Source organism: Photinus pyralis, unplaced genomic scaffold, assembly GCF_008802855.1.
Source record: "Photinus pyralis isolate 1611_PpyrPB1 unplaced genomic scaffold, Ppyr1.3 Ppyr1.4_LG9, whole genome shotgun sequence".
Lineage (NCBI taxonomy): Eukaryota > Metazoa > Arthropoda > Insecta > Coleoptera > Lampyridae > Photinus > Photinus pyralis.
In genome coordinates this window covers 10,244,643-10,359,718 of record NW_022170878.1, presented here as the reverse complement: position 1 = coordinate 10,359,718, position 115,076 = coordinate 10,244,643, and the positions used below count along the sequence as shown (strand labels likewise).

Sequence of the window (115,076 nt, the reverse complement as noted above, 5' to 3'; positions counted from 1 at the left end):
AAAGTGTTTAGACACCTCAACACAACAAAGCAATAGTACCGGGGGGTTTGGGGGTAAGGAATATCCCCCAGAAAAGGAGAAAAGGAAAACCTTTAGAACCCTCGTCAGTTTTATGAAAATTTCGAGGGTTAGCCATAAAATCTTCCTTTCCTGGGGGTATTCCCTACCTACCCGATCTACCGTTTGCTCCAAAATATTTAAAGAGTAACCCCCAGGCAACTTTCTGATTGTTCTTAAATAGATTGATTAATAACGAAATAATAACTACTTATCAGTCACTTGTACTCAAATTTCTAACGCATAGATTTATATCAAACGAGGCGAAATCATTTATCGAGTTGATGCCGTCTGCTGGCGCCTCGATGTCGGAAGTTATTGTGCCGCCTATACCTATTATACCCCACGATCGTTGTAAACCTATTGCGAAAGGGAGCCGGAAGCGTTTAGGGCGCGAGGAAAATATGATCACCGCAAAACTTCGCTTCCCTCGAGGGTGTCGTAAATGTGCATTTATTTTGTTAATCTTTCGGCGGCCGACAGACACGAGAAGCCAATTACTGAACTTGCAACAATAATAGCAGTACTTGACATTTGATCATTTGAACAGAAGAAATAGCAGTTTAGCGCCCAATTGTCTCCTAAAGGAACGCGTGAAATACGCACGTGCTTCCGTTACTTATTTACTACGGTATAAATTGTAGAATCGATACAGAGAATGTGTTTATTCATGCCCCTCGTTAAAAACAGATATAATGGCAACTGTTTTTCTTCGTTTCATCGATTACTTGCTGTGAGTCAGTTAATTTCAGTCATGGCGTAAAACACGAATGTTTTCTAGAAACAGGTGGCGAACGGACGTAAAAGTGATTTATTTCGCACCATTTTCTCGGCGCGTCGTAAATCTGTTGCTTAAATTTGAGCGTGAGGTAATTGCATTTTTCCGCGACAATGAGCTCGTTAATTGCGGTTCCGTATGTTTAGCAGCGGCGTGTTTTCTCTTCCTTTAGGACGCCTCACAAGTGCTACCTACACTTCAATTGGATTTCGCTTATTGGAAATAATTGGCATCGATTTCGTTTCGGTTTTCGAAACGCCGCACATGGAAATGTGGATTAAAATCGTTCAGGCGTCACCCGAATATTCTCAGCTTCAATGTAGAAATGTTTCTGGGAAACGCTTTTCTTCCATACATTCCTAAAGGTCCCCAATTTAAGTTTCCTTCCACTGCCGATGGCGAGTTCGGCAGACCTAGACTCGCTCTATCAGACTGAACAGTTTGTGCCTGACTGGTCTGTGACTCACTACGTGGCGAGTCTCAAAATTTCATCACTTAAAACAAAAGTGCTCAGTTTGAACCAACCAAGACCAAGGGAAAGCTAGTATTGAAAAGAGAGGTTGTTCGGCCATGCCCAACGAGTCGAAATCGAGTTCGGCACAAACCTAGGCAGAGTCGAGGTCTGATGGGATCAGTAAATTTGTGCACAACTGTACGAAACTTCAATAACAAACTTATTTGATTGCTTAGTGATTCTAGGGTAATTTCTGCTCACCCCATCAGACTTCTAATTTCCCTAGGTTTGTGCCAAACTCGCTCTTCAGCTCTTTGTAACGCTCACTTTTGGTCTATTTCAATGCCGTGTGAGCCGAACTCGAATTCGGCACAAACCTAGGCAGAGTAGAAGTGTGACGGGGTGGGTAAATTTGTGCCAAACTGCGTGTCTTTTGTCTCAAAGTTCAATAACAAATTTATGTTATTGTTTCGTGATCCAGGGGCCATTTCGGAACAAATGTACGCACCCAATCAGACCTCTACAATGCCTAGGTTTGTACCGAACTCGCCTTCGCTAGCTCGCCACTGCTTTGGGAACTCTCACTTTTGCTTCAGAGTTTAATAACGAGCTTATCTTTAAAGCCGAGCGAGCCGAAGGCGAGTTCGGCACAAACCTAGGCAGAGTCGAGGTCTGATGGAATCACTAAAATTGTGCAAGACTGTATATTTTGTACGAAAGTTTTATAACAAATTAATTTTATTGCTTAGCGATCCTAGGATAATTTTGCTCAACCCATCCCACCTCCACTCTACCTAGGCTTGTGGTGAACTCGCCTTCGGCTCGCTCGACACTGGTTTTGGAACTCTCAAGTTTAATAACCGCTCAAATTCAATGCCAAGAGCGCCGAAGGCAAGTTTGGCACAAACCTAGGCCGAGTCGAGGTCTGATGGGATCAGTAAAATTATGCACAACTGTCTATCTTTAGTACGAAATTTCAATAACAAATTAATTTTATTGCTTAGCGATCCTAGGATAATTTCTGCACATTTAATCAGACTTCTAATCTGCCTAGGTTTGTTCCGAACTCGCCTTAAAGCTATATTTTGTTCGGAAAATTAATAAAGACTCTAATTTAATGCCTAGGCAAAGTAAAGGTCTGATGGGATCAGTAAAACTGTGCACAACTGTCTCTCTTTTGTACGAAACTTCAATAACAAAGTTATTTGATTGCTTAGTGATCCTAGGGCAATTTCTGCTCACCCCATCAGCCTTCTAATTTCCCTAGGTTTGTGCAAAACTCGCCTTCAGCTCGCTCTGCACTGGTTTTGGAACACTCACTTGTGTGCAAAAGGTTCATAACCGATCTATGTTAATGCCGAGAGAGCCGAAGGCGAGTTCGGCACAAACCTAGGCAGAGCCGATGTCTGATGGGATCGGTAAAATTGTGCAAAACTGTCTATATTTTGTACGAAAGTTTTATAACAAATTAATTTTATTGCTTAGCGATCCTAGGATAATTTCTGCTCATTTCATCAGACTTTTATCTGCCTAGGTATGTTCCGAACTCGTCTTAACACTATATTTTGTTCGGAAGATTAATAACCACCCCAGTTTAATGCCGAGCGAGCTGATGGCGAGTTCGGCACAAACCTAGGCAGAGTCGAGGTCTGATGGGTATCCAATCAGACCTCTACAATGCCTAAGTTTGTGCCGCACTGCTTTGGGAAAACTCTCACTTTTGGCTTCAGAGTTTAATAGCCGCTTACTTTAAAGCCGAGCGGCCACTAAGGCGAGTTCGGTACAAACCTAGGCATAGTAGAAAGGTATGACGGGGTGATTAAAATTTGTACCAAACTGTTCTATCTTTTGTTTGAAAATTCAAACACTAATTATTTTATTGCTTAGCCAAAGGGTAATTTATGCACAAATCAGATCTTAATGATCTGCTAGGTTTGTTAAATAGAAGCATTGATTTTCCGAACAACATATAGTTTTAAAACCCAATGCCGAGCGAGCTTGAAGCAGTTCGGCAGCAATGTCATAGGCACAGTAGAAGAATGAGTAAATTGTGGCAAAAACTTTAGTGCGAAAGTTCAGTAACAAATTTAATTTTACGCTTTGCGAACCTAGGGTAAATTTTCTGCACAAGTCAGAACCCAAGCACACCTCGTACTATGCCTAGGATTGTGCCGGAATCGCCATTCTGGCTCGCTCGGCACTGGTTTTCAACATCTCACTTTTGTCTGAAAGTTTAGTAAACCGTCTATTTTAATAATGGCAAGAGACCCGAGGTGAAATTTGTGGCACAATTGTCTATCTGTTGTGGGCGAAACTTCAATAGGCAAACTTATTTGATTGCTTAGTGATCCTAGGCAATTTCTGCTCACCCCATCAAGATTTCAAAATTGCCTAGGTTTGTGCCGAACTCTGCCTTTGCTCGTTAGGCATGCTTTGTGAACTCAGTTTTGCATAACCAGCTTACTTTAAAAAGCCGAGCGAGGCCGAAGGAACAAACCTAGGCATAGTAGAGGTGTGACGGGGTTGTCCAACTCCAAAAAGTGTCGGTTTTAAAGCCAGTGCCGAGCGAGCCGAAGGCTTTGAGAACTTTTGCTTCAGAGTTTAATAACCAGCTTACTGGGTGTGTAAATTTATGCACAAATCAGATCTCTGCTCTGCCTAGGTTTGTTAGTTGGTTTTAAAACCAATGCCGAGCGACCTGAAGGCGAGTTCGACACATGCCTAGGCAGAGTAGAGGTCTGATGGAATGAGTAAATGTGTCCAAAGCTTTAGTGCGAATGTTCAGTAATACATTTCTTTTACTGCTGAGCGATCCTAGGGTAATTTCTGCACTACTGTGCATAGGATTGTGCCGAACTCGCCTTCGGCTCGCGCGGCACTGGTTTTAAAGCTATATGTTCTTCGAAAGATTAATAACCACTCTTTAATTCTGAGCCGAATCAAAAGTACGCTTTGTCAAAATCGTTATTTATGAATCGATTTTGTTGGGCCAACAACAAAAGGTATCTCGGCGCCCAAGATAAGAATTTGTTAGTTTCATTTTTGGTGACCATCTCTAAAGGATACCAAAATCGTTATATGTTGACCAATTTCATTGTGAAAAAGACCAAACTTAACTAATCGGTTGTCTCATAGGTACAACACGTTACTTAATTTTTTTTTTACAATAACGGCACTAAAATGTACACCAGCCTGGCGCAAAATTGCGCTTGTTTTCTCCGTTCAATTTAACGCTTCCTAAATAAGCAGATCTGCTCCAGTTTTACGGCTTAATGAATTAATTCGTCGCCGCCGCGTGTCCGGGGCAAGGCCGAAATTCTTCTCCCAATTAAAACGCGCACAATCGTCACACCGGACGCGGTATTTTCGGTATGCGGCAACTGGATCAGAGCTCAATCGAGAAAGGTCAAGGAGAAAAAAAACGGCGCGAACTGGGTTACTTTAATCCCGTTGTAGAAATTGGGATCGGATCTTTGCCTTACGGCACAATTAAAGAAGCTCTTATCTATGGTAGCGAACGGCACAAAGTATTTGTGCCTTTTTGTGCCGTTGTTGTTTCTGCATAGAAAACGACGATTACGCCATTGAAAGTAAAACTTCCTCATTGCCAATTACTCGATTAGTGCCATAAAAGAGAACGAGCGTGCGTTTTTTATTGGACTTTCGGGGATGCAACGCATCTGGTCGAAACTAAAAGCAGACATCCTTGATCTCGTAAAGAATCACACGTGCGTTTGGCAATCTGCATCGTTTTAGTGACGTCATTCGGCGACAAGTGCATAGAAGTGACGCACGTACGTCTTTAACGGTTTGCTTCACTTCCGTTTCGCCGCTTCCCCCGTCGAAATGGGGCGTCACACTTCGCCGGACTGGACACGACATCCTGTCCGAGACGAAAATTTCTTACCACGCCGAACGCCTATGAGAACAGGTTATGGGCCCACACGAGGGCGCGCGTCCGCCATCTTTAAAAGCGGAATCTCCCCTCGCCGTCACGCTTCGAGCGATCCGCAACCACCCCGAGCGAAAAAAAAACGCACCTGCCGCGTACTACCGGAAACAATCATGCTTCCGTTCTAACAGTCGTCTAAAAAGGCGAAATAATCGCAGGAACTCGGCCTTCTCCATTGTCTCCGTCTTGAAGGATATCGACAAGGTTTCTAATTTGTAATTGCAATCCGTAGAAAATCGCGAAAACGAAAATGCCGTTGACATACTTCGCTTCGAGACCGAACTCGAGTTGCGGTTTTGTAATTGAATAATTTCATTGTTTATTGTGTGTCTTGGTGACACTAATATCGAGATTTTATAACGAGTGGTGATCAAAGTGAGAGTTGAATATTAAGTTCGTTTGAGGTTTTACATAATTTTTTCTTCGGGCGACTGCATAAATTATAAGCCTTTCTTCTTTTACGATGACTCACGCACCCCGCACACCTTGTGATGATCGCGGCAGATACGCTGAAACGAGGCGATCCAAATCTGCAATGATCGGCGAATATGCGGAAATATGCAGAGGTCGAAGATCTACCTTGCCGTTAGAAATCTACGGAAAAATATGCTACAATCGAGTCACATTCCTGTGAAATGCAGTTCAAAATAAAACTTCTTCTATAGGATTCTCCATTAACTTAGCCCCCCCCCCCCCAAACAACCGTAAAAAAATCCAACACATTCTAAAAATTAGTGCTAAATATGTGCTAATTTTGCCATATTCAAAATGGTGTTGCTTAATGTAAACTGAACCCACCCCAAAAAAAACCTGCAAAAAATCGGGCGCATGTCACGCAGAATTAACAATAACTATGACATGCAATTCGCAAAGAAAAGTAGTTTATTCTTATTTTTTATTATTTATAGTTAGCAACAAAGTCGATGTTGCATTAATTACGTGCGGTGTCATTCTCGCCTATTTTTTATTGTTTATAGTCAGCAACAAATTCACAATTGCATTAATTATTGTTAAATACAATACAATGGACAATTGTAAGTAATAACAACTTGAGCAACAAATTATTTGTGCACATTAAAAGAGAAAATACTCTCGGTCTACGTGCGGTGTCATTCTCGCCTATTTTTTATTGTTTATAGTCAGCAACAAATTCACAATTGCATTAATTATTGTTAAATACAATACAATGAACAATTGTAAGTAATAACAACTTGAGCAACAAATTATTTATGCACATTGTAAGGGAAAATACTCTCAGTCTACGAGTGGTGTCATTCTTACCTATTTTTTATTGTTTATAGTCAGCAACAAATTCGCATTTACATTAATTATTGTTAAATGCAATGCAATGGACAATTGTAAGTAATAACAACTTGAGCAACAAATTATTTGTGCACATTAAAAGAGAAAATACTCTCGGTCTACGTGCGGTGTCATTCTCGCCTATTTTTTATTGTTTATAGTCAGCAACAAATTCACAATTGCATTAATTATTGTTAAATACAATACAATGAACAATTGTAAGTAATAACAACTTGAGCAACAAATTATTTATGCACATTGTAAGGGAAAATACTCTCAGTCTACGAGTGGTGTCATTCTTACCTATTTTTAATTGTTTATAGTCAGCAACAAATTCGCATTTACATTAATTATTGTTAAATGCAATGCAATGGACAATTGTAAGTAATAACAACTTGAGCAACAAATTATTTGTGCACATTAAAAGAGAAAATACTCTCGGTCTACGTGCGGTGTCATTCTCGCCTATTTTTTATTGTTTATAGTCAGCAACAAATTCGCATTTACATTAATTATTGTTAAATGCAATGCAATGGACAATTGTAAGTAATAACAACTTGAGCAACAAATTATTTGTGCACATTAAAAGAGAAAATACTCTCGGTCTACGTGCGGTGTCATTCTCGCCTATTTTTTATTATTTTTATTATTAAAGCTTATAAAATGGGCTTCATGGTTCGGACATTAAATATTTCTAGGTTTTTAAAGATTAAAAAGAGCCTTTCCAGGGTTCATAGGCACACTTAAGGTTCTGGCACATTTTTAAAGGGTCATAAATACCCCTAAAGATTTTTAACGCGTAAAAAAGCGAATAGAAAAGGTGGTACTGGTAGAAAATACTCATCAGCGAAAAATTCCATTTCATTAACCAGAAAGGGGGTACGGCAAGCTTCCCCTATCACGGATGCTAGGTTCCCTCGTTCTTCGTTTAACTTTCGTATGAATTAAAAGAAAATCTTCTTCGAAATTCGGGTAAACACAGTCTGGTACTGATAAGAACGGGCCACAGGTGTGCAGTGATCGCTCGGCAGCCAATCGGAGCGCGGCTCTACCGATGTTGCTACGCAAAATCGCGTCAGTCGGAAACGTTCCGAGTGACCTGTTGTCTTGTGTTTTCTTCGTGCGCGATCTTCAAATTTGTGAAGCTGTTCGCCGAACGTAAAGGCAGAGGGGTGATCTTTTAATTGAACACGTAAACAAACCCCTAATTAAACGCATTGTGTACCAGAAATCGCATCCACGATCACGAACGGCCGCTCGAAGGTTAGTACCTTTCAATCTTTTTCGATTAATTAATGCAGCCACTCAAAAATGGACCCCGCATTTCCACACGTGCCGTTTGCATAACTCGTCTTAATGGAATTTTACAATTGTTCAATAATTAGCGTAACCCCAACACCCCCCAATAAGCGATTTATTTTTGCTAGCGATAAGGGATGATGACGTCACGGCATGTTTACGTTTTTTTTAACAGTTTGTTCTTGCGATCGACGTGAATTTTCACGTAGACCGGGAACCAGTTATTTTGCATTGTTTTCAATGCAATTGATATCGCGAAGTAGCGATAGCGGGTATACTACGTTATTTAACAACAACACGGGTCCCATTGCCTTCAACGCCCTCAGCGGCCATTGCGACTTTGAGTTCGAGTGCGTCCCAAAGAAGGTGCCATTGTTGTGTTTTGTGAAATTAATTGCGTTTTACGAAGAGGCGTAATGCAGGGGTGAGTTTACAAGTTGTGCATGACTTCTACGTGTAGCTGTAATTCTGCAGCGTTTACCGAAACTCCACTTTTATAAATTGCCGAATGGTCCATAAAATGGCGTCCAACCATGAGTAGTCAAAAAACCATCTTTGCACATACATTCGAATTTTGAAACAGTAGCGCACTTTTTACGAGGTGACTGACGTCGGGGGGGAATTTGGGAATAAGGGTACGTGCTGCAACTGAATTTTAGAAATTAAGGGGTTCCTTACATTTCAATGAACATAACCATAAATTGCGTTGTGAGAGGCTATTTAATTATTAATCGCATGCTGGGCTCTTTGGTTGCCCACAGACCCGGAGTGGAGACCTTCGGGGATCTCACTTTCTTCCCATTAAATTACAGTCATAGCCAAGTGAGTCAACTTTGGGGCGCTTGCTTTCCCACATCTGAAATTAACAAAAATTGTCCCCTGTTCTCACGCATAACGTAAGGCAAAATGTTCTGTCCGTCCATCCCTTTGTCCAAATCATTGTTTCATTGTATTCAACAATTTAATGCAATTTGTTTACTTTTCAGTTATTTGTGCTGCAGACTAAGAGGGGGCGTTCCGCCCCAACCCCCTCAGTTCACTTAAGGTTTCTTCCTAGACCAGGCCGAGTTAATGAAGTAAAAGGTAAGTGTTCACTTTTTCATTAACGCGTTTTATTGAGGTTATAGACGAATACAAATCTAATGCTCCTTTTTAATTTTCAGTCTTTGCGGATGGGGACTATGAACGGACGCCCCAACCCCCCCGCGGGCCCTTTTTTTCTGATGCTGGCCTCCTCCTAGTCCAGGCGGAGTTAATGAAGTTACAAGGTAACTGTTTCCTTCTGAAGTATCGCGTTTGTGAATTTAAAATTCTACTCTAAATGTTACCCAAAAATGTAATACAATTTTTTTTCTTTTCAGCTATTAGAGATGCCCTCCCCCACTGATGGCCCACTCAGCTACCAACAGTTCAGTTAATGGTTCTTCCTAGGCAAGACCGACTCAATGAGGCTATGAGGTAAGGGTTAACCTTTTTTTACCACCCGCACGTTAGTAAGGGAGGTATTGCATTGGCGTAAAAAATGAGTCCCCACTTTTCTGGCGGAATTACACGTTTTGAAGCACCAGGAATCCAATCGAACAAAATCTCGATGATGTCGGTCCGTCTGTACTCTCAATTCCGGCTAAACGGCACCAAATTTGGTAGACATATTCTTAGACAGGGCAGAATCGCGCATGCGCAAGTGTGGGGGTCGTATCTGTGCTAGCCACAGATAATTTCATTTCAATTAAAGCGATTATCGCGAAATGTACTCACAATTGGCAACATCTACCCTCCTCAAGGGTACTCGTTAATTATTTTTAATTAGTTTAATTAATCGTGACTTCTTCACTTTTTTTAACGTGAATTTCTTTTTTTGTTCCAGATTTCAGAAGGGCAGCCTTATAAAGGTAGGATTTTTCTTTTTTTGCATGATCCTTTGCATGTTGTATATTATGTGGGGGGGAAAGTGAATAGTGCAGTGATTGAAAAGAAGATCATCAACTAGATTGGAACGATCTTCCTATGTAATAAGTGAGTTGTAACCATCCTCTCGACCCGCCATCTTGGAGATGTAAGGTTGGCTGCATGTAGTCTCCCCCGTGGTGGAAATCACTTACTTCATAAGAATCAGTGACTATGAATTCATAGCCATGCCATTTTAATGGAGTAAACTGATCTCCCTGCGAACTGGGCCATGACGAAGCATTGGAGTCAATTTTTTCATCTCCAAGGTGAAGGTTTTTCGGGAATGGTTATACCTCATTTATTAATTATCGGAGGAAGATCAGCTTAACCGATTTAAAAAAAGGTGAGTGACCTTTGATCACGAAAGGCTGTGCTTATGCTAAAGTTGAGTACTTTTGTTTCATGCGATGGAATTTTGACTCAAGTGGTGACTAGGAAGTGGCGCCCCCCCTCCCAGATGTCCGCTAACCAGCTGCCAGCAAGATTCATCTTTGTTGAGACAGAGTGGATGAAGCTAAAGGGTAAGCCTTCCCTTTTTAATTAACGCATTTTTTTGGAGGTATAATGACAGATTTGTATCAATGCCTAGCGATCCAAGGGTAATTTCGGCACATGTTGATTAACCCTCGGATTAACCCCATCAGACCTTTTATTTGCCTAGGATTGTGCCAAACTCGCCCTCGGCTCTCTCGGCAATGGTTTCAAAGGTATCACTTTTATTTAACCACAGGCCCATTTTAATTTCACGCAAAAGTGATAGCATTATATTTATAACCAACCTAGGCAGAATAAATTGTCAATTGGCTCACTTTTTTGGAAGCTTCATTACAGATCTGTATTAATACCTAGCGATCCAAAGGTAATTTCGGCACAAGTTGATTGATCCCATCAGACCTCTACTTTGCCTAGGTTTGCTATCAAAGCTATTACCTACTTTTATTTTCCTTTCTATCGAATAAAAGGAACTCAACAGTGATATTTTTACGAGGGGTTAGTCGGTGTGGTATTCTTTCGTACACATGACTGGTAGTCACTGGTATTCCCGTGGTAGTCTCTGGTATTCCCGTGGTAGTCTCTGGTATTCCGGTGGTAGTCTATGGTAGTCACTGGTATTCCGAAGGTAATCAGTGGTATTCTCTGGCATTCCCGTGGTAGTCAATGGTAATCTCTGGTATTCCGATGGTAGTCAGTGGTAATCGCCGGTTTTCTGGTTGTAGTCTTTGGTATTCCTATGAGCATTTACTAACTTTTTTATTATTTTCCATTTTGCCTGTAGGTAGGTATTTCCGGTATAAACTATGGCTTTTATGATTTTGTCTATCAAATCGCAACTTTTTAAATTAATTGAATTGATTGTTGCAGTGCTGGTGATTGAAGGTGACGATTCTGTTTTAAAGATGGTAGCGATTCAATCAGTAATAATGATTTGTCTTGTGTGTTTAAAAACAGGCCAAGGTCGAGGCCAAGGTTTCCATGATAATCACATATATCTTAGATCTGGATCTAGACCCTTTTTAGAAGATGATCTTGTATCTAGATCTAGATTATATTAATAGATTTTCCACTAGTAGATCCAAAGATCAATTTTAATTTATTTATGTTATAAATGTTTTTAACATTGGCGGAGTAAATCGTTTCTATGTTTAAAGAATAAATATGTTCCATTCAAGTTTTAGGGATTTACCAGCCTTTTAAGAGTAGACAGGTTTAAGCAGAAAGTAAATAGTCATTAGCATAACGGGTAGTTTAGCTTAGGGGGTAGTATCGGTAATTATTTACAGTACAGGGTGAGTCAACGATTGCGCGGAGGCATTAAGCCTTGAAGATAAGATTTTTCGATAGAATACTTTTGCATTATGATATGGTTGAATATTCTCCACATTTTAAAAATATTTTGAATTATACAGGGTGCACCCACAAAGTAGGGCGCCCAAATGGTACATTTTTTTTTAATAGAATCCCCTGCATTTTTGAATTCTACGTGTAATTGTACGTCTTTTTTATTATATGGTTAATATCCAAAAAGCTAGTGGTCTTAAAGATAATTCGATTTTTAAGAAAAATTGGGCATTTGCAAGCGTCAGTATATTGTCAAAATTATTACTTAAATTTTGATTCCAGGTTTTATATCTTATCTTGGGTTAAGTAAAAGTCAAATAAATACAGCTACTATGAAATATTAAAAATACAACTTACAGGGTGTTTTTTCTGGAAAGTTCAAAGTGGCAAAACTTCATATTAAAAATCTCACTTTTTTAAATGGAACACCCTGTATATTTTTCTGTCATCATTTAGCTCCTCCAAAAACCTTAAACTTTGGATAATAATGTCCTATACCTATCTCTGATCGAAATATCTTGGTTTTCCTGGGTCTTATATTCTAATCTTAAATAAGTTATGTAATTTACACAAGTGAGGTGGACATGCAAAAAAGGCAATTTTTATCTATCTCGTAAAAAAAAATGCATTCAAATACAGGGGATTCTATTTAAAAAAATGTACCATTTGGGCGCCCTACTTTTTGGGTGCACCCTGTATAATTCCAAATATTTTTAACATGTGGAGAATATTCAACCATATCATAACGCAAAAGTATTCTATCGAAAAATCTTATCTTCTAAGCATTAAGTTACTCCGCGTAATCGTTGACTCACCCCTCGATTCACCCTGTACAACTGATTCATGGGCATGCCGCCGCCGGTTTCCCCGAATTATCCGAAAAACACGTTATTGTTATGTAGGTACGCACACCACTTTATATTATAATTTTCAAAGAAGGACTTTTTCACCGATGTAAATCAGATTTACCTATAAAGGATCTAGATCATTTTAGGACTATCTTGATCTAGATGCGGATCTCTGATCTGGATCTAGATCATGATTTTAAATGCATCTGGAGGTGTATCTAGATCTAGAATTAAAGGATGTTACCCAACACCGGTCGCAGTCCAGGTACAACTCTTTATCTCCCTGCCACCTGTGTGGTAGTCTCTGGTCTCGTCTCTGGTATTCATTGGTAATCTGTGGTATTCATGTGGTAGTCACTGGTATTCATATGGAAGTCTGTGGTATTCATTGGTAGTCTCTGGTATTTGTATGGAAGTCTGTGGTATTCATTGGTAGTCTCTGGTATTTGTATGGTAGTCTCTGGTATTCATGGGGTAGTCTCTTGTAGTCACTGGTAATCCTATGGTAGTCTTTCGCAACTGGTAGTCTTTCGTACAACATTTTGCTCATGTATTACCCCCTCGTATTTTTATAACCTAGGCAGAGTAAATTGTCAATTTTTGGAACTTTAATTACAGATTTGTATTAATGCCTAGCGAACCAAAGGTAATTTCGGCACAAGTTGATTGACCCCATCAGACCTTTACTCTGCCTGGTTTCAAAGGTATCGCTTTTATTTAATCACAGAGCTATTTTAATTTCACGCAAAAGTGATATTTGCTGTCGAGTCGCCTTTGGAAGTTCAAGTTAAATACGATTTCCATGTGAACAAAAATTCCAACGGCGACTAGACGGCCAATCATTTTTGATCGCATAGTATAACCAAAAATTTAATGCAATTTTTTTGCTTTTCAGTTATTAGACACGACCCCCCTCCCTGCACAATGCCTATTCAACTGCCAGCAGTTCAGTTCTTCCTAGGCAAGACCGATTTAATAAGGCTATAGGGTAAATGGTAGGATTTTTCCTTTTTTTTGCATGTTGTATATGTGGGGGAAAGTGAATAGTGCAGTGCCAAAAAAGATCAGTTTAATCGATTTAAAAAAAAAGGTGATTGAGTTTTGATCACGAAATAAGCGCATTCGTTGTAAACCAATTCTCTCGATCACTAGGCATTAAAATACGTTTGTTATTGAACTTTTCGTACAAAAGATACAGTTTTGCACAAATTTATTCATCCCATGCCCAGGGATTAGGGCGCACTTTTTTTGTACTCTGGTAATCATCTACACTCATCGCGTTTGTTACGGTACAATAATACATGTCAGTTTAATTTAAGATTTTGTATAAAACGACTGTGCCAGTTCTACACTGTTTCTTTTAAAGGAGTATGATTGACACCTGTCAGGTTGACACCTGTCAACAAGAAGCTTAGTCTGACAGTTTACTCAAACTACCGTTGGAAGCGCACGAACGGTTTTGTTGGTGTTACTGATTGACAATTACTTTCCTCACAACAAACGCTCGCAATTTACCTGGGACCATTCTTCGGTCTCCTTTCAGATTAGAATACAATACGCCACTTTCGCTACCGACATTCGCATTGTTTATTAACGCTCGACGAGCACAATTTCGATTCATCTCGTTCGGACCGACAGAAGACAATGCCCATTGTCGAACGGTTACTCAACTAAACGAAGGGACCTCGTAAGATGCTCCCAATTAGGGAAGGTAATTGCGCTTGCGGCGGCCTTGAAATTAGCATGTGACGTCATGTCGCGTTTTCTTGAAAATCCGTACGTGCGCCCGTCTTGTAATTGCCGCCAATTAAAATTGAACTTTCGGCGGCTTATAGGTAATTAACACCGAAAAAACGAGTTTTGCCGGTATAAAAACCGTTGAATTTTTTTTTACGTTGCCCCCAAACTTACCCCCAAATTGCGCCCGTCTCGTAATCCCAAAGGGGCACACAAACAGAACTTTTCGTTGAGCAAAAAGAAACCGTAAAAAAAACACTGGGGAAACTCGCAGCGAGCTAACGTTTTACCACGAAAGTCGAACGTAAACTAAAAGCCAAACAAACCGCGCGAGGCCAACGGCGGCGGCTTCCACGAGAAAGTCCGAGACGAGTTTGCCACAGTCGCACCGCTGATTGGCTACTTTGCGTTAAGAGGGTATTTTTTTCACGTTTGTTTTTTTTATGGCTTTTTAATCGGCTTCCTTGCACCTGAAAGCGATCGGATCGATGGGCAAAAAATTCAAAATTTGCGACGTTTGACTGCTGTAACGACAGATGGCGCGCTTTGCGTTTTTAAAATAAGGTATATATACCGTATCCAAGATACGGATGTCTATCATGGGGATCTCGGGAATCGTAGAAGATTCGAAGATGGTTAAATTAGGGAAAAGTTGCGTTCAGTATACCAGCAAGTACCAGTCAGAAGTTTGCCCCTTGTACGTTCCACGTGGCTGTTGTCTCCTCCTGGTTATTTCCGCTCCTCCTCGGCGGATACCACGCTTAGACTATATTCGTTATGGACGGCGGCCTCCTCGTATTCCCCCAGCACCCTTGTTCTCCTCTTCTTCTACCTCACCTATCATGTTTACTGCCCTCACCACCAGGCGCGGACTGGCACGGGGGGGGCGATTGCCACCTGGCCTGTAGATCATAATGGCCCGTTGGAAACTTATAAGTATGTGCTGTATTTAGTTTCTTGCACTATTAATAAATTATTAACACGTTTCTCTAATTGGGGTTGATGTTAGGTTGTTAAAAAATTCTGTTTTAATTGAAGTGTTTTACAATGAATTTATCATTTTTTGTCGTAGTATTTTGAAAGTGCTGAAATACAATGATAGGATTTTCGAGAAAGGAGTACTTTAAAATGTTTTTGTGGTGCACCTCAGAGCTAACCCCCCCCCCCCCCCCGCACCTTCATTACTACACTAATACTTTAATGGCCCGTAAGTACCCAGTCCGCCCCTGTGTATAACCTTCCTTTTTTACCAAAATTCGACTACACCAAAATTTCTCGGGAAAACACTTTTTCTTATTAATTTTGGTGCGTAGAATCCAAAACAATTCGTACTTTTTCGATCAGACTTCTCAATCAAAAGTTATAGACTAGAAACCAATTTCGAAAGAAAATTCAAAGGGCTGTAACTTTTGAACTAGTAGCCCAATCTTGGAACTGTTTGAAATTATGGATTCTACAGGCCACATTCTATAAGAAAATTTTTTTTCCGGGTCGATCTGAGACAATTTTTTTTTCGGGGCTCAAAAAAAGGCAGTGTATAACCTTCCTTTTTTACCAAAAATCGACTACACCAAAATTTCTCGGGAAAACACTTTTTCTTATTAATTTTGGTGCGTAGAATCCAAATCAATTCGTACTTTTTCGATCAGACTTCTCAATCAAAAGTTATAGACTAGAAACCAATTTCGAAAAAAAATTCAAAGGGCTGTAACTTTTGAACTAGTAGCCCAATCTTGGAACTGTTTGAAATTATGGATTCTACAGGCCACATTCTATAAGAAAATTTTTTTTCCGGGTCGATCTGAGACAATTTTTATTTCGGGGCTCAAAAAAAGGCAGTGTATAACCTTCCTTTTTTACCAAAAATCGACTGCACCAAAATTTCTCGGGAAAACATTTTTTCTTATTAATTTTGGTGCGTAGAATCCAAAACAATTCGTACTTTTTCGATTAGACTTCTCAATCAAAAGTTATAGACTAGAAAACAATTTCGAAAAAAAATTCAAAGGGCTGTAACTTTTGGCCGTAACCTATGTAATTCCTCCTGGCCCTTACCCAGTCCGCCCCTGCTCACCACGCTGGCGTAGTGGTTCCGAATATTGTTAGTTACCCCCTAGTCTGTATGCTATGTAGCAGTGATACCTGTGGTCCCAGTTATAGCTCGCGGTTCTATGATATGTTTCTCCCCTTCTTCTCAATAAACCACTATCTGGCTGTTTTAGGTGTTTCCCGAGGTAAGCTTCGACCTACTCCTCATTATTGGTATATTGATCATACCGGGATCCTAATTCCACTACGTTCCCTATCAATTGTGGGTAGAATTCTTTCAGGTTTCTTCCCTAATCCTTTTGATTAGATAATCTCCTGTGTGGTTCCGATGACACCGGGAATCCCCTAAGTTGGTGCTCAATCACTCCAGACAAGCAGTCCCCGTCCTTGTTTATCCTGACGGACTTCTTCGATCATCCTGGTAATGGCTATCCTACCCATAATACAGCACTGTCTGTATGGTTGCCTATATACGTGTACTCTTCCATTGATTGCATGATGCTATGTAAACATACTTAATGTTGACGTCATAATACGAGTGAAAATTCTACTATAGCAAGTGGGTCGCAAACCTCAACTCTTCTTGGATTTGTTGCAAATCAAAGACTCTACACGATTGGGTTTGAGCATGTGTCCGAGGTTCTAAAAGGCTCTTAGTTCTCAACAAACTTAGAGCTATGCCCTTGAAGGTTCTTATAAAACAATATCACGAGCACTGCTCCTTGAATGCTGCAGGAGATCAAACCCCTAGCAAGGCCTCGACTCCTAGCGGGTAACACACGAGATGACTATTAAAATAACAGTAACGACGAGTGACGTCATCCTGTTGCGCGCGCACGATTCCATTACAATACCACCTTGGCGCTGGTGACAAGAAGACTTGAAGCCGAAATTAAACAAAGTCAATAATTTATTTGATATTAGTTAATACACATTCTGTGCCTACATTAAACAATAATAAACTGGTGTTACATACATCAAATGTACGAAATCTCTTAATTCTAAGAGTATTTTATCAAAAAAACAAAAATAGACTGCTACATTAAATATCGCACGAGAAAAGAAAGAACACAGCCTGCATACAAAACCCTATTTACAATCATTTTCAAAGTAAAAAAAAACAAACGAAATATCACAATAGTTAAAGAGTGATGTTCAGTGCCTACTTGTATTTAAAAAAAAAAAACAATAAATAAACCTTACAATTCTAGAACAATTGACTACGTCACCATAGCTTAGCGTTATCCGAGACTCATGACATACTTTGGTAGCTGGATTGTTAGTCGAGGGATCGACCAAAGCATTGAAATTCTGCAAAATTAGACACACTATCGTCATGAAAATGTTAATGAGAGCAAAAAGTTATACCCTCGTACCGAAAGTGTGCGCGATTACGAAAGCACAGAAAATGATCTGGCATACTTTGACTGGAAGTATTCTATGCTTTCGCATGCGGTTGTTTGTGTGGATGAGGTGCGAGAAGCTTCAGTTTTCACTTACCAGGAAATGTCAGCAGTGTAAGAGTGCTTTGTGTCAAATTCCTTATCCCACACTAAAAAAGAAATATATACAGTTACAGGCAGGTGTAAAGGCTGTACGAGAGGTCGCTGCTTAAGGAATTAGTGCCGTTACGCATGCGCGGAAAGTATTAATACTAAATAGCTCGTGCGCTCGGTTGTGGAGTACGATGTGCACCTATTAATTAATTAATTCTTCTATCATAATCTAAAGACTGAACTCTAAATTTGCGGAAGAATATGTAACAATAGCCCCCCCCCCCCCCTCCTCTCCTTACTTTACGCACTGGAGGTATTGTTCTCCCTCAAAACTTTCCCACTATAATAATATCATCGTATACTGGGGGGTATTCCATACCCCCCCAGAACCCGGTTATCTGTTCTGCAACAAAACGTTCGTACCTTAAAACTTTTTTCAAAAATAATGGTGTAAATAGTAAAGGATGTAGAACCGGGGGGGTCTGGGGGATATGGAATACCCCCCAGAAAAGAGATTATTGAACCTTATGCACTGGGGGGTATTGTTCTCCCTCAAAACTTTCCCACTATAATAATATCATCGTATACTGGGGGGTATTCCACACCCCCCCAGACCCCCGGTGATGTGTTCTGCTTTAAAACGTTCGTACCTTAAAACTTTTTTCAAAAATAATGGTGTAAATAGTAAGGGTACTTGACATTTGCGAAAGGATGTAGAATTGGGGGGGTCTGGGGGATATGTAATACCCCCCAGAAAAGATATTATTTAATCTTATGCACTGGGGAGTATTCTTCTCCCTCAAAGCTTCCCCAATACCCCCCAGACCCCCCGGTGATGTGTTCTGTCTCAAAACGTTCATACCTTAAAACTTTTTCCAAAAATTGTAGTACTAGACATGTGGGGGGGGGGGTTATGGAATATCCTCCAGGAGGGAAATTTAGGGGTATTGTTCTCCCTCAAAACATTGAATCTCTATCTCTGGTGTGAGAGGGGGGGGGGGCTCCATTCTTCAGCAATATATTTAGTGTCCTTGCTTAGTGTCAAAAGAAAAAAGAGTTAAAACGCAGGTGAAGTTGTTGCAAGCGTACATAGCTATATATACAATTACACTAAACGTACTTATCGTTACGAAAACAATTTTTTAATGCGATTCCACCTGCGAACCAATAAACAAAGATCAAAATGGGGTTATGTACACATCGTTCGCCATCCGCTCGATACTTACGACACTGATATGGTATTGTAGATCCACTCCCTCCAGGTCGTCCCGGTGTTCCCGTCGATCCTCGACTCGATCGACTGGCACAGGTTGCGACGATCGTGCGAACGGCCCGAGTGCAAATCGCACAGGATTCGTTTTCGACAGGCCACGTCGCATTGGGGCTTGACTATGCTCGCCTTGTAGTAGTACCTGGAACGGGGAGCGGGTTTGGGGATTTTGTTTTGCGATGTCCGAGACACTCACTTGTAGAAGAGATCGAACAGTTGAGGGTCGCTGGTCATGCGATCGACGAGGATGTCCCAGTCGAGCGGGCGGAGCGCCTCCATGCCGTACGCCTGTCGCGCCGAGTATAACTTGAACCAGATCGGGTAACCGTAGACGTTCGCCTCGCCCAAGTTCATCGTCCACGTTTCGTGATCTATAACAGCCTGAGACTTTTATTAATTAAGTACTTTCGAATTGGACGGAAGTCGACTGACCCGTGTGGACTGATGATGGTCCCCGTCGACGTAGTAAATTCGATAGCCCGGATTCAACCCCGCGTACGAGGAGACCGACGGCCCGACGTACGCGACGCCAATGGCGCGACCTACGGAATCACCAAGTTAGCGCACCGAGTGCCTCCGCGCGCGAGCATACTTAGATCTTTATTGTCGTAGAACACCTCGAACTCGTCAAAGTGCGTGTGTCCGAAGAACTGTCCTGTAATCACGGACTCGTAACGATTGATTATTGCGTAATAATTACGTGACCATACTTTGCAGCAGTCCGAGTGGCCGGGAGGTATGTGACCTGCAATCGTGTCTACAGACGGATGGACGGACGAAATGACGAAACTCACCGATAACGTGCACCTTTTCGCCGTTGAACTCCGCCGACTGCAGCTCGTAAATGAACCACTGCAGTTCGGTCGCCGGATCGGTGCTGTTGAGGAGCAGCCACCAGTTCTTGTTGTTGCAGTAGTTCATGTTGAGCGAGATGAGGCGAAAGCCGGGTCGGACGAGGACCGAGTAGAACGCGCCGCGGCGTACAGTGTTGCTCACCGAGCTCGGCAGCCAGTTGCGCCACTGCTTGTCGAGCTCGTCGTAAAGCCAAGAGATCGAGTTGTCCGGACTGTCGATGAACGGCGGCGGGAAGCTGTTCACCGGCGCCGCCTCGTGATTGCCGAGCGCCGGAAAGATCGGTATGCCGGGAAAGGTCTCCGACATTTGGTTTACCGTTTCCTTCAGGATTTTCAGGTTTTCCTCGCGCGTTTGGTTCCATATGTCGTGCGGTGGTAGGTCGCCGGTCCAAATGATGTAGTCGATATCCTAAAATTTTAAGAGTTTTTGAGGCAGGCGTAAAGAGTGGAGAAGGCGGAATAGAACAGATGTAGAGGAAGCGGGTAGGAAAATTCAAGATGGCTACAGAAAAAACACACACAAAAATAATGGTAAAAACGAATTTCCAAGTAAAAGTGATAGTTTTTAAACCAATAGCGAGCGAGCCCAAAGTGAGTTCGGTACAAATTCACTTACGCCAAAAGACCTTTACACTGCCTAGGTTTGTACCGAACTCACCTTCGGCTCGCTCGGCACTGGCTTTGAGCGCCTTCTTATCGTTCGCCATTAAAAAGCTCCGTGACCGAATTTCCACGTAAAAGTGATAGTTTTTAAACCAATAGCGAGCGAGCCCAAAGTGAGTTCGGTACAAATTCACTTACGCCAAAAGACCTTTACACTGCCTAGGTTTGTGCCGAATAGCCATTAAAAAGGTCTGTGATTAAATTTCACCGTAAAAATGATAGGTTTACTACCAGTGCGTAGGTACGTCTATGGTTAGATTAGAAGAAATGTTATAAATAAACAATAAGAAGAAAGTTGAGATTGAGCATTCTGCATATGCGCACGTCCGATTTTAACTGTATGCGATATGTTTGTCTTTACTAGAAGCATTTGTGGTTAAAATACGTATTTCGTTTAAATATGGGTGCCACGTCGGTGTTCGCGCTAGCAGTTCGTCGTTCACCGAAGATATTGACCAATGGAAAAAGAAATCGCGTCTAGTTTGTTTATTAGCGCGCCTGATAGAGGTAGAAAATATGACTCTATGAACTTAAGTGAAATTTATGTCAATGAATTTAATGTTACTAGTGTGAGAGAGATAAAGATACCACCACTCGTCTCGCTTCACTAATAATATACTTGTTTCTCTTCCGTCATAATTTTCGAATGTAGCCAACTGTCTGTCCGTTCGCGTGCTCCACGACCGATTTACTTACATGATGTGTTTCCGCGATATGCTTCATCATACTCTCGACGGTAGCTTTGGGTGTATCGCACTTCCTGTAATCGCCCCACCTGTAACGAGATGATCTGAAAACACCCCTCGACAGGGACCCTCCACGTACTTGCCGGCGGCTTGCTCCTTGGAGGCGGCAGGCCCGTTGGTCAGCCGGCAGCACAAGGGCTCCGAACAGTCGGCGTTCGCGCCCTCCATGTAGTACGGATCGTAGTGGGTATCGGACAGGTGCAGCACCTTGAAGCTCGGCGCCGAGGCCGTCGGCGCATCCTGCGGCGCCGATTTCGGTTTCGGCACCGGCGGAAATACGACGTTCCACTCGTGGTACGGATTGTAGACGTCGCCGCAGGCGTCGCCGATGACGAAGCTGCAGATCTCATCTGCACCTGTACGCCAGATTAAAAACGAGCGCGATAGCAACCGATCACTTACTGTACTTCACCTTTCCCAGCACGTAGATCACCTCGCCCCCGAAGAGCTCGGTTATACCCTCGCAGACTCTCGCCGACTGAATTTTGAGGGACGTGCAGAACTGATAAATTGTCTCCTTGATTTCCTTTTCCGACTTGCCGGTTTTGATGTAGTGCTGTAATAAGCCCGCACCTGCAAGTAGGTATATGGCCAAGGTAAAATGGGTTCATGAATGCCGAGAAGACAATGCGTATAAATCCTTGAGTTAATTAATTTATGTATGTTGGACCCTTGCCCCCCTCCCCCTTAACAAAGAAAATCAATTCACTTTTTTAAATGAACAATTGTTTATAAACGACCTCTGAGATGTACATAAAAAGAAGTGAGAATCGAGAAAATTGTTCGAGCCGTCCACTCCGCCCCCCCCCCCCATTCAGCCCCAGGTACGTTACTTTCAAGTAAAACATCCGCATCACTTAGCCCTGTTACTTCTTAATTTACCTACCAGCTTTGCACGCCGTACACGACACTTTCGACATGAGAGAATTTTCCACCTCGAAGGCGACCTGCTTGAGATTGAGGAGTTGAAGCGCCCTGTCGACAAACTGGGGCAGGTGCGTTCGATCTTGCTCACGTTCCCATAACAATCTGCCCTGAAATATTAAATTATTTGTACAAAAAGCAAAAAATTAAAAATAATGTAGCGAATATTCTTGAAATCTCGATATACGTCGAGGCGCCCTAAAAGATTAGTCATTGGCGATAAGAAACGAAAGCGGTTGTGACGCATTCTTCGCGGGAAATATGACGCGTTTGTTCGAGAACATTTCTAGAATATACGAGAGCGTTCGAGAAAGATGGGCGTTTGCTATATAAGCAAATTGAATTGTTCGTCACAAATTGACACACGCGTATCACACCTCTATTCTGTGGTTTGTATAGAGTGGCTATTAAACTTTCAAGCAGAAGTGCGAGCTCCAAAACCAGTGCGGAGTACGGCACAAACCTAGGCAGAGTCTGATTGGGTATGCCAAATTGTGCCGAAATTGCCCTTGGATCGCTAGGCATTAATACAGATCTGTGATTGATCTTTCGAACAAAATATACAGTTTTGCACAAATTTACTCACCCTATCAGACGTCTACTCTGCCTAGGCTTGTGCCGAACTCGGCATTAAAATGAAGTGACGATTAAACTTTCAAGCAAAAGTGAGAGTTCCCAAAGCAGTGCGGCACAAACTTAGGCATTGTAGAGGTCTGATTGGGTGCCCATCAGACCTTTACTGTGCCTAGGTTTGTGCCTTCAGCTGGCTCGGCATTAAAATATAGTGGTTATTAATCTTCCGAACAAAATATAGTATTAAGACGAGTTCGGAACATACCTAGGCAGAATAGAAGTTTGATGAAATGAACAGAAATTATCCTAGGATCGCAAAGCAATAAAATTAATTTGTTATAAAACTTTCGTACAAAAGTCCAGTTCGGTACAAACCTAGGCGGGGTCAAGATTCGATGAGGTGACTATTCGAAATTGTCCTTGGATCGCTAGGCATAGTAGATCTGTTTTTAATCTTTCTTTGAAAATATACAGTTTTGCACAAATTTACGCACCCTATCAAACCTTTCTCTGCCTAGGTTTATGCCGAACTCGCTTTCGGCTCGCTCGGTATCAGAATAGTGTGGCTATTAAACTTTCAAGCAAAAGTAAGAGTTCCAAAACCACACCTAGGCACAGTAAAGGTCTTAAGGTGTAGGTCAACTTGTACTGAAATTGCCCTTGGATCGCTAGGTATTAAAGTAGATCTGTTATTGATCTTTCGTTCTACAGTTTTCGCACAAATTTAGTCACCCTGTTTCGACCCCTGTCCTACCTAGGTTTGTGCCGAACTCGCCTTCGGCTCGCTCGGTATTAAAATAGTGATTATTAATTTTCCAAACAAAAGTGAGAGATTCAAAACTAGTGCCGAGTGTCGGCTCGCTCGGCACAAACCTAGGCACAGAACAGGTCTGAGGGTGTAGGTCAACTTGCACTGAAATTGCCCTAGAATTGCTAGGCATTAAAGTAGATCTGTTATTGGTCGTTTGAAGAAAACGTAGTTTTCGCACAAATTTAGTAACCCTATTTTGACCTCTGTCCTGCCTAGGTTTGTGCTGGACTCGCCTTCAGCTCGCTCGGCATTAACATAGAGTTATTATGTTTTTAAGCAAAAGTGAGAGTTTTACAACCAGTACAAACCTAGGCACAGTAAAGGTCTGAGGGTGTAGGTCAACTTGTACTCTGTCTAGGTTTGTACCTCGCTCGGCAACCACTCTTCCTCTTCTTTGGGAGTTTAATCAAAGAGCTGTATCAATTCCGAGCAAATCAAAGTCGAGTTCGGCACAAATTGCGAAATACGCTGGAGGCGGTGTTTCAAGGTACAGGGATAGAAATATTGGTCTGTTGCTTTAGGCCCAGAGGAATCTCGCAACCCTTTCGTAAAACCGCTAATTGCTTCTGATTTTGTTTTAAGAGGGGGGCAGTGTAGTGATCCTTCTAAAAAATTCTCGATAACGGATTAGTCACCCGCATTCCACAATTCTCTAGAAGCTTTTTTGTTTGTTGTATAAGCAAATGGAATTGTGTTTGGTTCAAGTCTTAAGATCGATGTCGAAGTGATAAATAACGAAATTCGCGCTCGTGTAATAAAAATGAATATAAATCAATCTATTTAAGGACCGTAAATAGTGAACATTGATAACTAATTTTATACAAATCCCATCCCCTCGTCTAGTATTCATAAAACTAGGAGGTACCTACTTACACTGCCCAGTGCAGTAGGCGGCAAAGTGTGATTTTTGATCATCGCGCTCAGAATCGGCGTCTTGTCAGGTTCCAGCTTGTAATTCCAATTGTCCGCCCATTCGTCCACCATTTCTATGATAACCGGCGCACCTGCACACAATAGGCGCATCGTTTACAAAAAAAAAACGGGCTGGGCGAATCACTCACCTCCTGCTCTCATTGTGTACACGAATAGGCATGTTGTAACGGTCAGGAACGTATTTACCATAATCTGCGGCCCTGGAAATTAAATCTTTTACAATCGACTGTATTCTCGAACAAAGCGAATGGAAAGTTGTTGACGGGAAAAAAAGGGTATCGTCGGCATGTGGGTCATCTAGGGTATTATTGTAGGTAAATTTCACTTATTAATGGACGACTAATTTAATTTTATGGTCATTAACGGTACAACGTTGGTATTTTGTACCGGATTCCGCGACTGTCCTTAATCGGAGGGATGAACTGGCGCATTTGATAGCACAATCAAGTGCGATAAATGTTTGTCAATAACACAGAAATGAGGATATCCTAGTGCGTCAATTACGGCCAATTACATAATGCCAAAAGAATTCGGTGATTTCGCGTTGATAGTTAGAGATCAAGGTCGGCGGGTTCAAGGCAAAAGGAGCCACGCGCGCTTTCATCGAAAAATCGCTCCCAATCGGAAGCCACCCCCTGATCGACCTTGAGCGAAAGAAATCAAAATGACGTCATAGAAAGTATTTACGCGCAAAACAACGTGTTCGCGGCGCGTACTTTCTATCGGTGAATGTATTGCCTTTTATAACTTCCTTCTTTCAAATGTGTCATACGCGTCCATCTTCCGTATAATTATTTAAACAATTGGCGCAGCCCAAATTTTCGCGTATAAACAAAATTGGGTTTAACTGTATTCCCAAAACAGTTAGCCAACGTGATTGTCATTCGATCATTGTTTTCGATGCGGGGCGCCCGAACATCAGTAAAAAATCAGTGACCTGTGAAAAAAAAACAAAGGGAATGCTAAGACGAACCTTAGGAGATACCCTGCAATTACGACGCACTTTAACACACGACAATTAGTGATGTATCACCGCGTTTTCGCGAATTGAATAATTAAAATTAACGGAACGCTCGCACTCCGTGACGTTCTGCGCGCGACTGATCAAAAATGCAGTAAATAAACGGATGTGGGTCAATGTTTGAAAAACCCGCGTTTTTCATATACTGGTCATTTGTTATACGTTTCATTACTTATACAATTGAGAATTTTTGTACTTCGTTCCAAGTTTCCGCGTCTCCGCGATCGCAACTCCCTCTGTAGAAACGCCACAGAAGCTGATGGTTTTGACTCAATTTTCGTCTTTCGACCTGATTTAGATTTGCACGTGTAGTGTACTTAACCCCCAGGTTTTACACTAACTTCACACTACAAGAACACGGAAATAAAATAAACCCGGCAACGTTTAAAAATGGACACCCGAATGACTAAACCCTCTAAAACTAAACAAGATCCCGCTTAAATTTGAAAAGTGGCACGTGATAAAACATCTAAGGCAGGGCCCCCTTACGTTAGTTGAAAATAACGCTTTGGCCTGAAGCACAATAGGGAAGGAACGTTAAATAAAACACTGAAATTGTGAAAAGTTTGTTTAATAATGATCGTAATTATTATGATTGTGAAAACCCGGAAATTTAGTTGATGTACATTAATATAAACAAAACAAACAAAGCCAAAAGGTGTCGTACTCTCGCAAAAGTCACTGCCAAGGGTAAAAAGAGTACGACGTAAGAAAAACCTTGCAGTTTGATTAAAATAGTTCAAAAGTTAATTAACAAAATATTTTGTAAAAGTTTAAGCAGTAGTTAACAAAGATAGTAAATGCATAGGTATACACAATGTTGGTTACACTCAAGGTTAAAGCAAGTTTTTGGGGACAATGGGTCAGGTAGGAGCAGGTACCAAGATTCTGAGAAAGGTTAAAAGTACATGATGTGACTCATCTTTGGTGCAATAAAGTCCTTTTGTTGAAAGCAAGATGGAAAATTACATGGCCTTGTAGGCAAATTTGACTAAAAACAAAATATGTGGGAATTATTGAATCGCCACTCATTTATCACACATAGATTCTAAACTGAAGAGCTTTGATTAGCGTAATCTCGCTCCTGCAAGATGGGTAGTCCGCCCCTGGTTTCGGGGTTTCGAACCTACAGTTGGATGTCGAAGACAGTGCACGGAATTAGGTGCCCTAACACATAATTATATACTACAGTTTCTTTTTCCACCTCCCGTGACTGCTTCATTCACGGAGAAAATTGTTAGTAACAAACAACAAGTCAGTACATACATCAAACGAATCAGCAATTTCCACATATTAAAATAAAATGAAAACTTACATGAATGTAACTTCAGGGACAAGACCAAGTAATCAACATCAATAAACATAAATTAAGCAAACATTACACCAAAAACGTAAACAATTACAAACAATAGCATAACGGTATCACACATATGATTGCATTTTGCGGTTAAACCAAGTAAATTTCAAAAACAAATATTGAAACACACAAAAAAAATATAAAATGCGGCAAACAAAACACAAATACGAGATAAAGAAATGCAAAAATTACTACCTGCATTAAATAACACAAAATAACAACAAACATTTATTGAGCGACGCGTTCACAACCGCCATTCGAGACAAGATGCCAAACGTAACTCTCGTTCGTGCATATATATATATATGCGTTCGTGCTTAGGTGGCGCAGACAGCTTTTTTCCCACCTAGAAATTGCATGGTTGCCAACTCTCAAAAATGTATGTATCGTCGTAAGTTGTATATACAGGGTGAAACCTCTCACACGTGTCACTTTTAGCACGGACTACCCCTGGTCCGCATCCATAGTACACAATTTTGGGTTTGGCAGCTTCAGTTTCATGTCACCTGTCGCTGGCTGGCTGCTTGATTCTCCTTGGGGAATGTTTGTTTCTCATTGGCCCTAAGTTTCTTACCACTATTCCTTTAAGTGACCAAAAGCTTTGCAAAGTGCGCATGTGTTCTTATTTTCCTTAGGAGACTGTTCTACTTCAAAATTAAATCTTTTGTTTTTGGTTTATGCGGTATATGTGCACTATATGGTTTAGAAAAGGATGTTAAACTGGGGGGTCTGGAACACCCCCAGGAAAAAGAACGATTCAATGTTCTCTTCTCTGCATCATAATATCTTGTATACTTGGGGGGGGGGGGGGTATTCTATACCCTTAGACCCCCCAGTGCTACGTTCCCTACAGTCTATGGTATCTGTCCAAAATTATGGTTTATGTGGAATGTGCACTGTAACAAAGAATGCAGAACCGGGGGGTTTGGGGGGGGGGGTACGGAATACCCCGTAGGTGATTCAGTGCTTCTCTCCTGCATCACAATGTCCCCCCCCCCTCTTTTAAAAGTAACGGTTTTATACCCCTCAGACCCCCTGTACTACTTTCTGCTTCTGTGTTGAGGTCTGTAAATATTTTGGAGGTAAAGGCTATAGTACCGGGACGTGTGGGGGGTATGAACAGTTTGAAAATGCTCGGAAATTGTTTCAAAAACGTTTCCAAACAGCGCAACATTTATAAGAAGTTCATACGCTCATACCCAAATTGAAGAAGAACCGTTTCCTAGGAAAAGGAACGAATGAATGGTTTCTTACTTACAGCATACTATCCATGTATACGTGAGGGAGGGGGGGGGGATGCTCCCAGACCCCCCGGTACTACGATTCCTGTGTTGTATGCAGTGGCGGATTTAAATTTTTTGCGCCCCTAGGCACACCGAAAGATATGCGCCCCAAAATAATCTTTAAATTGCAATAAATTTTAAGATGCTAATAGAAATCAAATTTTATAACTTGAAATTTTTTAAACTAATATGAAAAGCAATACAGTACACCTAAGATTAAGTTTTTCACACGTCAAAACTTGCATTGTCGATTATCGTTCTTGCAGTTACAGTTTGTTTAAACAATCTCCCAATTCCAATTTATTTCATAATTTTAATTAAAGATTTTTGTCATTTGTAACTTCTTAGGGGGCGTATTTTAAAACTTAAAATGTTACCTAAAATAAATGTAGTGCAAAAAATGCCGCCCTCTAAAGCTGCCGCCCCTAGGCACGTGCCTAGTGTGCCTAAGTATATGTAAATCCGCCACTGGTTGTATGGTCTAACCAAACATTATGGTTTACGTGGTATGTGGACTATGGGGGGGGGGGGGTATAGAGAAGCCTTCAAGGTTTATAATATCTTTGTATAGTCGGAGGGGGGGAGGGTATTCCAAATCCCCAGGGGCTACGTCTATGGTCTCTATCCAAAAATGATATGGTTTATGTGGTATGTGTGGAACAGGTGGGGGTCTGCGGGATATAGAATACCCCTAGGTAAAAGAATGATTCAATGGTTTCTTCCCTGCATCATAATATATCTTTGTATACTGGGGTGGAGGTGTTCCATACTCCACGGACCCATACTCCAATAAGACCTATAATGTGAAAATCTGTTAACCTAATCCGAAGTTACATTCAATTCCTTAAAGAGATGTTCCCTTTCCCCCACCCCTCATATTTTACGAGCTAGAGCAATTTGTGCTGCATCAAAATGATGCAAAATTAATACAAGATTGCTATGTCTGTATTTTTTATGCATGTTTGTTGGTATGTTTTAGGAAAAAAGTCATTTCTTTTGAATCGTACGCCCTCTAGCGGCGAAGCTAGAAACTTGAAAATAATTTCCAGCGATTTTTCTTGGCGCCTTTTGTTAACAAAATTTTTTTCCCCCGAAGCTGTGCAATAGGGAGGTTCGACATTTTTGGTATTTGTTTTATTTTAACTAAAATTGAGACATTTGGTTATTAAAAACGACCAAACAAAATATGAGCGCAAAATATTGATATTTACGTCCGCTGTAAGCACTTTAAAATCAAGGGTTGGCGCGTAGGAAGAAAACGTACCTATGCGCGAGGCTAGACTGCGTGACGTCAGTAGCCGGAATCATTTGCCGCCGCGGCGTTGGCAGAGTATATCCGAATTCACTTAAACTGGGACGAATTTATTTATTGTGCGCACAATGCTGCAAGATTATCGAAAAGCTGATTCGCGAAATTCACCCCATGTGAATGTGGAAATGGTGTTTGCCTAATAACGCAAATTTAAATGAACTCCATTTTCACATTCACATGGGGTAAATTATGCGAATTAGTGTTTTTGATAATCTTGCAGCATTGTGCAGAGAATAAATAAATCGGTCCCAGTTTACGTGAATTCGCAAATGTTTCTGGCTACTGACGTCACGGGGTCTAGTCTCCCGCGCGGGTAAGTTTTCTTGCTTCGCGTCGGCCCCTTGACTTTAAATATCAATACACATCTCGGAAGCTTGCCACACATCTCGGAAGCTTGCCGGAAAGCATACATAAACCTAAAACTAATATTTGGTCATCGACAGTTTCTTAATCGTAAAGTGAGGGCAATGCTGTGTGAAACATTAGTTCTTTCGCAGTTTAACTACTGTGACCAAATCTATGGTCCTTGTTTGAAAACCACAGAAATACATAAAATTCAAAAAATGCAGAACTCATGCCTTCGTCTGATTTTTGGAATAAGGAAGCATGAACACATCTCTCACAAGTTGAAAGAAATTGATTGGCTCAATATGTCGAAAAGGAGATTATTACATTCTGCATCCTTATTTCATAAAATCATCTCTACTAAGATGCCTACCTACCTGTATGAAAACATTAAATTCAGTTCTAGTAGTCGACATTACAAATTAATTACCCCTCCACTACATAAAACGCAAATGTTTAAGCGATCTTTTTCATACAACATAGCAAGTGTCTATAACAATATTCCCGCGTATATAAAAAGAAAAGAAAAAGGCGCATTTAAACGAAATTATTTTCATTTACTTCTACGTGAGCAAAACAATTGATTATTTTTCTTCCCCTTTTCCTTTTCTTTTTCTTTATTTAGAACCACGACTTATTTATTTATCTCTCTCTCCCTTTCAACATACATATTTTTAAGTTCATTCCACTAATTGTTTTATTTTCTTAGTTTAGGATGGGGTTAAGTGGTAGAGCAGTTCTAGGGTGTCTCACCATAGAACTGAACTTCGCCCCGTTAGATTACGGAACATTAATTTCATTTTTCATTTAATTTTAATTATTTAGTTTATTATCTATTTGAATGTTTTATTTTATATTTATTTCCTTCTGTACTCCAGTAATCTAATAAATGTCACTTATTATTATAAATGTCACTTATTATTATATTTTACATCTTAATTTTTTTATCCTTTTTTAGTAACAAAATCTCTCGATTTCAGTTAAAATTAAAAAAATGTCGAGCCTGCCTATTAACGGTTCCATAGATATGCCTGTGACCATTATTAATGGGACACCCTGTACATATTTGCCTATGTAGATTAACTGAGCAATTTGAACAGTAAAGTAGTTACTACTAAATTCAATGGTACTACCTACATATAATTATTTATCAATGAATTATTTATGTACCAACACCTAGTGAGGGTGTTTCTAATAAATATGTTTAGGAGGCACGATTTGCTTAATAAAAATTATAAATCCTGTTTCCAATTTATGGTGAGTTTGATGAGATGCTTCGGATAACACTACAACTATATAGTTGACGGTCCAGTTTTTGTTTTTCTTTTCATTGAAGAGATCATCTTTCAATGCCGGGGATAATCATGATATTGACTTAAGATTTCCGAGACATAGTTTCCTGGGATCACCTCCAGCCCGTTTATAATTTTTGCTAGTTTGGTATGTGGACCAGGTCCGCCGTTGCGTTCATTTTCCTTGGAGTGTAAATTATTTTCATGTTCGACGCTTGAATTCTGGGTGCCCACCGAATAATTCTCTCAGGTTTTCACAGAGAAAAGCCACTGCAAAGGTTGGTGGTCAGTCGCAATGGTTACATCCGCGCCCTCTAGGTACAATATAAACATTTCCACGGCCGACGCTACTGTAAGCGTCTCTCTTTCGATTCGACAGTAATTCAAGAGTCTCAACCGAACACGCGTACTTTTCACGACACGAACATCGTCTAAGTGTTGTTCAAATGTTTCCAAAACTGCGCCCAAGTGTACAAACGAGGCAAATTTTTACACCTACTATCAGGAGGGTAGCATTGCAGCTGATGGTAAATTTGTGCAAACTGACGGAAAAAATGTTTTTATTGCATAAAAATGTTACATCTCTAACATATAAATCAATATCACAAAAATATTCAAAGATCATCCCCATCTGTCACATCAGCCAACTCCTGCTTACGTTGCTCCAGCCTCAAGCATTTGGGACACTTCTTACGCCTCGCCGAACAACTTTTATGCAAAACAACCCCGCAAGCCTTACAAATGCTAGCATCGACATCGAACGGGTACAGAACCTCATCGTTCGAGCACACCTCGCAAATATGCCCCCTTCCTTTGCACACCTCGCATTTCGTTTTGATATGTTCACTGAAAGTGTGCGACAACGAATGAAGCTTAGAGGGCAGTTCGCCCGATTGAGTGTCGACCAGATCTTGCAGGCTGTACAGGTCCGGCGATTCGATGATGTGCGGCCTGTCCACGTTCTTCCATATAAAACGACTGCCCTCCGCGTCCCTACAAACCAGGAGATATTTCCGCATGCCGTTCAGCTCGTTTCGCAGCCGCCTGACCAACTTAAGCTCGTGCACGACGGAGAAAATCGAGGGATTTAGCTTTTCCAAATTGATCAGCGGAAGGTGGGCGCTTATGCGCAACAGCTGCAGGCTCGCCTGGCAGACGTACTGCGGTACGAAGTCCCAGTTGTGAACGACGCGCGCCGGTATGACCGCCGAGCTGCCCCAGTGGCAAGCCGAACAGTAGTAGAGGCCGGAGTAGTCGCACTTGCGCGCCTCCGACCACAGCGTGTCTGAAAGATAAGCGGGACGTAAGCGTTTTAGCGATCTGTTTTAAGGGCTAGCGAACGATTTACCTATGAAAAATAATCGAGAGAAACATACCAATCCTTTAGGAGCGGCTAGCAAGATAAAAGCGTTAGGTTAGGTAGGGATTTTGTTCGAGACTTTAAACCCAAGGTGCTTAAACGGTGTGTCTACTTACAATTTTAAAAAACCATAAAGGTATCAAAGGATCAAAATAGTATACCTACCTCAATGTGGAAATACCGAAAAAAGTTACTATGGTTGAGGGAAAATCAAGTACAACTAGTAATCAAAACACGCCCATTTGCCTTTCACAAAGTTGAAAATTAACCCGATTAGCTAATAATACAACTAATATAGGGAGAGATATTGAGTGTTTGCCAAAATGTCGTTATAAAGGGCGTACAAGCCTGGTCGAGGGCTGAACATTTTTTTTTAAAATATCCTATAGGACCATTTGATCAATCACGTCATATTTTTGACCGCCGATCTCAACAACCAATCAACAATTAGACACTCTATTGTCGCCACTGCCTCGTATAAAGTCACTGTAAAAGAACAGTGTGGTCATATGCTCCATGTCCGCCATGTTTTTTCCAAATTTATCATTGAGCTGATTGGTTTAAGCAAATTGGGTAAATTGATCAAGAAGAATCGCTGGAAAATATTTTCAAGTTCTAAAAATGACCAACAGAGAGCGTAACTGCCATCTTAAATTTTAAAATTGCATTGCGTTTTGACACGATGGCCCAAAATCCTAAAAAAATCAAAAGGAATGATATGACTTTTTCTTTATGAAAAAGTAGCCAAATAACATCCAAAGAGGCCAGTGAAAACCGTTTCTCAAACTCTCGTTCCTAACCTCAAATATTGGGACAATCTGTCAAACGGTTAAGAAGTTACAGCAGGTAAAAACAATTGAACGCCCTACGCCATTTTTGTTTTTGAAATAACTGAACTTTTGTTTTTACGAAAATGATAGATAAACTGGTTCTCTTTAAAAATGTGAAAAAAGAATGTTTCGTTTATTATGCGAAATTTAAAGAAAATGCAATTTTAAAATTTAAGATGGCAGTTACGCCCTCTGGTGGTCATTTTTAGAACTTAAAAATATTTTCTAGCGATTCTTCATAATCGATTTACCCAATAATTTTTTTACCCCTAACTCATACGACGAACGGTTCCCGAGATATGGCCGATGAACAGTCTTATTGAGTCACTCGATACTACTTCATACATTGGCGACAATAGGAGCCCAGCCGCCATGTTGCATCGAAAATTCAAATTAGAACTAAGCAACACACAATACACATATAACATGTGTTACCTACACTACAATACAATATTATACACGGTGTCCACTATGGGGATCTCACTTATCTTAAGAGATATAAAGTCGGTTAAATGGGGGCAAAGTTGCAAATTTCCGTGCTGAATAAGAATTTGAAAATAAATTTGAAATATCTTCAATAGTTTTGAAGATATCGCAAAAAAAGAAAATTTCTGATTTTCGTTTTTATTTTTTTTTATGATAAACTAATCGTAGTAGACATTTCTAATTTACATATATTCGGACACTTTTTAATGGAGATTTCAAATATGGCATCCTGTTTTTAATTACTTTCAAGATGACGGAGAAACACGTGACAACTTTAGTTTTTCTTATGGGCGCCATATTGAATTTTGACATTTTGGGATTACGTCTTATTTTCTCTTTACAACGATATATCACACATGATGGTTCAGTATCATATTTTCCTCAAAATACAATTTTTAATTTTTTGAGAAGAGCGCTTTGGAAAAACAAAACGTCAAAATGGCGCCCACAAGAAAAATTGAAGATGAAAATCAGAAATTTCCGTTTTTTTGCGATATCTTTAAAACTATTGAAGATATTTCAAATTTTTCAAATTCTTATTCAGCACGAAAATTGGAAACTTTCCCCCCATTTAACCAACTTTCTATCTCTTAAAATAAGCGAGATCCCCATAGTGGCACTTGAAAAATGGACACAGTGTAAGTATACATATACAGTGATATTTATGTAGAAGTAGACATAGGGATTTCCCATGTCTACTTCTAAACGAATATCACTGTATATTCGATGCAACATGGCCACGGATCTCTACAACCAATCAAAAATTACACAGTATTTCTACGAGGGCACTTTACTACTTCAAATACAGTGATTTTATACGAGACAGTGGCGACAAATGGGAGCTTACAGCTTAGCCCAGTCGCCATATTGCATAGAAAATTCATTGTAACGTAGGCAACACACAATACACGTATAACAGTAGATGTGCACAGTTAAGCATCCATAATTAAAACCTTGGGTTTAAAGTGCCCGATTTAACTAGTACACCATCTCACCTATAGGTAGCGCAACCTGGCACTCGGCACACTGAAACTTCTGTCTCGACAATCCAATTTCGGGACAGATGTCGGGCTCATAGCCGCCCCTTTCCGTTATCGTAACGTGAGCGCATTCGCGGACAATGAACGAAATGCACTTGTGATGGCAATTGTAGCCGCAATCCCGACACTGGTACCACGCCTGAACGACGCTCCTAAAACGAAAACATATCACCTAACCCGACACAAGCGGGCGGCTTTACCATATTGTGCCAGTGCAATGATCACAGTAATGGGATGACGTACTGAGAAGGGGCTGTAGGTGTAGGTGGTGGCCGCGGACTGTTCTCGTCGACGCTCCACTGCTCGAGTTTCTGGGGTGCCTGTCACCGAAAAAATTTACAGTAAATTCCCGTAATCACCTTCACTTACAGAGGATCGCTCAGGGCGTCCTGGCATTCCTGTAGCCGCAGACGGAGCTCGATTAGGTGTCGTACGAGCCATTTACGTTCGGAAGAGCACTGATCGCATTCGAGCACCAGCTCCTTGCACCGGTCGATGGCCGTCTGTAATTCCACCTCGCCCGCTTCCTAAAAACGAATTCGCTAATCGTCGAGAGGTCCTTATACGTGCACTAACCTTGTTCAGAGCGAGCTGCAGTTCTTCGGCGGCCAAACTCGACGGTAGCAAATGGTCGTCAAAATCGATGGAAAGGGCGCCCGAGGTGTTGGAGGAGGGCGAAGAAACAGAGGCTGCTCGTTCCGTGTTGGTCATTTTCAAAGTGGAAGAGGAAAACTTGTTTTAAAATTTTGTAAACAGCTACACCTAACCTCAAAATTGAAAGTGTCTCACAGACTGCCAACGGGTGTGAAGTGTCTAATGCAATATACAGAGTCAGTCGTATATTTCAAACGCATAAGTACACAGGATGGAACTCATCTTTGGTTTACAGGTATACACGGCCCTATGGCATTGGGTCGCAAGACACAGTAAACTGCGTAGGGAATAGAGCGCAATCCTTTCTTCTTGATACGCACTTAATTTAGTTAGCTGAACGCAAACGTTTCATGCTACCAACTTAACCAACTTGAAGAAATGAGATCACTAAGAATTTTGATGTACCACCAAATTAATTGTCAACAAATCTACAATTTTATTAAATAACCAGGATATTTCCTTTAGTTTAAATGTAACAATTCGGGATGCTTTTTATGTACATTAACGCGAGTAACAACAGCAACAACAACGGAAACCTGTCCGAAACGTCAGTGTTGTCACTCGCAAAGGCTGCAAGATGTTAGCTGTCAAAACAACATAAAATTCGGACACTCTCCTCAAAATTAAACAGTAAATTCACCCAGCTAGGAATGTGCTAATTTCCCCAAAATGAACTCTGACGATTTTGAGGACTCCGGCAACGAGACGAGTGGCGACGACGTCGATTTCGCAATCGAAGCCGAAGCAAGCTCGACCAGAGAGATTCCGACTATCGACGAGGACTATCCCTTCGAGGTATTCTCGACCGACGACATCGTTCAGTATATGATCGACAGCATTAAGGACGTCAACACGGTCGTGCAAATACCGTCGACGACGACACGTATCCTACTCAACTACTTCAACTGGGACAAGGAGAAGCTTATGGAGCGCTTCTACGACGGCAATCAGGATCAGCTCTTCCAGGAGGCGCACGTCATAAACCCGTTCAAGCGCGTCGTCGTCGCCAAGCCGAAGCTGCCGAGGAAAATTCTCGGTACCGAAGAGTGCGAGATCTGCTTTATGATATTGCCGCCGTCGCAAATGACCGGACTCGAGTGCGGCCATCGATTCTGCTATCAGTGCTGGAACGAGTACCTGTCGACGAAGATAGTGCAGGAGGGCGTCGGGCAGACGATCGCGTGCGCCGCGCACAACTGTCCGATACTCGTCGACGATCAGACGGCGATGAGGTTATTGAAAGATCCGAGGATACGCATTAAGTACCAGCATTTAATTACCAACAGTTTTGTAGAGTGCAATCGGCTGCTTCGATGGTGCCCGAGTCCGGATTGTAGTTACGCAATTAAGGTACGTCAGTCGATTGTCTAAGGGCAGTTTTTTTTTTATCGTAAAGTTTGGTTATTTCTATACAAACAGTGACTCACACAATCCAGGACATTGATAATTTATAGTTTATCCACTGAGAGTTAGTACATGGGGTAAAGTCTAGGGTGTGTATTGCTCTAAATAATTCTTATATTGGTTCAAAACCCTCTAATACAATTTACTGACGTCAGATGGCGTAACCACGTCTTAGGCTATATAGTATAATGGACTGCTATTATTCCTATTACAATACAAAATGCGTGGTCACAGATAGAGGGCACTATAGTCGTGGGTATATGAATCTCATTATGTGGAAATCGATTAACCTAAACCGAAGTTACATTCAATTCCTGTTTGCTTTCCCCCACCCCTCATATTTTATGAGCTAGCTAGAGCAATATTTGTTGCGTCAAAATTCATACAAGATTGCGATGCATGTATTTTTTAGCGCATTTTTTAAGAATTAAAAAAAAAGTGCTATTGTTTGCGTTTTGTCCGTCCGTCCGTCCATCCAGACCCACTTCAACTGTTTTCAATTACTTCTAGGGGAATGGTCCTAGAGTCCTGGAATTTTTTGCAGTAGGTAGCCTATACCTTGAAGGTGTGCCAGACGATTTTGCATATGCATGCCTTTAGTGGTACCACGGTAAACTTTAGGGGGTGGGGGCACATGTTCTACCCTTCATGGTATTCCAATGAAAGGTCTCATTGAAATAAATTGGTTTGTACAAACTATAACTTTCCCGTGCGACTCTTTTTCGAAATCAGTGCGCGACGGGGCCTGATGGGGGGGGGGTTAAAAATTGATTTTATCTCTCACTGTATTCTAATTAAAGGTCACAACGAAAGGAACCGTTTTCTACCAACTACTGCCCTTCTTTCTGTCCTCTTATCAAAATACTAGGCGGATGGGGGGGGAGGGGGGGGAGTGGAACTAGTTTTATCCTGCATGGTACTCTAATGAAAGGTCTCAACGAAAGGAATTAATTTCTACCAACCATAGCCCTCCTCCTCGACCTCGTATCGTTAAAAAAATGCGTTTTATCAGCACAAGAGTTGTGCACAATTTGTACTTGTTAATAAATGTTTGTTGGTTATATTTTAGGACAAAACTAATTTTTTTACTTCACCATGAATCGTACGCCCTCTAGCGGCAAACCTAGAAACGTAAAAGTAATTTCTAACGTTTTCTTTTGTATTGTTAACAAAATCTTCTTACCCAAGCGGTATAATTAATGGTTCCATAGAGATGGTATGTGACCTTTATTAAAAGGACACCCTGTACACATAAATAGTCCGTAATATGACCTTTCGGGAAGTACAGGAAGGCGAAAACCTTTTTCCATTTTTTATTCTGCGTCCGATAACAATAAAAAGTACAGGGTGTTGCATTTAAAACCAAAAACTGAGGGCCATTTTTTGCTAAACCGGAAGTCGAAAAAGAAGACATTACGATTATTAAATGCATCAATATTTGTTATATAAACTCACCTATGATTAAATAGATTGTTTCAAAATAACGCAGATTAGCCTCACCTCGCATACCTCCTATCAGTCAATGTTTCTTGGTTGGAACATACACTCGGTTTCGGCGGCTGCGCCGCCTCATCTCGCACACCCAGTAAACTACAATCCGCCTCTATCAGTCAATGTTTCCTTGGATGAGGCATACATTCGATTTCCGCGGCACCTCACGCACCCAGTGGATTACATACCGTCTATCAATGTTTTGTTCAATGGGACATATGCTCGATTTCGGCGGCTGCGCCGCCTCATCTCGCGCACCCAGTAAACTACATACCGCCTCTATCAGTCAATGTTTTCTTGGATAGGACATACGTTCGGTTCCGGCAGCTGCGCCGCCTCACCTCACGCACCCGGCACGCAATCAGTCAGTGCTTTCTTAGGGAGGAAAGCATTATATATCATTCGCATACAGGGTGACCAAATAAACACTCTCAAATTGGTTTCGCAGGTGTCCTACGTGGACGCGCGACCGGTGGCGTGCCGTTGCGGTCACGTGTTCTGCTTCGCCTGCGGCGAGAACTGGCACGATCCCGTCCGCTGCGGTCTGCTGCGTAAGTGGATCAAGAAGTGCGACGACGACTCGGAAACGTCGAATTGGATCGCGGCGAACACGAAGGAGTGCCCGAAGTGCAACGCGACGATCGAAAAGGACGGCGGCTGCAATCACATGGTGTGCAAGAACCAGAATTGCAAGGCGGACTTTTGCTGGGTGTGTTTGGGACCGTGGGAGCCGCACGGCAGTTCGTGGTACAATTGCAATCGTTACGACGAGGACGAGGCGAAAGCGGCGAGGGACGCGCAGGAGCGATCACGGGCGGCGCTGCAGCGGTACTTATTCTATTGCAACCGATACATGAATCACATGCAGTCCCTGAAGTTCGAGCACAAACTGTACGCGGCGGTCAAGGACCGAATGGAAGAGATGCAGCAGCACAACATGAGCTGGATCGAGGTGCAGTTCTTAAAAAAGGCAGTCGACATACTCTGCCAGTGCCGACAAACTTTGATGTACACTTACGTGTTCGCTTACTACCTACGTAAGAATAATCAGTCTGTGATATTTGAAGACAACCAAAAGGACCTGGAACGCGCCACCGAGCTCCTCAGCGAGTACCTAGAGAGGGACATCACGCAGGCGAATCTCGTCGACATTAAACAAAAGGTGCAAGATAAATACAGATATTGCGACGGTAGACGTAAGGCACTTCTGGCCCACGTGCACGAAGGTTACGAGAAGGACTGGTGGGAGTATACGGACTAACTTATTCAACCTCTAAGTTCGCGCCGAATCCCGATAGACCGCCCTTCGTTTAAAATCGATTTCTGAAACTTTCATTTTCTGCTAATATTCATTATTGAAATAAAACTATATTTGTTACTAATATTTAAAAATTATAATAAAGATGAGCGAGAAAATTAATCCCCCATGTGCTCCTGGTAGTACAAGTCCTTCAAGCGCAAAAAAGACACATTTTTTTAGTAAATGTATCAGGGACATAAAAATGGCAAGATAGTGTAAAAGGATTGGACGACTCGACGTGCTCTCCCGATACTCGCAAACTGATTGTATCAAAAATGTACAAACGCAAGGAGAGTTCTGCATCATTAGTCATATTAGGAGCATAGAAATGATAGATGGTGTAAGTATTCCTCTTGCACTCCTAATACAGATATTCAAAAGTTTAACCTTTCAAGGTTAGTCCAAACCTAGAACCATTCCTGCTCAACCAAAGGAATGGTATCACCTTCTGGTTAGCACTTTGGGGGGGACTAACCATTTTTAAACGCGTCCGGGTTGATTTTATTCATCAACCACCTCATTTTATGTGGATCGCCAGTTCAAAATAACAATGAAAGGGAGTAGCGATTGTGAAGCCCCTGCTTTCATGCCCATCAAATACGCCGAGGATTTAAAAAAACTAAGAGATCTCAAAGGATAACAATGTGGTGATCTTTTTAATTAAGTCTGTGTAAAGTTCAAAGGTTGCTCGCCGTTCAAAGTCAAAAGGTTGGTCGCCGTTCAAAGTCCACTAGTTGCTCGCCGTTCAAAGGTTGCTCACCGTTCAAAGTCCAAAGATTGGTGTAAAGGTCAAGGGTTGCTCGCCTCAAAAAGTTTACATCTCTATAGCGTTTGTTTCCAAATGTTTTAAATATGCATTTTTTCCCTCATTACGATGCTTAGAATAAACGTGCTTGTCGAAGATATTCAGACCATCGTCTTTTTTGAACCGTTTCTAGAATCGCAACGGAAGCAGGTATTAAACATTTTCAGTTTTTCTTAAAATCGCTCTTATCTACCATTATCCGCTTCATTGCTTATAATAACTTCAACTCCATTTTTCATTAACGAACGTACAAAACGCCGACTGAGTGAGCCATGTAGGCAGATGCGTTTTGTATTTTAATAATGTCATTGAACTGACCCTCAATTTAGAAAACGATCATTTGCATTAAACAAATCTGAATTCACCTTTCAACTTTGATCTTGTAGTGTACTTATAACCCCCAGGTTCTACGCTAACTTCACACTACAAGAACACGGAAATAAAATAAACCCGGCAACGTTTAAAAGTGGCCATTCGAATGACTATTCCCTCTAAAACTAAACAAGATCGTACGCCCTCTAGCGGCAAACTTAGAAACGTGAAAGTAATTTCTAACGATTTCTTTTGTATTGTTAACAAAATCTTTTTCCCCAAGCGGTATAATTAATGGTTCCATAGAGATGGTATGTGACCTTTATTAAAAGGACACCCTGTACACATAAATAGTCCGTAATATGACCTTTCGGGAAGTACAGGAAGGCGAAAACCTTTTTTCATTTTTTATTCTGCGTTCGATAACAATAAAAAGTACAGGGTCTTGCATTTAAAACCAAAAACTGAGGGCAATTTTTTGCTAAACCGGAAGTCGAAAAAAGAAGACATTACGATTATTAAATGCATCAATATTTGTTACATAAACTCACCTATAATTAAATAAATTGTTTCAAAATAACGCAGATTAGCCTCCTATCAGTCAATGTTTCTTGTTTGGAACATACGGTCGGTTTCGGCGGCTGCGCCGCCTCATCTCGCACACCCAGTAAACTACAATCCGCCTCTATCAGTCAATGTTTCCTCGGATGGGGCATACATTCGGTTTCCGCGGCACCTCACGCACCCAGTGGATTACATACCGTCTATCAATGTTTTGTTCAATGGGACATATGCTCGATTTCGGCGGCTGCGCCGCCTCATCTCGCGCACCCAGTAAACTACATACCGCCTCTATCAGTCAATGTTTTCTTGGATAGGACATACGTTCGGTTCCGGCAGCTGCGCCGAGTGAGCTATGTAGGCAGATGCGTTTTGTATTTTAATAATGTCATTGAACTGACCCTCAATTTAAAAAACGACCATTTGAATTAAACAAATCTGAATTCACCTTTCAACTTTGATCTTGTAGTGTACTTAACCCCCCAGGTTCTACGCTAACTTCACACTACAAGAACACGGAAATAAAATAAACCCGGCAACGTTTAAAAAAAATGGCCACCCGAATGACTATTCCCTCCAAAACTAAACAAGATCCCGCTTAAATTTAAAAAGTGGCACGTGATAAAACATCTAAGGCAGGGCCCCCTTACGTTAGTTATAGATAACGCTTTGACCTGAAGCACAGTAGGGAAGGAACGTTAAATAAAACACTGAAATTGTGAACAGTTTGTTTAATAATGATCGTAATTATTAAGGTTGTGAAAGTACGGAAATTTAGTTGATGTACATTAATATAAACAAAGCAAGCAAAGTGTCGTACTCTCGCAAAAGTCACTGCCAAGGGTAAAAAGAGTACGACGTAAGAAAAACCTTGCAGTTTGATTAAAACAGTCCAAAAGTTAATTAACAAAATATTTTGTAAAAGTTTAAGCAGTAGTTACCAAAGATAGTAAATGCATATACACAAAGTTGGTTACACTCAAAGTTAAAGCAAGTTTTTGGGGACAATGGGTCAGGTAGGAGCAGGTACCAAGATTCTGAGAAAGGGTTAAAAGTACAGGATGTGACTCATCTTTGGTGCAATAAAGTCCTTTTGTTGAAAGCAAGATGGAGAACTACATGGCCTTGTAGGCAAATTTGACTAAAAACAAAATATGTGGAAATTATTGAATCGCCACTCATTTAACGCACATAGATTCTAAACTGAAGAGCTTTGATTAGCGTAATCTCGCTCCTGCAAGATGGGTAGTCCGCCCCTGGTTTCGGGGTTTCGAACCTACAATTGGATGTCGAAGACAGTGCACGGAATTAGGTGCTCTAACACATAATTATAGACTACAGTTTCTTTTTCCACCTCCCGTGACTGCTTCATTCACGGAGAAAATTGTTAGTAACAAACAACAAGTCAGTACATACATTAAACGAATTAGCAACTTCCACATATTAAAATAAAAAGATCAAAACTTATATGAATGTAACTTCAGGGACAAGACCAAGTAATCAACATCAATAAACATAAATTAAGCAAACATTACACCAAAAATGTAAACAATTACAAACAATAGCATAACGGTATCACACATATGATTCTGCATTGCGGTTAAATCAAGTAAACTTCAAAAACAGAGACTCAAACACACAACAAATATAAAATGCGGCATACAAAACACAAATAACGAAATGCAAAAATTTCTACCTACATTAAATAACACAAAATAACAACAATCATTTATGGAGCGATGCGTTGACGACCGCCATTCAAGACAAGATGCCAAACGAAACCCGGTTCGTGCTTTCTAGGTGGCGCAGGCAGCTTTTCCCCACCTAGAAATTGCATGGTTGCCAACTCTCACAAATGTATGTATCGTCGTAAGTTGTATATGCAGAGTGGAACCTTCAAATCTACTTGTTAAAGCCGCTTGACATGGAGCATAAAAATTGCAATTGCATGCAAGGTTGCAAGAAAAATTGCGAAAGCATGCGCAGTTTAAAAGCCAGCTGATCCAATTGCTGCAAGCGACTTGCATGACAATTTTTATAGGACCGGTGCTATTTTTCTTGATGAATCGTGCATTCTAGGATAAATCTATTGTTTTTGTGTCACGCAACCCTAGTTAAAATCACAGCGGCGGCAACTATGATGCTGAGAGACGCACTCCATTACTTGTTTTTATTACTCCTTATTTAATTCTTGTAAAATTTTTCACGTTTCTGCAGCAACTCCAAAATTTAATTTTCAAAATTTGGAGGTTAACTACTTTGTTGACAAATCCATCTGTTTCTTCTGTTGGCAGACAATGTGGCATTGAAATAGAATTGCACGCATGTCAAATACCATGCAAATGCTTTATTGCATGGCAAGGATTTGACCTTGCCATTCTTTCTGCAGTTCTTGCGTCGTAGTAATTGCTCCATGTCAAGCGGCCTTAATTTAACCTCCAGCTGCGAAACAGACGGTGAGCGACTTTTAACCAGTACTGTTATTTCCTTTTTAATCAACCCGAAAGGAGGGGCCAGAAATGTTTGGACTTTGAACGGTGAGCAACCTTTGGACTTTGAACGGCGAGCAACCTTTGAACTTTACACTGACTTCATTTCAAAAATCACCTCATCGTTAACCTTTGAGACGTTTTATTTAGTTTTGAAAGTCCTCGTTAGGAGAAGAGCGAGATAACTTTGACGGCAGCCAAATTTCGCCCTATGGAATTTTCCATAGGGTTGAGTTAGGATAGCCTTATTATCCCTATATGGCTATCGCTTGCTTTGGTGACGAGTGCTCACTATCCATTGCATAATTAATACTATTCAATATGCGCACGAGTGTGGGGGCTTTATAGTCGCTACTCCCCTTCACTAATTAAGGCGATAAAAAATGAGGCCACTGGTCTTTGAAAACTAATACCCTTTGGTTTCATCTTGACCTACTTTCCAAGGTCACAGTCACGTGGCTTGTGACCTTTGAACTTCACCTTGTCCTACTTTCAACTAGTAGGTTTTTAAGAAACCTTTAGGTGACTAGTGTATTAACCCCCAGGTTAAGACCTGAAGTACAGCAGAGAAAGGACACAATAATAAAACAATTAAATGGCATAATAGTACAATTCGCATTTTGAATGTGGCTGCATTATCATCGTTATTTAAATAGTCTAAAAAGAAAGATGGAGAATTATATGACCTTGATGGTCAAATCAAACGACAAAATATCACAACTGATATATCGCACATAGATTCTAAACCGTAGAGTTTTTGTTAGCACAACCTCGCCCCCGGAGTAGGTAACTCGCTCCTCGTTCAAGGTATTCGAATACCTAGGGCATAGCTGTAATTTAACACCATCTCGATATATTTAATACTAAATTATTCTTCAAAATCTTTAATTTCTTTATGACCTACAACAAAGTGACGAGGAGACTCGCACTTATAGCAAAAATTTCAAATCGTGGAGTTGCCCATGGCAGTATATCGGGACCACTTCTGTTCTTCTTCCACATGCGGATTTGTTAATTGAACAATATTTGTTATTATAAAAATATCAATTAGCGACAAAGGATTTCTAGAGTTTTTTAAACAAAAGGGGAAGCTTAGGTCGCCACAGTGGGACTGCTCTCCTGTTGATGACGAATCTTCATGTGCTTAAGAAGGTGATGCGAATACATGAAACGTTCCGGGCATGCGGTGCACGGATAGGGCCTCTCGCCGGAGTGCACCCGCATGTGTCTCACCAGACAGCTCGACTGGGTAAAGCGCTTGCCGCAGATCTTGCACGAGTACGGCTTCACGCCCTCGTGTATTCGCATGTGCAGCTTCAGCGAACCGCGTTCGGTAAACCGTTTCGTGCACACCGAGCAGGAGAAGGGTTTCTCGCCCGTGTGCGTTTTGAGGTGATTTTTCAAGATGGTGGAGGTGTTGAAGCGCTTCTCGCAAGTCGGGCAGCCGTACTTGCCTTTGCCCGCCTTGTGCTTGCCGAGGTGGTGCTTTCTGAGGGTGGTAAAGGAGGTGAAGGTGACGCTGCAAATTTCGCACATGAATGCTCTCTCGCCTGTATGCACCGGTAAATGAGCTTGTAAACCGCCGCTCTGCGTGAAGCTCTTGTCGCATACGGTGCACTTGTATGGCTTTTCTCCTGTGTGAATTCGTTTGTGAATGGTCAGGGCGCTGGGAAATCGAAATGTCCGACCGCACGTCTTGCACACGCACGGTTTAACGCCCGTATGTATTCGCGTGTGGAGCTTTAACAGCCACGGCAACGCAAACCTCTTGTTGCATATGTCGCAAACGTTGGGTGTTGCGTCACCCACTTCTCCCGTGTGTTTGCGATTGTGTGCGATGAAGTAAGCGCGTCGCGAGAAGCACTTATCGCACTCAGCGCAGTAGTACCTCAGCCTTTTAGCTTTCACTTTGACCTCCTCCGTCTCCACCGGAATCGCGGGCACGTCCACCGTCACGATTTCCAAATTGTCACCGTCCTCAATTTTAATCTCGCTTTTAACGATCACCTCCGTACGAAGCTGTTTATCGGATTTGATGATTTGCTGTCGCAGATCCAAGGCGGTCATGAGTTTCTCGTTGCAAGCGCCGCAAATCGTCGAAGGAAGCCCATCGCCTTGAGATACCTGCAAGTGATTTTAAGACGAGCTCTCGGTCGAAAGCCACACTCACCTCGACTACGGCAAATTCGGATAAAAGGGCCGAAAGGCTTCTATTGTTAACTCGTTCTTCGAAGATATTTCTTAATTCTACGCTGTTATCTAAACAAATTCGACAAATATTTATCAGGGACATGTTTACTGCACTTAACGACGAATCACCCTGTATATACATATTCCTGTGGAAAGTAACTTTGATGCCTTGCAACTTAAAGCTGTACTCAATGTTTAATTCCGCCAAACGTATAACTACAGTAGGCGGCGTTACGGAATGTGTATTGATGGATCTTTCAAAGAAGGGGCCTGGTATATGGCTCTCACCCCCTCCCAATATCATGAAAGATGAAGGTGTGACGCTGACGGTCCACCTACGATCACGTAGAGAGAGATGAGAATAACGTCGCACCGGGGGGTCTGGGTATGGAGTACACCCCGTGAAGGAAGGGTGCTCTCAGATTCAGGGGGAGAATTTCACCGAGGGATCTGTGGAGTACCACTGCAGTGTCATTATTTCTAAAGAAAAATCATCGCATTTGTCTTTCGGCGGAGGGGGGGGGGGTATTCGATGTCTCCCCAATAAAATGATGAGTATCAAGCGCTCTTAGCACCGGTGGGTCTGGGGGGTATGGAATGCAACCCAGGAAAAAGAAAAAGGGTTCTCAAATGGAGGGGGGGGGGGGAATTCACCGAGATGGCTATGGAGTACCATTACGGTGTACTTTTCCTTATCCCATCCCTATGCCGCTTTTCTTTCTTTTTTTCCAAGGACAAGTCATCTCACCTTTTCCTTGGGGGGGGGGGGATCTTTTCCTAGGGAGTATTTGAGGAGAGAAATTCAAGTGTCGTAGTACCGGCGAAGTGGGGGTTATGGAACACAAAAAAAATGTCATCACACTTGTTTTTTTCCTGGGGGGTATTCCATAGACCCCCTCGTTGCATTTTCCATCAACACATTTAGACCCTTAATTACTCAGCATTTTGGAGGGAGAACATTTTCCTAGGACGTATTCGACGACTTTCCAAGAAAAATGATCACGACAGTACGAAAAGTGCCCTAGCACAGGAAAAGAAGGAAAGGGTTCTCAAATAAAGGGGGAGGAATTCATCGGGGGTCTGCAAGGTACCATAGAAGTGTCCTTTTATGGAGGATACACAATTCTACCCCACGCTTGTATGAGATTTTCCTCTCATTATTTCTAAAGAAAAATCATCGCACCTGTATTTCCGGATAGGAGGGGTATCACCCACCAGAAATGCCCCCCAGAACACCGGTGCTGTGTTTTCCACTGACACATTTACACCCTTCTCTACCAACCACCGAATGATCTTTTCCTGGAGTCTTACGATGTCAATTCAAAACAAGTACAAATTGTGCACATTGTGCAGATAAAGCGCATTTTTTTAACCGAAATAGCTTTTGTTTTGACATCACCAATGGATATATTCCTTGCAGACGTCTCAATCGCCCTTTGTGAGTACCCTCTTCCGACAGTCCGTTCTTGAGGTATAAGGGAATATACCCGATCACGATAAGAGGTCGAGAAGGAGGGCTATCGTTTGTAGAAATTAATTCCTTTCATTGAGACCTTTCATTAGAGTACCATGAAGGATAAAACTAGTTCCACTCCCCCCTGCTTTGATAAGAGGACAGAGGACAGAAAGAAGGGCAGTAGTTGGTAGAAAACGGTTCCTTTCGTTGAGATCTTTAATTAGAATACAATGAGAGATAAAATTCATTTTTTAACCCCCCCCCCCAGATCGCTGAATATCGAAAAAAGGTCGCACGGGAATAGTTTGTACAAACCGAGAGTTATTTCGATGAGACCTTTCTTAAAACACAATGAAAGGGTATGAACTGCCCCCCGCCCCCATTTTCAAAGTTTAACTTGGCACCACTAAAGCAATGCGTATGCAAAATCTGAGGCCAAAATTGGTTGTCGTAATGTAAAAGTTTTACTTCTCAAAACAGTATCTCGGAAATAATTCGAGGGGGGGGGGGGGCCTTTTAGACAGCGAAATTTGATGGCCGTCTGGCACACCTTCAAGGTGTAGGCTACCTACTGCAAAAAATTCCAGGACTGTAGGACCATTCTCCTAGTCCTAGAAGTAGTTCAAAACTGTAGAAGTGGGTCCGGACGGACAAAACGCAAACAATAGCACATTTTTTTTAATTCTTAAAAAATGCGCTAAAAATGATCATTAGATTACCAAGCGTTGCAGCACCGGGGACCTGAATAACTCCTAGGGAAAAAAGGAAGGAGGTTCTCAAATAAAGATAGAGAAATTCACTGAGGGGTCTGTAGGGTATCATTAAAGTGTCCTTTTCTGCAGGATACTCAATTCTACCCCACCCCTCTATGACCTTTTCCTCTCAAGAAAAACCATTGCGCCTGTCTTTCCATACTCCCAGACCCCCCAGTGCTTTATTTCCCACGAACACATTTACACCCTTCAATACCAACCACCGAATTATCTTTTCCTAGCGAATATTCGATGTCGCTCCAAAAAAGAAATGATCATGAGAGTACCAAGGGCGGCAGTACCGAGGGATACCTTAAAATAATCCCAGGAAAAAAAGGTTATGGTTCTCAAATAGGGGCGGAGAAATCCACCGAGAGATCTATGGGGTACCTTGGGAGTGTACTTTTCTGGAAAATATTTAATTTTACCCCACCCCTATGGCGCTTTTGCTCTCATTGCTTGTAGAGAAAAGCCATCGCATCTTTTTTTTTCCCGAGGGTAGGGGGCAGACCCTCGGTGGTCCATTTTCACACCCTTCACTGTACATTATTTTGGAGTGAGAACCACTGAATTATCTTTTCCTAGGGAGTAATCGATGTCTCTCCAAAAAAACCGCGGGAGGGGGGGGGGAAAATCCGCCGAGAGGTCTGTGGGGTACCATCGAGGTCATCGCACCTCTTTTCTTCCTGAGGGGTATGACCCCCTCCCCCCCAGACCCACCGGTACTGCATTTTCCACCGACATTCTTCAGCTACCTAACATTTTAGAGGGAAAACTCCCGAACTATCTTTTTTAGGGAGTATGGCTCTTCAAGAAAAAAAATCATGAGAGTACTAAGCGCCGTTACAACGGAGGATCTGGGGGGTACCTCCCAGGAAACAAAATAAGGGGGTTCTCAAATAGAGGGAGATCATTTCAGCGAGGGATCTACGGAGGTACCATCGAAGCGTCCTTTTCTGGAGGACATTTATTATTATTTTTAAAGAAATTGTTTTTTCTGGGGGGTTTATACCCCCCGATGCTTCGAATCATTGAATTATCTTTTTTCTAGGAAGTATTCGTTATTTCTCCCGAAGAAAGTATCACGCCAGAAGACCTCCTTTACGTCTTCCTTTGAAAATTTGATATGAGAAATCACTCTGTATATCTACTCGACGGAAAGTAACTTTGATTTCTTTTAAACCCAAAAGGATGTTTTCAGGTCAAACGGTATACTCAATCTTTACTTCCGCCAAACGTCAAACTAGAAAATTGAAAGTGTAAATATTGCAGTGGCGTAACACTCGCGACTTGTCCACTGCCAAATAGTTCAACAACTCAAAAGTTGTTAAAACACGAACTTTTGTATGCGAAAATGCTCAAATTACGAATGCGTAATGCACAGATCGAAAAATCAGAACGGAAACTTCGAATTAGGCCCCAGTCCGTGATCGGGTTAACCCCCGCCACTGCGCCGTAGTAAAAACATTTAGGTGTTGTGTTGGCATACAAAATTTCAGTGCAAAAAAAATAATGAATTCCTGCAAAAATCGCGAAAAATACTAATCGATTTTGTTCCCGTAACGTGCGAAAATGTCCTGGCTAAACTTCAACGAAAGTTTGAATACGATAAAGGGGCAACTCACGAATTTGGCGAGTGGCGTTTTGGCCGAAGGCATCGTCGGCAATTCAGGTACGATCGACCTTTTCGCGCTACGGCGTTAAGTGCGAAAGTCGCTCAACGTGCAAAGGCGAAAGGCGCCCTTAACGATCCGTCACAAACATAACCTCGAATTTTCTGTTCGCAGAGAACGATCCGAGGAAAGACTTCGAAATTAACGACTGCAACGTGAGGGTGAGTGGTCCGCTTATCGTGCAGCTTTTGGGTCGGTTTATTGGCGCTAATTTTAATTGGGCTCCAGGCAGGTAGAGTGTTTTGTAAACTTCGTAAAGCGAGGCATTAACAGTACCAATATTTGCATATTCGGAGATAAGGCGAGCGTTTATCGCGTTCGACAAACACAAATGTACAGTTCTTCGAATTCGTAATGCCAATAATAGACACATTGGGCTTGTCGGATTAAGGATTCACGGGGCAGGGGGGCCACGGCGACCCGCCACCCTAACTGTCATTAAAAGCACCAGATAGATGCGAAAACTGATGTTTACGGCCCTTAAAATTCATTAATGGTGATGAAAGACTGGTAAACAAAAAAGATCCTCTCTCCGTCTTAATTTATAATGTAAATACTGTCTTATGCGCATTAGTAATATATGTAAAACTTAGCCGTTAACATGCTTCAGTTGTAGGGAAATTTGTTCTTTGTATTCCAGACACCCCGGTTTGATATTGTTCATTCCTAAACCATGATTTTTGGAAAGACTCCTTAGGACTGAACGTTTTCAGGCAGATGGTATCACGGGGGGGTCTATAATAACCCCCACTATACGAAGGTTTTATGACAGTTGTAGGGAAATTTGGTCTCTTTTATCTGGGGGGTACTCTAGACCCCTCGGTTTGATATTGTTCATTCCTAAACCATGATTTTTGGAAAGAGTCCTTAGGGCTGAACGTTTTGTGGCAGATGGTATCACCGGGGGGGTCTATAATAACCCCCACTATACGAAGGTTTTATGACAGTTGTAGGGAAATTTGGTCTCTTTTATCTGGGGGGTACTCTAGACCCCTCGGTTTGATATTGTTCATTCCTAAACCATGATTTTTGGAAAGAGTCCTTAGGGCTGAACGTTTTGTGGCAGATGGTATCACCGGGCTTATAATGACCCCAATCACGAAGGTTTTATGACAGGTGTAGGGAAATTTTGTTCCTTCAGACCTCCTGTTTTTTATTGTCTTTCCTAAACCTGATTTTGAAAGTCCTTAAGAACGAACGTTGAGGCAGTATCACCGGGTCTATATATACCCCCCACATAGTAAGGGTTTATGACATTGTAGTGAAAATTTTGTTCTCTTCAGACCCCCCTGTCTGTTATGTTCATGTCCTTAAAATCATGATTTTGGAAAGAGTCCCTTACGGACTGAACGTTTGAGCAGATGGTACACCGGGGCTATAATAACCCCACTATACGACAGTTTATGCATTGTAGAAATTGTTCTCTTTTTATGGGGGTATCAGACACCCCCGTTTGATATGTCTTTCCTTAAACCAATGATTTTGGAAAGAGTACTTAGGGTGACCGTTCTGAGGCAGATGGTATCACCGGGGGGTCTATAATAAACCCCCACATACGAAGGTTTATGACAGTTGTAGGGTAAATTGTGTTCCTCTTGCAGACCCCCCGTTTGTTTATTTGTTCAATCTCTAAAGCCATGAATTTGGAAAGAGTCCTAGACTGAACGTTTGAGCCAGATGTATCACCAGGGGGTCTGTAATAACCCGTCAGTATACAAGGTTTAGAATCAGTTTATAGGAAATTTGTTCCCTTTATCACGCTGGGGAGGTATTCGCCAGACCCCCGGTTGCATATGTTCATTCCTAAACCATGATTTTTTTCGCAAGAGTCTCACTTTAGGCTAAGCGTTTTGAGGCAGATGGTATACCGGGGGTTATAATAATCGCCCACATCCGAAGGTTTTATTGACAGTTTAGGGAATTTGTTCTCTTCAAACCCCTGTTGTATGTTCATCCAAACATGTATTCTTGGAAAGGAGTCTTAGGCTGAACGTTTGAGGTCAGAGTGTATCAGCGGGGGTTGTACAATAACCCCCAGTATATGAAGGTTTTATGACAGTTGCAGGGACATTTTTTCTCTCTTACTTGAGGGGTATTCTAGACCCCCCGGTTTGATATTGTTCATTCCTAAACCATGATTTTTGGAAAGAGTCCTTAGGGCTGAACGTTTTGAGGCAGATGGTATTACCGGGGGGTCTATAATAACCCCCAGTATGGTAGGTTTTATGACAGTTGTAGGGAAATTTGTTCTCTTAGGACCCCCCTGTTTGTTATTTTCATTCCTTAAACATGATTTTTGGGAAAGGAGTCCTTAGGACTTGAACGTTTTTGAGGCAGATGGTATACAGGCGGGTCTGTAATACCCCAGTATAAGAAGGTTTTTATTGACAGTTATAGGGAAATTTTTCTCTTTACCTGGAGCGGTTATTCCAGACCCCGGGTTGATATTGTTCATTTCCTAAACCATGATTTTTCGAAAGAGTCTTTAGGGCTGGAACGTTTTGAGGCAGATGGTATCACCGGGGGGTCTATAATAAACCCCCATATACGACGGTTTTATGACCAGTTGTAGGAAATTTGTTTCTTCAGACCTCCTGTTTGTATTGTTCCATTCTAAACAGGATTTTGGAACGAGGTCCTTAGGACTGAACGTTTTGAGGCAGATGGTATCCCGGGGGTCTATATAACCCCACTATTACGAAGGGTTATTATTGACACTCGTAGGAAATTTGTTCTCTTTTTACCTGCGGGGGTATTCGGACCCCGGTCTTGATATTGGTTCATTCCTAAACCATTGATTTTTTGGAAGAGTCCTTAGGGTTGAACGTTTTGAAGCAGATGGTATCACCGGGCGGTCTATATAACCCCCAGCTATACGAAGGTCTTTATGACAGCTTAGGGAAAATTATGTTCTCTTCAGACCCCCCTGGTTTGTTATTGTTCATTCTAACCATGATTTTTTGGAAAGAGTCCTTGGACTCCTGAACGTTTTGAGGCAGGAAATGTTCACCGGGGGTCTGTAATAACCCCCAGTATACGAAGGTTTTTATGACCTTTTTTTTAGGAGGGGAAAATTTTCGTTCTCTTTACTGGGGAGGTATGTCCAGATTTTCCCCGGCTTTGATATTGTTCATATCCTAACCCATGATTTTTCGAAAAGATGTCTTTAGGCTGACTTTTGAGGCAGATGTGGTATCACGGGGGGTCTATAATAACCCCACATATCACGGAAGGTTTTTATGACAGTTGTATGGATAATTTTTCTCATTCAGACCCCCCTGTTATGTTATTGTTCATTCCGTAACCATGATTATTCTTGGAAGGGTCCTTGGCTGAACGTTGTTGAGGCAGATGTTAATCACGGCGGGGTCTATAATTACCCTCACATATACGAAGTTTTTGACCAGTTTGTAGGGCAAATTTGATTCATCTTCAGACCCCCTGTTATTGTTCATTCCTGAACCATGATTTTTGCAAAGAGTCCTTGGAGCTGAACGTTTTGAGGCAGATGGTATTTCACGGGGGGTCTATAATACCCCCACTATACGCAAGGTTTTATGACAGTTGTAGGGAATTGTTCTTCAGACCCCTGTTTGTATATTGTTCAGTCTAAACCATGATTTTGGGAAAGGAGTCTAGGGCCCTGAACGTTTTGAGGCAGATGGTATCACCGGGGGGGTCGTTAATAACCGGTTTTATAGAACCCCCCGGTGATACTTGCCTCCAAACGTTCTCGTAATTAACTGTTCTTTAGCTACCAGGGGAGCATAATCTATGAGGACGTTTTTGTATCGGGAGATTTAATTTTTGAGGAGGGTTGTCTGTTTTTAATTCACGCAATATTTATTAATGACGCACTGCAAATTTTCTTTAGCTACCAGGAGAACATAATGAATCTTTCCAAGATTAAGAAACATTATCTTTTAAACTTTTGTATTAGGAGAATGTGATGTTTGAAGAAGTGCTTCTGATCTTCTTTGAGGAAACTGGTATAATTACTTTGGCTAACAGGAGAACATAATCCATTGAAGCCCTCTGATTTTTTGAGTGTTTATTTCAAACAAATTTCTAAATTTTAATTGGGGGGTTACAAATAATTAGGAACTGTGAAAAATCTTGGTCCCGTTGTACTTGTGGCACTAGTAACTACACTAACTACTTCGATTTGGTTTGCAACACAGCACAGGCTGGTCGACCAAAAATATCGAACTGTTTGCGTACGGTTTTGATAGCGCTGTTTGTTTTGCGTCAGCCAGTTTTTAAATATTGTTAATATTGGAACTTTTCCCCCCTTTGTTTAATCAAGCCGGGGATTAATTTGCAGCTATCGCCCGTCGCCGTTGGCAACCACGTTTTTTACCGCCGCCGTTATAAATAAGGGGAATTTCCTTTAATTTCGCCTTGTTTTTGCAACCCTCGCGCCTTTCGGTCGCATTCAGGTATGTGCTTTTTTCCTCAATCTCGTTATTTGTACATCGCACGTTGTTTGCTAAGAGGGAACGTTATCTAAGGAAATGGCCGTCGTCGCTGTTGGTATGTTTGTTCAGCGCGCGATATCGAGGAAATGGTGGGAAGTATTTTTTTTGGGTACACAAAACGGTCCTTGTGATATATTTGAAAAGGTGGGTGGGCGTGGCCTCTCGCGAAACGTGCCATTTTCATTTTGGCGGTCAAATTCGAAATCGGCCGACGTTGCAAAAGCGTGGGTAAAGGCTGAATTGCATCATCTCTGTACAACAAAAACGTGTTTGAATTAACGGTCGCAAGAAAGTGTAGTAGCGTAAACTAAGCAATTTCTTATCAGCATCGCGTCTGCGCCCATAGCACGCTATGCGTAAGTGACTTAGAAAGAATGCAACAGTCACTACGAGTGCCGCTTTGCTCGTGAGTTTAGGCGCGTTTACCATTTTTGTAGATTTCACCAAAATGCTAGTGTGCCGAATTCGAATTCTCGCGTGACGCAAGTTGTAACAAAAAAAAGGGCGTCCCGATGTACTACAGGTAAGCGTCTTTCTATTAATTGCGCTCGCGATAACGCTCAGGCATGTAAAAAGATAAAGGTGCTTCTTTATCGCATTTTCATACTTCGACCATTTTGTCATTGTTCGCTAATTTTTTTCTTGGCGCATTTGTTTATTACAACTGACTCGTAAAATTACCGTCATTTCATAAATAAAGTAACGGAAGTGAAAGGCAATCGGACATTTTTGAAATTTTTTTGCCCCTTTCAGAAATCATCATCTGAAATTGGCGGGAACTGATTGATTTTTGACTCCTGCCTATGTTTTCCGAAGTATTTCATGTGCCCGTCGCGTAACTTTTTCGTATTTCATACTTTGCGTACAGTCAATTTTGACTTCGAATTTCAAAATTAAGTTTGTAGGCAACGCGTCGTAAAGTGCCTACAGAAACAACCGCGCCGCATTGTTTGCTAATTGGTTTATTACCATCATCTTTAGATAACCAGCTCTGAACGTTTACCTCATATTTTGACGCGTAATTTTCTCAAGTTGGAGATTCTGAAAGTGGTTGAAAGACCTCGAAACGTCAGAGCTGCAGTTGTCGAATTTTTTCTACTTTTTTTGATGTACAGCATGTGAAACTAAAAAATTTTGTCTGCGAGATTTTTTTCAAAAAATGAAGCATTTGTTCATTTTAAAAAAATCCACTCTAAAATGAGGAATGAGAAGAACGGTTTTCCTTAAATCAGATTTTTTTTGTTTCGCCACCATTTTCGGGATAGAATTTCTTTGTGGTTGTGCCCTTTTGTGACTATACGCCCAACTTTATCCAAAAAATACAGAAATACGGAATTGGAAAATACGGGCCCATAATTCTAGGGTTTTTTTAGCTTTGTGGGTAGGTTTTTTTTTGATTTTTTAACACCTGGTATTAGCGTCAATATTAAACAAAAAATAAAAAAATTAATAAGTGATTAGTATTAGCGTATTTTCCCCACAACTTTATTAAGCTCGTGGGATCATAGGTATATGTATTGTATGTATTCTTAATAGTTCCTACACATTTCCAAAACAATTTAAAAACTTGTTTGCCATTTCCAAAATATTTGACATTAAAAAAAAACATTTTTGCCGTTTCCAAAATTTCCTACACATTTCTGAAACGTTTCTTGAATTTCCTACACATTTCTTAATCAATTTCAAAACTTGTTTGACATTTCCAAAATATTTGACATTAAACAAAAACATTTTTGACATCTCCAAACTTTCCTACACATTTCTGAAACGTTCCTTGAATGTCCTGCACATTTCTTAAACAATTTCAAAACTTGCTTGACATTTCCAAAACATTTGACATTAAACAAAAACATTTTTGACATTTCCAAAATTTCCCACACATTTCCTGCACGTTTTCCAAACAATTTTAAAACTTGCTTGACATTTCCAAAACATTTGACATTAAACAAAAACATTTTTGACATTTCCAAACCTTCCTACACATTTCTGAAATGTTCCTTGAATGTTCTGCACATTTCTTAAACAATTTCAAAACTTGTTTGACATTTCCAAAACATTTGACATTAAACAAAAACATTTTTGACATTTCCAAAAAACTTGCTTGACATTTCCAAAACATTAGACATTAAACAAAAACATTTTTGACATTTCCAAAATTTCCCACACATTTCCTGCACGTTTTCCAAACAATTTTAAAACTTGCTTGACATTTCCAAAACATTTGACATTAAACAAAAACATTTTTGACATTTCCAAACCTTCCTACACATTTCTGAAATGTTCCTTGAATGTTCTGCACATTTCTTAAACACATTTCAAAACGTTCCTTGTTTGACATTTCCAAAACATTTGACATTAAACAAAAACATTTTTGACATTGCCAAACTTTCCTTCACATTTCTGAAACGTTCCTTGAATGTCCTGCATATTTCCTAAACAATTTCAAAACTTGTCTGACATTTCCAAAACATTTGACATTAAACAAAACATTTTTGACATTTCCAAAATTTCCCACACATTTCCTGCACGTTTTCCAAACAATTTAAAAACTTATTTGACATTTCCAAAACATTTGACATTAAAAAAAAACAATTTTGACATTTCCAAACTTTCCTACACATTTCTGAAACGTTCCTTGAATGTCCTGCACATTTCTTAAACAATTTCAAAACTTGTTTGACATTTCCAAAACATTTGACATTAAACAAAAATATTTTTGACATTTCCAAAATTTCCTACACATTTCTTGCACGTTTTCCAAACTATTTAAAAACTATGTAGTTTGACATTTCCAAAACATTTGACATAAAAAAGTAACATTTTTGACATTTCCAAAATTTTCTACGCATTTCTGAAATGTTTCTTTAATTTCCTGCACTTTTTCCAAACAATTTAAAAACTTGTTTGACATTTCCAAAATTTCCTACACATTTCTTGCACGTTTTCCAAACTATTTAAAAACTATGTAGTTTGACATTTCCAAAACATTTGACATAAAAAAGTAACATTTTTGACATTTCCAAAATTTTCTACGCATTTCTGAAATATTTCTTTAATTTCCTGCACATTTTCCAAACAATTTAAAAACTTGTTTGACATTTCCAAAACATTAGACATAAAAAAATAACATTTTTGACACTTCCAAAATGTCCTACACATTTCTGAAACTTTCTCGAATTGCCTGCACATTTTTCAAACAATTTAAAAACTTGTTTGACATTTCCAAAACATTTGACAAAAAAAACATATTTGACATTTCCAAAATTTCCTACACAATTTCAAAACTTGTTTGAAATTTCCAAAACATGATATTAAAAAAACAGTTTAGCCATTTCCAAAATTTCTTACACATTTCTGACACGTTTTTTTAATTTCCGACACGTTTTCCAAACAATATAAAAACTTCTTCGACGTTTCCAAAACATTTGACATTTAAAAAAATTTCTGAACTGTATTTTGAATTTTCTGCACGTGTTCCAAACAATTTAAAAACTTGTTCGACATTTCCAAAACATTTGACATAGAATAAAACATTTTTGACATTTCTAAACTTTCCTACACATTTTTGAAACGTTTCCCTTTCTCTCAATAGCCAATGCCGAGCGAGGCGAGGGCGAGTTCGGCATAAATTCACTCAAATTCATCCCATGGAGACAGGCTAATGGTTGTCGGTAGGAAATTTAAGGGTAGATCGCGAAATTTCGGCATAAATTCACTGACATTCACCACTAGGGAGACGGGTACTGAGCGTGTGGTGTCGGAAATAAAGTATAGATCAAGAGACTTTTTGAGTACCATAATGTTCTGGAACGTATTTATAAGCATGTGCAAAGCGTTTGGAACGCCACTCTGGCACTCTCTTTACTATGTGCTTAATCTTTCTAAGGTTTCCTAGGATATAGACCTTTTTGAAACTTTCGAGGTGCTTTCCATCAGGAGGCGAGCTTTAAAAGTTGAGCAGGTTCTATGCAGCGTTTAAATTTGGCCTATCATGGAAAATGCCTAGGAGACTACAAATCCTTCTTGGAGTTTTGTAATGTTTATCTGAAGTGAATGGCTCAGCGTTTCCAATTTATAAAAAAAAAACTCAAGTCATTTAATCCCGTACTTCCTTCGATAGCTTATCGTTTAACGAGTATATTAACTTCGTATTTGTAGGGCAGATATGCGGTTTTCGTTTTTGTTCTTGCGATTATTATTTCCAATTCTCCTAATCGCAATCCGTTATCCGTAGATATCGGGTGTTTCCGGTGGGAAATTGGCCTGTTACGATTTTATTAACCGCATTACTTCCACAAACTCCTCGAGCCGTGATAAATTTCACTTGGCTTGCACGTTTTCAGTCTTTTTTTTAAATACAACAATACACCTGCTGTTTCTAGTCCAGAAACGCTGAGGCAGCGGAAAAACGACCAGGTCGGCAAAATGTGCTCCGGCAAGCCAGGAGTAACTGAAAAACAAGGTAGGGTTTAGGAGGCAAATATTTAACCTGCATTGTCGGTGACAATGCCGGTTTCCTGTGACCCGCATATTTTATGAATATGTATAATTATGGCCTTTTTTTTTGTAAAAGCTGTACGTGTACCTTGCATCGGTCGAACTCCCCCTAGCGCGTCGTAACCATTAAACATTAAAAATCAATTAGTCGCGCCCAAATGTACACGTTTTTCCCCAATTTTCTACTACTTACACCCATCGGTTTTTTTTTCGTTTGAACTTCGCATTTGAATACAATTTCATAGAAATGACCTTTTAACACTTAATAGTATTTGTATTTATGCAAATAACTTAGTCATTATCGCTTTAAAGTCGGACGAGCCTTGGCTGAATGAGAGACGACACCCTTTTTTTTGTAATTGCAAATGACCGGGCATTTAATGCAAATCGACCGCGTGGAGATTTTCTACTTTACCGGAAAAACGAAAATAATAAGCCTTTTGTTTATTCATTTGCATTGCAAAACGGTCGATTGTAGTTCGAAAACGACTTCGGTTGTCTTAATGTATTCGAGCGCGCGCGCGCGCGCATTTGAACCAATAACCTCAATATTTTTCTTGTGTTCGATAACAAAAACGTTTTGTGGCGCTCCCGTAAAAAATGTCATTATTAGTGGAATGGATATGCAAATGAAGCCCATTACTTGAGAATGCGAAGGCATTAGGAAGTTGTGAAAACTTGAGAGTCATACGCGTATAACCGCAACGAACACATTCGTAGGGTGCGGGTGCGTTCAATTAGAATAGATTAGACTACTAGCGTGACGTCATCACTGGTATGCGTATATCCAAAATGCCCCCCCCCCCCACTCTCCACCGCCCCTCGAAAAGATTAGCAACGGACCAAAAAACGAACAAAACTTAAGCGATTGGGCATCGCATTATACTCTTCTAGGGATATTCCATATCCGTTTAGAGACCTTATCACTCTTATGAAAATTACACTCCAGGAAAAAACCTTGTTTTAAGAGAGGGCATCGAATTACTCTTCTGGGGGGTATTCCATACCAGTTTAGAAAGCTCATCACTTACGAAAATTTTCGAGAGGGACCTAGAATCTTCCTTTCCTGGGGGGTGTTCCAGGCCCCCCGGTACCACCTACCCCCAAAATGCTTCGACCGCAAAACACAAGAGAAAGTTGGTACCGAGGGGCCATATAATCTTCCTTTCCTGGAGGTATTCCATACTCACCATACCTTTAGGTACTACATTTACTTCCAAAATGTTTAGAAACCTCAATACGACAGAACGCAGTACCTGGGGATAAGGAACCCCTCGGAAACAAACCCCTTAAGTAATTTTAAGAAAGGGAATCGAAACACTCTTCTCTCTTTGGGGGTATTCCATACCTGCTCAGAAATCTCGTCAATCTTTTAAAAATGTCGAAGGAGGACCACAGATTTTTCCTTTCCTGCGTAAAGGGGGGGGGGGGAGGAGTATTCCAGATCACCCAGTACTACCTTTTCCTCCATTATCTTTAAAGACCGCAACACAACACAAAGTTAGTACCGAGGGGTCTAGGGGATATGGAAAAACCCTTATTTGTAAGACAGGGATTATATCACACTTCTTTAGTCTGGGGAGTATTCCAGATCCCCAGGTACTACCTTTTCCTCTAACATGTTTAGCGACCATAACCCAGAAAGTTAATAGCGGAGGGTCTGGGAGGTATGGAATACATCTCAGGAAAAAAACCGTTATTTTAAGATGGAGCATCGAATTACTCTTCTGGGGGGTATTCCATACCAGTTTAGGAACCTCATCACTTATGAAAATTTTCGAGAGGGCCATATAATCTTTCTTTCCTGGAGGTATTCCATACTACCATACCTTTAGGTACTACATTTACTTCCAAAATGTTTAGAAACCTCAATACGACAGAACGTAGTAACTGGGGATAAGGAATACCTCGGAAACAAAAAATTCCTTTAGTAATTTTAAGAAAGGGCATCGAAATACTCTTCGCTCTTGGGGGGGGGGGAGTATTCTCTTCAGAGAGCTCGTCGATCTTTTAAACATTTCGGAGGACCACAGAATTTTCCATTCCTGGGGAGGGGGGGGGGGTCGAGGGACCCTCTGGTACTACTTTCTGTGCTGTTGTGGAATTGAACAGTTTTGAACACAAAGATAGTACTGGGAGTCGGGGGACAGTGGCATATCGCCAGGAAAGAAGCCTTTATTTTTAAGAGATGTCGAGTTAGCCCCCCCCACACCTCCCTATACTGTAGCATTTACCTCGAGAGCTTTACTATCTTTATCTCCAAAATGTTTGGAGACCGCAACATATAACAGAAAGTTAGTATCAGGCCTTTTGGTGCTGCCGGGTCAGGTTCCCTTTATGAAATAAAAATAGGATCTGGAATACCCCCCAGGACAATTACCCTTATTTTTAAGAGAGGGCACCGAATCACTTCTGTGGGGCACTCCATACCCGTTTATGAGACCTCATCACTTTTATGAAAATTTGGAGAGAGCTTCTTCTTTCCCTCTGGGGGGCATTCCATACCCCCAGCCCTCTCAATGCTACTTTCACGTCAAAAATATTTAAGGCCTGGGGAGTCTGTAGGGCATGGAAAGCACCCCGAGACAAATCCCTTATTTTTGAGAGCATCGAATGGCATTACTCTTCCTACCTTTATCTCCAAAATGTTTAGAGATCGCTATACAGAAAGTTACTACCATACCAGAGTAAGGGGAAAAACCCTTATTTTTAAGAGAGTCTAACCCTTTTTCTTCTGGGAGGTATTTCATACCCATTTAGACACCTCATTATTTTTATTGAAATTTTGTAGGAGAGCCATAGAATCTTCCTTTCCTAGGGGATATTCCATACCCCCTAGACCCCCGGTACCTCCAAACAGTTTAGGGGTCGCAACAGAAAGTTAGTACCGGTGGGGGTCTGGGGAGTATGGAATACCTCCCAGGATAAAACCCTTATATTTAAAGAGGGGGGGGATGTCATATAATCGTCCCTTTGCTGAGGGACATAATGGCCTTATGCCTCTTACCGAGGCACGTGGGCGCAGTGGATGCACTCACCGATGCTATTCGGAAGGTTGTGGGTTCGAATCCCGCTGCCGACTGCTCTGTCTGGGGTTTTGTCAGGGGGTTTTCCTCAGACATACGTAGCTTCGCATAATGCTAGCATTATGTTGAAATCTACGAGGCGAATGCTGGAGCAGTACTCTCCCCCTCAGCACCCTAACTCCGTTCCTTCCGTTCCAATCCCTAACTTTACCCATCCTTACAATCCCGTTCTCTGGCTGAAGAGGGCCAGGAAGCCCTGAGCAGCCCGCCTCCGGTATCCCTGTAGTCAGGGGTGCCGGAGGAATGAAACACGTTGGCCTTTCCTTATGCCTCTTAGGAAAATAAAGGTTCAATAGTGAGGCAATATTGAAGAACAGCGCCTTCCATTGACCATTTTGGATTATGTTAGTGACAGTTTTGTTTAAATTTCGAGCGAGATAGACTAGAATTTTTCTTTCTCCCAGACAAGGACGATTCAATCTCCCCACCCCTACCCCCTCTTCTAGTTTATCATGGGAGTGGCGTTCTCAAACGCCTTTAACCGAAAAATAAACATGTAGCATCAATAAATCAGTATAAGGAATCTGGCTGGTAGGGAATGCTACCCAGAAGATACCCCCCTTTCTATTTTTTTGTACCAAAAAGTTAAGACCTGGGTACCCTCATCATTATTCCGAAAGAGGGCCATTGAATCTTTTTTCTCTTGGTGGTATCCCCCCCTCCCTCCCGAGAACCATCCAATATATTAGTATTGAGGGGTCTAGGAGTATTCCTCCTGGAATAAGAGTGACGTTCTTTAAAAGTAATGGTCCTTTCCGGGTGGGGTGGGGGGAGGGGGATTTCATCGATCATCATTTGTTTGCATTGATATTGATTAATAAATTAAAAAGTTGTCGGTAGAACCGGGGGGTGGGTGGGGGGCAGAGTTAAAGATAAGATAACTTTATGTCGAACGAATACTCCTAAATAACGAATAGACCTCCTAATTAAAACTGGGGAGAAGAGATGAAGGGGGCTTCCTGGAAGGGGGGGGGGTGCTATGCCTCCCAGACTGTAGTAATAATGTATATCTTTCTTTCCAGCAAAACGCGGCACAGAATGAAAACCACTGGTCTTGGGACGCTTCCAGCAACGAATCGACCAGTAAACGCGACACCACCCTCGTCCAGGATCTGCGCAACAAAGTTGATCTTCTCGAAAATGAGAAAAAGGAGCTGGTCCATAGTCTGGAGCAGCTCGACGTTGATCATCAGCAGACCACGGCGGAATTGGTCGCGCTAAGGGATAACCTTCAGAAGAGGCACGACGAGCTGTCGGCGGATTTCGAGAGGTTAAAAAGGGAATACGGGGAGGTGCTGACGGAAAATATGGAAAAAACTAAGCAAATCGAGCTGATAAGGAACGGCGAAGCCAGGGAGGGCGATTTGGACTCGGCAAAGCTTCAAGCTGAGTGTCACACGATTAGGGAGAGTTACCGTAAGGTCGAGAAGGAGAACGAGGAGTTACTGGCGAAGTTGAGCGGCACCACCCGAATTTCTCGCGAGACAGATCGGAGGACGTGGGAAAAATTTAAAGGGGAGAAAAACGCCATACGGAGCATGCTGGCGAAGGTGAAGGAAGACTTCTTGTCACTTACCGAAGATGTTCGCGGTATTTCCGAGGTGCAGCGATCGTTGCAAAGATTTCAACGTTGCCAAAATGTCGAAAATTCGAAAAGGCACGTCAAATATCTGGGAATAATCACAGAGTGTTTGGAAAAGTACACCAGCGTCGATCCGGCGTCCGCGCTTTCTTCAATTATCACCGGCGAAGATCCGCAAATCGTCGAGTTCGCTAACGAGGTCGAAAATCTCCTAAAGCTCCTCATTGACTTCAAATCGAAAACCGAGTCCCTCGAGGAGGAGATTTGCGGAATTACTAGGGAGAAATCGAAGGTGGTCAACGAGAAAAATTTCGAAATCGAAAAGCTTCTCCAAAACTCCGAGATACTCAGTCAGGAGGTGATCGCGAAGACGCAAGCGCTTAAGGACTACGAGACCGAGTGCAACGAGCTTATGAAGAACAATGACTTGCTCATTCTCGAGCTGGAGAACTTCAAAAACAGCCGGCTGCAGACCATTTCCGAAACGAACGAGGAAAACATGCTACTGATGGAATCGCAGCTTGAGAACGCGAACAAGAAGATCGAAGACATGGAGTTGATTATAACCGATTTGGAGACCTCCAAGCAGGAGACCAATGAGGAGGTGCAAACGGAACTCGACTACATTAAGCGCCAACTGAATATCACCGGGCAGGAGCTTAGCGAAACTAAGACCGACCACCAAGAGTTAAAGATCCAGTGTAGCCGTTTGGAAGAAGAAAAACAGTCTCTGAAGCAAGCTTTGGACAAGGCGAGGGTGGATTACGAAAACATGGAGTACAAGTGTAATGAGGCGTTCGTCGCCTTGGAAAGTGTGAGGGAAGAAAATGAAGAATTGAAACGAAGCACTGGCGAAGATAAGGTCGAACAGTTTGAAGCCGTGGTGAGCGAGCAACGCGATCGGTTGTCAGCACTGGAAGAGCTTACCAAGGAGCAGGCGAACGAAATTCAAAGTTACACGGAGCGTTTGCAAAGAGCCAAAATAACCGAAACCGGCGCGAAACTGCAAATCGACACCATGGGGAAGGAGCTCCAAAGCTCGCAGGAGGCCAGGCGGATGCTCGAGGAGAAGCTCGACCATTTACAGCGGGAGTACACTGCCGCCGTGGAGGAGCGGTCGACGCGCGAAGAGCTGCAGAACCACGTCGCGCTTTTGGAATCGCAGCTCGAACAATCGTCAGCGGCGCGCAACGAACTCGCCCAGTTGCTCACGCAGAAGCACGACGAAAACGTGCGATATCACGCGGAGATCGAACGGCTCGCCTCCGAAACCGGACCGGAGCTCATCGCCAACAAAGATCGCGAAATCGAAAAGTTAACGGACCAAAACAATTTCCTGCGGGAGAAGTGCGAGGTCATGGCCCAAAATCTCCTCCAGGAGCAGGCGAACGTGAAAAAAATCGTCGGCGAGCAATCGTCCGCGTCGGCGCTCACTAAGGAGCTCGAACGATTGCGCATGCACCTCGTCGAAGTTGAGGAGATGTACACCCAGGAGCTGGTGCAGGCCGAACAGAAGAACAAGGAGATGCAGGCGAAGGTCAACGAGATCGAGGCGCGCGAGAAGAATTCGAATTACGTCTACACGTCGGCGAATATTCGCGCCAACCAGCAGGTGGAGACGCTGCAAACGCAGCTGCAGCTCGTCGGCAATCAGCGAGACGAGCTGAGGGTAAAAATTTCAGATATCGAGGATGAGAACAACAGGCACGTTGCCGCATTGACGAACCTGCAGCTTGTCTTGGAGCAATTTCAGAAAGGTAAGATATTTTCTTCGCCTACCCGGAGAATCTATGAGGACCTTTGTATCAAGAGAACATGTTGAGCAAAAAATAATGGAAAGAAAGCGCTTTAATTATTTTCACGTACTGACACTGAAAGGTTGCATTTTCATAGCTACAAAATGTTACCCCCAGAGATCTTCCTCGCAGAGCACTTTTGGTCCTTTCTAAAGCTTTCTAAGTGACTGACAGAGTTCCGCAGACCTTTTCACTTTTTTTTTTCTGGGGAAATTGTGCTTAATTTTTGGAATCCTCTAGCTATTACATTAAATGCTATTAAAAACACTCTCCTGCTCTGTGACCGGTAGTTCTACTGCATTATAAATTGGAATAGTAAAGTCACTAGATATAGAAAGTACCGCAATCATCCGCCATTTTTGGGCAAATTTGCTGCCAACTTAAAAAAATTGACTAATAAAATCTGAATAGCTGTCATTTTTTATAACCTAACTTCATAGTACTGTCATGTTTTATAAAAATATATACAGATATCTCCAAACAGGTGGAACAATCCCTAACATTAAAGTTACTAGAATCTGGTAATTTCCGCCATTTTTAGGCAAAAATCATGCGTTCTCTCTCTAACGCACGAGCCTAATGGATTGCGGTACTTTCTATATTTAGTGACTTTATGGAATAGTACAGTACTGTTAATTTTGTACCAATTTAATGCCGTTTGGGCCACCTAATGCTCCACCGATTTTGCGAATTTTGGTGATGCCTATCCCTTACCAAAGGTGACTTCTGTTTTGGATTAGTGACATCTGAATGCCCGTTGAGCTGCGCAATTCACCTTAACCTTTTAATATAAAATTAGGAAGAAGTCTAGCCTAATGGGAACTTGTGGTTCCGTGACAATCGGGGGAGAGGTAATTGCGTTTGCACTGAAGATTTCAATACTGTAATCTTTTGTTGGTACGTAAATACTAGTCACGCGCACTTTAAATGAAAACGCTGCCGATACCAATTGGGATACAAAAAATTTTATAGAACAAAAATTAGAGACAATTAAATGTACTACAAAAAAGTCCGACACGGCATATATCTATCTTTAATCGTTTAGCCATATCAACCATTTAAAGTTGCGCATCTTGATTGCGTTGGCATTCATAGTCTTTGATTGCTTATCATATATTAAGGGTTGAAGATACATATATGCCATCGCGGACTTTTTTGTAGGAAATTAAATTCTCTACAATTTATCTTTTATAACTTTTTTTGTATCTCTTTTTGTTTTCTGAGCGTTTGTAAAAAAATGTACGCACATCTTAATTTTGAACTTTTAATAAACTTTTTAGTTAAAAAAGAATCTGGCGTAGGTACGACTCGAACCCTTGACCTACATATTGTTATAATTTCAGGTGCTTTTGGGGGTTCCGGTTGGGATGATCGAAGCGTTGTAAAAAATGAAACTGTCGTTATTTTTTTCACATTCTGCTCAAAGCGCAAGGGAAATATGCGAAAATGGGAAAAAAATGATGTTCTTATTTTTATTATTAGTGCAATTCACATATTATCGAGCTCCTTGAGGTATAATAAGGAAGGCCCTTTTGACATCTCCGTGAGTTATGAACTGAATTGCCAGAAATTCAATATGGGCATAGCTTTAGCCATGCAAAAGCAATGGCAAAAGTTGAGCCTAATCGATTCAAAATGCATAGTGCTCTTTTGGTATCTCGGCCATATATGAACCGAATTGCAAACTTTTTTTAATTTATAAATGTATTTAAATGACATTTGATACATATGCACTTGGTTTTGCGCATGCAGAGTGCCAACTTATTTATTTATTTATGAACATAGGTTACCCCAATAACAATGTATTGTTAATAAAAAAACTATTCGAAAACATAAAGAATATAAAAAATATATGTTAAGTTAAGAATATTAAAATAAAAAAAAACAAAAGAAAAAAATGCTGTGAAAAATTTTTTACAGTCCTTGGATATTGTCACACGATCTTTCAAACTGTCTTAGGGACATATAAAAATACCTATGGTGTTCTTCCATAAACGCACACTATTATAGAACGCATTTTTGAAATTTTATACATATGCACTTGGAATAAAAGCAAATCTAACACCAGGTTTAATTTGGTTTTGCACATACTATAGCCATACCCAAGAGCTCTTTGCTATATTTTTTACACAGTAATTTTTACCCATACTAATAATACACTCTCAGAAGGGCGCGAAGCAAAGCCCTATAATTCATCAAAAGTATGGTTTGGGCTCAACACTCAGCACTCAACAAGACCAAATGTACTCTATGTAAAAAAATCCGCTGAATTTGAAAATCTAATCCCCTGGCCGGAAACTCTCGAAATATATTGTTATACAGAAAAAACGAAGAAAAAAATGGGAAAATGTTTTTTTTCGCATTTGACTGCAATTATCTCGCCGAGTGAAAAAATGAAGAGAAGTGATATTTTTTATGAACTTTTCCATTTTTTTTCCGGTGAGGTATTCAAGTGAATTTGTTTAGAATCGAATTGTCTGTGTAGACCATACATTTAGTATGGAACGTTCATTCTTAATTGTTATTGTTTTTTATGGAGAAATATAAAAAAACGCATTTCCGAAAATTAACAATCTGTTATTACTGAGTAAAATTCATCCAATCTTTTTGAAAATCCGTATTTGGTCCCTTCTTTTGATAACAAAACAATACGACAAACCCGATCACCGTAGGTATCATAGCCATTGATTAAATAAACAAACAAATTGGATAACTCTCATAGCGTTCTAAATTTTTGTACAGATGGTGGAACCCCAAAGTAACCTTTTCCAAAAGTTGTCTCGATGATTTCTGCAAATTGACGGACGGATTTCGACGTATTTTTTTTTAAATTTAGGTACATTTTCCGAGAGGTTTCTGTTCGCCTATTATGGAGTCACATTTCTTGTTATATTTCGGAAATTATTCCATTTGTTAACTAGCAAAAGTCTTCGGATTTTGAAAAAAAAATTTTGACAGTCCATCGATTTGCAAGAATCATCGGGACAATTGTTGGAAACGGTTTGCTTAGGGTTCCACTAGCGGAAAGAATTGGGGGAGAATCTGGGAGTCACCCACTTTGAAAGACAAAGCATGGATTTTTTAATTTGTATTTTAAATTAATCAATGACTATGATATCTACGATGATCGGGTGATCGGTTGCCGTATTGTTCCGTTATCAAGCTACGGATAATATAAAAGATAGGATGAATTTTGCTTAGTAACAGATTGTTAATTTTCGGGATTACTTTTTTTATATCTTTCCATAAAAAAACAATAACTTTTGAAAATGAATGTTCCATACCAACTGTATCTTATAGAAAATTCGATTCTAATCAAATTCATTTCTCTTCATTTTCTCTCAGAGCAATAGATAACGAGATAATTGAAGTCAAATGCAAAATTTTCCCATTCTTTCTTCGTTTTTTACGTTTTATATCAATTATACAGAATGTTATGCATATACAGAAATTATTTTTGGATGTACAGAGTGTCTCATGTTTACGGTGTCAATACACAGCTGATTTTTTTAAATGGAACAGCATGTTTATTTTTAGCTAATTCGATGTCATTTTAACCTCTGCAGTCCAAATTATTAATTTTTTTCGAATAATTCTCTATAAACCAGCCCCACTTTCATAAATCGTAGCGACCTTGATTTTAAAGTTAAGAAATAGAAATCAATAATTTTAATCTGAATAAAAGGCAACACTTTGGTAATGAGGAAGTTGAATTTAATGATACAGAGTGTTTACAAAAAAATTGTAAAATTTCTAGATTTCAAAATGCTATAACTATTTTTATTCAAATGGAACTACCACTATTTTATTTCTCTATTCGATGGTCTGTGGTGCGCTCTTCAATTCTTAGAAGGGATATCCTGTGCCTGAACCCCGTAGTTTTTAAATTATTCAATATTTTTCACTAAACAGTTACACATTAATGAATTACATGTTTATAAACAAAAGTAAACCGTGATAATAAAAAACCAAAGAATGCCAAGTAGTAAACAAGTGCCATAAATTAATTGTTTGCTGCAAGTGTAGGTACTCATTTTTTCCTAGTAAAATAAGATTTTTTAAAAAGACTAGTTCGAAATTCGCCTTTTTATTAATCTTATTTTACTACGAAATAGGGAGCACATTAATTGCAGCAGATAATTTACTTGTGACACTTGCTTACTGGAATTCTTTTGGTTTCTATTATCACTGCTTACTCGATCCTGTTTATAAACATGTAATTCATTATTGTTTTGTGGAAAATATTGAATAACCTAAAAACTAGGGGGTTTAAGCACAGGATAAAACTTAAATAGCACACAAAACCCTATCACGTACAATCAAATTGCTCACAACCTTTGAATTTTAGATTCAGTCACAAAACGAAAGGTACAAACATTTACTTTCAAACGCTGTGAAAACGAAACTTCGTACAGAAAAACTAATAAAATGTAGAGAATTTAATTTCCTACAAAAAAGTCCGCGACGGCATATATGTGTCTTTAACCATTAATATATGATAAGCGTTCAAAGATATTATTGAAACCAACGAGGACACTAGGTACAACTTTAAATGGTTGGTAAGGCTAAACGATTAAAGATAGATATATGCCGTCGCGGACTTTTTTATAGTAAATTTAATTGTCTACAATTTTTGTTCTATGAAATTTTCTGTGTCTAAATTGGTATTTGCAGCGTTTTCAATTATGTACGCGCGCCTATTATCAACATAAGAGTACGGTAACAAATCAATGAGTGCAAGTGGGAGAGTTCAGGCTATCTTTGTCCTACATATAAAACGCTCTGTAGTAAGGAAGAGCAGTGACTGCCTTCGGAAAGCGTGCATATAAATCTAAAGGTACTTTTCACGTGGCTCCATCTATCGCTCAAGGTACTTTTAGAGACCCACGCGAAAGTACAGGCTTAGACTTCTTCCTAATTTTATATTCAAAGCCTTAACGAAATAACGTTTGTATATGTTCAATCCGTTGCAGAGAAGGAGAAAGACGTCTTCAACGAGACGGAAAGAATTCGTCGGCAAATAGTGCTGGAACAAAGGGTCCAAGACGCGCTGCGGGAAGAAAACGGCAATCTAAGGGCGCAACTCGACGAGAGCAAGCAGGGCCTGCAGGCCGCCGCGCGTCTCACCGACCAACTGGAAAAATCTAAAAAACACATAAACGCCCTGAAGGAGGAAGGTAACGCAACCGTAAACGCGTAAAGTTAGCACGCGCTTTTAATTATAATTAGCGATTTCGGTAAACGAAACTCTTTGAGAGAGAGCAGTAACGTTGGTTTTTTTTACTTAATTTGTAGTCGAATGGTCGCACGTGAAATATCAGCTGGTAATTCTGGGTATTTCGAGTCCCAGAGTATCGACTGATATTAACACGTTCTACCGTACCGCCTCACACCAATCATCGTAGTTTGAAATTAGATTTCACTTCATTTTTTGCATTTTCTTGTAAGTAAAGTTGATGTGTTTGCGCAGAATCTTGACGTAGTTGTTTATGGTCAAAGCCAAGCGAAAAGTGTGGACTCACGTCCCCCATTTCTACCTCCAACTTCTAACTTACGATTCAGAATTGAATTTTGTAATTTTGGAGTCTCGCGTCACTGCAAGCTTGAGTTTAAACTGTGACGTCCACACCTGCGCTAATTTTTGGTCATAAATAATGCGCAGTGCCAGTTTTTTTATCCTTCGCTTTCTAGTCCCAGTCTTTTATTACCGCAACAACAAATACGCACCAATTTCGCATATCGCAGCGTTAATTTTTTTGTAGCATCCGCACGCACGCTCGCACTCAACTCGCTTGACTGTGTTTTCTTAATCTCATTTGGTAACTGTGAGGTTAGTTATAATTCCGCCTCAGTTTACTAAGTGAGGTAAAATGAATACAGTTAGAGCTTCACCAATTCTTTTGCAACGTTTTTGTCTCATTTTTTTGTCGCCTCGTTTGTGCCGTCTTGTACCGATAATTTTGTTTTTTGACTTTTTTAGGTTTTTTTTTTGCAGCATGAGCGCATGTCTCTAGAGGGAATTTAGGCTGTGAGTATTACATCAGGTACTGGTTTGTTTAGAATGATCGGTTCCTGTGTAACACTTACAGGCTGGTTTTCGTAGTCGTCTCGGCGTCAGTTTGTATTATTATTTGATAGCCGCGCGGCCGTACCGGGGACAACTAACGTATTTTTGTGATTTGCAGTGGCGAAGCTCCAGGAGAAATTGCAAGTGAGAGATAGCAGCTACAGGGAGCTTCACGCTCAGGCCGACACCAAGATCGATAAGAGCTTGATCAAGAATCTAATCATAGGTTATGTCTCGTCGAGCGCAAACGATCAAAAGCAGATCTTAAAAATCATCGCGACCGTCCTAGACTTTAACAAGAAGGAGAACGAGAAAGTCTTGCTGAGTAAACAGCAACATTCCGGCTGGTTGGCCTCGATTTTGAGCTCGAACGCGGCGGCTAACGACCAGAACCAGCAGTCGCTGTCCGCCGCGTTCGTCAGATTTTTAGAGGACGAATCGCGGCCGAAGGTTCTACCTAATCTACTGGCGTCCAACCGCTCGGAGGCGAGCGGCAGCAGCGCGTCGAGCACGCCGCCTCCTAGCCAGTCGCCACTAATTTTAAGCGAAGTGGTGTTGCCGACGTTTGTCGATTTCGCCAAGAGCAGAAACTCGAGCGCGATACTGAAGGACGTCCTTAAGGATAATACATAAGGGGGCGTTCCCGTCCGGTTTGCCAAGACGATTGTTATTTTTTATACAAAAGTTTTAATAATATAATTTATTGTTGTAAAAAAGTATTAATGTATATATGGAAATAAATATTTTACAATGTTTTGAGTTGAGTTGCACTACCCCCTCCTTAAAATTATCTACCTTGTTTAATCATACCATGGGGGGAAAGGGAGCCAAACGGTTTTCAGGTTTGGAACTGAGGAAAGTATCTATCCCAGGACCATGACACTTGGCTTCCCTGAAACCCTGCGAGTTCGTAAAGGGTTGAGGGGGACATCATATGTTAGGAAACCTAAAGTCACTAGATATAGAAAGTACCGCAATCATCCGCCATTTTTGGGCAAATTTGCTGCCAACTTAAAAAAATTGACAAAATCTGAATAGCTGTCATTTTTTATAACCTAACTTCATAGTACTGTCATGTTTTATAAAAATATATACAGATATCTCCAAACAGGTGGAACAATCCCTAACATTAAAGTTACTAGAATCTGGTAACTTCCGCCATTTTTGGGCAAAAATCATGCGTTCTCTCTCTAACACACGAGCCCAATGGATTGCGATACTTTCTATATTTAGTGACTTTAAGGAAACCTACACAAGTTTTTGCGGTCTATTTTCGTACCTAATTTACTCTGTATGACTTTCCCTGGAAACCAGGGAAGTTTTCTTTTTTCAAAGCCCAAGGAGCGTTTTTACACCTTATGTTCATTTAAAACTGGTATCAGGAGCATATGTTGCGCGAGGTGGTGTTTTTACTTCTAATCCATTGAGTTTCAGATAGGAAAATGTAAATTTTCGCTGGATATCGGGAGAATTGGAAGCACATGAATGTTCCATTTCAATTTTATCTAAGAAGAATACGTGAAGAAGGCTTCAAGAAGATTTGAGGGAGGCGTGATAAAGGTGTGGGACGGGCGTGACGAAGACTTGATGGAGATGTAAAGAAAGCTCGAGGCTGGCTGGTATGAATAGGATGAGGCGTACAGAAAGCTCGCTGTGGGCGTAAAAACGATTCAAGGGAGGTATAGGACAGCGTGCGTGAATAAAGTGCAAAAAACATGAAGAAGGCACAAAGATGACTAGAGGGAGGCGTGAAGAAGGCTCGAAGGGGATGTGAATAAAACGTAAAGTAGGCACGAAGGAGGCTTGCGGAGAATTTGAAGAAGGCTCGACGTAGGCGTCATCAAAGCTTGAAAAAAGGGTGAATATGAGGGAGGTGGTGAGACGTCGCAGTGTAGAGAAGAGCAGTGTGAACTCGGAAATGTGAAGAATACCTTCTGAAGTTTTTGAAAGAGACGCGAAGAAGACTGAGAAGATGCGGTTTGTAAGGAGACGTGAATAAGGCTTGAAGAAAGCTCGAAGGAGTAGTGAGGTAGTTTCGAAAGAGCTATGAAGAAGATCAAGGGAGGCGTGACGAAAGCTCTTGAGGAGGCGGGAGGCGCCCTTTCCGGAGCAAGCGTGAAAAAAAGGGGACTAGAAGAAGACCAGACAGAGGGATAAAGAGATGTGATGAAGGCGTGAAGAAAGCGAGAATTAGGTTTGGAGAGGCTTGTCGTTCTAGGGAGGCGTGAAGAATATGCGAAAAGATACTAAGGAGGTGTGAGGCAGTTTCGAAAGGGGTGAAGAAGATTTGAAGGTGTGAAGAAAACCTGATGGAAACGTGAAAAAGACTATCTATCAATTCACAGGGGAACCCGACCAGGCATCACTCACTTAGAATAGTTAGTTGTGATTATGACAGGAAGACAGCGCGAGGACGACTCGAAGAAGGCCTGAATATGACTAGAGGAAGGAGTGAAGAAATCGTAAATAAGTTCGAAGGGTGCGTGAAAGGCTCGAAAGAGTTGATGCGTTAAGAAAGGTGCAATGGGACGTCTCAAGTTGACATACACTGTACATGCCCATTGTGGCCGCAACATGAGCCACTGCCACTAATAAAAAAATTAAAATGGCGGATTGAAAGATCGTCTGTCAAATTCACGTAAACATTAAATTAGTTTTATTTAAATTAAATTCCACTAATTACGATGTAATTTATTAACGTAATTATTTGTAAACGATGGCACAAGGTGTTCTCAGCTCCGATATTTCGAGGAGGAATCCTCAAGACGAATACGAGCTGATACAAAGAATTGGGAGTGGAACTTATGGTGATGTATACAAGGTAAGGCCATATTTTTGTCCTATTTAGAGTTAACGCACTTGACGCAGGCGAAACGATTGTCCACCAACGACCTGGCAGCGATTAAGGTGATTAAATTGGAGCCGGGCGACGATTTCGGCACGATACAGCAGGAAATTCTAATGATGAAAGACTGTCGGCATTCTAACATAATCGCTTATTACGGAAGCTATTTACGAAGGGACAAGCTGTGGATTTGCATGGAGTACTGTGGCGGGGGATCTTTGCAGGATATCTATCATAGTAAGGCGTTTGTGCATTGCTTTTCGTACCAAATCGAAGGGTTTATAGTTACCGGTCCGCTGACTGAGCTGCAGATCGCGTACATGTGTCGCGAGACGCTGATGGGGCTGATGTACCTGCACACGATGGGAAAGATGCACCGGGACATCAAAGGCGCGAACATTCTACTCACGGAGACGGGGGACGTGAAATTGGCCGATTTCGGCGTGTCGGCCCAGATCACCGCAACGATCAATAAACGAAAATCGTTCATCGGCACTCCCTACTGGATGGCGCCCGAAGTACGCACCTGCGACGTGCTTAATCGAGATTAATCGGCGAATTTCAGGTGGCGGCCGTCGAGAGAAAGGGCGGCTATAATCAGCTGTGCGACATATGGGCGATCGGGATTACCGCGATCGAGCTGGCTGAACTCCAACCGCCCATGTTCGACCTGCATCCGATGCGCGCCCTGTTTTTAATGTCGAAGAGCGGTTTTAAGCCGCCGACGCTGAAGGACAAGGACAAGTGGAGTCCGACGTTTCACAATTTCGTTAAGGTCGCGCTTACGAAGAATCCGAAGAAGCGGCCCACCGCTGAGAAATTGTTACAGGTAAACGGGGACCACTCGTGTACATATTTATAGTGGGTGACTTTTAGCACGCGTTTTTCCAAGGAGACATGCATCGTCGTCTCGTGCTCGAACTGTTACAGAAAGTGAGCAATCCCTCGCACATGTTTACGGATTTGGAGCCGGACGAGGACGGGGTGAGTTATCGATAGATTAAGCGAGATCTAATTGGCTTGTCTTGTAGTCGGTTCCGAATGTACCGCAGCGTATCGCGTCACGACTGACCTCCCGTCCGAAAATGCGACATGTCACGCATTCATCGGACGATATTGAAAGTATCGACGAAGCGAATAATACTCTGCAGAGGGCGGGTAAGTAATTTCTAATTAGATAATAAAAGGTTCGATATTGGTTTGTTTTTTAATCAACCAATAGGGGACAGTACCCACGAAATTACAGATTCCTGTATTTACTAAGCCAGTGGTTCTCAACCTTTTGACACTGCAAGCTTGAGTATTTTTCGGATTCTCCTATGAACTGTATAGTTGCTTCTTCTCTTAAGATTTTTTGACTTTGATAAGACATACGCCCGGCTCCGGCGGCTTCGCCGCCTCGCCTCGCTCTGGTTTGTAACGGTCCATAGCTCAGCTTCGCCTCACACTGGACATTGTATCGCATTTTTGAAAGAAATAATCTAAAATGATTCATGTTTCCTTTGTTTAATGCTAACATCAATTTCTATTATCTTAATGATAAACTGAAATAATTAATTTTATCTTAATGATAATTTAAAATCATTTTTTTTATCTTGTTGATAATTTTAATTCCATTCCGCCATTTAAAATTATCTGAGATAAAATTAAATGGCGTCGTGCGCTGCCTTTCTCTCTTTTTCCCTATAAAACAGCGTATTGCCATCTCGCTATGACTTGCAAAGGTGGCCATTTAAAATTATCTAAGTTAATCGTAAATGGCGGAAGAATTAAATTGATCTTGTTCATAATTTAAATTTTGCTATTTAAAATTATCAAGATAAAAAAATTATTTAAAATTATCATTATGATAAAAATAATTATTTTATTTTATCAAATATGATTTATTTTTATCAATAACATAATAAAAATGAATATTTTTTATCTTGTAGATAATTTTGATTCTTCTATTTATATTTATCTACAAGATAAATTGAAATAGTTTGTATAAACTTATCATTAAGATAATTTTAAATAGGCAAAATGAAATTATCTACAAGATAAAAATATTCTTTTTTATTATCTTGATAAAAATAATTCATATTTGATAAAATAAAATAAATATTTTTATCATAATGATAATTTTAAATAATTTTTTTTATCTTGTTGATAATTTTAAATAGCAAAATTTAAATTATCAACAAGATAAAAATAATTATTTTTTCATTATCAGCAAGATAAAAAAAATGATTTGAAATTATCATTAAGATAAAATTAATTATTTAATTTTATCATTAAGATAATAGAAATTCGGGCAAAACTTTACTTTATGATTATAGTATTGTTGCACATTAAATGTTAAAACGGCGTTCTATATATATTGGAGATTGTTTCTAAAGTAATCGTTTAGTAGCAAAAAATCCAAAGAATATCACCGACAAGTGCCCATTTTGATTAGATTTTTAATTTTCACTTTGGCGTCGTAGTTCGGAGACGCTTTTCAACTTTTTATGGCTATGATACGATAGTCCCATCCTTCTTCTTTCGTTCGCCGTGCCAACCGCTTGAATACCTTGAAATTCATAATTATTAATTTTTTTTGTAAAGTATGCAAAATTCGCAAAATGAAAATTTGCCCGTATGACCAAAACGGTGCATTTTTCTTAATGAGATTTTGATATTTTTGCAATCCACGTATATAAGATAACGTCAAAAAGCGACGATTTTTGAAAAATTTTTTCTTCGATTTTTCCGTGGGAAAGATATGAAAATTTTATCATTTTGTAATTTTTCGCATAACTTAAGACGAAATAGTAGTACCTATTATTTTTAACGAACCACCCTGGCCCACTGGTTGAGAACCAACGCATGAAGGTTGAATTTCTTAAAATTTTGGCAGTATAGCGCGCACTACTAAAAAACAATAGAGCGCACATGCGCAATGTGTGGTTTAATTTCCAACAGTGCAACTATAACTTCAAAACCCACTGTAGAAATCTGTACTTCGTCGGTACTGAACCAAAAAACCCTGGTCTCACTCTCAATCGGTTGGACATCTCAACTGACTGTTTAAGTAGGTCCCTCCAACGATGGCGTTGGTGACCAGTCGAAGGTCTGGGACATAATGGACATTATGAACAACGTGACGACCGTTCACAATTGCGCCGAGCACAAGAATCAAAAGTGCGGGATCGGCAACGCTTTCGACTCGTTAAATCGAGAAAAGTGAGTATGCTCGACGCAAAAATCAATTTGAGTCTCGATTGTGTGCTTTGCTTGTGTCTCGTGCATCCATCGATTATTATTATTATTAATTTTTGTTCTCCTTCTAATTTGAGACTTTAAAGACGTGTTTCTTTTCTTTAAAGTTCGGAAAGGCGTGCCATGACGGGGACGCAAATTTTGAAAATGTCGCTAAGGTAGAGAGACGTGTGTTTTCGTTTTACGAATTTAGATTAACATGCAACTCTCGTTCGTTCTAACGAAACGTTTTAGACTTAAATTGCGATTTCGATTTATGTCTAAAACGCTGCGTCTTTTTAGTTTGTACGTAGGTAGAACGAGACTTTTAACCAAGTAACGATTTATATTAATACAAATCGATGAGGTCATTTAATTCGTCTCGCTGATGTCGGCACAGTAGGAGATTCAGCCACGGTTCCAGAGAGGGCGCTCCACAATTTCACCATGTAAAGTCACTAGATATAGAAAGTACCGCAATCATCCGCCATTTTTGGGCAAATTTGCTGCCAACTTAAAAAAATTGACAAATAAAATCTAAATAGCTGTAATTTTTTATAACCTAACTTCATAGTACTGTCATGTTTTATAAAAATATATACAGATATCTCCTAACATTAAAGTTACTAGAATCTGGTAACTCCCGCCATTTTTGGGCAAAAATCATGCGTTCTCTCTCTAACTCATGGGCCCAATGGATTGCGGTACTTTCTATATTTAGAGACTTTATCACCATGTTGTCAAAGGTTTGTCTCCAATATGGCAACACTGCAGCATCATAATTAAATTGTAAAATCCTGTCACGTTCTCCGATGTCTAAGTGAAGATTTTGCTGTATTTATAATAAAAAATATTTTTGATTGGTGCAACGGGACAGCCTGTATATCATTGCGAGAGAGCTTAAATAACCTCATTGACGTGATTCAATTAACCTCCTTAGTTGGTAGTTTAATTTGAAAATCTAATTTCGGCTTTCATTTACTTTTTAGCCTAATTTATTTATTATTTTCAATTGTTTAGGAGTCTGTTGCAGTACATAGACGAAGAGTTATTGTTGAGGTAAATGTCGTAACGTTTTTATTTTGGTCTGTCTTTATCTGCCATGCATTGCTATTGTTAAAAAAAACAACTAACCAACTCCCTAGCATTCAATTCTGCACATCTTGTTTGTAACGCTTTTTTGTTTTACTTAATTGGGGGAACGTTGGAAGGGTGGTGGTGGTGGAGAACTGCCGTGAGGCTTCTTCGTTTGATTATTTTGGTATTCATTATAGGGGAGCTTACAAATACCAACCTTCGGACTCCTACACGCAGCAGTAAGTTGATAACAATGCGTCTATTATTTCATTTTTTTGTCGTTATATTGGACACTGTAGCGTTAAGTTAGAGCTTGTTGCTTTTGATTTGAAGCGCATGCTTTTCGATCTCGTGCCGATCATTTAGTTCATAAGACCTACATGTTTAGGGCGACGCTACCGGTCCAGGACGTCGAGTCGAACATACGCACGACGTGCGACGTACATACCATTCCGTCTAGCCCCACGAATAGTGATAGCGCCATAAATGGATCTCCGCGAAGGCACTCGTCCGTCGACGAGATATTTGGACTAGTCAATTCGATGAACATCGCCGGACAGCGGCAGCGATCTCTTAGCGATAGCGGACGAAACGGGAGGAATTTGAATGGTACCGTCGCGCGTTGGGGGGGGGGCGAGGCGAAACAGTTGACGAACGCGAAATGTTTGCAGGAACCGACGAGAGCAGTAATCATGACAGTAGCGCCCCCGATTTGGTCGCCTGTCCGCCGGTTCCGCCGATGAGGAAGCATCGTAGGCGGCATACGCCACCGAGACCGCCTAGCAACGGTCTGCCGCCCACGCCTAAAGTACACATGGGGGCTTGTTTTTCAAAGGTGGGTAAAAAGCGTCTTTCGATTTATACATTTTTGGCGCAGTTTGTGCCTACCCTTACAATGTGCAGGCCCGAATTTTAGCCTCATTGCGGTAAGCAACAGACTATTGCCCGATAACTGGCACGATGCAATCAAATTTCAGCTTTTCTCCACTATTCTAGTGTTCTCGTTTTTTACGTAAGTTTTCTTCTATTCCTTTGAGGAAAACCGATGGAATACCTCCCCCCCCCTCAGTGCTACACTGGCCTCCAAAATACTTTGAACATTTAACAGTCATAACTCATGGTATTGCCTAGGGAATGTGACATACCGTTGTAGAAACGGAAAAATGGAAAGGTCTTCGAGAGAGGACCATCGCATCTTCCATAGCTGGGGGGGGGGTATGGCATCCCCCGACTCCCCGGTGTTACAATGTCCTTCAAAATACTTGGAACATCTCGCACACTCGCCGCACAAACAGAAAAATCGAAGGTCTTCCTTAAAAAAATATCAAGAGGAGTGAAAGTGCTAAACGTTTTGGCAAAAATGTAGCTCTGGGGGGGGGGGTATTAAGGGAGATGTCTTATTTTTTAAGAGAGGATGAGAGGGAAAATAGTACCCAGGTATCTACAGAATGCTCTATGGGGAAAGGTCATACTTTTAACAGAGGGCCACTGAATTACTGGGGAGCACCCACCAGATGGAATATCCCCCAGACCCTCCGGGAGTAGAATTTTTTAATAGAGGACAAGGGGAAAAATAGTACCAAGGTATCTGGTGGGTACGATAATACTCTCCAGGAAAGATCTTATGTTTTTAAAAGAGCCCCATCGAATTCCAGGGAGGGAGGGAGGTATTCCAAACCTCCCAGTAACGGAAGCATTGGTGGGCTTACCTCGAAAGATTATCCTAGAACTCACTCACAGTTATGGTCATTTTCGCATCACATCTTCCATTGCTGGGGGGTATTCCATACTACGTAATATCAGGAGGAGTGAAAGTGCTAAACGTTTTGGAAAAAAATGTAGCTCTGGGGGCCCCCCGGTGAAGGAAACCACGTATTTTTTAAGAGAGGACGAGAGGAAAAATAGTACCAAGGTATCTGATGGGTACGGAACACTCTCCAGGAAAGGTCTTACATGTTTAAAACAGCCCCATCGAATTGGTATGGTATTCCATATCCCCCAGAACTATATTCTACAACAACACTTGTCTAGGGGATGGAAGACAGAATTGTTGGAGAATGTAGTACCGGGGGTATGGAATACCTCCCAATGAAAACGCCTACAAGTAGATAGGGAACACCTCTTGTTATTTGAAATAGGATAAATAGTATCCAGGTATCTACGGAATCTTTTAAAAGAGGGCCATTGAATTCCTAGGGAGCACCCACCACACGGAATATCCCCCAGACCCTCCGGTACTACTTTTGTAGTATATTGTTGGAACATGGTACTACATTTTCCAACAACATACTACAAAAGTAGTACGAGGAGCGGGGGGGGGGTGTTAGAACGCCTAGCCATGGAATACCTTATTTTTTAACAGAGGACAAGAGGAAAAATAGTACCAAAGATCTTATATTTTTAAAAGAGCCCCATCGAATTCCGGGATGGAGGGGGGGGGGTATTCCAGACCAGTGCTAAACGTTTTGGGGAAAAATTTACCACCGGGGGGTATTCCAGCAGGGGAAGCATTGATGGACTGATTATCCTAGAACTCTCACCCACAGTGATGGTCATTTTCGAGGGAGGATCATCGCCTTTTCCATTGCTGGGGGGTATACCCACCAGACCCCCGGTGCTTTGCTGTTCCTCAAAAATTCTTCGATATTGTCTAGGGTAACATATATCCACAGAATGGGAAAAATGGGGTCCTCCTTAAAACAATATCAACAGGGGTGAAAGTGTTTAAACGTTTTCGAAAAAATGTAACACTGGGAGGTATTTTGGAAGAATTGATGGGCTTATCTCGAAAGATTATCCCAGAACGCGAAGGCATCTTCTATTGCTTTCCGTAGCCTCCCCCCCCCCCCCCCCCGTGCTTTGATGATATGTCCCCCAAAATGTTTGAAACACCTCACAACACACTCATGATGTTGTTGACCAGGGTGGGGGAGGGGAGAGGTGGGATATATCTCCGCATAAAGGTCTTCCTTAAAAAATCTACAGTGTGCTCAATATTTTGGACAAAAATGTAGCGGCAGGGTCGGGGGGGGGGGGTTATTGACCATTGCTGGGCTCGCCTTGAAACAGTATCCAACACCTCTCACTCCCAGGTATGGTCACTTTCGTCAGAGGACCATCTTTTCCTGGGGGGGGGGGGATTCTGTCACCCCAAAATACTTTGAACACTACACAGTCATGATGTAACACTTCCGCAGAAACGAAAAATGGAAAGGTTTTTCTTAAAAAAATATCAAGTGTGGGGGGGGGGGGAGAGCGAAACGTTTTGGGAAAAAACTTACCGCCGGGGTTCTGGGGGCTTTGAACATTCACCCCAGCCATGATATTGTCATGGGTAAATAGGAAGATTCGTTTTTCAAGTTGGAATCGGGGTCGAGGGGAGGTGATTACCCCCCAGTACCGGAAGCAGATTATGCTAGAACTCTTCCTCACAAGTTATGGTCATTTTCGGAGGACCATTGAATCCTCTTTCTTGCTCTTTTCCCTTTGATATTTTTTTGACCCTTGTTTTTTTACCTTGTGTCTCCATTCTCCTCAGTACCTCCTCCAGCATTGTCGCCGCCTCAATTTCTTGTTTTCTTTGTACGTCCCTTTTTCATTAGATTTTTTGTAATCCTCTCCCTCTTCTCTTAGACGATCACCACAAGGGATGCAATTTGACCAAATCCAAAAGCGACTTTGGGTTTTGGTGACGAGCTGTTTGTGTTTGCCATATGAAAAAAGTGTACCGTAGCCTTTTATGCTCACATAACTTTTGCAGGTATTTAACGGTTGTCCACTACGGATTCATTGTACCGCATCATGGATTCATCCGGACACCAGAGATCAGCACATACTGCTCGGAGCGGAGGAGGGAATTTACAATTTAAATCTAAACGAACTGCACGAAACGTGCATAGATCAATTGTACAACAGACGAACGGTTTGGATGTATGTCATTAAGGATGTACTTATGACGCTTACGGGTAAGAGGCCGTTCGGACTTTTAACGGTGTGTATTCTCATTGTCGTCTCGCAGGTAAAACGCCACACCTTTACAGACACGACCTTTTAGCATTACAAAATAAACAATCTCACAGGTTTAGCTTGCACATGAACAGAATACCCGAACGGTTCGTACCGCGCAAATTCGCACTGACTACACGTGTACCTGACACTCGAGGGACGATACGCTGTTGCGTATCGAGGAATCCCTACAACGGTTATAAGTATTTATGTGGCGCCACGCCCACCGGCATCTACCTAATGCAGTGGTACGACCCCCTCAACAAGTTCATGCTACTCAAGGTAAACGCGGTGGCACGTGTTCGCACTGATCTCACGCCCGCTTTCAGCACGTCGAATGCAGCCTGCCGAATCCTCTGAACGTGTTCGAGATGATAATCACGCCCGAGCTCGAGTACCCCGTCGTCTGCGTCTCCGTCAAGCAGGCCTATCAGCCGAACAGGTACAAGCTCGACTTAATCAACATGAATTCGGGTGAGCATTACCGATCCCTTATTAGTCCTCCGTAACGTTTTGCGCAGGCTCCAGCTGGTTTCACTCCGACGAGCTGCAGGACATGGACGGCACGGCGACGGTGATACCGAAACGGGAAAATCTGAACGTCGTCGACGTCACGCAGCTGGAGAAGGACGCGATTTTGATTTGCTACGACAATCTGGTTAAGATCGTGACGCCGCAGGGGCGCGTTCGGAACGCGAAGAAGCAAATTTCGGAGCTGAAGTTCGATTTTAGAATTGAGAGTATCGGTAAGCTCGAAACTCTTGTGCCGCCCTCTTTGGTCCTTTCCCCCTTTCCCCTCATGTACTTGTATGTTCTCACCTACTATTTTACGCCGATCTTAAAGCAATTTTTAGCGCATGCCTTTAGTGATGCCAAGTTAAACTTTAGGAAATTGGGGGGGGGGGGGGGGGTAAACAATGTTCTACCCTTCATGGTATTTCTAATGAAAGGTCTCATCGAAATAAATTGGTTTGTGCAAACTATAACTTTCCCGTGCGACTCTTCTTCGAGATCTGTGAGCGACAGGGTCGCGGAGGGGGAGGGGGGGTTAAAATTAATTTTATCTCTCATTGTATTGGGGGGGGGGGGACTAGCGTAATCTTTCATGGTATTCTAATGAAAGGTCTCAACGAAAGGAATTAATTTCCACCAACTATTGCCCTCCTCCTCGACCTCTTATCGTGATTTTTAGTCCTCTCTGACGAGGAGCCCATAAAGGGTTTGTTCGAATTATCGTCCATACAATGCCTACGAGTAGTGCGGAAATGCGGTCTCACCTGGGCAGAGCCGCTTGCCCAGACCCCTTTCCGAAGGGGCAACCACAAATACGGAAATTGTGCTGCGCATGCGCACATCGGTTTTGACCACAAGGAAGGAAATTGGTTACTCACACACACATGTATTCTTTTGCCCTCTGCCACCTTCTATCCCCTCCTTCCCTTTTCCCTTCACCTCATATAAGCTTTCCCTCTTCTGTCTTCTTCTGACCTGCCTTTTGCAGCTCTTTCCTACCTTCATGGGCAATCGTCTATTCTCTATCGTCGCCTGAACTTTTCAACCCACTATTGTTCTCATGTGTCTTCTTTTATTCTCACCTACCATCTTCTATTTACATCTTATGCCCTCTCTACCTCTACTAAACCATCTTCTGTCCTTTCTTGCTCTCTACGTCTCAACCCACGTTTTTTTTTCTTCTCTCTCCTGCCTGTTCAGCCTTTTCCTGCTTCTTTATTCTCATTTTGTTACTCACATGCCCTCTACTGTCTTTTATTTTCTATTGCACTTTCATACCCTCTCCTCTTTTCGCATGCACTCTTCTGTCGTCTCTATCCTTATCCTATCCCTATCCTTACATGACCATTCCTGTCCTGTGTATATCTTTAATCTCACTTGCTTTTTAGCGCATTTTTCAACGAAGTTGGGTGCGCTATTGCAGCCACTATCTCTGTCCGTCCGTCTGTCCGAGACCTTGACTACTCCTTCAGTTTTCGAGATATTAAGTTCGTTCTTTTTGCGTTCGGTAGCGTATAGCTCTAGCACCTGAGCCAAGGAAAATTTTGACAATTAAACTGGCGCAATATCAAATGTTATTTATCGAGATATCTTTTTGAAATTTTAATCACAGATGCTTCTATTAAAGGCAAACATAACTGATATTGCAAAAATTAGATGTGAATGAGTGGCTAGCAGGCGCCAGCGATATTTGATTGAATTGAAATGAAATATTTTTAAGTTTCTGCAATGGCCGCTAGGGGGCGTAACTGCAATCTGGAATCTAAAAAGGTGATGTTTTGTGAATTCCGCTATATTAACCTAACAAAAAAATGTCCGGTCTTTGAAGTTGACGATAATCTGAACAATTTTTGTTTGACAATTTTTCCTGTATCTCTAAAAATGAAGTGGTGGGGAGTATTCAAAGGTTTCCGTAAAGAACACCCTGTATCTTCGAAACGGCTGATCCGATTTCAACAAACTCGGGATAGTTCAAAAGAGCTATTCTTCAGCTACAAATATTATACTATTTGAAGTTTTGTTGGTTTCACATATCACCGCTTGAGGGCTTTTTTCGACATTCCGACAGATATGGTTAATTTTCTCAAAAAAATTAAATGCATTGGTCCGATTTTTTTTCATGAAAAAGTTGCTAAATGATGCCTAACAAGTTCGCGAAAACAGCATCTCGATATCTTGAGATATATATATATATTTTTTTTTATATCGTGATCGCCAGCATTTCGAGCATTTACGGCGGCATTAAAAGCTTCCTTTTTTAAATCGATCCACCTTAGGGCCACAAATTATATAATAAAAATAATTCCGAAAAAATTAGCTTAAAAAAATAAAATTTTGAGGGTATAAAATTTTCTTTGCAATTTTAGGTTAGGAACAAGAGGAGATGCGGTTTTCGCGAGCTTGTTTAGGCATCATTTAGCTACTATTTCATGAAAAAAAAATCAAACCAACGCATTTAATTTTTTTGAGTTTGTTAAAATCGGCTCAGTCGTTTCGAAGATACAGGGTGTTCTTTACGGAAACCTTTGAATACCCCCCACCACTTCATTTTTAGAGATACGGGAAAAATTGTCAAACAAAAAAGTTTCAGATTATAGTCAACTTCAAAGACCGGACATTTTTTTCTTAGATTAATATGGCGGAATTCACAGAAAAATCACTTGTTTAGATTCCAGATTGCAGTTACGCCCCCTAGCGGCCATTGCAGAAACTTAAAACTATTTTCCAGGTTTTTCTCTTGGCCGTTTTAGTAATATTTTTTTTACCGCAAGCCTCTACGATGGACAGGTTCCCAGATACAGTACCTCGCGTTCTTATTTGGCCACCCTGTACAGCATCAGACTTGTGGTGGTGGTGGTGGTGGAGGGGGCGGGGCCCAAATTGTCTGGGTATGCCTTCATGGTATTTTAATGAAAGATCTTGACAAAAGGTTGTGCACCTACCTCCCTTCCCGTCCATAATCCACGCAGTGATTGGAAAGCTCATCGAGCCACATCAATTCCTCTCCGGATTGTTCACTTTTTTTTTTGTCGCGTTTCAGTATGTCTACCCGACAGTGTGCTTGCCTTCCACAAGCACGGCGTGCTGGGCCGTTCGTTTAAGAACGGCGACATCACGCAGGACGTGATCGACCAGTCGAGGACTTACAAGCTGCTGGGATCGGATAAGTCAGTCGCGCGCTTGCGCCGAAGGAAACTAAGGCGTCTTCTTTTTTAGGGTGCTCGTGCTGGAGAGCAACCTGGTGCATTCCGGCACGCTGACCGCCGAGGAGGGGCACGACTTGTACATTTTAGCGGGACACGAAGCTAGTTACTGAGCGCGCGAACGAATCAAAACGCTCGGAATCAAATTCCTTGTAGAAAGTTAGGTTAAGGTAACTTATTTTAGTGGGTAAGTTTACTGTAACACCACGAATACAGAGATCGAGTCTACAATATGTGCAAATATACCTCATCAAAAAAAAAGTATGTATAGATAGGAGCTAGCGAAGAGAGAACATCTAATTAAAAAGTCGTAGTTGAATATTTTTTTTAATAATAATGAAATATAATCAAAAATATATTGCTGTTAATGAAGCACAGAAGAATGTCTTGATGAAGAATATTTTTTGTAAACGAAATGGTGGTGTTGGGCACAAACGTTTGTACATACCTGTCTTAGTCCCCCCCGATTGATATTAAGAATGCATGTTGGCAATTCATAAATTTCTGTATTTGATTTTGTATAGTCAACAGCATTTCGGCTGTGTTTTAAGTAATTACTAATTCAGTAAATGTTTATGAATATAATGTACATATTGTATATTGTTAATAAATATTGATGCATACCAGAAAAAAAGAAGTATATATATTTATGTTTCCAACAGTATCGTAGGACCAAGATGCCAATTTAGGACTTAATTATTGTATAAACTCTTTTTTTACAGTTTTGTACATCACACACCGACAGCTATTAAGTTTCTGTAATATTGTATTAGAAAATTGCACTAGTTTTGTACGGCATTATGACTTGGTCGTTAATTCGCATTATGTGATTTGTTAAAGTATGTATTTTAAATAAATATAAGCGAAAAAGTATCAACTCGACTTTTTCTTGCAATAATTTTGACGCACTGTGTATATGTAAAACATATTTGTCTATTATTTTAATTTGTATTGATAGATGGGGTTATAATACATGGCAATAATGTAAGAATAAACCCCTACCTCCATCCTGGGCATCGATTCCCGAAGTTAGTCGATATGCTCCGTGATGTGCATGTGATGTGACCGGCTGCCATGACGTCATGATCGTATACGATAGAGATAAGTTCAAGTTTAGCTGCATTCCCGAATCGTGGACAAACTTTATGCGCTAACCAATCACAGACAAGAATTGAACTGTCATTTGTCAGTTTTGTATTTTGTTTTGTTTTTGCATTATGGATACTGCTATTAATAACCAGAAAATCCTCGAACAATTCCATGTTTTATTTCACAGAAAATATGTGAATTTATAGGTTAGGGCACTGAATAACCTCTATAGCAAAACAGCTGCAAGTCCGTCCTGTAGCTGCAACTGCGCATGACTTTCACGCAACGAGTGGTCTAGACCAGTCGTTGCGTTCGATCAACTTTTCGCTCGATGTGGTAGATTCGAGAATGCAGTGGCATTGACGTTCACATCAAGGTCAGTCGATGTGAACAAAACACATCTTCGGGAATCGACGCCCTGGCCCTTGCACTTCTTCCTGTCCATGGAATACTCTCCGGGAAAGATCTTATATTTTTAAAAGAGCCTCATCAAATTCTAAGGCAATTCAGTATTACATTTTCCAACACTCCAGGAACGGTCTTATATTTTAAAAGAGCCCATTCGAATTCCAGGGGGTATCGATACCCCCAGTAAGTAGCGGCAAAGAGTACTCTACTCTTTGGTAGCGGTACTACATTACCAACCACGTGTATGGGGGGCGGGGCATGTACGACACGTGTAATTGGAGAATGTAGTACCGGGGGTATGGAATACCTCCCAGCCAAAACGCCTATAGGTAGGGAAGCCCTCTTATTTTTTAAGAGAGGACGAGGAAACATAGCACCTAGGGATCCCATGATCATAAGAATGCCCCCAGGAATTCGATGGAGGTCTTTTAAAAGTATGACCTTTCTTGGAGAGTGATCCGTACCCAGCAGATTTCTTATTGGTACTATTTTCCCTCCTCTCTTAAAAAATAATAGATCTTGCCTGGGCAGGGGTTTTCGCTGGGGTGTATTCCATCCTTCCCTTGCCTCTCTTCCATTCAAAATGTTTACATCTTCATAATCATGGCATGAACTTAGACCGCTAACATGTTGTTCGAGAGGAAATTCGATTGTGTTCGTAAAAGTTCATATAAGACATTTCTTGGGGGGGGGGGGTTATTCTGTGTCCACCCCATTTGTTGGTGTTATTTTTCGTCTCGTCCTCACTTAAAATCAGAGGTCTTATTTTATTTTTATTTTATTTTTATCCCTCTCTGGGAGGTATTCCATACTCCCTAGACCACCGGTATTATGATCTTCAAATGTTTAGTTTCTCTTTAAATGTAAATATTGGAGGGTAAAGTAGTTTAAAAACGTAGAAGTGGGTCCAGACCAACGGACAAAACTGCAGTGGTTCTCGAAAATGTAGTGGGAGCAGGGACAGGGGGGGCAGAGTATATGACTTTAACGTTTTGTTAATTCACCTCTTCCCAGGAGTGCATGAATAAGTGGGTACGTTTTGATACGACATTCTTAAAATTACGGGGCCTATCCTGGGGGGTGTTTCGTGTGTCCCGTTTCGGACTAGTTGTTTGTAAAGAAGAAATCAGTCATGTGGAGGGGATCCGGTCGTTATTTTTTGTTAGCGCATTTTTTAAGAATTTTGCGTTTGGGGGGGGGGGGGTTAAAAATTAATTTTATCTCATTGTATTCTAATTAAAGGTCTCAACGAAACTTTTCTACAAACTACTGCCGTTTTTTCCGTCCTCTTATCAACGTACGGGGAGGAGGGGGAGGGGGGAGTGGAACGAGTTTTATCCTTCATGGTACTCTAATGAAACGTCTCAACGAAAGGAATTAATTTCTACCAACCATAGCCCTCCACCTCGACCTCTTATCGTGATCGGGTATATTCCCTTATACCTCAAGAACGGATTGTCGGAAGAGGGTACTCGCAAAGGGCGATTGAGACGTCTGCAAAATATATCCGTTGGTGATGTCAAAACGAAACCTATTTCGGTTAAAAAAATGCGCTTTATCACCTGCACAAGAGTTGTGCACAATTTATACTTGTTCAAATTTGGCACAGCAGCCAAAATCAGAGATTGGACAAGAAGGTCGTTGATTCGCGACATAATTTGCGAATCGATGTTAAATGAGCGGAGCAAAAAAAGTGCATCATTTCTAGACCTTTCCCCGAAATACTTTTGGCATTATTTCCTGTTTTCTACCTTGTCTAATTTTGTATGTTCAGCTCCAGTTTAAAAATAGACCAGCGTTTCACTTATTCTTAGTCGTTCGCTACTTCCGTTGTGTGAGTGTCCGTCTTGTATGTAGTTTTTATCGTTTTATAGGTAAATATATTTCAAATTTGGTTTTAAAATTACTGATTAATTAAAAAATGCGATCGGGGCGCGTTATTTTTTAAATTCGCAGTGTAACGCGCGCCGTCCCCCGCTTAACGATTGGCAACACTGCACATACTGCAACAGTTTACAATTTAATGATTTTTAAATGTCGATGTGTAGGTTTTTAGCGTTTCTTAAGAGCAGCCCGCAATGGCAGAGGCCGAAGGGGGCTCCGAGCAGGACGATGTCTCATTCTTACGTACCGTAAGTATTACGCGTCGCATTTTTCGCTATTTTTTAATTGCGTCTCTATAGGAAGATATGGTGTGCCTGTCCTGCACCGCGACGGGCGAACGCGTCTGCTTAGCCGCCGAGGGCTTCGGCAATCGACACTGCTTCCTCGAAAATATCGCAGACAAGGTAAGAAACCTCCCCCAGTCGCCCCCTTGTTGCTAATCGGCGTCGTTGCAGAATATTCCACCTGACCTATCCCAATGCGTTTTCGTCATCGAACAGGCGCTCTCGGTGCGCGCCCTGCAGGAGCTTGTCACCGCTGCGGGCAGCGAGACGGTAAGCGGATCATTCACTTTGAATATCGTCATTATTTATGTGTAACAATGCATTGTCAATTTGTTTTTGTTTAATTAATTTTATGTCTGTTTTCGCTCCACCTTTGAATTACCTGCATGATTTTTGCGTTTCAGGACCAAGAAAATTTAGTAAGTAGAAAATTGCGGTAAAGTGAGATGGTTGTGAAGTACTAACGTGTCTAATATTCACTCTACCACACACTTCCAGGGGCGGATTAACCGAACGGTGGGCCCTACGCCTCCACCTCCCGCAAACACTCATTTTTGGAATGGTACCCCAACCTTAAAATAGTTCGGAAAAATTCCGACGTCACAAAATTCGGAAACGAAAAACAATTATAGGGTGTACAGGATGTGGAATACCCGACCTAAACGTTTTTGGAATAAAACGTATGACCGGGGAGTCTGGGGGTATGGAACGCTCCCCCAGCCCTCGACAAAGGATGACTAGAAAATTCTTTTCTTATTACACTCTCTAGCACTCTCATGGTATTAGGGAAATATGGTAATCAATTTTTGTGCTTGCTGGGGGGTATTCCATACCCCCCAGACCCCCCGGTGGTACGTTTCTTCTTCAAAACCTAAACGTTTTTGGAATAAAACGTATGATCAAGAAGTCTGGGGGTATGGAACACCCCCCAGCAATTACCCTCGGCAAAGGATGGCTCGAAAATTCTTTCCTTATTACCCCCTAGCACTCTCATGGTATTAGGGAAATATGGTAATCAATTTTGTTCTTGCTGGGGGGTATTCCATACCCCCCAGACCCCCCGGTAGTACGTTCTTCTTCAAAACCTAAACGTTTTTGGAATAAAATGTATGATCAAGAAGTCTGGGGGTATGGAACACCCCCCAGCAATTACCCTCGGCAAGGGATGACTCGAAAATTCTTTCCTAATTATTACCCCCTAGCACTCTCATGGTATTAGGGAAATATGGTAATCATTTTTTTGTGCTTGCTGGGGGGTATTCCATACCCCCCAGACCCCCCGGTAGTACGTTCTTCTTCAAAACGTAAACGTTTTTGGAATGAAACGTATGACCGGGAAGTCTGGGGGTATGAACACCCCTCAGCAATTACCCTCGCCAAAGGATGATTCGAAAATTCTTTCCTTATTATTCCTAGCACTCTCATGATGGTATTAGCGAAATATGGTAATCAATTTTTTGTGTTTGCTGGGACCCTCCCTCGGTAACCTCCAGCACTTTGTCTAGATGAAAATTCTTCTTGTAAATACAGGGTGTCCCTAAAAGGTCTGTACAACGCGCTACCATGGGTTCTTGGTATCAAAATAGGACGATTTAACCCAACTTACCTCTATCCAAAAGTGCTTCGGTAAGGCGCTATCTACCGCCAAAGATTTAAAAAAAAAAATCGTTATTTTTATTTTATCGGAAAATGGTTTTGCCGATTAAAATGAAATTCGGGATGTGAATGTCTAATGTAAAAAGGGTCTTTGTGATATCATCGTTTTGATTGTAGTTGCTATGTAGGTGGTAAAATACTGACCATCCACATCTGAAGAGGTCTAAAACTTTTTAACTACTATTTTGACGTTCTGAATTTTTAGACACTGATAGACAGTTTACTTGCAAGCATTTTTTGTCTCTTGATGAATATCGCTATCTGTGATGGTTTACGAAAAAAAAAAAATTAGGCATGATGAATAGCATGCACCATACATGCGATTGTTGCTCAAAAACCATAAGTGCAAGCAAGAAGTAGGCTATGACGATTTGGAAACCTGTAAGTATACTGCCTAACGCATTGGCGACCATTTCCACGACAGTATCCAAACACTAATAGCATATCAATTAACTCTGCGTTACTGTATTGAAAGGCCATATTACAATTTTAACAATGAAATGTTAAGTCTTCAAGCAAAACGTAAATTGTTCAAGTTTAAGAAACAACAAACAAACGTTACGCCACTCTAAGGTTTCACAGCCATCTTCTGATTTTTTGAGGAACAATCGCTTGTATGGTGCATGCCATTCATCATTGAATTTATTCAATGCCATTCATCATGCCTAAATTTTTTTTTTCGTAAACCATCACAGATAGCGATATTCATCAAGAGACAAAAAATGCTTGCAAGTAAACTGTCTATCAGTGTCTAAAAATTCAGAACTGTCAAAATAGTAGTTAAAAAGTTTTAGACCTCTTCAAATGTGGATGGTCAGTATTTTACCACCTACGTAGCAACTACAATCAAAACGATGATATCACAAAGACCCTTTTTACATTAGACATTCACATCCCGAATTTCATTTTAATCGGCAAAACCATTTTCCGATAAAATAAAAATAACGATTTTTTTTAAATCTTTGGCGGTAGATAGCGCCTTACCGAAGCACTTTTGGATAGAGGTAAGTTGGGTTAAATCGTCCTATTTTGATACCAAGAACCCCTGGTAGCGCGGTGTACAGACCTTTTAGGGACACCCTGTATATCGCTGGTGAAGCTTTCTGCGAAAGTGTTGCTATGGAAGATTGTAGGCTAGGATTCTCGAATGTTCAGTGGCGAAGGCTTAAAATTGTTCCACAGTTCCCTGGTAATCATGTGTATTTTCTGATCTCTTCGTCAACAGGAAGTGCCTTCTATAGGTAGTCTTGTCCCGATGGTATCGATAACACCTTTTTGGGGGAAACTGAGGCTAATTCAACTGCTGTTACTTGAGTGCGAATCGGATAACTTCTAGGTTTGTGCAACCAAAATGCGGTGACGCGATCATCTCAGGGGTCTCCCTCTTAGCTTGCCGAATAAATTTATTACTAAATCTTATCTCGGAGTATTGTTAGAAATTTGCGGGGGGGGGGGCGAAAATTTAATTAAAATATTTTGAATCCCACTCGCTGTCTTATGGTTAATCCGCCCCTGACCACACACACTTAAGACTTACTGTTGGTATAATCTCTATAACATTATAATGTGTAGTTTATAGGGTAGATCAGTTAGAGAGAGTGGTTTGAAAATTTTCCAACAATATCTCGCGAGCTCGGATTTGTTGCGAACTTTCTACGTCACTCTCGTATCTCAAGTTATGTTGCTTTAATTTGCGCTTGTTTTTCTTATTATTTACGTAGTCATTGGCGATGTTAGAAACACTAAAACAGCGACCGTTTACTTGTTGCAAGTTGTAACGTATCGACTTTCTTTAGGGAAAGGGAACCGGATCCGGTCACCGCACGCTTCTCTACGGTAATGCTATACTTTTGAGGCATTGGAACAGTTACATGGTAAGAGCACACTAAGAATATCCTGACACGATGGAATATTCTACCCAGGGAATATTCCGATTCTAAGAATATTCTTCCGGAATATATCTGTATTTTATAGCTGGAAGTTAATATGTATGACTGATTGCAGTATTTGGCCTGCTTATCCACCAGTTCCAGTAATGACAAGTTGTCATTTGATGTCGGCCTTCAGGAGCACAGTCAAGGTGAAGCGTGTTGGTGGACCGTCCATCCGGCAAGTAAACAAAGGTTACCTACTTCACCCTCGATATCTATATCCTTGTTACTCTCCTCTTAATTTCACAGATCAGAGGGCGAGAAAGTGCGCGTTGGTGACGATCTGATTTTGGTATCGGTAGCGACCGAGCGATACTTGGTAATGTTACACTATTCCATTACTCACTCACCGCCACCTTTGTACCATAGCACACCACTAAGGAAAACGAACTATCCGTTGTCAATGCAAGCTTCCATGTAACCCATTGGTCGGTGCAGCCGTACGGTACCGGAATGTCCCGAATGAAGTATGTCGGTTACGTATTCGGGGGAGACGTGCTTCGGTTTTTTCACGGAGGCGACGAGTGTCTGAGCGTGCCGTCGACGTGGTCCGAAGACCCCGCCCACAAGTACTGACCGACAGCGCCTCTGTGTGTTATTCACTAAGTTGCTTTTACAGCATCGTCGTCTACGAAGGGGGCAGCGTCATGTCGCAGGCCCGCTCGCTTTGGCGTTTGGAATTGGCGCGTACGAAATGGGCCGGCGGTTTCATCAACTTCTTTCACCCAATGCGAATACGACACATTACCACCGGACGTTATCTGAGCGTCAACGAAAATAACGAGCTCTATCTCGTCGGCAGGTTCGTATCTTCATTATCTTCATACAACCCTAACTGTCTTTGGCTATAGGGATGAGGCGACCACCGCCTCGTCGACGTTTTGTTTGCGTCACGAAAAGGACGATCAAAAAATCGTCGTCGAGGACAAGGATTTGGAAGTGATCGGTTCGGCGATAATCAAATATGGCGACTCGACCGTGATCGTTCAGCACTCGGAGACCGGCCTGTGGCTCTCGTACAAGGTGCGTGCGGTATTGCGCAAACGCCAATAATTCGAGAGCTGTTACAGTCGTACGAGACCAAGAAGAAGGGCGTCGGAAAGGTCGAGGAGAAGCAGGCGATATTGCACGAGGAGGGGAAGATGGACGACGGCCTCGACTTCAGCAGGAGCCAGGAGGAGGAGTCGAAAACGGCGCGGGTCATTCGCAAGTGCAACTGTTTGTTTGTTCAATTTATCAGGTGAGTGTCCGCTGTCCCGCCTTGTAATAGCCATCGTTTGCAGCGGCTTGGAGGGTTTACAAATGAGCCGAAGACAATCGGTGTTTTTCGCGAACGTCAACCTGAACGAGATGGTGATGTGCCTCGAGGATCTGATCAACTACTTTGCTCAACCAGAGGACGACATAGGTAGATTGATGTTAGTCGTAGGTACTCGGTAGTGATTGTTATTTGTTTAGAGCACGAGGAGAAGCAAAACAAGCTGAGGGCGCTGAGAAATCGCCAGGATCTCTTTCAAGAGGAGGGGATTTTGAATTTGATACTCGAGGCGATCGACAAGATGAACGTGATCACCTCGCAGGGTTTCCTCGCCGGTCTCGCCGGCGATCAAAGTTGGGAGATGATCTCGGGATATCTCTATCAGCTTTTGGGTAGCTTGCGCGATTCGTTGAGCGGCTTTTTGATTTGTCTTCGTTTTCAGCGGCGATCATCAAGGGGAATCATACGAATTGCGCGCAGTTCGCGAACACGAATCGATTGAACTGGCTCTTCTCGCGTTTGGGTTCTCAGGCCGCCGGCGAAGGAACGGGAATGTTGGACGTGCTGCACTGCGTTCTGATCGATTCTCCCGAAGCCTTAAATATGTTAAGGGTAAGTATAAGACTGTGTGGAGTTTTGAAATTTCTATCTTGAAACTTGAACTAATAGTTCCACAATCTTTAATTGGAATATTAGTCTCCAAAAATTTCTCAAAAGGCCTGTAGTCTGTAAGAGCTTTTAATAATCTTGGTCCTTAAGTAAGCCAGATCGCGAAGAGCCTTTAAGATCTTTATGGAGGAACTAAAGTAGTCAAAGAGACCCCAGAACTCTAGGGACTTTACAACGGGTCTCAAAGATTCTCCATGACTGGTATATATGAAATTTTGAATGGTGCGAAAAAGTTTGAAAGTGGCACTTCGGAAGTGCCTACAGAAGTAACCACTTCTTTCTCTCTCACAACCATTTGCTCTCTCCTTTTTGGCGCGATCTATGGAATACACCCCTCCCCCCCTCCCCTCTGATTTCAGGGTGGATTTCAGAGTGCCACTGTTTTGCAATAACTTGGGAGGTTATCCTCTAGCCCCCCCCCCTCAGTCCTATGATGTCACCCAAAACATAATTCTTGAAGGCTTTTTTGTCCTAGACCCCCTGGTGCTACGACCCCCCCTCCCTCCGTACTAACAATCAAAAGCACTCTGAGAGCACGGTGGGGTGTAGAAGATTTGGTAGAGAACGTAGCAGCGGGGAGCTTGGGAGTATGGAGATCCCTCAGGGCAAATAATCGCAACACGATCTTCAGGGAGGTATTCCCTGGGCCTCCCTCCTCCTCCGTGCTGTATCACCCAACACGTTTTCAGCCCCCCCCCCCCCCCAAACGAGAGAAAGAGCTCTCAGAGCAGACCCCCCGGTACTATGATATCACCCAACATGTTTACAGCCCTCTACATTGTCATGATAATTCTTGAAGAATTTCTATTGATTTTTTTGTCTCAGGCCCCCTGGTGCTACCATCCCTCCCCTTCCCAAAAACTAGAAAAAATGGCAGACATTGAGAGCGCGACGGAATGTAAAAGTTTTGGGAGGGAACGTAACACCGTGGGCGGGAGGGGGATGTATGAAATACCTCCCAGGGATTATAAAACTCACAACACAACCTCCGGGGGGGGGGGGTTCCATATTACCCTGAACCCCCTGCGCTATGATATCACCCATCCTGTTTGCACCCCTCCACGTTCTCATGGTAATTCTGGATGAATTTTCATTGTTTTTTTTGTCCCAGACTTAGCAACGTGGGGTCTGGGGTCTCGCTTCGTTCTCACAGTGCCTTCGATTTTTCTTCTAATTTTTGGAAAAGTGGGGGGAGATCGTAGCACCCGGGGTCTGAGACAAGAAAATTATAAAACACAATCACGACACAATCTCCTTGGGGATATCCCCCCCCCCCCTCGGACCCATAAAGAATTTCCATTGATTTTTCCTGTCCCAGAGCCTCTGATGCTATGATCTCCTCTCCCCCCTCCCCAAAAATTAGAAGACCTAAGGAGATTGTGTCGTGATTGTTCAATAATCCCTGGAGGGTATTCCAAACCCCCCAGTTATGATATCACCCAACATGTTTACAGCCCTCTACATTGTCATGGTAATTCTTGAAGAATATCTATTGATTTTTTGTCTCAGACCCTTCGGTGCTACCATCCCTCCCCTCCCCAAACACTAGAAAAAATGGCAGACATTGAGAGCTCGGCGGGATATAGAAGTTTTGGGAGGGAACGTAACACCGGGGGCGGGAGGGGGTGTTTGAAATACCTCCCAGGGATTATAAAACTCACAACAGAACCTCTTGGGGGGGGGGGGTTCCATACCACCCAGAACCCCCTGTGCTATGATATCACTTAACCCCTCAACGTTCTCATGGTAATTCTTGAAGAATTTTCATTGTTTTTTTGTCCCAGACTTAGCAATGGGGGGTTTGGACCCCCCCCCCCCCCCGGGTTATGAAACTTCTACATCCCGCCGCGTCCTCACAGTGCCTTCGATTTTTCTTCTAATTTTTGGAAGAGTGGGGGGAGATCGTAGCACCCGGGGTCTGAGGCAAGAAAATTATAAAACACAATCACGACACAATCTCCTTGGGGATATCCCCCCCCCCTCGGACCCATAAAGAATTTCCATTGATTTTTCCTGTCCCATAGCCTCTGATGCTATGATCTCCTCTCCCCCCTCCCCAAAAATTAGAAGAAAAATCGAAGGCGCTCTAAGAGCGCGGCGGAATGTAGAAGTTTTGGGAGAGAACGTTGCACCGAGGGATCTGGAGGGTATGTAATACTCCCAAGAGATGTTAGATCAATTTTTAGTGGTGCGCACCTTGAAAAAATTCGAAAGTTGCACTTTGTGAAGTGACTACTTCTTTCTCTTTCACAATCCTTCGCTCCCTTCTTTTTTGCCGATATCTATTATAGAAAAAAAAAGCGCGCGCTCGGGGGGTTCGAACCCGCGTTACCATAATCGAAGGGCGGCGACCTTGCAGTTGCGCTTAAATACGCTCTAAATGTGTATGTTATTCAATTTCAAAGACACGTCAGCGATTTTAATGGCGCATTTCCTTTCAAATGGACAAATGCGCTTAAACAATTGCGAGCCAGGCGAGCGGGCCGAGCTCACCTTTGGCTGCCGAGCGTTAAGCGTGACGACCACAGAATATACAGAGTACGTTTATAGCTATTATGTGGTGTTACAGGTGAGATGATTTTACTCCCGTCCAAAACATATAGGTAGTGCATACCGAGCGATAAGAATAGTCTTCAAAAGAGTTTTTTCATCCCCTTTGTTCGAACACTAGCTCGTTGCCTTATAGTCCCTCCCTCTTTCGCCACCTGCTAAAAAGAGAATGGAAGGGGAATTGGGGATCCTCTGCAGTAGCTGTATCAGGTAACAAATTGGGGGGTCTGTGGGGTGTAGAATACTCAGTCTCCAGCGAGAGATATCGGGTTTAGATCGTTTTAGGGTCTTTATTTACATTGCATATCAAACGTAACGTAACCGTAACATTAATGTGACATTGTTATGTATATTCTACATAAAGAAGATGTAATGTAGTTATATTACACAGGACGAACACATCAAAGTGATCATCTCCCTACTGGAAAAGCACGGAAGAGATCCCAAGGTCTTAGACGTGCTGTGTTCGCTTTGCGTCGGTAACGGCGTCGCGGTGCGCAGTTCGCAAAACAACATATGCGACTTTCTGCTGCCGGGCAAGAACCTCCTGTTACAGACGCAACTCGTCGACCACGTCGCCAGGTATACCTACCTAGACACCTTGTCCAGGTACTTATTCTTGTAACCAACAGCATCCGTCCAAATATATTCGTGGGGCGCGTCGAAAACAGCGCCATCTACCAGAAGTGGTACTTTGAGGTCACCGTCGATCACTGGGAACAGACGACGCACATGATGCCGCATCTTCGCATCGGTTGGGCCAATACCAAAGGGTAAGTATCCGTTCGGAGTGGTCGGTAATCCTAACGTTCTTCTTCTACCAGTTACATACCGTACCCGGGCGGAGGCGAGAAATGGGGCGGCAACGGAATAGGAGACGATCTCTACTCGTTCGGATTCGACGGCGCCTATCTTTGGTCGGGCGGGCGATCTACTCGCGTAATCAACAACCCCATCGAGCCTTATATTAAGAAGGGGGACGTAATTGGCTGTGCATTAGACTTAACTATACCCATAATTTCGTTTACGTTCAACGGGATTCCCATTAGGGGAAGTTTCCGCAACTTCAATTTGGAAGGGATGTTCTTTCCGTCGATCAGCTGCTCGTCGAAGTTGAGGTACGTGGTGACACCTTGAATTTTGTCTTAATTCCGAATTCGCAGCTGCCGATTTCTGCTCGGAGGCGATCACGGACGCCTCCGATTCGTACCGCCCGAGGAATTCTCGCCGCTCATCGAAAGCTTATTGCCTCAGCAGATCCTTAGCTTGGATCCGTGTTTTTACTTTGGTAACTTGAACAAGTGCGTGCTGGCGGGACCGTTAGTGGTCGAGGATGACGTGGCGTTCGTGCCGAATCCTGTGGATACGTCAGCGGTGAGTCCGGAGTGCGGCGCGCGAATGCAATTCTGTTCTCTTAGTTTTTTCTGGCAGGCTACATCGAATCGGTTAAGGACAAACTGGCCGAAAACATACACGAAATGTGGGCGATGAATAAAATCGAAGCCGGTTGGCAGTGGGGCGAGTATCGGGATGACGTCCGACATATACACCCTTGCCTCGTCCCGTTCGAGAAACTACCACCGGCCGAAAAACGATACGATTCTCAATTGGCTGTGCAAACTTTAAAGTAAGTTCCGTAAGAGAAACCGTTGAGTTTTTCCAGTGTCGTGAATAATTACCCTAGGACAAGGTCAACGCTCCTTGGTAATTGTAGCCATGGGAGAACTCCTAACAGTGTTGACAATTGAAACAAGTTAAAAAGTAATCGTAAACGATTTACATAAACCGCATTTCCACTTGCATTCATTTCCCATTTGTAAGATGCAACTTCTGTTAAAATCGTAAAAATCCGGCCACAAATATGAAAGATAACGTTGCACATGAGCAATCCATTTTTGACATGCTATTTCAATTTCAGTTTATAAGAAGAATTTCATTTAAATGCTTCCATAAATAAAAAAGTTGACACTGCGCATGCGCAAAACCAAATTTTGAAACTGGCGTTAGATTTTCCTTTATTCCAAGTGCCTATGTATCACAATTCATTTAAATTCTTCCATAAATAAAAAAGTTGGCACTGTGCATGCGCAAAAACAAATTTTGAAACTGGCATTTGATTTTCCTTTATTCCAAGCGCCTATGTATCAAATTTCATTTAAATTCTTCCATAAATAAAAAAGTTGGCACTGCGCATGCGCAAAACCAAATTTTAAGACTGGCGTTAGATTTTCCTTTATTCCAAGTGCCTATGTATCAAATTTCCTTCAAATACTTTTATAAGAAAAAAAGTTTGCAATTCGGTTTATAAATGGTCGAGATGCGAAAAGGGCACTGTGAATTTTGAATCGATTCGACTCAACTTTTGGCATTGCGTATTATATGGCTAAGGCTATGCCCATATTGAATTTCATGCAATTCAGTTCATAATTAACGGAGATGTAAAAGCGATCGGACATTTCTAAACAAAATTATCAGGGACAGACAGACAAAGGAACATACGGACAGACCAACAGACAGACGACAGACAACAATACAAAATTATAAATGATCTCTAGGATGGTTAATAAACGGCAAAAGTGTAAAATTATGGAACATGTTAAAAACGGTTTTTTGTTTTTTTTTCAATAACTTTTTTTGTAAGCGGTACAGAAAAAAATCCTTCCTTGGTACAAGACTCGACACCATAACGAACCAAATAGCGAAAAAAGTAGAACAATAGCTCTTAAGATAAAGAACTAGTAGCGTCGCAAAACGAGCGGACGGACGGACAAAGTGGCCACAATAGCGCATTTTTTTTTGTGGAAATGCGCTAAAAAGTATGGCAGGTATTGTAGTGTATTTAAGCTCTAGCTATAACAGGGTACTCATCTTTGCTGCAATAAAACCCTTCTATTAAAAGTAAGATGGAAAATTACATGACCTTGGTGGGCAAATTCACCGTTTAAATCTACAGAAATTAGTGAATCGTATCTCATATCGCACATACATTCTAAACCGAAGAGTTTTGTGATAGCAGAGTTCTACCCCTGGAACAGGTAACAATAGGTCCTGACTGCGGGAGTTCCCAGTCAATAGTTGGGATTCGAGAACAGTCCCGGCATTAATTATCGTAACTAATCTAATATAAACAAAAAGTCCATACACACATCAAACTTTAAACAATTCGATAATTTCCACATTTAAAAGAATTTTTAAAATTCATAAATTTAGCTTAGGCCGAGACCATGTAAAGATAACCATAAATTGTGCAAACATTTACACCAAAAACGTAAACCATTTTAAATAAAAGGTTAACGGCATTTTTCATATACGTGATGCATTGAGATAAAATCACGACAATTTCAAAAACAAAGATTGAAAATTGTAAAGAAATACAAAGGTTACTAACTGCATTAAATAACACAAAAACAACAATATTAAGAAATACTATAAGAAACGCGTGTACAATTATTGGTCTTTAAAGTACTTGCAAGTTGTTGTGTGTGCTTTCTTAATATACTATTTAATGCACTTTAAACTAGTATTAAAAATTCGCTCGTTTTCGTACTATTGTTGAAGATTTGAATAACGTTGGTCCCGAAACAGAGGGATTTTGTGAATGCTGTGAAACGACGCACCTATTTTCCGCCTTGAAGGTTACATACTTTCATGAGCATCCGGTACGTGAACACCCGGTATCTGGAGGCGCTTCGTTACGAAAAGTGTCGTGGCGAAAGTATTTGTGTTGGTTCTAGGAGTTGAAAATAGAAGATAAAGGTAATTGATTTCATTTCTAGAGTTGTTTGCAGCAGCTGTTAATATTTTAGAATTTCAACTCCGTTAAGTTATTATTAGCGGGTTTTAGTTTCCTTATGTTAATTCAAAACAAACTTAGAACCAGTAGATGCCCCACGTGTTTATTACCTTTCTATCACCGACCTCGCAGGTTGAGCCCAACATTCATATTAACAATTAATTTCATCGCGCCCATTGAGGTGAGTATAATTAACAGTACCTAGTTAAACGAGTTGCAGTAAAGCACATCCGAATCTGTCGTGAGTGGTTTCATTAGAAGCACGCTTAATTAATTGAGGATTAAACGCTTTATTTCGATGGAATCGTTTGCCTTTTGCACGTTTTCTAGTTTGGAAGTCACGTTAGCTTAACCTGTATCACAGTTCCGTAATTCCGTTAAATGAAAAGGTAATAAGCTTTCGATATTTTTCATTCGGTTAATTATAGAAGGGGGTGGGGGTACCACTTTGCTTCCCGTAGCTACCGCCAATTAATTTGTGCTCTGTTGCCAATCGTGTTGAGCCTATGTAGCCGTTACAAATGGCCATCTCCATCTCGAATGAGCTGCTAAATCTAGAACAAGCGCAAATGAACAGACGTATATCGCGCAGCGCCTGACTAGTGACTAAAGCACAAGCACTAGAGTACCTTTGGATAAAAATTGAGCATTAAATTAGGGGCGCAAACAAATTAATAACTTATTGGGTTGTTTTGGAGTTCCACGGCTAATTATATCTTACGTCCAGTCCAAAGATGTTACAGAATGTTTAACTATGTAGTTCGCGATCCTCGCGCTACACGCACAATATTTTAAAGGTCAAACGCCCCTCTCCGCGTCACGCTGCAGTCAGGCCACCTCGATTAAATACCTCATTCGTTTTCTTGTGCATAAGCATGCGTAAGCATATAAGTGTATCGCTGCTTCTGTTTTTACGTCAGGTACCTTGTAATTGAAACTTAGTAAGTATAACCTCCTAGTTATTTAGGTTTTTTAGATAATGGGAAAATCTAAAAGAAAACACCGACAGCGAGAAGATAAATTATCTCGTAAACACCTTTTAGAACGTTTAGAAAAACTTGAATCTTACTATCGCCGAGGAACTTTCTCGCAGGCAAGGACAAACGAAATTCCATCACCTTCACTTAGAACAAGGGCGAGCCGCTCTCCTATTTCCTCCTCGGCGACTAGGGCGTGTCGAGTTGGATACAGCAGTCGCTCTCGACGCCGTAAATCAAGCAGCTCTGTTTCCGCTACTTCAGATGAAGAAGATGGGTCCGCTTCTAAACGTTTTAGATCTCGTTCACCGAATTACAGTGCAGCCCGTACCCAGAGCGTTACGGCGGACACTATTCGTGACTGGGGCGGTAGGCGCAGCAGATCAAGTTCAGTAGCTTCCGATCGTCACAGTGTAGCCCGTATTCCAAGCAATACGGCAGACACAAACACGGATGCCCATAACTTAAACGTTGTGGCTCCTTCACCAACGGGCCCGGTCTCTGAGGACGTTTTAGAGATTGAAAACGATGTTCAGCTCCCTATGGAGGTTCTGGAGATTTTAGGAAACGATCCTAGTCAAAAGGAGACCTCATCGCCTAACTTACACGCAGCCTTGGCATCTCGTTGGACTTCTTTAGCGGCTTTTGGTTTGTCAAAAGATGAGCAGAACGCTTTTGCGGACACCTATACTACTCCAGCTAATTGTTCTGCGTTAACCGCGCCAGCCTTGAATCCGGAAACAAGGGCAATCCTACCTTCTTCCATTCAAGCCAAGGATGCCGCTTACGTAAAATTTCAGAGTAGCCTCAGCAACGGGATTGTAGCTTTAGGGAGGGGGCTTGACATAGTTCTTCGGGAAAACGAAAATTTTCCCACAAACTGCAGGGAGAATTTGCTCAAAAACCTCTCAGATGCGGGCAAAATATTAGTATCCTTTTTTCATGATCTGTCGATTTCAAGGCGAAAGTTCATATTTCCATATATGAACAAAAACACTAAAGACATTCTTGAGCAATGCCCCCCTACAAACCTACTATTTGGCTCAGATTTAGCGGAAAAGGTTAAAGCGGCGAAGCACATAGAATCCTCCGGTAAAGATCTAAAAGCTTCTACGCCTCGCTCAAATCCTAGAACTAGACCCCTTCTATCAACGAAAAGGAGGGGGGGGGGCAGACAGGTACAGGAACGGAGACGTAGTCCTTTAAACAGGTACCGCCCAACCCGTCAGATGAGGGAGACAGGGCCAAAGGGCAATACCTCGCGTTTCCACGCCAGGAGATCGGGAAATCTCAACAGGAAAACTTAAACGAGGCAAGTACTAAATTAGCAGGCAGGCTATCCCTTTTTTATGAGAAGTGGCAAGCTTTGACATCGAATAAGGTGATTCTTAAGTGGGTTAAGGGTTATCCTTTACCGTTGATCAGTACACCTGTACAATTTGTACCGCCAAAAGTTTTTCCTTTATCTTCAGGAGAACAATCTTTAATGGACGGGGAAATAAATAACTTATTAAAATTGGGCGCTATAGTAAAGTGTAAACCACTTATGGACCAATTTCTTTCTCGCACTTTTCTCACAGACAAGTCTAACGGTAAAAAACGGTTTATCCTTAACTTGAAGCTACTAAACAAACACGTCGATGCCCCTCACTTTAAGATGGAAGACATACGGACGGTGCTGAGGCTTGTCCAAAAGAATTGGTATTTCACTACCATTGATCTAAAGGATGCCTATTTCCTCGTGTCGATTGCTACACCGCATAGGAAATTTTTGAGGTTTATACATAATCATCAATTATTTGAATTTACTTGTCTTCCCTTTGGTCTCGCTTCAGCTCCTCAGATGTTTACAAAATTGCTGAAACCAGTGGTCCAACACCTCAGACAAAATAACATTATTTGCGTAAATTATCTTGATGATTTTTTAATTATCTCGGAAACACTCGACATTTCCATTAAAAATACAGAGTTTACTGTCAATCTCTTGGAATCTTTAGGTTTTATCATTAATAGGGAGAAAGGCGTAATTACTCCATCCAAAAGCTGTAAATTTCTGGGCTTTATGTTAAATTCCTACTCCCTGCGTATAGAACTTCCGCAGGACAAAAAAGAGAAAATTAAGAATTGGATAAAACACTTGCTATCCAAAACTACATGCGAAATTCGAGACTTCGCCCGTTTTACTGGTACGCTGGCTTCAGCATGTCCTGCCGTCAAATATGGATGGTTGTATACCAAATCTTTCGAGCGAGCCAAGTACTTGGCCCTTCGTAAACACAGATTGAACTTTAACGCAAGAATGAATATCCCCATCCTTGATGAATTTTCTTGGTGGCTACGCAATTTAGATCGAGCCCATAATGATATAAAACAAGATTCCTACCAAATGGAGATCTTTACAGATTCCTCTCTGTCAGGATGGGGGGCATGCTGTGGCGGAGAGCGTACCCATGGCTGGTGGACACAGTCGGAAAAGGAAGAACATATCAATTTCCTGGAATTACAAGCTATCTTTTTAGGTTTAAAATGCTTTGCAAAAAACCGCAAAAATACGTCCATACTAATTAGGGCCGACAACACCACGGCCATTTCTTACGTTAATCGCATGGGCAGTGTAAAACACAAAAAACTAAATAACCTAACAAAAACAATGTGGCAGTGGTGTGAATCCAGGAACATCTGGATTCATGCGGCGTACATAAACACCAAAGAAAATTGGTTAGCAGATAGGGAGTCTCGTACCATTCATTCGGAAACGGAATGGTCGCTGGCAAACTTTGCTTTTGAACAAATTTGTAATGCGTACGGTTATCCTGAATTAGATCTTTTTGCGTCTAAAGATAACCACAAATGCCCTAATTACATCTCTTGGCTGAGAGACCCTGGGGCAATCGCATCCGATGCCTTTACTGTCTTTTGGGGAAACATGCTGTTTTATGCTTTTCCTCCATTCTCTCTTATTCTTCGAGTGTTGCAAAAAATAATAAAGGATAAGGCTGAAGGTATCCTAGTAGCCCCTTTCTGGCCGTCACAAGCTTGGTATCCGCTTCTCATAAAACTTTTAGTCGCAGAACCTATTTATTTTGAACCCAGCAACCAACTAATGATCTCCCCTTACAGCCGGAATCGTCATCCCCTCGCAAACAGCCTTACCTTGGTGGCCTGCAAGTTATCCGGGAAGCATTGATAGCGAAAGGTGTCCCAGAGTGTGCTATCACTACAACAGTGCGATCCCTAACTGAAGCTACTATTAAACAATATGGGTCTACATATAAGCTTTGGTGGACATTCTGCGATCAACACGACATCGACCCCTTTAAAGCAGACAAAGGGCAAGTCATTACCTTTTTTCAAAACTTGCTAGACCAAAGTGACAACAAATATGGTTCTTTCAATTCCCATCGAGCGGCACTCTCCTTGATATTACCTGGCAATATAGGAGAAGACTCCTTATTCAAAAGGTTCATGAAGGGCATCGCACGAGCGAGACCTCCCAAACCCCGATATGATTTCACGTGGGATCCAACACAGGTACTAGACTACCTTGAGAACAGTCCCGGAGACTCCTTAAAACATCTCTCACACAAATTGGTTACCCTACTGACTCTAGCAACAGGTCAACGGCTACAAACAATCTCTTTGATTAAATTATCGGAAATAAAAACCCACGATGGAGGACTCCAGATTTTTATTCCTGATCAGGTAAAAACAACCGGTGTAAATAGGCGACAACCATGTCTGGAAATTCCAATCTTCGAAGAAAAACCACAATTGTGCGTCGTGTCGACCTTAAGAAAATATATGGAAGTAACTCAGGAGTTGCGACGTACAAACGACAATCTGCTCCTCACCCTTACTAAACCCCATCGCTCGGCAAGCAAGGAAACTTTGAGTCGTTGGGTGAAGGAAACTTTAACATCAGCAGGCATCGACACAACTATTTTCAAGCCACACTCAACCCGCCACGCTTCAACTTCGGCCGCCTGCAGGCGCGGGCTATCATTAGATATTATTCGAACCGCGGCTGGTTGGAGCGAGAAATCAACAACGTTTGCCACCTTTTACAATCGGCCATTGGTCAAGAAGGGAGAATTTGCTCGCGTCGTGTTAGCTTGACCTTCTGGTATAAACTCTTTCAAGAGTATTTCGTTTTTTTTTTTTCAAGTTTTATTTCATTCATATCGGATAAAGCGTTAAGCCGTTAAATGTTATTTCTATTGTAGATGAAAATTTACAAACAGTTCGGAGTAAATCTTTAAACATCTACATAGTTAAACATTCTGTAACATCTTTGGACTGGACGATCGATATAATCACGATCGAACTTCACAGGTAAGTTCGTTTGATCGTTTAATTAATGAGGTACATTATTAATAATGCTATCAGTTGTTGACAGAAAAAAACAACTCTTGCTAGAGGAATACAACCACCAAAAATATAAATAAAACCATGTACCTAACACGAGACAAACAAGCGGTGATAAAAAAAGGCACGAAGTTAAGAATACTAAAATTGGTACCATTTGTGTTAACGTAACTGAAACAGCATAAAGTTATCGATTCCTATTTGTGGGGATTACAGATATTAGGTATATGGCAGTTTTTCCAATTTTATTCCTTTTTCGCGTCGCAAAATTTTATTATAGTACTTCAACGATACTTATCCCTAACACCATTGAATAAAAACACTATAAGAAGCCTAACCCCGTGGAAATAAAGCGCGACAGAGTTTGAACTGAGAATATAATGGGAACACTGTCAATAGAGTCGATTCTTGAACTGAGAAGAATGAGAATTTGCTTTCCTCCTATTTACCGCAAAGAGAGTTCGGCGGTCACAACCAATGCGGGTGCAAGGGGATTTGTGAGATTTGTCGCGCTTTCTTCCATAAGCGTTAGGCTTCTTATAGTGTTTTTATTCAATGCTAACACGCTATTGAAGAACACCGCCTGTTCACGTACAAATTGCTACAATTTTTCTTTTCCGCAATCGAAATAATAACGAGCCTAGTTTAACGCTCCTTTCGCACTTTGCACGTCGCCTTGATCGCTTCGTTTGGGGAAATAAAATAAGTGGAGTATTGTTTAGTAAAGGGAAGTGATTTCTGCTAGCGAGACTTTTCATAATGAACCGACCGACACCCGTAAACAATAGCCCTGCGGTTATGAAGTTCTAGATGCCTTGGCCTATGGTATGCAAATACGAATCAGTAACGATTTAACGTACGAGTAAGCACTAAAGTGAACTACACTTTCCTTACTAAATTATAGTCGGGTTTATTAGTATCTAATTCTGCGCGCCTTGGGAGGTAGAAACAGAGCATTTTGTGTCATCCATATCATAGACTTCTGCAATACCGATTAAGTTGTCAAATTCAGGATAATGCAGGCAGGAACCCTAACGTAACAATTCAAGAAAACTTATCTCGATCCCTACATCATCGTAACTGTTTAAGTGCCCATAACAGTCCCTTTAGTTAACAAAGTTATTACAAACATTATCATTTCATTCCTAAAGCCACAATTAGTAGAGTGGTATCATTTACTCTATACAACCTTTATGCTGCGTTAATGAATTAATTTTATCAATTATACCCACTCGTTACGAATAGTTTTACGATTGGACTTGGTCGGGAATCGTGCAGATACATAATAAGTCACATTTAGGAGGGTGAAGAATAAACTACAATTAACCATATCATAAAACAAATGAATTTTCAGGTACGTTTCAATTAGTACAATAATTTAACCAAACTGCATTGTGCACTTTTTAATACCGAAGATGAAACTTTTATTTAGATATTCCAAAGGTAATATTTAGCGCGCATCCACCACATAACACGCTAACCTTAATCACGAGCTTTGAAACTTTCGTAAATTTTGGACATTACGATTCCCGGTCAAAACGGTTTAACTTTTTTAAACGGGATTTAGATTGGTGAGCTTTTAATACAATAGGGTACATGGCAGTGGAAAAAGAATAAATAAATTTTGGTTTCCTACGATAGAGTAAGGTGTCAGGGTATCGCAAAATAACTTTCTTTGGTAATGTACACGAGAAACTATTATATGACGTCATTATCCTAATCCTCTGTGCGTTTGTAGAGTTTGTCTACGTTTTTTAATTTAGTGCTTGTTCCATTTTATAGTGATTATATTATCCTAAAGTTTAGTTTTTTAAAAACCAGATAAAATTGGAAAGTGGGTATACGAAAGCTCATAGCAGCAAATCTGCCAAACATTGATGAAATGATGTTGGAAATATTTCTTGCACCAAACACAGATTTTTGTTCATCAGAAAACTGCCACAAGTCTTGTAGGTTTTTAAGTTAAGCTTAAATTTTTTACAAGAAATGTAGTTATTTAAGAGGAATGTGTACTTAAAATGCTTCGTTTTTAGGTCATCGCTATGTCCACTTAAAGAGTTTTCTGTTACCAACTTTTTGTAGATAAAGGTCTAAATTTATAAAGTAGTTCTTAAAACAATTTTTTTTGGAAAAACAGTTTTTATGGCTAGCACTCTTATGGAACCTTACATTGGGTGCAGTCGAACAGAAGACTCTGGCAACTTATTCACAGTTAAGTCAAAATTTGCCCGCAACATACGGTTCACGCAAAGCTGTATGCAGTTTCCTTAGTTGTCGACGAAGACAACAATTATTTTCTTTACGCAACCATCAAGCTACTTTTACAACCCCTCAGAGTCCAAAGGAGTACTAGTGTCGATAAAATCTCCTTTATCACGTTTAACAAGTCATGATCTATAGTCCGATTATTCGAAACTCTATCGGCAAATGGCTCAATCGGATTCGGAAGTTGTCCAAATTGTCGTCTACCCCTACCGCACGCCTCAGAAGTTAACGTACGTGAAAAATGTGCTACTCATGTCAATATAGTTTTCTATATTACGTTTAATGAGCAATCGTCGAAAACCCTTTGGGATTTCTCTACTCCATGAAGCATTTGAATGATACAGCATCCTTGGAACCAGATTTACCCGCCTGGGATACTTAGCTGTGCCACAGAAAAATGTGACTACTGAGCTCTACACCACGACAAAGTGTACTCCATGGTAGGGCACCACTTACGGTAGTTATAATTCATCACGAAATCTTTTAAACTATACGCTGGGGTTATGTGTTTATAATTGTCAGGACTGTGACGTCACAGACACCGCCATGACACAAAACAGCGTTTTGGCGCTAGAATAAAAATGTACAATTTAAATTGCACAAATTGGCAATAATATGATTTATTTTGCTGTAATATCATATTTTAAAGTTACAGTAGAGGTATACGAACAGTTATAACTGGTTTTAAAAAATTTGTCATCTACCCTATTACCCCAACGACAAAAAATGCGGACCTCTCTAAAGGACCGTACTGGTCGCTTCGAAATTCAAAACGCGAATGCTTCCAAGTTTTCCAAAACCAATCCCCCTCTTGAGTAAAATTTTGAACGCCAACAATCGCGAATTGATCCTCAAAATGGCGATTTTTATTGGTTAGGTTTTTTTTTACTACCAATACTAAACGGCTGTTAAAGATCCAAAGTAATTCAAAACATGCACACCAGTACTTTCCACGGTGCGAGTTTATCTCATGATGAGCTATTAAATGTAATACTGTCTAGTCATTAAAAATATTGAATTTACACCCGATTGCCGTTATCTTGATGTAGACGTAGATGTAACACATATTTCGCTGACCGCAGTCATCCAGATAAATTGTCAAAGCGGAGGTTCCACATCCAGAGTCATTAAGATGCGAGCGGGATAGGACCGTGTCAAGGTTGAACAAAAAGTCAACGTTTCGCCCACTTTCGTAAGGGGCTTCATCAGAACCCTGATGGACTTCACACACTAACTGGTTTTCCTATTGCTTATCCTGATAGTTTTTTGTAACATTGCGGTTATCTGCTTTGGTTAATGGAAAGCCCAATTCTGCCACGATCCTAAATGTTTCTTATTCCTTACTAAGAAGCAAATCAGCAATTAAGGATCAACCTTGTCTAGTACAGAAGTAAACTTTACTTCTTTACGACTCGGATAGATAGTGGATTTTGATACGAACAAGGAAGATGGTGGCCAAAAGGCCACAGATAGTTTAGGTTTTGGTGTGATCGGTCAATAGCAATATAGTAAATTTAGATTTGGGTGTATTTTGGCGCAATAAAAATGTTATAGCATGGTGACCTTTCAGTGAGTTATGAAATTTGGGGTCAATAATTCGTAAAGTGGTAAATATTCCAACGAGGGTTGCGTGATTAAAAAACGGCCACTGGGAAAAGACGCAACAGATTTCACCGAAAACATTAAATACAACGCAAGGCTGCACATTTAAATGTGAATAATGAATAGATAATTTTTTCCAGGAAGCAACAAAATTGGAATGTATTAAAAATAAAATTATCCTGATTTTATAACCAAGATCGAGTGTATTTTAGGGAGACTAATAAAAGACAGTAAATTGCACAACCACTGTATATTTTACGCATGTCTACATGCATTTTTATCGCCGATAAACGAAAGCTAACTAGCTTTTAATCACTTTTAATCAATATCGTTGGAAGGAGATTCTAAAATTACAACCAAGTCACAACAAATATGCGCCAACACCAATAACGAAAAGTTTGTAGTCGAGCCCAAATAATGATCGCATTGTACGATTCGTTGTTGAAATTTGGGTTAAGCCATTAAAAACCTGTGTGGTAAAACGAAGTTTCCTTTGACGGTAGACAGTAGAGCATTCTGCCTGTAAATAGTTGCGGAAATCCAACAGCTGTTCACATATAAGAGAAATCCTAGCGACACTATCTATGTACACGAGGGAGTTTGCTAGTTTTGTACAAGGGAATCAACAATTCCAGGGGTAGTTAAAAGATCTTTTTTGTGTTCCGGAGGACTGGACGGAAACTCCCTGAACATATTGTTATAAACAAAAAACGAAGAAAAAAGGGGAAAATGTTGTTTTGCTCTGAGGGAAAAAATGAATAGAATTGAATTTGTTTAGAATCGAATTTTCTATAAGATACAGTTGTTGATTCGAACCGTTCATTTTCAAATGTTGTTTTTTATGGAAAAATATAAAAAATTTAATCCCAAAAATTATCAATTCGTTAATACTAAGTAAAACCGATCATTCTTGCAAATCGGCCGACTGTAGAATTCTTTTAGTTAACTAACAAATGGAATAACTCCTGAAATATAACAAGAAAGGTATCTCTATAATTATAGGCCCTTGGCACTCTGATTAATGAAAATCATTCATTTTGGTCAAATAGAAGCATAAAAAAAGTTCTCGTTCGGTGAGAGGATTTTTCGGATTTTGAGAAAAAAAACCACAGTACGTCGATTTGCAAGAATCATCGGGACACTTGTTGGAAAACGTTGTTTTGGGACTACACTATGTGTAAAGAAAGCCTCCATTTTGAAAGACAAGAAATAGTTTTCGTTAAGTTGTTTATTTTATAAGTCAATCAATCAATAAATCAATCATTTAATCGTCGAATTGTTGAATAACAATTATCGATACGTCAATAAATAAATACATACACATAGTAACTATATGGCAGAGTCAATATATTAAATTGACTATGAAACCTACGGCGATTGGGTTTGTCATATTGTTTTGTTATCTAAAGAATCGACCAAATACAGCTTTTCAAAAACATCAGTAGAACACGGACACCTCCCCCACCAGCGTTTGTGACAACATGACCTTGGGTTTTACAAAGTCATTTAAATCCCAAGATCATAGGGTTCCTCTAAAATCATAACCTTGTGATTCTCCAAGTTCATTGTGCTGGGATATCCAAAGATCGTGAGGCTGGGATTGCCTAAGGTCATTGTGGTGCGACCCAAAGTAATTGATCTGGGGCTTCCCCAAGTCGTGGCCTTGAAATTTGGTTTAAGGATATTCGACGTTAAATGCGAAAAAGACTACATTCTCCCTTTTTTCTTCGTTTTTTGTTAATAACAATATGTTCCGGGTGTTTCCGGCCAGGGGATTATGATTTTCGGATTGAGCGGGTGACAATATCCAGTTTAGACTACTTTTGGAGCTAATTTGACTGGATTACTGGAAAACTCAGTTTTCGTAACTGCGAAGTGGACCTGTAGGCATGGATACGCGGTGTTTTGACCCATGGAACTGAAAGGTCACCTACAACAGGTAGAATTGACAGGTGCACCTGTAGATTAATATATGTATACATTTGACATTAAAATCAAATCAAATCTTTGAACAAACTGCTAAAAATATTTGGAAGGTGGCAAATGATAAAAGTGTCATATGGTAGGTCAGGACAGAAAATAAGGAAGGAAAGTACTCGAGACAACATCTTACTAAGTAAGAACTCTAATTAGGAGACAATCTTATTGAGAGATAAGTCACCTTATCTAATTAACAGACGGTAGTTTATTAACAGACGGTAGTTTATTCTACGTGTCTGAACTTCGCCCCATTGGGTTGTACAAAAGTATAAGGGTAAATCTATATTAATTTTATTTCTAACCAATCTGTATCAACTCAATAAATGGCTATTATTATGGTCGGTGTTTCTTGTGAGAACTCTGGTCTAGCCTGGTTAACTAATCGCACGGATTAAAATCAAGTAACGATCAGTGTCTGTGTCTGTGTCTGGTGAAGTTATGTAGGGTCCTAAAAAAAAAAAAAAATCACACATGGGCACAATAAGCCAACGCTATCAGGAAAGAGGAAAACAAAACAAAACAAAAATCATTATAATAATTCCTGTAATTTTATTAAATGGAGTTTATTGTGTAAGTGTTTCTTTGGCTTTGCGTTTGGGTTGAATACGAGTGGGTTGTGATAACGTGGTGTTCTTCGGTGAGGATGGAGTGTAACTTTATTGGGTGGACCTGTCTTTGTGGTACATGTTGCCTTACTTGTATTTATGGTGTTTCTTTGTTCTTGAGGTTGTATTTGTGTTATTGCTTGGGTTATTGGTGGAGGTATTACTGTATTTTGTGAGCTAGTAGTGCTGTTTAGGTTTTTGCGTTTGGGTTGAATACGAGTGGGTTGTGATAACGTGGTGTGTTTCTGTGAAGAAGGAGTTATGTGTTTTTTAACTGTGCTAGGGCGTGTAACTTTATTGGGTGGACCTGTCTTTGTAGTGCATGTTGCGTTACTTGTATTTATTGCGTTTGTTTGTTCAGGAAGTTGTGTTTGTGTGGTTGGTTGAGTTAAGGGTGGAGATATTACAGTATGTTGTGTGTCATGTTGTGAGTCTAAAGTGCTGTTTAGGTTTTTGCGTTTGGGTTGAGTACGAGTGGGTTGTGACAACGTGGTGTGTTTCTGTGAAGAAGGAGATATGTGTTTTTTAACTGTGCTAGGGCGTGTAACTTTATTGGGTGGACCTGTCTTTGTAGTGCATGTTGCGTTACTTGTATTTATGGTGTTTCTTTGTTCTTGAGGTTGTATTTGTGTGGTTGCTTGGGTTATTCGTGGAGATATTACAGTATTTTGTGAGCCTGTAGTGCTTTTAAGGTTGTTGCGTTTCGGTTGAATACGAGTGGGTTGTTTCTGAGAGAGAGGAGTATTGTGTTTTTTAACTGTGCTAAGACGTGTAATTTTATTGGGTGGACCTGTTTTTGTAGTGCATGTTGCGTTACTTGTATTTATGGTGTTTCTTTGTTCTTGAGGTTGTATTTGTGTGGTTGCTTGGGTTATTCGTGGAGATATTACAGTATTTTGTGAGCTAGTAGTGCTGTTTAGGTTTTTGCGTTTGGGTTGTATACGAGTGGGTTGTGATAACGTTTCTGTGAAGAATGAGTTTTATGTTTTTTAACTGTGCTAGGGCGTGTAACTTTATTGGGTGGACCTGTCTTTGTAGTACATGTTGCGTTACTTGTATTTCTTGTGTTTCTTTGTTCTTGAGGTTGTATTTGTGTGGTTGCTTGGGTTATTGGTGGAGACGTTACAGTACTTTGTGAGCCTGTAGTGCTGTTAAGGTTGTTGCGTTTGGGTTGAGTACGAGTGGGTTGTGATAACGTGGTGTGTTTCTGAGAAGAATGAGTTTTATGTTTTTTAACTGTGCTAGGGCGTGTAACTTTATTGGGTGGACCTGTCTTTGTAGTGCATGTTGCGTTACTTGTATTTCTTGTGTTTCTTTGTTCTTGAGGTTGTATTTGTGTGGTTGCTTGGGTTATTGGTGGAGACGTTACAGTATTTTGTGAGCCTGTAGTGCTGTTAAGGTTGTTGCGTTGGGGTTGAGTACGAGTGGGTTGTGATAACGTGGT

At 41.1% G+C, this 115,076-nt stretch overlaps 8 protein-coding genes and 1 long non-coding RNA gene across 19 annotated transcripts; 6 read left to right on the top strand and 3 right to left on the bottom strand.

Annotated features, from left to right (window-relative positions):
• Window positions 1–7,611: 7,611 nt before the first annotated feature.
• LOC116180430 lies at window positions 7,612–13,468 on the top strand. The gene is made up of 6 exons (XR_004147121.1): window positions 7,612–7,806; window positions 8,829–8,925; window positions 9,006–9,110; window positions 9,204–9,300; window positions 9,710–10,313; window positions 13,375–13,468. It is a non-coding gene; the product is annotated as an uncharacterized LOC116180430 (long non-coding RNA).
• A 3,971-nt stretch (window positions 13,469–17,439) lies between these two features.
• Window positions 17,440–25,641, bottom strand: LOC116180429 (sphingomyelin phosphodiesterase). 5 transcript variants are annotated; one of them, XR_004147120.1, is made up of 15 exons: window positions 25,509–25,641; window positions 24,664–24,735; window positions 24,476–24,606; window positions 22,181–22,328; window positions 21,697–21,867; window positions 21,374–21,650; window positions 21,245–21,323; window positions 19,826–20,294; window positions 19,624–19,776; window positions 19,464–19,573; window positions 19,228–19,412; window positions 18,988–19,173; window positions 18,882–18,918; window positions 17,766–17,817; window positions 17,440–17,576 (listed from the first exon to the last, which is right to left on the bottom strand). XR_004147120.1 is itself a non-coding variant. In XM_031500405.1 (14 exons), exons 2-13 carry the CDS (start codon window positions 24,722–24,724, stop codon window positions 18,888–18,890), a joined length of 2,001 nt encoding a protein of 666 aa, XP_031356265.1. In that variant the 5' UTR covers window positions 24,725–24,735; window positions 25,509–25,641; the 3' UTR covers window positions 17,440–17,576; window positions 18,882–18,887. The 5 variants fall into 5 exon arrangements, 4 of the variants coding, with proteins under 4 accessions (XP_031356265.1, XP_031356266.1, XP_031356267.1 ...); XM_031500405.1 differs by lacking the exon at window positions 17,766–17,817; XM_031500406.1 differs by lacking the exon at window positions 18,882–18,918.
• A 6,047-nt stretch (window positions 25,642–31,688) lies between these two features.
• Window positions 31,689–35,805, bottom strand: LOC116180456 (differentially expressed in FDCP 8 homolog). The gene is made up of 5 exons (XM_031500442.1): window positions 35,438–35,805; window positions 35,231–35,388; window positions 35,062–35,181; window positions 34,817–35,013; window positions 31,689–32,430 (listed from the first exon to the last, which is right to left on the bottom strand). Exons 1-5 carry the CDS (start codon window positions 35,570–35,572, stop codon window positions 31,760–31,762), a joined length of 1,281 nt encoding a protein of 426 aa, XP_031356302.1. The 5' UTR covers window positions 35,573–35,805; the 3' UTR covers window positions 31,689–31,759.
• An 86-nt stretch (window positions 35,806–35,891) lies between these two features.
• On the top strand, window positions 35,892–39,830 carry LOC116180455 (potential E3 ubiquitin-protein ligase ariadne-1-like). Its single transcript, XM_031500441.1, has 2 exons — window positions 35,892–36,865; window positions 38,859–39,830. The coding sequence occupies exons 1-2, from the start codon at window positions 36,185–36,187 to the stop codon at window positions 39,669–39,671; spliced, it is 1,494 nt and encodes a 497-aa protein (XP_031356301.1). The 5' UTR covers window positions 35,892–36,184; the 3' UTR covers window positions 39,672–39,830.
• A 4,915-nt stretch (window positions 39,831–44,745) lies between these two features.
• LOC116181364 (gastrula zinc finger protein XlCGF52.1-like) lies at window positions 44,746–46,230 on the bottom strand. The gene is made up of 2 exons (XM_031501707.1): window positions 46,048–46,230; window positions 44,746–46,001 (listed from the first exon to the last, which is right to left on the bottom strand). Exons 1-2 carry the CDS (start codon window positions 46,207–46,209, stop codon window positions 44,970–44,972), a joined length of 1,194 nt encoding a protein of 397 aa, XP_031357567.1. The 5' UTR covers window positions 46,210–46,230; the 3' UTR covers window positions 44,746–44,969.
• A 3,491-nt stretch (window positions 46,231–49,721) lies between these two features.
• Window positions 49,722–72,209, top strand: LOC116180340 (thyroid receptor-interacting protein 11-like). Its single transcript, XM_031500278.1, has 5 exons — window positions 49,722–49,947; window positions 50,063–50,109; window positions 63,032–65,348; window positions 70,361–70,564; window positions 71,573–72,209. The coding sequence occupies exons 1-5, from the start codon at window positions 49,848–49,850 to the stop codon at window positions 72,085–72,087; spliced, it is 3,183 nt and encodes a 1,060-aa protein (XP_031356138.1). The 5' UTR covers window positions 49,722–49,847; the 3' UTR covers window positions 72,088–72,209.
• A 1,829-nt stretch (window positions 72,210–74,038) lies between these two features.
• On the top strand, window positions 74,039–86,727 carry LOC116180372 (mitogen-activated protein kinase kinase kinase kinase 5). 7 transcript variants are annotated; one of them, XM_031500330.1, is made up of 18 exons: window positions 74,039–74,275; window positions 74,323–74,536; window positions 74,585–74,817; window positions 74,865–75,128; window positions 75,176–75,283; window positions 75,331–75,457; window positions 77,356–77,503; window positions 77,647–77,697; window positions 78,539–78,577; window positions 78,793–78,834; window positions 78,984–79,204; window positions 79,267–79,430; window positions 82,356–82,560; window positions 82,614–82,882; window positions 82,930–83,074; window positions 83,122–83,346; window positions 86,154–86,280; window positions 86,330–86,727. In XM_031500330.1, the coding sequence occupies exons 1-18, from the start codon at window positions 74,171–74,173 to the stop codon at window positions 86,427–86,429; spliced, it is 2,787 nt and encodes a 928-aa protein (XP_031356190.1). In that variant the 5' UTR covers window positions 74,039–74,170; the 3' UTR covers window positions 86,430–86,727. The 7 variants fall into 7 exon arrangements, with proteins under 7 accessions (XP_031356190.1, XP_031356189.1, XP_031356192.1 ...); XM_031500329.1 differs by having other exon boundaries at window positions 77,353–77,503; XM_031500332.1 differs by lacking the exon at window positions 77,647–77,697 and having other exon boundaries at window positions 77,353–77,503.
• Window positions 86,728–89,598: 2,871 nt separating this feature from the next.
• LOC116179970 (ryanodine receptor-like) lies at window positions 89,599–99,676 on the top strand. The gene is made up of 20 exons (XM_031499793.1): window positions 89,599–89,687; window positions 89,862–89,945; window positions 89,997–90,101; window positions 90,153–90,251; window positions 90,386–90,400; window positions 93,434–93,511; window positions 93,642–93,760; window positions 93,818–93,887; window positions 93,938–94,137; window positions 94,188–94,370; window positions 94,420–94,591; window positions 94,639–94,808; window positions 94,852–94,976; window positions 95,027–95,218; window positions 95,269–95,438; window positions 98,437–98,627; window positions 98,678–98,818; window positions 98,870–99,163; window positions 99,209–99,419; window positions 99,464–99,676. Exons 2-20 carry the CDS (start codon window positions 89,892–89,894, stop codon window positions 99,674–99,676), a joined length of 2,802 nt encoding a protein of 933 aa, XP_031355653.1. The 5' UTR covers window positions 89,599–89,687; window positions 89,862–89,891.
• A 3,045-nt stretch (window positions 99,677–102,721) lies between these two features.
• On the top strand, window positions 102,722–106,931 carry LOC116179969. Its single transcript, XM_031499792.1, has 3 exons — window positions 102,722–102,758; window positions 102,815–103,993; window positions 105,936–106,931. The coding sequence occupies exons 2-3, from the start codon at window positions 102,818–102,820 to the stop codon at window positions 106,929–106,931; spliced, it is 2,172 nt and encodes a 723-aa protein (XP_031355652.1). The 5' UTR covers window positions 102,722–102,758; window positions 102,815–102,817.
• Window positions 106,932–115,076: the final 8,145 nt, after the last annotated feature.

Coding starts and splice junctions, on each gene's coding strand:
- LOC116180455 (XM_031500441.1), top strand. CDS start 36,185: ATGAACTCTGACGATTTTGAGGACTCCGGCAACGAGACGAGTGGCGAC. Junction 36,866..38,858: donor ATTGTAGTTACGCAATTAAG/GTACGTCAGTCG, acceptor TTGGTTTCGCAG/GTGTCCTACGTGGACGCGCG.
- LOC116180372 (XM_031500329.1), top strand. CDS start 74,171: ATGGCACAAGGTGTTCTCAGCTCCGATATTTCGAGGAGGAATCCTCAA. Junction 75,284..75,330: donor TGGAGCCGGACGAGGACGGG/GTGAGTTATCGA, acceptor CTTGTCTTGTAG/TCGGTTCCGAATGTACCGCA. Junction 82,883..82,929: donor ACAAGTTCATGCTACTCAAG/GTAAACGCGGTG, acceptor GCCCGCTTTCAG/CACGTCGAATGCAGCCTGCC.
- LOC116180340 (XM_031500278.1), top strand. CDS start 49,848: ATGTCCTGGCTAAACTTCAACGAAAGTTTGAATACGATAAAGGGGCAA. Junction 49,948..50,062: donor AGGCATCGTCGGCAATTCAG/GTACGATCGACC, acceptor TTCTGTTCGCAG/AGAACGATCCGAGGAAAGAC. Junction 50,110..63,031: donor TTAACGACTGCAACGTGAGG/GTGAGTGGTCCG, acceptor CTTTCTTTCCAG/CAAAACGCGGCACAGAATGA.
- LOC116180456 (XM_031500442.1), bottom strand. CDS start 35,572: ATGACCAACACGGAACGAGCAGCCTCTGTTTCTTCGCCCTCCTCCAAC. Junction 35,182..35,230: donor GACGCCCTGAGCGATCCTCT/GTAAGTGAAGGT, acceptor TTTCGGTGACAG/GCACCCCAGAAACTCGAGCA. Junction 35,014..35,061: donor CATTGCACTGGCACAATATG/GTAAAGCCGCCC, acceptor TTTTCGTTTTAG/GAGCGTCGTTCAGGCGTGGT.
- LOC116179970 (XM_031499793.1), top strand. CDS start 89,892: ATGGCAGAGGCCGAAGGGGGCTCCGAGCAGGACGATGTCTCATTCTTA. Junction 90,102..90,152: donor TCGAAAATATCGCAGACAAG/GTAAGAAACCTC, acceptor GCGTCGTTGCAG/AATATTCCACCTGACCTATC. Junction 95,439..98,436: donor AAGCCTTAAATATGTTAAGG/GTAAGTATAAGA, acceptor TATATTACACAG/GACGAACACATCAAAGTGAT.
- LOC116179969 (XM_031499792.1), top strand. CDS start 102,818: ATGGGAAAATCTAAAAGAAAACACCGACAGCGAGAAGATAAATTATCT. Junction 103,994..105,935: donor GGAGGGGGGGGGGCAGACAG/GTACAGGAACGG, acceptor CTCCCCTTACAG/CCGGAATCGTCATCCCCTCG.
- LOC116181364 (XM_031501707.1), bottom strand. CDS start 46,209: ATGTATATACAGGGTGATTCGTCGTTAAGTGCAGTAAACATGTCCCTG. Junction 46,002..46,047: donor CCGAATTTGCCGTAGTCGAG/GTGAGTGTGGCT, acceptor AATCACTTGCAG/GTATCTCAAGGCGATGGGCT.
- LOC116180429 (XM_031500403.1), bottom strand. CDS start 24,724: ATGGTAAATACGTTCCTGACCGTTACAACATGCCTATTCGTGTACACA. Junction 19,777..19,825: donor CGAAAAGGTGCACGTTATCG/GTGAGTTTCGTC, acceptor ACACGATTGCAG/GTCACATACCTCCCGGCCAC. Junction 19,413..19,463: donor ACCATCATCAGTCCACACGG/GTCAGTCGACTT, acceptor TAAAAGTCTCAG/GCTGTTATAGATCACGAAAC.